General features: G+C 40.6%; 7 protein-coding genes across 14 annotated transcripts; 5 read left to right on the top strand and 2 right to left on the bottom strand.

Moving 5' to 3' along the window:
• Positions 1-3,265: 3,265 nt before the first annotated feature.
• cemip2 (cell migration inducing hyaluronidase 2) lies at positions 3,266-27,440 on the bottom strand. Of its 4 annotated transcripts, none has more exons than XM_075468696.1 (25): positions 27,112-27,440; positions 25,451-25,507; positions 24,281-24,633; positions 23,935-24,075; positions 23,227-23,794; positions 20,298-20,467; positions 18,148-18,339; positions 15,403-15,569; positions 14,696-14,908; positions 13,814-14,019; positions 13,056-13,125; positions 12,340-12,468; positions 11,678-11,766; positions 10,545-10,676; positions 10,143-10,178; positions 9,749-9,904; positions 8,469-8,646; positions 6,935-7,150; positions 6,624-6,835; positions 6,307-6,489; positions 5,880-6,099; positions 5,701-5,802; positions 5,456-5,601; positions 5,231-5,337; positions 3,266-5,141 (listed from the first exon to the last, which is right to left on the bottom strand). In XM_075468696.1, the coding sequence occupies exons 3-25, from the start codon at positions 24,612-24,614 to the stop codon at positions 4,942-4,944; spliced, it is 4,167 nt and encodes a 1,388-aa protein (XP_075324811.1). In that variant the 5' UTR covers positions 24,615-24,633; positions 25,451-25,507; positions 27,112-27,440; the 3' UTR covers positions 3,266-4,941. The 4 variants fall into 4 exon arrangements, with proteins under 4 accessions (XP_075324811.1, XP_075324810.1, XP_075324812.1 ...); XM_075468695.1 differs by having other exon boundaries at positions 27,131-27,440; XM_075468697.1 differs by lacking the exon at positions 25,451-25,507.
• Positions 27,441-28,962: 1,522 nt separating this feature from the next.
• Positions 28,963-47,131, bottom strand: abhd17b (abhydrolase domain containing 17B, depalmitoylase). 2 transcript variants are annotated; one of them, XM_075468694.1, is made up of 5 exons: positions 46,852-47,131; positions 46,576-46,752; positions 44,488-44,964; positions 32,899-33,078; positions 28,963-31,393 (listed from the first exon to the last, which is right to left on the bottom strand). In XM_075468694.1, exons 3-5 carry the CDS (start codon positions 44,952-44,954, stop codon positions 31,174-31,176), a joined length of 867 nt encoding a protein of 288 aa, XP_075324809.1. In that variant the 5' UTR covers positions 44,955-44,964; positions 46,576-46,752; positions 46,852-47,131; the 3' UTR covers positions 28,963-31,173. The 2 variants fall into 2 exon arrangements, with proteins under 2 accessions (XP_075324809.1, XP_075324808.1); XM_075468693.1 differs by having other exon boundaries at positions 46,576-47,131.
• A 1,649-nt stretch (positions 47,132-48,780) lies between these two features.
• Positions 48,781-50,778, top strand: c6h9orf85 (chromosome 6 C9orf85 homolog). Its single transcript, XM_075469131.1, has 4 exons — positions 48,781-48,980; positions 49,439-49,545; positions 49,952-50,065; positions 50,525-50,778. Exons 1-4 carry the CDS (start codon positions 48,879-48,881, stop codon positions 50,751-50,753), a joined length of 552 nt encoding a protein of 183 aa, XP_075325246.1. The 5' UTR covers positions 48,781-48,878; the 3' UTR covers positions 50,754-50,778.
• Positions 50,779-52,803: 2,025 nt separating this feature from the next.
• Positions 52,804-64,317, top strand: gda (guanine deaminase). 2 transcript variants are annotated; one of them, XM_075468692.1, is made up of 14 exons: positions 52,804-53,145; positions 55,455-55,543; positions 55,752-55,923; positions 56,167-56,254; positions 58,823-58,928; positions 60,578-60,605; positions 60,741-60,848; positions 61,040-61,147; positions 61,266-61,363; positions 61,689-61,756; positions 62,033-62,179; positions 62,658-62,776; positions 62,880-62,907; positions 62,997-64,317. In XM_075468692.1, exons 1-14 carry the CDS (start codon positions 53,101-53,103, stop codon positions 63,071-63,073), a joined length of 1,281 nt encoding a protein of 426 aa, XP_075324807.1. In that variant the 5' UTR covers positions 52,804-53,100; the 3' UTR covers positions 63,074-64,317. The 2 variants fall into 2 exon arrangements, with proteins under 2 accessions (XP_075324807.1, XP_075324806.1); XM_075468691.1 differs by lacking the exon at positions 52,804-53,145 and adding an exon at positions 53,840-54,398.
• A 10,234-nt stretch (positions 64,318-74,551) lies between these two features.
• On the top strand, positions 74,552-80,815 carry LOC142382627 (uncharacterized). The gene is made up of 5 exons (XM_075468690.1): positions 74,552-74,642; positions 75,246-75,541; positions 75,913-76,079; positions 76,449-77,665; positions 79,797-80,815. The coding sequence occupies exons 2-5, from the start codon at positions 75,289-75,291 to the stop codon at positions 80,188-80,190; spliced, it is 2,031 nt and encodes a 676-aa protein (XP_075324805.1). The 5' UTR covers positions 74,552-74,642; positions 75,246-75,288; the 3' UTR covers positions 80,191-80,815.
• A 1,945-nt stretch (positions 80,816-82,760) lies between these two features.
• Positions 82,761-89,687, top strand: entpd4 (ectonucleoside triphosphate diphosphohydrolase 4). 3 transcript variants are annotated; one of them, XM_075468688.1, is made up of 14 exons: positions 82,762-82,903; positions 83,011-83,278; positions 83,652-83,767; positions 83,878-84,075; positions 84,159-84,364; positions 84,571-84,721; positions 84,866-84,969; positions 85,190-85,249; positions 85,425-85,579; positions 86,412-86,578; positions 86,670-86,994; positions 87,245-87,330; positions 87,411-87,572; positions 88,273-89,687. In XM_075468688.1, the coding sequence occupies exons 3-14, from the start codon at positions 83,760-83,762 to the stop codon at positions 88,505-88,507; spliced, it is 1,857 nt and encodes a 618-aa protein (XP_075324803.1). In that variant the 5' UTR covers positions 82,762-82,903; positions 83,011-83,278; positions 83,652-83,759; the 3' UTR covers positions 88,508-89,687. The 3 variants fall into 3 exon arrangements, with proteins under 3 accessions (XP_075324804.1, XP_075324803.1, XP_075324802.1); XM_075468689.1 differs by having other exon boundaries at positions 82,761-83,278; positions 85,425-85,555; XM_075468687.1 differs by having other exon boundaries at positions 82,762-83,278.
• Positions 89,688-92,827: 3,140 nt separating this feature from the next.
• Positions 92,828-103,074, top strand: slc25a37 (solute carrier family 25 member 37). The gene is made up of 4 exons (XM_075468686.1): positions 92,828-93,350; positions 97,919-98,147; positions 98,478-98,534; positions 100,064-103,074. Exons 1-4 carry the CDS (start codon positions 93,156-93,158, stop codon positions 100,591-100,593), a joined length of 1,011 nt encoding a protein of 336 aa, XP_075324801.1. The 5' UTR covers positions 92,828-93,155; the 3' UTR covers positions 100,594-103,074.
• The last annotated feature ends 1,248 nt before the right edge of the window (positions 103,075-104,322 follow it).

Below are 104,322 nucleotides of genomic sequence, written 5' to 3'. Positions count from 1 at the left end.
AACCCTTTCTCCAGTGAACTCTGACTATCTTGTTTTGGTAACCACACTATGTGTCCCATCTTGATCTGTTTCAACAGACGATTGGTCTCACAGGAAGAATTAGACTAGGTAGAGACTGAAGCTGACAGCAACAGGCAAGATTGCAACCATGATAATCATCATTTTCATAGTCATCATTATTGTGATTGCCAAACACTGATGGCTTTCTTCTTTCATGAACATTTTAAAATCCTCATGAGAGCAGACTTTGCCAATGAACAACAGCTGCGAAAGCTCTCAGAAAGTCTTCAGCAATGGCACTAAACTGTCATTCTGCTGAAAGAATCAACCCAAAAGCTTCCATAATGTTCCTTTACAACTACACAAAAATTAATTTAGTACAACCAAACTAATAAAGCTCCTTCTAATCCTTGTTACATGCATCATTGTATCACAAATCATCAGAGACCCACATAGTTAAAGTTTGGCTTTAAAAATCCCATGCTGAGTTCTAGCTTTCAAACATCACAAAGCCTCGAATTTAATTCCCAACTCACAGCCACATATTCAATTAGTGAACGATTAAAGTACAGAACAAGCACTTCCAACAGTAAATAACTGCATCATAATCCTTTTTTTATTGCATTTCTTGGGTTGTGATTAGCCGGCATTGCGCTGTGTGGAAAATGAACACCATCTTTGCTAGTAATAGCTCAGACTAGTACAAAGCTGTAAAGTGTCATAGCCATACCTCTTCATCCACAGTTAGATAAGGTTAATTCACTGTCTCATGACTCAGAGAACTGATGAACCATTTGATGTTAAAGGGTAATTGCCTATGTCTGAGTGCTGTTGCGTGTATGAGGGTGGGAGATGGGTGGGGGGGTGAAAGCACACTCAGAAGCATAAATATACCACCATACTGTCAGAGAAGATTACGGACATCATTAAAATATTTCCTCTGTAACCTTACTTGTCTACTAGTGAATAGTTGAAGAGACATTACACATCTGTCGTCCTACAACATCTTATAGATGTTTGGTGTAGCATCTTATCAGGCCCTTTAAAAGCCCCTTCTATTTGTATAACAGTGTATGGATCTCTCTGCCATCATCTTTAACCATCCACCACACCTTGCTTGTGTGACAACACTGAGTAGAGAGGAAATGAGGCCATACATGTAGTCAAAAGCTCCTACTGACCCCAGCCCACGTGTCTTTGTGTGGCACTTTGCCGGAGTTACTGTGACATTAAGCTGACAGGAGATTTACATTACTCCTCAGGGCTGTGAGGACACAGGGAGAGGGGTAGTCATGGAAACAGACCCCTACATGGCTGTCAGACCTGTTTAATTATTCAGGACCACCATCACTAAGCATCAGCAGGGCATCAACTGAAACCACTGAAAAGACTGAATAGTGAGTTTTAAAAACACTGTGCCATATGCCAAGTTTGGAAATCCAGATAAACTTATATATATTAGCCGAGGTGATGAGTCTCCCTCATACACGGTACATTTCCACGCACACAGTCACGCTCTAGTAATCCGATAATCTAAGGCAGTCTGAAAGCAATTCTTTCTAATGTCAGCAGTCATGTCAGTTTTCACTAAAGGTGAATATCAATCTAAATCTAACTTTATTGAAGCTTTTTAAGCACCGGGCTGTGAATGAAGAGCTGCCGGGAACCTTGGAAAAAGGGCATGAAGACAAAAAACAAATCTAAACCACAGATCATGACAGGAACTCGTGAATAAGATGAAAAGTACAAGAAAAAGGCTAAACATGTTGAGCATTGTGATATGGTGGTTTGCATTGCTGACTTATTATAGCAGGTTTGAATCTCGAGCTTAAGTCTCCCTGTGTAGAGTTTGCATGTTGTCCCTGTGCCTTTGTGAAAACTGGAATCTAAAACTTTTCAACTGACCTTTTAAAGAGAGCAGATAGCTAAGTTAGGTTAGAATTACTAAGACACAGGAGAAGACACAATTAATATTGCGATACAAGTTTGTGTTTCCATAGTTATACCCTTTTTGTGAAAACAATATACAGAGTAGTGCTAAAGGCTGCTGCCCACACAGGTCTCTAGCATGATATTTTTAGCTTTGGCATTTCTCTAAATGTATTTGCACAGTTCAAAAGCCTGGGTGTTACATAATCAAAAACGCAGCTGTAAAGAATATTCAGTTCAACAGTGCAACATGGGAACAAGGACACATCAAAGGAGACCAAAATCAACCCTTTACTAAAGCTTTTTAAATGTTTCTGACAACAAGAGATCTAATGGAAATATCCACAATGCCTGCAATGACAAATGAGTCTGAAAGTAAAATTTAAAATGGGTCTAAACCAAACTAAAGCATCGGGCTTTGGAGGCAGTGAGAAACAATGGGAAGAGTCAGAGCAATTCCACCATACAGTGTGGTTTTTTTTTCCCTTCTGGCAGTTATCTAGTTGTTAAAGAGCTGCTGTCATCATAATTTTGTCCGTAAATGGCACCACTCCAGCCTGTCCTCCCTCATGTAGAAAACAATGTAAAGTGTGTGGGAACACTCCGTGTCCATGGTCAAGTATATTCAGTATCTGAGCCATATGGGTGGGCTGTGCAGTTAAGACTGTACTATATTTCTTTAATCTTTAAGTACCTTCTTGTCTGGTTAAAATAAGCACATTTAAAAACAACACTATCAACACATCTAAAAAATGTTTACTTTACCATTAACAATGGATATCTTTTTCTGCATTTTGGAATAGTAACTTTAAGAACAGGGGGAATGTAGATGATATTATAATTCAGAACTTAGGTCATCTCTCATTCTGATTTATATTTGTAAAAATTAGATTAAAGTTGTTTTTCATTATGACTTTAATAGTTTTACGTTTGATAGAAGATGTTTATCGTTGTCTCTTAAGCCCATCAAAATCAATGTACGGCCTTGGATCCCATCTTGCATTATGTTAGCCATGGGTTAGCTCCTGATGCTAACAATAATGTTCATTTCACCACAAACACAGAACTGACTACACAGCTGATATCAGCATGTCAACTGTAGGTACTATTTTTGGGTAAAAATCTATTTCAGAGTAGACATAATGGAATCCCAACTTGTCCAAAGATATTAAGCGGATGCCATATGCAAACAAACTGAACAGGAGGAGGCTTAAAAGGATATGCTATCCCAGTGTCTATTGTTTTGTGGTGTTAATTGAAAATCAAGAGGGTTCCAGTGTTGAAAATCTTAAAGTAAACAGACAACACACACTAAAAACTTCAGGACACGCCTAACTTAACTGTTTTACCCATTTATTTCAGCCATTTCAAAACACAAAAGCCCTTTGCACTTGTAAGGAGCTACGAATCTAAACAAAAGATTAGATTAAAATCAATAAAAGTATTTTTTTGATCAATTCATGGCAAATGCTGAATTTTTGTGTTTAAATAGTTGTTGTTTTTTTACTCTAGTTTTTTTTAAATGTCCTAATTACACATCAATGGAGAAAAAGCCAAAACACTGCAAACACATACCACACTGACTAACTGTTCTACATTACAGTTGACACCATATTTACAAAATTCATTACTTAAAGGAAAAAAGAAAAGAAAAATCCAACAAACTGGTTGTGCATCTTCAAAGTATCAAATGAACAAAAGGTACGGGGTGGAAATCTCTCATTCTTCTGCTCTTTAACAGTAGAGTGGTTAAAAGGCAACAAGGTCATTGTCCTCCGTCCATCTCACATGATCAGTCAGTCAAAACTACACAATACTTATCAATGCTCAGTGGGGGAGCCCTGCTCACATCCGGACATGCATTAAAGAATATATAGTCACAAAGTAAAGCTGTGTATCTCTCAGCAGGTATTAGATCGGTATACATTTGCTGCTCACTACTGCAGAGTCCCAATACATACAAAGGCTTCCGGTTATTAAATCTCAACATGGTCTTTTGAAAAGAATACACGTAAAAGAAAAAAAAAAAAAAAAGCTCATGAATGAGGCAGACAACAGATATAACATTCAATTCTATTCTGTCTGAGAAAAACAAACAAACAAAAGAAAGAAAGACACGTAGATTTCTACTTGTGCTGCACTTTATGGCCAGGCTTCCAAGACCAGCTGTGTGAAAAGATAAATACAAATATGCAGTAAAAAGATCCAGTAAGTCCATGTAGGAATCCACAAAAAGGTGCTTGAAGTCTTTTGTACAGCTGCACGATGATCAGGTTTTCCAGTAAAAGATTCAGTTGTTACAGATGCTGAGTAGGAGGGAAAAGGCCTACATGGTCATCACTAACCTGTTTAATGGCATTCTTCATGTAGAAAAGCAATAAACAGCCTGATAAATGTAACTACTCATAACCGTTCATCTCTTAACGACTATGAAAATATCAATATGAATATGGCTTGTTATTAGATTTTGCTATTCTATTCACTAACGCAGGCTAACCCACTGGCTCTGATTTATTACACCATGTTCATTTTTGGCTTAATATTGATGTTTGACTCTCAGATGCCCGTTTCATTTTCAGCTCCGCTCCGACGTCTCATTTCAGCAAAAAAGCTATTTATTTTCATAATTTCCTTCAGCTCCGTGTGTATCTAATCTATTATTGTGTTGTCACAGAAAAACAATTCTTTTTCTGTTTTCATTAACTGCATAATAAATAGTGATATTGGTAGAGTTGCTGTAAAAGTTCCTTTGGAAAACTTTGGCTGATAAGGCGAGTTGTTGTATCTCCAAAAAGAAAGTGCATTGACTTAACAACCCTTATGCATACAAACACATACACGCAAAAACAGTCACCCCGTTCATTACAAAACACCCTCTTTCCACTTGTAATTGGTAAACATCTTCAATACTGTTAATAAATTAAAGGTTCAGCAGTTCACATTCATCAGCTGGCTGTGTGTTTGTGTATCTGTGTGCAAGAGTGTTTTGAGTAGGTAAGTTGTTCACATTGGTTATTGTTGCTGTGTGGCCTTTTTGAGAAGCTCCAGGTCTTTGCGTTTTTGAGCTGCAGGCGGCAAACAGCCATAAATCTCTAGACCCAGGGGCAAGTAGCGCTCCTGTAGCCCAAGGACGTCATCCCCCTGCCCGACTCGTAGTGAAACCCAGGAAGGGGGTGAAGAGCCACCCAGGAACCCCCACAGTGCCAGGCTGTCTGTGATGAGAGCATATAAGAAAAAGAATCTTAAAAAAGGTAGTTGCTCGACAGAAATAGATAGGAAAACAACAAAGTGTGTTGCTTACCTTTACTGTGCAGATCAACCGATTTGGCCATACCAAAGGAAACGAGATGTGGTGCTAGGTCAACCAGGCCTACGGGCTGACCTCGTGTTGCCATCAGCACCATCGACCTGGAGACAAACAGGTTGGTACACTGAGCAAGATGCTGCGAGACTCAGTCTCTCCATTCGAGACAGAAATGTAAAAGTATGGGGTGTGAGCACAATGATGTCATTTTCTGTGGCTCACCGCTTTGGTATCCCAGTTTTTAGATACTGTTCCATCTTGGCATCCATCTTTGCAAAGGAGGTTTTCTTGGTGACTTTTCCAGAACAGGCATCCACGGAGACCAGGAAAAACCCAGGCTGAGAGAAGGACACGGTCACCTCATTTACCTGGCAATGCGAAATCAAACGGTAAATTTGTCAAACAAACTCTGGTCAAAGATCAAAATTTGCCATCAGGAGTTGTTTTTAGTAGCTCAGGAGCCTCACAGTGATAAAGGAGATGTTATCTCCCCTGTGTTGCTCTTTGGGGCTGAGAGACTTCACTTGTGTCTGGAGGTAGGAGGTCCATGGCTCACTGGAAAACACAAACTAAGACAAACAAAATAGATAAGAATCATAATAAATGTGTTTTAAGTGGCTAAATTGAGGTCATCTTTAATACAAACCTGTTGAGCACCACAGTCTTTGCAAGGTTGTGTGTTTAGAGGCGGCATAGGCACCACTGCAGAGGGAGTCTTGGAATACTTGGGGTAGGCCTTAGTCGTACAGTTACAGTTCTGTTTGGATGATGTAGTGGCCATGACTTTCATTCTTTCACAGCCTTTAGCTGAACAGTAGCTGTGGCCGTCACGACCATGTCGAGCCCGTAGGTAGAGCCACAATACGCTGTGTGTGATGGTACAGAACAAACAGGCAGAGCACAATAAACTTCAGAAACAAATGAATGAATGCTTAGCCACAGGCATGAGAAAGATTTTCTCCATAGGGTGATATAAGTCTGTATTAAAAGCCAAACTAAACCACACCTACCCTTTGACCCAACCATGATTAATACTTTTTGTTGTACATTTCCAAGTTCATGCGTTTTCTTACCCAACAGATTGGTCAAAGAAGTATTTCCTTTCCAATGGTTTCTTCTCCAGCTGTGCAAGAGACGACACGGTGCCATAGTCTGTGATGTCATCAAAGGTGTTTTTTTGCCTATCGTAGATGTCGGCCATGATCTGAAACGTGGTGTCCGATGGATAACAGAGTCCCACGAGTACCCAGTCATCTCTAAGTGTGAGAAAGACAAGTTCTAATGTGATCAAAATCATACAAAAACAGAAGAATCTATTTTAATATTTATGTAATATCACAGGCATCCCATAACTAAGTATATCAGTGGTTGAACATTATCTTTTACTCACTTATCAAAGTTGATGAGAGAGAGGACAACCTCTCTGGGAGCAGGTCCATTCCAGTGCAAAGTGTAGCTCTTGCTCATCATCAGGATGGGCTGGTACTGCTGGGACACTGCCCCCTGGCTGTTAATCCCCCTCAGTACCAGTGGAGCATCAGGGTATTCGTCTCTGATGATGGACAAACTGAGGCTCGATGCTCCCTGGGTCTGGATGTACACCTGAAAAACAGGAGGATGTGGAGTGCAAGGGTCAGGGAAAGACATAAGAAAAAAAAAAATTGAGAACAATGATGTCGCTTAGACCCTGATGTGGTCTACCTGAGAGTAGCGGCCACTGCAGGTCACTCCATTCCACGGAGGTAATTTCACACAAGCGGGATGTTGGATCAGATAATTGTCTGGTCTGCCGATGTATGTGTCTCTATAACCTGTTACTGACCCGTCCACATCGTGAAAGATGGAGTTCTTATCACCATCCAAGTCATTGTCTTCAAACCACTGTCCTGGACGACCAAAGAATGCTCGGAGAGCCACCTGAGGATAGAATTCGTGGAGGAAATTACGAATGCCATCATTTAATTACTGTTCAGCTATTATGCAGCCCGGTTTGTAAATTCACTCTTTAATTAAGCTGCTATTTCACCAGTAACTGTATTTCATCAGAGCAATTTCAATGATGTTTCATATCATCAGTCATCCAGCAAGAGACAAATATAAATTGTCAACACTGATATTTAATTAAAAAAATATATATTCAAATCTTTTCCAAATCTGAAAAAAAAACCTCAAAAACACAGGAATTCTTACACTTACTTTATTTCAATGCAGACACTATGAACCCATGATATTTTATGTCTATTTTACGCCTACTTCAATTCACTCATTTCATGCAAGATATTACACCTTAATGACTTTATTTTATCGAGGATCCTACATTAAAAAGGCTAAGCCTTCCCACTTCTCTTTTAATTTCTTAATTATATCTTTTCTCGACTGCCCACCAAAAATGGGATAGCATCTACCAATCCAACTGCCTACACCTTCTTTCTTATTTAGCTACAATTTTTACTGAGACTGCAAATATCTATTACATGTAATATTTTGTGTATTACAAAATTCTGGTTGGACAGATCAGGCTGAATGAGCTGGAGCTAAATACATCTGTAATACACCACAAGAGGGCATCAGTGATCTATAATCGCTTCACAACAGGACAGACAATTATAAGGAGTCCCTGGGTGCCTAGAATAACTCCCGACTCTAATGCAGCCAAGACTCTGATCTGATCTAATAAAAATGTTGAGATGCTTGCAGGGGAGAGAACAAATCTGAGCCCTCTGCCAAAGAAGAAACGGTTAACCCTGATGAGCCCTGTGGACAGGATCCTGACCAGAGTCAACTTAGAGAAGGTTTTCCTTTTTTCCTAAATCTATTAGTGCAAAAAGTGTTCACAATTAACAACAGTAGATGAAAGAAAAGATTAATTAGCAAGAAGGAACTCAATTTTTAAAAACAGCTGACCAAAGTAAGCTGTTGAAAATCAATCTTGTCATATGAGACTGAAAAAGCCACTAGTTATTGTATATTATAGTAATGGTATACTATTAATACAAAGAGCAGAGTTGAATGGAAACTTGAAACCATGTACTATAAACAGTAGATAGGTCTGAGACCCCGGGTGAGCCGTATGAGACCCACAGTTTCCCAACTCCCAACATTTCCACACATCGTGTTGAACGTTATTTCGTGTCGGAAAATGTAACAAGAACAGTACACACACATTCACAGCACATTCAGCTCTTTAACATACTTAGGGCTTCTCGAGTGAAATCCCATCTAGATGTTTACTCACAGTGGGGTGGAAGGTAAGCTGGGACAGGTTGTTTCGTGGGGTCAGCTGCCACGTGTTCTTCAAGTTGAATCCCACTGCGCTGGTGTAACGCTCTGGTGTGGGGATGAATCCACGAAATGTACTCCGCTCGAGCCGCACTGGCCCGTCATAGATCTGGAAACCTCTGATTGGGAATGTCCTGAGGTGGAAATGCAGAGGCAAGACAAGGGACAGGAAATTAGGAAGTTAAGTCAATTAAAAGTGAAAATGTTTTGCAACGGAACAATTACCCAAATAACTTTAAATGCACAGAGAAAACGTTCAGGTCGAATCAAAATTAAGAATGTTCTTTGATTATAATTATATCAGCAATCTGGGTTAGGGACGATATTACACATTTTGTTGTATTCTGGAGATTAATATTATACTTGCCTCCAAATGAGAATCTTAGGAGGTAGAAATAGACTTTTTTTTCACACAAAGAGAATTATAATAGAGCATAGAATTAATCATCCATATATTTTAGTTAAAAAAAAAAAAAAAAATGGCAAGAAAACCAAGATGTCAACAGCTTTAGCTGGAAACACAGTGACGAAGTGACTGAGCCAGATGCCACAGTGTGGTCATATAAAATGGTTGTAAAGTTGTACACTGTGGTCATAAATGGACACTGTGTCTTTTTTCTTAAACTATAAAACAGATATTTGCCAGCGTCTTGTTCGTGTTGCTCTCCTCTTTAGCAACAATAATTGTAAAAGTCAACAGCAGAAGACAATAAGAAACACAAGGAGAGTCGACAAGAGAGCCTCAGAGGACATAAAAACAAACTTTACTTAGGTTTCGTAAGTCACTGTTACAGCGTGCAGAGCCTTATAAACTTCCTTGTGATGCAAGTAGACTTAAAGGCATCGTCAGAGGGAATGACGAAATCTGTTCGCATCAAACACTGATCTGGTTTATCTGGTAAAGGACAAATCACTGATGACATTTTGATGATTGTTCCTATTCAAAACTCAAAATGCTCGAAACAAAAGGGAATAGAACAGGGAGATCCAGCCGATATTGAAAGCCATAAGTTGACTTGATCTTTGACTTTATAGCAACATTTTTAAATAAGCATTTCCCTTCCAACGAAACACTGACTGTGAAAAGGAAGTGAGTCAAACAGAACTTCATTTACAGTTAAAAGCACATTTTTCTTCTAAAAAAAAAAACAAACAAAAAAAACACAATACATTTGATTTAGATTTTTTTTACTACTTTCTTCCTTTCTTATTTCACGACAAGGCGCACATCCTTACCTGTTTCTAGGGAGAGTCCTCATCTTCCCATCAATCCCTCCTATTCCCCAGTATTTATTCTGCCCTCCGTTGGTCCCTCTGTTCTGGCTTTCACCCACAAACAATGACTGCCTCACCTCCTGGCTCGAACCCTCATCTTTAGGGTAGCTGCCGTCACTGAAGAGCAAGATTATAAGAGCATAGAGTTTGATACACACAACTCCTTCAAATGTGCATGATAATTCATGCTTTTTGCAGCTGGAGAAAAAAACTAGTTCAGTTAAAAAAAAGAAATCATTTATAGCAGATGTAAACTCTGTCCGTCTTTTGCTCAGTAACTCTTAAAGTAAATGTAAAATGGTTTTAGGAAGTCAATCTAGCAGCAGCAGAAATGAGAGTGAGTCAGAATACACACCTAGCAAACGAAAGTCCGACTCCATTGTCGGCAAAGCTGAAAAAAAAAAAAAAGACAATAATAATATTCATATGCAAATCTTACAAAAAGAATGTCAATGAATGCTCGGACCTGAAATGCTTTCAATTTAAGACACTAAGCGCATTTTGTAAACTTGAGATTTATGTGGCTTTACAGTAATTTACTAATTCAATTGTAAAATGACATGCATCTAAAATATAAAGTTGAGCCAAAAAGCAATTATTCACCAACGGCAGATACTGGAATCACAACAACTTGTGAGAGGACTGCGTCAGATTTCCAGCAAATATCATCGCCCCTGTGATGACACTGTTCTTCCGAACACAATGAGCTGTCGGCTCAGCTGACTGCAACTAAATCACTGAGTATGATTCATCTCACCCAGAGTTCTGGATGACGATGTCTCCACCTCGTATCCATGCTCCCAAGTCATTGTTCTTGAAGGAGATCAGATTGTCGATGACTGCTGCCACCCGAGGACGACTGGGGTCGGCATTCTGGTGGGGTCGGAATCTGAAGAAAACAATCATGGCAGCAGACATACTTTTACCATTACTCCATTAACTACATTCATTTCCTCTTAAGTTTTCTACCTTACTACAGTGTCAATCATATTTCCTCCTAATTTCTCTGCACATGTGGTCCTAATGAAGGTCACAATGCAAAATGACACTAATACAGACAAACTCCTATTATGGGATTTTCTTTGTGCTCATTGCCTTACACATTGCAGACAAAATGGTGACTTTACAGGAAAGCACGTTAACAGTAAAAACCTTTTGCTTTTGAAAGTGGTTTCATTCCCCTGGTCAACCACCAATAATATTACTGACTTAAATTCATACTTGCAGTAATAGGAGCTTGATGAAAGTACACAATAAAAGTGATTCTCTGAGAATTGTTACTATCCAATATCTCCATAATCGCATTCACATACTTGGATGCATTTAAATGTTTAAACTTCTTTCCTTCATACTTCTGCAGACACGCACACGCTCTCACAGAGTGCATGATTGTGTGAGCAGCCAGCGGTCTCAGTGGACACATAAGATTTTTTCCATCCAGTTGAGGGCTGTATTTGGGTAGGGAGCTGCAGAGTGGAAACTATCTGTGAAGCCTTGTTTTCTCTGTAAACAAAAACTCGACAGGCCTTCCCTCTGAAATGCAGCAGCACACTAAAGTCCCCCATCTATCTTTTCCTGTCAATGGCCATGTCCCAGCAGATATTAAACAAGGATCTATCAATAACCTTATTCATAAACATTTATCAACTGTGGCATTAAACAAATAAATTAGTGGGCCACAAATTCCTTAATATTTACAGTGTAATTAAGCACCATGAAGCATGTGATAACCAACCAGAGACCATGTAACAGCGCACAGTTATAATGACCCTTGCTTCTGATAAACACAACTAAATATCTAAGATATTCATAACAGCCATGCTAATAATGATGAAATCGTTTTGCTGTCTAAATTCACACTAAAAGACACGATTGCTCATATAAACATACCTGGCACTATTATCCAGACAGAGGTATTCTCGAGGATCAGCAGCACTGGCGTTGGTGGTTTTCACTCCTTTATCTATGAACAGCCCTGCCTGGGAAGATAAACGTATGATTACAATAAAAACACTGAGTTTTCTCCAAGACCAAAGTTATATGGAGTTATATGGATTATTTATAGTGTGCATGCAGTATATACATATGTAGTTTGGAAAAAAAAAATTGGGGGACAAATGTGACATATCTGTATGTGTCTTGCACATTAGAAACGCATGCCGCGAGTTTGCTATACGTGAGGTTTAGTCTTTAACCTCTGGGCTCCTTCCTCTATAAGAGGCTGCTGTGGTCAGACGGGACAAAGCGCTTACAGTTCACCTGCACGATTTCTGTCATTACACAACAGAGCACCATTGTGGAGCCCACTCGCATGTCTGTGAGTCTGTCTGTGTGTGTGTATATATGTGTGTTCATGCCTATTTTTGGCGAGAAGCAAGCGAGTATGCAGAGAATCAAGTTTAATGATCATTTCATGTGTAAGTTACAAACACTGTGCTTGTCTTGTCTCCATTAAACACAGAAGCAGAAAGGGACAAAATATACAAATCTAGCATACCATTGTATACTATGATGTACATCGATAAGTGTAAGAAAAGCAATACTAACGACACCTTAAAGTTAGAGTGTACACGGTTGTTGTAAAAAATTCCAAGAGGCGTGAGCTCAGCTTTGGTTTCTGGTACCAGCCCATGAGAATCTCCGGTGGAGGAGCTGTGGAACACAAACCATATCCCAGCATCCTGGCACAGGAAGGAAGAGCAAAGAAATGGGTGAAGAAGACAATAACATTTATACTGCTGCTGCTCAACAGCAGGCATTTCATTATCTTCGATAAAACCTAACAGCACTACAGAGAGCAGGCAGGATGTCATCCGGTCCCTCATGTTGGTCAGGTCCCGCAGCCACAGCAAACCAGATGCAAGAGTTCAAGCTTGCAGTTCATCAGATATGAACAGACTACTTATAAATCATATGAGATACCCCCTACTAATAAATAATGCACTGCATATCCCTTACCTTTGAACTTCCACATTGTGCCAAAATTAAAAATTGAGAGATCCTCTTTCATATATTAAAGGTCTTACTATGTCATTGCAGCACTCTGTCCGAAACTAAAACCTGCAAAGCCCCATTTTAATCGATGGATCACTTTGTTATGAGCAGGAAAATCAGCACCAAATCCAGCAGACTGACTTCGCATATACACCAGTTAATATTTAATAAGGGGCTCTTCTTCTAAGTGATCGTTTTTCTCTTGCTATTTTTGCATCTCCACGTTAATCGGTGATTCAGAAGCCATTTTGTTAAAGTTATCTGATATTGCTACCTGAGAACCAGCGGCTGCATTGCTGATGAGGTTGTTGTTGGGGTTGGCGATCCAAAATGTGGAGACTGCCCTGGAAAACACCACCACACACAGAGACAGACAAAGACATAGTTACATACACATGAACAAAAAAGAATAATAAAAAAGAGCAGTATCTTGGCATATCAGACACTGTGACTCATGGGAAGAAAGACAGATCAAAGAATCTTGTAATATTTCTCAAGAATCACCCTCACCAACATCAAACCTGGACAGGCTCTGGACAGACTCTGCCAAGACCCACAATTCACTCACTCACACACACACAAATTCCTGGAGACAGACCTTGCTGCTTCCGCACAGAGGCACTTTTCTTGTTCTTGGACATCAAAACGTCCCATTGAGAGCAGGGAAAGGGTTGTTATTTCTTAGATAAAACTGTCCTGCCAATATCTCCTTCACACAGTGTTACCTTGTGCAGTATCTCTCACACATGCATGTGAACCATCTGTTTTCTCTCAATGTGTGTCTGCACCTTCTCACTGGTTCTTTCACACCGACTCCAGAGACACCGACATTGGTTTAAATGTGGAGAAGAAATAATCTCTTTTTAACAAGGCCAGCGGCTCTTGATAAAAACTTGTATTATAGGATACAAAGTAGTCTGCATCTCTTTGTTGCCATAAATGACGACTTACTACACAGTAAAAACCACTGTCAGCGTTGTCCTCTGCTCCGATCTCAGACAGTGAACATATTCACAAGTTGCAAACTCTTACTTGCACTCTGTACTCGGTGATGGAGTGTAGCCATTGTAGACTTTGTCCTTGATGGTGGTGCACAGAGTCTCATTGCGATCAGTTGGCAACAGAGTTCCCGGTCGAGTCAGCAAGCCAAGGTTGTGGTACAAAGTGTTCCGTTGTTCCATCCCATCCTCGAGGAAAAAACAGTGGCCCAAGGTGTCATAACCAATAGTGTTCTTCACCTGGGACACACAAAGAAGACACAACAACAAAAAGGATTATTTAGCACAGACAGCACAAAAGGGTCAAGGCTGAGTTCTCAGCAGGAGAGGGAATTAAATACAAGTCTAAATCTTGTTTACAGCACTTTCCTTTCCAAGAAAAAGAGGGTTTAATCCAAATATGTAAAACATCTTGCTAAATAAGAGAGCTATGGAAACATTTGTCCCTATGGTGACGGTCAACACACTCGGAATGTACCGAAATTTCCTGTGGGAAGCATTACAGCAAGAGAACGATTTTTATTTGAAGCCAGTTTAAGCTACGCACAAGATGAAAGAATGAAGAGAACTATTTAAGGAGGTACATAACAAGCCAAGATATGCAGATTATGTCTGAAACATTCAATTTAATTAATCCACAAAGTTCGACGAAAGTTAAGTCGAATTTTTCAATCCCCAGCCCTGAGAGATCCCTTTGATGTGGAGAGCTAATAGGAGCTCATATCTGAGAGGAGGGTCTGAGGAGCCAGATTAAGGAAAAGCAAGAAAAGAGAAATAAGGTAACAAGTCATTACCGTAATAAAGTGATTTAGGCTTAATATTCTGACAGTCTGTATCAAATGGCACCCTTTAGTATGAGTGCGTCTGTGTCTGATTTTTCTACTTACAGGTACTCACACACGCATTGTTTACTAACCAGCAGGCCATTAGTGGCATGGATGGTGAGACAGCGGGAGAAGGAGTGGTGTATGGAGAGTCCGTCCACATAAGTGGGGTCCCAGTAGCCTCCCTTCTGGTCGACATCCCCACACATGTGAAAGTGGAGGGGGTAGCGGCCTTTTTCTCCTTGTTGACCCATGTTCTTTAACTCCACGTGGGATAGATGCACCGATGAGAAGTTATTCATGATCTGTGTTGGAGGGGGGAAAAGGAACAGAAAGCTTGGAGTGGAGGAGAAGCCGCAAAAGACGGGATTTAAAAATTCATCACCCAACGGGCTTCATACAAAGCCCTCTCAGAGGCGTTTTGTATGGAATAATCCACAGGGTCTGGCTCCTGTTAAGGAACTAAAACTCTTCCAAATACACACAACACTTAATGTCTTTTTAACCTACACAAACACACATGAACATGAATTGTTTATGCTGCCACTGCCTTAAGCATGGGCAACCTCCCAAAGTGAACTGAAAAGATGAATAACCCCTCTCATTTAGGGGCACATATAAATGTGGAATTCATGCCCACTTTAATTTCTCAATATGGAGACTGTCAAGCAGATTTCTGCAGACACAGTGGCCTTTACCAAGAAGGCAATGTTGTGGAGAGACATCAGTAAATATTGGAATAAAGTACAGCCTAAACAAGCCACTGCTATTAAAATTACACATGCACACACACACACACCTTAATGTGGCCTCCAAAAGTGTCGTGGCTGTAGAACTGGCACATGTTTCCGTGGCAGGAGTTTTCCATTTCCCCATAGATGAGAATGTTTCTGGAGAGCAGAGCCACCTCAGCACGCATGTCGACTCCATCAATGATCTCCCCAACATGGTTATATTGAGGCTTCCCTAAGCAGCACAGACAGACCGATTCTTGGTCAAAAGCTACAGCAATGTGACATTTTGGGAGAATGTTTGTTGGACCATTGACCAAAACAGGATAAAGGTGCTTGTAACACCTTTTGAGTGAAATCAAATTTGAGCGTAAGCACAAACTCACTCATCATTATACACTTTTATGTTTTGGACAAAAGCATGCCCCCAGCTGTGACAGAAAGTATGCTTACAGCACTCACTCTAAAAATGTACAAATGAGTACACCCAGAGCTATAAAGTAATACAGAGTTGCGACACGCTTTGATGTTGCCTCTAGGGCTGTCACATGGTTCATGTAAGTCTCAATAGTTCCAAACTTCACAGTGCTGTCAGTCAGTTTGAACGGGTCTAAGCGGGACGGAGCACAAAAACGACAACTTTAACATTTCACAAACCAATTTTCGGTAAATATTGACCCATAATGTGCATTAATTACTACACTGACTATTTATTTTATCAATGTTTTTCTTTTTTTGGAGCGGCAGAGACACATTTATCACTGTTTTAAATGGTAGAGGGTGTCCCTGCATGCTAGCAGGAGACAGCTATACCTTGTCCTTTATACTGAATCATGCCAGTGGTCCAGCTACCTTCAGATCTACATCCTTCAACAGAGCATTATGTTACTGTCTGTTCCCAGGTTTACTCCTGTTGCCCATCTGTAGAACATGTCATTCAGTCTGTCTGTTCTCTGGTGTCAGATGGAAAATGAGCTGAGTGGCAAAGATGAGCTGAATAAATTATTATTAAAGAAGCTTTAAATGACTTGGAGGGAAATATGTGGCTGTAGATGCTTTGACTGATGAGCCGGGATGAATTCTTCTTTTCTATAGAAGAAATAATTATTCTAGATTTCATTTTTTTTATTTTCATGTGAACTGAATACATGCATCTGTAACCCCGTTTATTGTGCTTCAAGCCAGAAAACTATTGTAAATATTAATTGATTAAAATATGAATCTCATAACTTTCTTCTGATTAAAACCATATTAAATGACAAAATAAGTGTGTGTCAGTTGTGCAAAAACAAACAGATTTCAACCAAACACTTTATTATAAAATGTCACCATGGAAAATGTAAAACAAGCCTTAATAAAGAAGTTATTTTACTGCTATTTATACTGTTGGGCAGATTAATCTGCAACAATGAACTGTATTTGATCAAATTTAAGGGTTTGGACATTGTAGAAATGTGCTGAAGACCTAATGAGGGTTGATCCATGGCAGCAGCGACCACCACATCTGCTGACCTCCCTGACAACAACAGAGAAACATCATTATCACAGCTGCAAAGTCATGCTGAAAAAAAACGTACTTAATTAGTTAAAGAGCAGTCAGCTAATGCCTCACAATGACAACATTTTTTTTGTAATTTCATCAATTTACCTGAAAAAATACTTCAGAAATACCAAAAATGTATTAAATGTATTATTACTAATAGGCCTATATAGATTTTTTTGGCAACGTTTTGAAACAAAACAATCAAAACAACTTTACATAATGTCAACATTTCATGCAAACCAAATGTAAAAATAACGATGTCTAAGAGTATACTTCTGATAGCCAATGCTTAAAAATGTAACAAACGTTTAAAATGTTGTTATTTCATTAACTTACTTGTAATTGTTCTTGACGAGCAGTTGAGATCAACGGAGCTGCGTCCATTGTTTGGAACTATTGGCGTCTCCGTGACCCAGAAGTGTCGTCCGACCATTTTTTACAACAGGAGTCAATGGGAGTGTCGTAACTCTGTATTACTCTATAGCTCTGACTACACCAAAAACCCAAAAACTCAAAAATAACAGTCACGTAAATACAATAGGAACCAATTGTATAAAAAGAAAAAATAACTAGCTTTTCATGCAGAAAGTACCACTGCCCAAAGGGTGCAACTGCCAGTGATTATGCTTAGCAGATGTACAGTTGCACGGCCTTTCGTCATGTTAGCCAAAAAAAAAAAAAAAAAAAAAAAGAGCACATATAACACACCCTTCTCTCTATGAAGGGAGTTGCCGTTTGTTGACAAGAGAGGAATGCGATCAGAAAACATGTCTGTTACAGAGAATCCCTGTCTGTGGGAGAGGAACGCAAGAGGATGTCAGGCAAAGACAATCTATCCAAATCCCTAAAATTCCTGCATTTATTATAAGATCAGTTTACTATTAAACCATAAGCTGATAGTCTGTGCCCAGGCTCATCCAATAATCGTGCATCACCATAACAGCTGAAAAGGAAATTAGATTCTACTAGACCTGAGGATTAATAGCACAACATCTGCTTATCGCATTTATTGACAACATGAAGTGCAAGACGTCTCGTTCTTTGGGTGGCGCAACATTTATCCCCATCTTCTCACAAGCTTCATAATGCGTTATGCCAGCACTGTATGTATATTTTGGCAGTCCTGTTTTGTCTAATGACACATTTTTGGTATTACATGTGAGAGTAGCTCACAGACATGAAAAGGAACAGGCCCTCAGAAGACTAATCTACTTTTAGTGAGCCGTGGAAGAAACCAAACATGCACCAACGGTGCTGCCCTCTCTCTCACCTCGTATCCTGACTTGTCTGCTGGTACACTGAGGGCAGGGCAGCAGGGTAAACTCTTCAGCCTGATGCATGGAGTAGTCAGTGCTGGCAACTACAATGTCATCTCCTGGCTGCCAGGTCTGCCGCACTTCATCCTGCAGGTTGAGCACCACCTGGTCCACAGCATCCACTTGGAAGCCCATAATGGGGTAGCCTGTTTGTTGGCACAGCATTTCACATTTCATGTAAGGGTCATTCCAACTAACCCTCCCCGTACATTGTGACATTTCTTTTTATGGGGGAAAAAAAAGGTCTTTAACATCTAAAAACTTGGAGGAACACACTGTCCACATACACAAGTATACGAGTCAGTAGAACGAGGGTCAGACATTTTAGGGAAAATAGACATGAAAAACATTTGATAATTACTTCACTGCACAGCTGCTTTGTCAGTTGTGGCTTTAAAGGTCTTAAAACATATCTTTAAAGGGGATAGAGAATCAAAATCGTCTTTTTCACGTTTTTGGTGTTAGTTCTGAGTCTCCCCGCTGTGGGGAGTACACACGAAGTGCCAGCAAGTGTCAGAACCTCTGTTTCAAGTTCTACCCTTTTTTGAATAGCCCCCAGAATATCCACCAATCCGTTTTTGTGAAAAAGTGACGTCACTTTTTCAGCAATCGCCCCCCCCCCCCCCCCACCCAAGTCCACAGCCACCCCGTTTCAGACACGCCCCTTTGGCGAGAAACAGGAACAGGTGTGCCGTCCAAGGCTGTGAAAGCGGACTACGATCGTTACATATTCTTCCCCCGGAAAGCAATGTTCGCGATCAATGGCTTTTATTTATTTTTAACAGCATCCCCAGTACATACAACTGCCGACTTTTCCTTTGCTCTGCGCATTTCACGGAGTACAGTTTCACAAAGCTTGCACGATTCCGAGCAGCTCAGTAGATGGTCAGTGCCGACAGGGACAGACAGACTGCAGCGAGCTGTGTGCTCCGCTGAGAAGGTGCTCGGCTGCACGTCTCCAGGACTATGGGGCGAGCAGGTCGGATCACAGCTGACCCTTCTCTATTTGCACCACTCCTTTCGGGCAGGAGGCTTCGGTCCATTCGGACCAGAACCTCCCGTCACAAAAACAGTTTTTTCCACCTTGCAGTTGGACTTATGAACACTTCATAATCACCTCATAACCTGCCCCAGTCACTTTACCATCATTAAAACTGCACTAATGAAGCTGCACTGTTGTTGCTCTGTATATTGGATACTGTGTATTGTTGTACACACCTTGTACATTTTATATTCATATATTTTTATTCTTTATTTTTTATTATTATATCCTATCTTACATGTTTGCACCTTACGCCGCAGCAAATTCCTAGTTAGTGAACACTGTTCACTAACAATGGCAATAAAACGAATTTTCTTTCCAGTCAGTGTATCGCTCTGTTTTCAGTGAGAGCAAGAGCAGCCAATCAAGCAACGGCAACCGAATAGCGCCAACACCTACCTGCATTTCATAATGAGGTTGCCAGATAAGCTCTGAAACGACGCCAATAAGGGCAAACGACGCATTCTAAACCCAGCATAGTAACAGCTGTTTCAGAGAGCCTTTTAGGGAGGTTCTGAGCCATTACAGACCCAACCAATTTTTTTGGGGCTACATATCACATCACAGAACAAGGATTAATGCCCCATTCAACCATTCTCTATCACCTTTAAAGAGAAAGTGTCCACGGAGCATTTTTCTCTTGTAGGAAAGCTAACCAGGTAATGGGAAGCGTTTCATTTCTGCTCCTTGTCAAAACAGCATTCTCAAAAACATTGTTATACCCATGTTGATAAAAACACAACTTTTAGTGGGATCGCTGTATTCATTTTTTCCCCAAATATATCATTGGAAAACTATTTGGGATATAAAAACAATTGAGAAAATGTTTTGAAAAGTCAAGATTCCACAAGGCTTCAGTTTCCATAACAACTGCAGCAAAGCACTTTTACTCATATCTCGGAATCAGAATAATTCAAGAGAAAATATCACATCGCATAACAAATATAGCTCACCGCTGCAGGATAACACTTGACAGAATGACAGAAAAAGACCCATTACCAGATCTCTAACCAGAAACAGTTTCCTGGCTTTGAACTCGTTCCAAGATGAGCCTTTTCTCACCATTCTTCCACTCGCTGTGGGCAGTGACTGAGAAGTCCACTCCGTCCACAGTAGTGAAGTTGCGTTTTGCCAAAGCTCTCCCTCCCGTGTTGAGGTTTTCATGTTCCCTCACATCCTCCGAGCAGGATGCGTTACCACCGCCAACCACAGCGACCAGCGCCCATGCTTGTCTGCAGACACAGAAGGAAGAGGAAGCCACAGGTGTTGCAACCACATCAAAGAACATCAAATGATCAAGTTGTGGCTTTAACGTTGCAGAAAACTCACTGTCATTACTAGCTTTAAGTTTTAAGCCAATCAGGACCAGTCAATCAGTGATAGATGAGCAACACAAACCTGTTGAAACACTAAGATATAAGTGTTGCGGCAGATGCCAGAAGCAGCACCAGAATTCATGAGCCAGTCAAAATGTAGGAAGATATCAAATAAAACTTCTACGTTTCTGATTATCTCACTGTAACACATTTCAAGATAAGACTCATAAAACCCTTACACAGAGACACAGCACATCAGGGCAGATGCTTCTGTAGGGAGCCCGGACCAAAGAGTAAACTAATCATGAGTGTGACCAAAGCAAACGCCACAAAAGGTGCAAACAACTGAAATCATAAAATAAAGTAATATATGTCATGGTAAAAAAAAAAAAAACTGAAGGATGTCAGGAGATAATGTAATTGAAGACAGAAAAAATTTTAATGGGTCTTTACACGGTTCAAATAAGATTACACTGATAAAAAAAATGAAGGATAGGCTGAAATCATTTCAGCAGAGGATCTAAAGGGTGTGGAAGACGAAAGGGACTGGGCGTACTTCTGTAGGCGTAGGATCTAAATCAAGCCAGCGTACAGCAGCTTATGCAGACATTTGGATGCTTCAAATGTTTTAAACTTCTAAATAATAACTTTTTGCTTTTGTAATGTCCGGCATTAGATGAACTATTCCAAATAAGCTCAATGCTTTTAAGCTGTTCATAAGACCACCGTTCTAATCGAAGAGACACCATTTAAGCACTTTATCAACACGGACTTACCCTGACCGTCTCACACAATTGAACCATTTCATCACATCTGTGTTGGCAGTTCAATCTGGCAAAAGAAAGCGATCTCACCAGAAGTTTCACGTTTCCACTAAGGCCTTCCACGGCCCAATCCAAGTGCAGTAAACACTCTTGAATTCTAAACTGCACTAAAATTCTCCAGCTCAACAAAAGCTAGTACGAAAATTGAGCCACAATTAAAACAATGTTAACATATATGGTTTGTTCATCTTACTGGCATTATCATAACCTAAACACATGTTTGTTTGTTTTTCTGATCAGAGACATGTAACGGTACACCTAACTATAACAGGTTATAACTATAACTGGGGCTCGACTCCTCTCTATCATTATAGCCCACGCCTCATCCTTGATTTTATCTTTCAGAAGTTAATCCACTACAGAGCAGCGCAAACTCAAACTAATGCATGTGTGAGCGTGCAACTGTTAGACAAAGATTAAAGACAGAGAGGTCATTAGCCACAAGGCAGCCGCCGTTTGTGACAGGAAGGGCGGCTGACGCCCCTGAAACCAACCTGAGGAACCCGAGAGGCATTTGGGTAACACGACTGATCGTTTATCTCCACGAATCAAACGTACAGTTATCAGCTTGAACGTTTGAGCGCGCCAATCTGTTCAAACTGAACGGTAAATGTGTGCTTTACTGCATGTTTGAGGTCAGAAGGTGTGCAAGCTGTTACAGCATTGCCACAAAGGAGTCAAACCTGAAATGCAAAGCTAAACACAAAGCAGCATCTCAGTTGGTTCCAAAGTCTGCTGCTGTAACATTACCTGCTGCTTCTCCAGAGCTAAATACTACGTCACCATTCAACAAATCATCCTTATCGCCAAACCAACTCGTCCCTTCACCGCCTACCTCTCAGCCGAAAATTCACTCAACCTGCCATATCGTTATATCAATAATATGCCACACTACAACCTGTCTTTAAGAGAAGAAAATATGAAAAGGAGAAAGTGTGAAACTTCAATGACTGCCTCAGTCAACAAATTCCCTCTGATCACAGTGTGCTATGGTGTGGCTCATTTGAACTGCTCTGATGTGGATTTGAAGGGGATTTGTTTGAAAACCTCTGCCTTGGCATCCACCCCCAGATGTGAAATGTGATACTGGAGAATCTGGCGTATAACCTTGCTTTAAGCAAGCTGAGGACCCAACTATGTCCAGCTGCAAAAAGACACTTTCTGGAAATGCTGACCATGCACTCATGTGTTTGAGTAGCAGTAACACAAGATCTAATGCCAAGAAAAATCTAAAACTGCTAACTGTTTAGCAAGTTTTAGCATTTACCTACATGGGCAGGACTGCAGCCAACATACATTTCTGTATCTGACCTTTTGAGAGAATAAACATGGAGTCAAGAAAATCTCCTGAATTGTCAGATTTTACACAAATCCTGGAAACTCTGACCATGGCCTCATTATCCTGCACGCGCTTCCTTTTCTGCTGATGTGCGATATAGCAGAAGCACGGGGGACACAGGAAGACACATAACCAGGAAAGATTCAAGGGAACATACCAAATGAAATGATACATGAAAGACAGCATTTTTCCAGGGAGGATGGGGATGGAAACATATTGTCAGCCAAGTACTGAGGCTTCAAAGACGAGAGTCTTTACTTTAATGGTCAAACAAAAACACATTAACCTTCTTTATCAGCCCCTGGAGACCGAGGGTAAACAAAACACTCCTAAAGACTTGTGTATTCAACATACCAGGGAGAAGCAGCACAAGCTGGCACATTCTGCAGCACAGAGGACTAGCAAAACATGCTCACATATTTCACACAGTTTAATAGCAAATTCACCTGCCAGAGGGAAAAACAAAAAACGTGTTCATTCTTGTGTGTTATTAATGAAGCGGTGGTGGTTACCTGTACTTGAGATCATGGGCAAATTTGCTGCCGAGTACCTCCTCGAAGGCTTTCTTGGTTTCATCTTGAAAACTTTTGACAGCAGAGTCTCCCACAGCCAGCGTGACGATGCGGCCAGCCGGCAGGGAACGAAGGAGCTGAGTGAGCCGCCAGCTGTCATTATGCGATTCGTGTGTGTCGTAGCGTTCAGAGAACAGGACCGCAGCCGTGTCCTGATCCACCACGCGCAGGTTGATGCCTCGGCTGAAGTTTTTCTGGAAGGCGTATCCCCCTGAGGCCAGCCCAGATGGTGGGATGCTTCGGGTTAGCAGGGACCAGGAAACTCTCTCCGTGCCGTGTAGCTCTAGAGTTCCACCGCCTAGAACACCAATGAACTTGCGGCCCAGGCCTGGGACCTCAGGGACGGCCTCGTTTTCAGCACGGCCGATAAGAGCAATGGTGGCACGAGAACGATAGCGACATTTGGGCGAACCGATGTGAAAGGCCCCACCGTCTTCTATGAGGATGTGATGGGTTCTCAATGTTATGTTTTTGGAGCCATCGGCATTGTCGCCAAAAACTACCCGACCTGTGGGAAGTCAGGGGCAAACAAGTTTAGAAAGTTAATTTTAAATGTTGAATTAAATTAGGATACATTGGTAAATGGGAATCAATCAACTTTTCAACTCAAAATGCTACTTAATAGATCATGCGTCTTCGTGTGCTTGCCTCCTGATTTGATGGTAAGTGAATGGAAGGTGGCAGAAGATTCCAGTCTAAACAAATCACCCTTCCTGACAACAACTGCCTTCTCTGGTTGGTAACCTGGATTCCAGCTACTCAGGGACGGGTTGTGGTCTGGACAATTCTCTGTGAACATGACCAATGGGTAACAAATCAGAGCACCTCAAACTAGCTTTAACAACAAATAAAATTAAAAAAATAATAATAATAATTTTAAAAACACAGGCAAAGCTAACGCAGAAAAACATCAAATAAATAAACAATCTGCAGGTTACGTGGAGAACTATATGAAAAAATGAAAACATTTGAAGCAGCCATCTGCCATACTAACCATCTAACACATTTCCACTTTTGAGACTGAGGACAAGAATAAGTGTAAGTAGGAAAGCACCCAGCGACACTCCACAGCAGATGATGGTGTTCTTTCTCTGCTGGCGGCTCTGAGCAAGCGTCCTGCGCTGATTGTCCTCTGACAAGCTGGGTGCCGTTTGTTGCTGCTGTGGTGGGCCACCGGGTTTTAGCGGTGGAGGCGGTGGAGCTTTGGCAGGCGGAGGTGAGCGGACGGGAGCCACCCGACCGGGAACATAACCTGGACACCTCTGATGGTTGCTGTGAGACGGAGCCACAAAGACGGGGAAGCGGCTGGGACCATCACTTGTCGGCATGGTACACGCGTCTGCTTACCTAAGAGAAAAGAAAAAGAAATGAAAAAATGAGAAAGAAGCCCATGAGTCAAATGTTTCTCCCCTGGTATCACATTTAAATTTCAGGTCAAAGTCAAAGTTTGAAGCTGTATATTCTTGTCCAGTCAGCTCAGCTTCGACTGAGATGATGTCATAAGACAGATGTTGATAAAATAGCAAAATAATGCTTTTAGATATTAATGAATATGTGACTACGGAAAAGATGAACCAGAAGAGGTCAACGCAGAGGAAGAAGACATAAGTAGAGCACATAAAAAGAGAGGAAGACTAGTAGGAGGTAAAGGGGCTCATTTGGGGGAAGCAGGCAATTACCAACCGACCAACTCAGTCACAGACTTCCAGGTAAATATCCAGGGATTTTCTCTCCTTTTTCAAGACTATTAATCAATTACTCTGAGCAGTAAAATGATCCTCAACCAGTCTGACTTGAGCTGGATGACACTGGCTGCTCGTGTCAGCAATAATGAAGAAGGTTGTGAATAATGGATCACAACATTCCTCAGACTAAAAAAAAAAAAAAAAAAAAACTTAACAAAAACAAAAACACACAGCCAAAACAGATGGCACCAATTACAGTAGGGTAGGAGGAGAGCGCTTTAGCTCCAGTCTGTTCACCACTTATTTCGCATAAATGAAGAAAGTAGCACAAAGCAACTAAATCCATGAACACAAAGTCATATATCACTGCAGAGGAAACATGAGGACTCTTCCTAGTAACTTCCATATGTATGCATAACTCTCATCTTAAGGTGAAATCATAAAATTTTAGTGCAATGCTTCAAGTGTTGGAGACCCACCTATTTGTTCCCAGAGGCGAGGTGAGATGGCACAATGTGTCCGTGTAAACAGGAATTCTGCCTCGGTGTGAGTAATGCGCACACAGAAGGGTCAGGAGGGCATTGGAGTGCATGAAAATGGATAGCATATAGGGAACGACAGCACATTAAAAAGGCTCCGATTGCACTTTTGTTTAAAAACAAAACACCACATACAGCACTGCTTGCTACTTTTCGTTTCACATTTGTATACATTTGATCCTGGAGGGTTGCGAGCTGGAGCCTATCCCAACTGTTCGAGAGGAGTGGACGGGTGCTCAGTGCATCGCAGGACAAACAGAATGACCGGTGACCAGGCGCTCTCACATTCAGAATTCTGAATCACTAATTAACATGTTGAACCTCCGTCGACGGTGCAAGAAATTTCCACTTTATCAGTGCTCATTTTTGTGGGTAAATTATGGTCAATACCTGCAATCTAGCATGGAAATCAAAGCCCTGGCGACAGTGGCTCACATTCAAAGACACACACACAAACACACATGGACAATGAGCATTGTGTCTCGACAAGCCAATTAGTCATCATTTATCCAAGAGCAACAACAAACCTCTTCAAGCCCCAAACAAAGAGATGCACAAATCAAGTACTCACTCACAGACAAGAGCTCTCTCACTTATATAAGCCACAAAATAAACTAGGCCCTTGGCTGCTGGTTTACAAACGTCAATAAGAATATCTCATTGCAATGTCCCAGAGGTACTTCTGGAACACTGAGAATTCTTCACTTCAACTTCAACTTACTGTCATGGGGAAAAAGTATGCTGAAAGCACTTTGTTTTGGATGTCTACTTCCTCTCTCATGCTGAATAAGGCTTCCTCAGCAGGAGCCATGTGATGGGGATGGATGGTCCCGCTGCCCTCATCAGCCTTTCTAACTTTACCACATACTATGTTTTTTTGCCACATTCCTCACCATAAAAGGGGCCAAACTGCACCTGCTACCTTAAGCAAGAATGCCCTGCCCAGCCCTGAGGAATAATGACACATTTGAACTGCATTTTGCAAATAGAAGCCAGAGACTCTCCCACTCAGCCTAATATTTAGCTGATTTCAGAGCCACTGAATATCAAACAGATGTGAAGGGAAACCCTGGAGTAGGACCATCACACATTCCTCGGCTTTATAATCACCCTTTACTTTGGACGTGGATGCTGGCGGTGTAACAGACAGTCATCTCTGCGTTTCCTTCGGTAACTAACTCAAAAAACTGTGAGCAGAACAATATCAGCGCTGTCACAGCTCCCACCGCTGACTGCCACACTCACAGCGAGGGGAGCGAGAGGGTCCACGCTGAGCAATAAACTGAGTTAAATGGATGGATTTCATTATTTGTTGTGCTTTATGGGCTTGTTTTTGGCCAGCGTGACTCTACAGTTCGTTCCTGTGCGATCAAAAAAAGTATTTCTATATTTCCTGAGGGTAGGGGTGGTGGTTTGCTACTGACATATTACAAAAGAGGAAACTTAAGTAAACGTGGTCTTAAGCAGAGGGTACAGTTACAAATAACTAACTTGTGGATGGGACAAGTAGCAACACGCTGTATTTAACTATGTAACATTAGCTGAGGCGGTTATCACCACTTCACAAGCCGCGAGAGAAGCCTATTCGTGAGAAAAACAACCTTGAATTCAGCGGCTCACCCGGTGAAACCTCTTCCACCCCCAACGGTTGACGGACGGACACAGACACAATGTAAGCGGCCGGGCGTACGGTGAGGTCTACCGCTGGTGAGGCTGTCCTGCTCCTCTCTCGCTCTGTCCATTCGCTCACTGGCGAGCCGATTTAAAAAAAAAAACCGCTGACCTTGGGCTGCTGAGAGCAACGAATAAGTTCTCACCCTGGCAAGTTTAAACTTTACACGTCTTTTTTTATATACCCTCGTTTTCACATGTTTTTTTTCCCCTGCTGATAGGCTGCCTTCCGTCCGTCGGACAGCCTACGTCCCACCGAGAGGAAGGAGGCGGGGCCAGGAGGAGAAAGGGGGCGGGGCCAGGAGGAGAGAGGAAGTAATGATGCGTTCACATGTATCGGAAATAGTCAGCTTCATGCCTGCTCCACTTTTACCGTCCTGATCAAGAGTCCAGCTGCTCAGCTGTAAAATACAAAGTCCTTACTAATGCAGCTGTAATGATATTGCAAAACAATAGTCATTCACTGACAAGGATCACGTATCTGCAGAACGAGTGCTACTTAACTCGGGATATTTCAGGTATATTTGACTAGTTATGTCATACCTTTTCATTTTTTCATGTATTGAGTTTTATCAGCGGGGAACACTGCGCTTTGATACAAATAACTGTAAATAGGCCAATGTTAGGCAAAAGGCTATTTTTAATGCATAGTCCCTGGACAGGTGTCACCCCAAAAACAGAACATAAAATGATAAACGTATTCAAATCATTGTGGTACACAGAATAATAAATTATGAAAACTGGGTTAATAAAAAAGAACCAAAACAACTACACAAATCACACAAACTACCTGAAACGCTTCCATCAGAAAAAGAAGATGGGGGAGGTCAGTATGAATTTCAGTGTTAGCAGAGCTGAGAACAAATGAACCATTTTAACGAGTTTTGAATAAACTTTTAGCATCCAGTTTTCTTATAGTTGCTGGAATTTAGTTCCCATTTTCCTGTTGATTTATAAATCCATTTTCCAACTTAAAACTCTGAATGGAATTAAAGACTTGCCTGCTCTGATGACAAGATTCAAATCATTCAGTTTTTTAATCAAAAATATATAATAAGGTCGCCGCACATGAATTTAACAGATAATACGCATTTCTTCACGTAAGACTGTCGAAAATGTGATTATTGCACAGCTTTTGTGGGTTTAAAAAAATTATAGGATGGGGAGGATGACTGCGTTACACCATTGTAACACACAAGAGAACAAAGTTTGAGTTCCAATACCGTCTGAAAACTTCTGTCAGTCATGGCTGATTAGGAGTAGCCTGTGCATAAAGATACTTTGTTAGGTTTGGGGATAAAACATATTTCGGCTACTAAAGACACATTTTCTTGCGATAATTGTTTGGCAAAAATAGAGTATTCAAGCTAAGAGCACAGGGCCGTATCATTTGAAGCTCGAAGAATACTACTGCTTATTTTTACGGCAGAGCTACCTCTGAAGTTTCTTTCCCCGAGTCTTAAAAAAAAAAAAAAAAAAAAAAAAGTAACACAGGTCTCCAGTGGTAGCCTGATAAACCAGCCTAAATGGATTGGATGTCTAATTTAAAGAGGCAGAACATTTTGCCGTCCAGCAGTTGGCGCTGGTTTTCCAGGCTACTCCAGTGGGTCAATGAATGAAGGAGCCACATCGCCATCTGCTGTCGTAAAGGAGAACATGGCTGATTGCTTCACCGATTATTTAATGTACGGTTCTGATAATGCTTTTCCAAAATTTGGCATTCATATACAAAATATTTTTCTATACATGTCATGTAATCAAACTTCCATTCACAAATTAAGTGGTTTCTCAAATACCATTTTATTTTTTACCATCCATGTTAGAATTTATGTTATTACATACAAGTTCCATCGTACTGCTATACAAATTTAATCAAGTCAGGTATGACACTCGTCAAGTGGCCAGTACAAAAGATTCTCTGAATAATGGCCTACCTTGCTCCAGCTGTTGTAAAATCAAGTTGGAGAAAAAAAAAAAAAAAAAAAAAAAAAGGAAATACAATTACAGAGCATAAAGTCAAAATGAAGAAAAGCACAACTGTTAAGACAATTGAGAATCTGAGAAAAAAAAAACAAAAAAAAAAAACACAAGTGTTCACCTGATAAAAAACAGTTACCAGTCCTGATCTTAGTCAATCTGACAAATGTCAAACTATCTCTGCTTTCACCAACCTGGCAACTAAACAGATCTGTATATCTACATTAGCACCAATTGTTGTTCAATGGTCATCAAATCTTTCCTCCTTTAGTGGACACATGCTCAAGTTTGAGACAAGTATTGAAGTATACACAAGGAAATTATTGACATCTCTTTAGAATTTCCACATGTGCTATAGAAACTAAAAAGGAGAAGAGAAAATAAAAAAAGATAAATAAAGCACTCGCACATTTGCTTTTCAGGGCACTGACAGTGACTAATGCTTTGTTTGCCTCCCTCAGTATTAAAGGCGAAATCAAGTTATATCAGAGTCAGAAATATGTTGACAGAGAGATAAAGTTAAGACAAAAAGGAAAATCTTCTGTTCACGACAGATGCCTTTAATGCTGAACCTGTCACACTGACATAGCTCGTTGTCCCAGTGCACATACGACGATTTAATAACCATTTGTGGCATCTATTCATCGTTCAGTTCCCATATGTTGGAGGAAAAAGAAAAGGACCTAAAATACCACATTATCAATTTAAAAAAGAAAATGAATCAAGCAGCTTTACACGTTTGCTGCTCATCCTGATTGGCATTAGTGGTTTAAGTCTCAGTCAGAGAACTGACAACCAACTGCTGTCACAACAGTGATGATTTCATCATATAAAAAGATACACCTAGAAAGAATGGATACAGGTACATAAGGGAGATCTGTCAGAGTTACTACACACATTATATTTACTTGATATATTCAGACCAAAAGGCAGAAACAACACTATCGAAAGTCGACTTGTCACTACCATCCATCTATTCATTTTCTACACCCATTTAAACCAATTCGGGGTCACGGGGGGGGGGTATACCAGCTGTCGTTGGGCGAGAGGTGGTGTACAACCTTTTTTGTAATTGCCACAACATCCATTTGAATACTTTTCATTTCCAAAATGGGTCAGTGTTTACCCACAGTGCCCAGCATTTCCTGAAGTCTGAGTTCAGTCACAGCATGACGATACTGATCGTACAGCAACACTTCATCAAGTCAAACTCAGGCGTGTTTAAGCGCCAGTGTAAGAAATTAGGAACTAAGCCACTATTTACTGGGCAACATACAGCCTCAACCCTGCAGACTGAGCCCATCATATTCTGATATGATTTATCATCAAAATGTACCACTTAAAAGCTAAACAGAGGAGGTGGAGGCTTAACAGACCTAATAGAGGAGTTGAAAGTTTTCTAGCTGTCATTTTAAAAGTACACTTCTTTGTGGGCGCAAGTCTCTGCAATATTAAACATTTGGCAATACTGGCACAGCTACGTATCATGTCAGTAGGTCTTATACAGTTCTTCAGTAATAACTTGACAACTGATAAGTGTGTAATATCATGTGCTATTTGGAGAAGAAGAAGAAAAAAAAAAAAAAAAAGTGAATGAAATCTGGATGACCAAACCTGGCTTACAGAAAGGTTGTTTGCCAGAGCCTTAAAGAGCTCCAGAGCAGACTGCAGTGCTTTTTGAGCTGTGGACCATGTTCTTTTCAAAAGGCAACAAAAGAAAACAGGACACACATTCATCCACACCCATAATATGTGCAGTGTTCAACATGATAAAAAAGAAAAACAAAGTTATGGGTACGTCTAAAGTTCCCAGCTGTGAGATGTGGAGCAGACAGCACAGGAGTGCACGGGGCCAATAATAGGAAGTCAGCTCTAAAAGACATCCATTCTCCCTCCATTACTTAATTGGGAAGAAAAAAAAAAGAAAACGTTGTAACCCATGTCCATCATTCAGTCTCTCCCAAATACCAATGTTTTATTCTCTTCTTCCCTCTCCACCCTTCATTTCTGGTGCTCTACAAGTTAACCAGTTCATGTGCAACAAACTGCTTGAGTCTCTCCAGGTACTGTCCGTAAAGCTCCACATCGTTGTGTCCGGCCCCTTCCACCCAGAGGGGCTCCACGGGGCGCTGGCAGCGTTCATACAGTGCCAGGCCATGAGAGAAGTCAATTACCTCGTCCTCCGTACCATGGATCACAAGGACGGGGGAAGTCACCTTGGAAATCTTGTCAATACTTTGGAGTGAAAAGGAAAAAACAGATATTAGACTTAGTTTCTTTGAATGAACAACAAAGGAGAACAGAGCTAAACTGCTGTTTGACCACCAGAGGGAGATGTTGCATCTATTTTCTCCTCCAACTCCTTAAAGGGATAGTTCGGGATATTTGACATGGATCTGTATGGCATCACCATAACCAGTGTCGTGCATTCAAACTGACTTACCCCCGACAGTGTCCTGTGAGCCGAGTTTTTGTCCAGTGTTGGTCAAGGCGAAAGTAGTCCGGCTTGTTTGCTGGGGTCAAGAAATTAGCGCGTTTTTCTTCCCAAAACAGTACGTGTGCTAAAGAGTGATTTATTTCATCACAAAAACCGAAGCCGGCAAAAGTCACTCCTCGTTATCACTTGGGCCCTATACTGTCTCATTGTGTATCAGTGCGCACGTCATTCTGACCGCGAGCTGTGCGCACGAGTCTTTCTGTTCTTTGGCAGTGCTCAACACTTACTCTGCAGACAACTGGCCATCGGGTCCAGCTGGTCTGGGACGCCTCTTCCAGTTGATCTTGGGAACATGGAAAAAAGTTCTCAGACGCCTGCATTCAGGAGTGCAGGGAAGTCACCGTTATTTGTGATGCAGGCAGCAGCTGTCCCGCGGCCGCCGACATCCTCATCTATGGAAAGGTTTTGTATCTGGGGCATAACTAAATCCCACTCGTGGCAGCAGTGACATTCCACCTCTGTCTGCATTACTTCGCACTTCAGACAAGTGCACCAGGATTTGTCGGCCACCCTGGGTATCGCAGCTCCAGCAGTGGCTCCAGCTTCTGTTTCCATCACTTCTCTGTCCACCCTCTCTCTTTCTGCCCGATCTAAGTCCATTTGGCAAACTTCCTCCTCAGTATAAACGGGTTCATAAAGATACCCCCTTGGCTCTGAACGGAAGTCAATATGTTCCTCGTCGCTCTCGTTGTCAGACATCTTCCCGAGCAGTAAACAAAGTGAACTCGTGCGCACAGCTCGTGGTCAGAATGACGTGCGCACTGATACACAATGAGAGACAGTATAGGGCCCAAGTGATAACGAGGAGTGACTTTTGCCGGCTTCGGTTTTTGTGATGAAATAAATCACTCTTTAGCACACGTACTGTTTTGGGAAGAAAAACGCGCTAATTTCTTGACCCCAGCAAACAAGCCGGACTACTTTCGCCTTGACCAACACTGGACAAAAACTCGGCTCACAGGACACTGTCGGGGGTAAGTCAGTTTGAATGCACGACACTGGTTATGGTGATGCCATACAGATCCATGTCAAATATCCCGAACTATCCCTTTAAAAGAAAAACGCCAAATTCACATTTAAGGGGTTGTGTGTCTTTTCCTTGATGCAAATTTCAAGCAGTGCTGTGTTTTGAATGAATGTGTACTTGTACTTAAACGCTACAAGGATGGTCGTGTGCCATTCTGTGAATGTCATGCATTTGCCTTGTTTGCAAACATGCCATCTGTCTGTACGGTGCACTCACTTTGGAAAGGCGTCAAAGCAGTAGGTCTTCTTGGTGTCAGGGAAAGCCACTCTCATGCCAGAGGTGAGTGGGGAGTGGAGGACGACTGCAGCACTCTCGTAGCGAGACGCCAGGTCGACAGAGGGCACAGTGCCAATGCTCTGACCATACACGATCACGTTCTCTGGGCGGATGCCATATCTATTAGAGAGAAATAATAATGAAATGCTGTGCTTTGGTTCATAACAAACTTGATATTTAGACCACTAGTTGGAAAACGTATGCAGATAAAATTTGTACGCTTAACCGGATGTTGGCAGGCATCCAGTTAGGACTGTAGCCATTACAAAAAGCTCACCAACATATAGGATTTAAAAAAATAAATAAATAAAAATTTATTTAGAGATAAAAAAAAATCTAAGTGTTAAAACTAATTTTTCCCCCCCAAGTGCTTTTTACTCACCACTTAACTATGCTCACACAATTTACACCCTCCCCCCACACTGTTCCATAAGCAAATACACACCTACGTGCTGACATACTCCATGCTAACCTGAAATGTCATGCCACTTGACTGATACAACATAAAACAAGTCTAAGGGCTTAAATAGAGAGTAATTGGTCTTCTTTAGCCCAGATGTCTTATATGTAAGCTCCTATGATTATAATGACCTGATTGACTGAGAATTTGCAAACTGAAGCACACAAAAATGCAATGCAATCATAGTTAATCTGGATTTGCTAACATGATTTTTATTTTTTGAAGGCAGCTGAACAACGAGGATCACCACTGTTGTCTTGTGACTGAGCAAAGTGGGCAAAACAAGCAGAAAGAGAGCAAAAGAGACACTGGTACTGGACTGAGTATAAGGGATAAATTAAGAGGGGGGGGGGGGCATTCCATAGCTGATTATAACTAACGTGACCCACTCTGGCAAGCAGTCAGCTGACAACCTGGAACCAAGCTTGAGAACACTGCATCACGGTCTCTACTGCTGCATGGATGAATTATGCAAAATAAACTGACAAAACCTCTGCTCAACTCTGTAATTAAAGTTAGGAACTCTGACATTACAGGCTTAACAATACGGCCACCACCACTGCAACACCGGTAAACACAGTGATGAATACACAGATGCCAAAGGCTGGCGGCACTCTAAACTACTGTGACAAAGTATTATTATAACAACCTTTGCAAGAGAACAAACTGCAGTAATGTACATGTTGCTATAAAGGGCAAACGACCGAAGTGCAGTGAAAATGTACAGTCAGTCTGGCTTGCAGACAGTCATTAGTAGAAATACAGAAACTGTTTATCATCTATGTGTCAGCTGATCTTCACAGAGTATAAGTAGTGGTGAAAATACTGGCATGGCATTGGAAAGAATTACTGCAGACTGATGGGTGCTAAAGAAGTGTTAACACTCAGGGGTGAGCCAGCTGCAGTGTACACAGTTCATGCAATGAAGGCCTGTATCAGTTCTACAACATAATGCACTGTGGCTGCTTAAAGAAGGACACTGAAGAAGAGACCAAGACTTTTCACAACCTCAATAAAAAATGACGCTATGCAGTGTTCAACTTTTCAAAGTTGTGTTATCAGCTTTTCTTCATTTGCAAGTGAATACCATCATGTTCCTACACTGCAATTTGCTGTAAATGAATAATGCACCTTAGTACAGTGGCATTTATGGAAAGGCCGTTTGTCTGAACCCCAAAAGCCTCAAGGAGCTCAGAACTGATCAGCTTAGAAGAAAATAAATACTTTTTTTTTTTTTTTTTTTTAAATATAAACTCAATGTTTGCAGGGATGTCCTCAATTAGAAGAAATTGGCTGGATGAACGTCTGTCCTCTCCGTCGTATTTGGGGAGTAAATAAAAAGACGTTCATCTACTCATCAATAAGAGTTTGGTGAAAGTCGGCGTCCTTCGGACGCTATTTCGATCTGCATATATTCATATAGCGGCATTGGCCGATCACTCCCGTTATATGGACATACGCAGATTTAAATATCTTCCGAAGGACGCTGACTTTCACCAAACTCTTATCGGTGAGAAGATAAACATATTTTATGCCAGAAATAAGGTCCAGTTTTAAATAAAACAAACTTCTCCTTTAAAAGAGCAGAGAATATCTGAAAAGATAACTAGTAGATGAGGTCAGCCTGGGAGAGGCCATTGTGTTGGTTTAAGAAAATATATCAAATACTGACATTATACAGGTTCAAGGAAAGGAGGCCTTTTGGTAGCTGAAGTTCCTTAAACATTTCTGGATCATTATTTCAATAAACCTCATAACTGAGCCCTTTGCCATTAAGATGAACTGTTCACTTCAGAGGTGAAAGATTTGCACTTTGTTGTACAGCCTGTTTGCTTTTATAAATCCTTTTTACGTGTATAGATTTCAATTAGAACTTTATGTTTTTACAACATACTGTATGTAGTCAGTAATGTCACCATCTCAGAACACAAAAAAAAAAAAAAAGACCAATCGTATGACACCCATTGTATGACATAATGTAGAGTTTGTAATATCAATAAGGAGGGCAACCTGAAACCATTGTATACCAACTGAAATTATTACAGGGCATGGCTGTTCCCAAGTCCTCTTTGTTTACATCTTCACGCTTAACAACCAACGTCATAATCATGAGCAGAGCAGCAACCAGGAATGTCTCACTCAAGGACACACCCATTCATAAAAGTCTGGTTTATGTTGCCTGTGGGGATTCTCCACTGACTAAATACACTTCTTAGTCCCCAATTCAACACTAACTATCAAAGCGGCCTTAGCCTCACCCTCATCCCAACTATGACCCAATTCGAACTCTAAAACCAAGTCTTATCTTCAAAAAAATTAATCAATTAAAAATAATAAATCATAAATTCCTTACTCATAGGAATTCCCCACGTGTCAGTGTGGAGTCAGATTTTTCTCCACGTCAGTACTCACATGCACACAATGAATGACAAGACTCGGACTTGGACCTTTTACCCAAAACAACTGCCATCTTGTATTTTGCTCACATTTGGTGGGAAGACCATACCATCACAGAGCAGAGTCAGAGATGCACTTGTGTTCAGTCTACTTTTTACTCCATTGCAGCCTGTATTCAATAGAATTTTGTTGGCCATAGCCAGTCATGCTCCCTGGTTGAAACCCTCCCCCAAACTGTCATCAATTTAGTCTGACACAAATCCAATCCATTCTCCAAGCATTCTCCCTCATTCCCTGTTCTCACTCCCTCTCGACTGGCCACCTCTTGCTCACTAAAGATACGCTCAATACCTTAGCGGTCCTCTTAGACAAATACATAGTTTCTATATACTGAACATATGATAATCAGTTTAACAGATTAGTGTACCAACTGCAGTACAGCAGGGGGGATTCGTCACTAAAATGTTCAATGATCCGTTATGCTTAGAACCTTTTAACTCGTGTCCTTCCACTGAAAATTTGCCTTCTGTTCGTTCTTGGCAGTAAATACTGGTGTCACGTGTGGATAGGAGTCCTCTCACACATGTAAAACATAAATATAAGGAGATATGAGAGAAAACAAATAAGGAATAGATGATGCAGTGTTATTATAAAGTACTGGTTGTCCCACTCTGTACTCAGTCAGGTGAGTGATTACACTCCACCCAGATGGCATAACGTAGACTGTACAGCCTTTGTTTACAAGCTGCCGTAGATATTTCAGGTAAGAAAAGTAAACAATCTGAATGTTGGAATGACTCCTGAATGTCTGAGAAGATTGAATGCATTTTGATTTGGATCAATAAGATGAATTACCAGGAAGTGAGTTTTTTCTGTTGGTTTTTATTGGCCACAGTGTGTGAAGGAGTCAGTCTAAAAGCTCACTGCAAATCAGTTGCTAGGTTACCCCTCATTATTAGACTGGCAGGATTGGTTGCTGGCCTGCAATCGTCTCATAGGGAGAAGAAAATGATACTGTGCCATTTTGCATCAGGACACAGAGAGTTAAAGATACCCTTTTTTGACAGGAAGTTCAAGAGCTGGTCCTGAGCAAGCTTTTAACTAGCACTTAACTAGCTCGGTTTTTAGTGAGCCACATAGGCAAGGCAATTTTATTTATAGAGCACAATTCATACACAGGGCAATTCAAAGTGCTTCACAGCTACATAAAATCACAAGAAGGCAATAAAATCATTAAAAAGAAATAAAAAAATAAAAAATAATAATAATTAAAAACCCATCAAAATAATCATTAGTTAATTAAAAAGTGCAGATAAAATACTTTCAGGTGTCATATGCACAGCTAAATAGAACTGTTTTCAGCCTGGATTTAAACATTGTCAGAGTTGAGGCCTGTCTCACATCTTCTGGAAGACTGTTCCAGATTTTAGGAGCATAAAAGTGAAACACAGCCTCACCTTGTTTAGTCCTGACTCTGGGCACCAGCAGGAGACCCCTCCCTGAGGTTCTCAGAGTCCGAGTTGGTTCATATGGCTCTAACATGTCAGAGATGTACTTTGGCGCTTGCCCATGAAGAGACTTGTACACGAGCAGAGCTGTTTTAAAGTCTATTCTCTGAGCGACAGGAAGCCAGTGCAGAGACCTGAGCACTGGACTAATATGGTCGTATTTCCTGGTTCTAGTCAGGACTCGAGCAGCAGCGTTCTGGATGTACTGCAGCTGTCTTACAGCCCGTTTAGAGAGCCCAGTGAGCAGGCCGTTACAGCAGTCTAACCTGCTGGAGACAAACACATGGATCAGTCTTTCTAAGTCTGGTTTAGACACTATTCCTTTGATTCTGGAAATGTTTTTTAGATGGTAAAAAGCTGCTGATGTTACAGATTTAATGTGGCTGTTAAAGTTCAGGTCTGAGTCCAATATTACCCCGAGATTTCTAACTTGATTATTAGGTTTTAGAGAGAGAGAGTCTCAAGGTGACTGATAACACTTTCTCTTTGTTTCTGTGGGCCACAGACAATGATTTCAGTTTTGTCTGAGTTTAGCTGGAGGAAATTGTTTCGCATCCACACACTGATCTGTTTGATGCAGTGACACAATGTATCTACAGGCCCGTGTTCTCCTGCCGTCAGTGACACGTAGATCTGAGTGTCATCTGCATAGTTGTGGTAGGACACATTAAAGCTGCGTATTAGCTGGCCTAGTGGAAGCATGTACAGATTGAACAATACGGGTCCCAGGATTGACCCCTGGGGAACCCCACAGGTCATAGCCATTTGGTCTGAGATACAGTTACCAATTTCAACAAAATATTTCCTGTCCTCCAGATAGGACTTGAACCAGTTTAAAGCACGACCAGAGATTCCCACCCAGTCTTCTAACCTCTGTAATAAGGTCGCATGGTCAACTGTGTCAAAGGCAGCACTCAGGTCCAGCAGAACTAAGACTGTGACTCTACTTGCATCTGTGTTCAGGCGGATGTCATTTGTCACCTTGATCAGAGCTGTCTCAGTGCTGTGGTGGGGCCTAAAGCCTGATTGGAAAGTATCAAAGGCATTGTTAGACAGGAGAAAGTCACTAAGCTGTTGGTATACAACTTTTTCTAGGACTTTGCCTAAGAATGGCAGGTTTGATATGGGCCGGTAGTTGTTCAGTACTGTGGCATCAACATAGGTCACAATGACCTAATCTGGAAACAAAGACGTTTCTGCATGGCCATATAAAATGAAACAGGAAGTGTACTTTCATCACTTGGTCCTGAAGCAACAATCCAGAGATTAAACCTGGTGACTCACAACGAGTTCATCATCCGACACACTCCCTGCTCCAATTTAAGGAGTGCCTTATGTACTAATGTTGAACTTCAGGAGTCAGTATTGTTGTCCTTGGGTGTGCAGTTGTGCTTAAACTGTCAGCAAAATGACAGGTGGCCGCTTCTGTCACGCTACTGTAGAGGAAAGTGAAAGCAGCCAAGAGCTGTGTGTCACCCACCTGAAAAAAGATCAGGCGGCACAGAGACAAGACAAGACCCAAAATAAAGTCAGGATAGAAAGCCTGAAATAATCAAGATTTAAAAAAAAAAAAAAAAAAAAAAAAAAAAAAAAGGACAGACATGTTCAGAATGCACGTCTGATCCAACATGAGAGACTAACACGAGGGATGTGGGCAGCCAACTAATGTGAGACCATGCAGAGAGGCCCTTTGATGTAATAAACAAAATCTAGCTGATTCCTGTTCAGTAGGGTCAAAAGACTGTGTTGTACCCTCTTTCAATGACATAGGCAGTCAACTATAAAGCTGGCACAACCCTCAAACAATCAGGCACAGAGAGTTGAGTCAAAAAGACAAACTGTACAATACCAAAGACACTTTCTACATGAAGCTTTTACACCATAGTGTTTCATACACATAAGAGCCGAAGCACACAAGGCCAATAAGAGAGTATCAAAACAAAAACAATCCTAATTTTCTGTTAATACATCCCCATTGTATGATAATTACTCATTTACACATGTATAATCATTTAAGTCCAACATTTCAAATCTAGTAATTAAGCCTGACTGGCTAAAGAAAATGCTTAAATTATTATTTTTTTTTTTTTAAAAAAGGAGCCCATTTACTCTGTGCCCATTTCAGCTGAGCTGGTGGAACGAGGGTATTTGGAAAAATAAGAAGGGGAACACCAACACAAAAAGTTTTGTGTGTGGAAACAAAAACTTCATGCTTACAGTTGCAACACTGGAACTTCATCTTATGTAAGACGGCAGGGCAATCACAGAACACCAGACACGACAACTGATTATAGCATCCCAGTTACAAATTTGACATTAATGTTCGTCAAGCGTTTAAACAAAAAAATAAAAATAAATAACGTTAGCAAAATGGAAACCTAACCGGTGGTCCTTTTAAGGGCTATGTTCTTCAAGTAAAAATAGAAACCATTTCCTGTTGGCTCTGCTAAAAAAATAATAGTTTTTCCTCAGAGCCAGTCACTACCAACAGCATAGGACATAAGACAAGTAACTAGTGAGCAATAATACTCAATAATGCAACTGTCCTTTTTCCCAACGCTGTGATGTGTACATTTCAGAAAGTCCCAAAATGAACAAGGTATTCATATCTTGCAAAAGTGACATGTCTGCTTGGAACTGAGACACTCCATATCAGTAGACTCAAAAATAAATTGTCAGGGCAAGTTGGCATTTACACCCTTCCTCCGTGGTATTAAAAGCAATCTGTGTCTATTATGTAATGTACATGTTACTGCAAGGGATAGACACTTGGATAATGTCAGACCTGAACAGTGAAATATGAACACCAAGAATGTCTTTCCTGTATAATATTTCAGAAAAGAAAAGTACTGTAACATTTAAAGTGATAGTCTGGAGTAGATTCAACCTGGGGTCATTTGAACTGTGATATCCAGCCAAGTAGCCCACCCGCAGTTTTTTCGATATTGGCTGAACATCAGCTGAGTTACTGAGTTATCCCGAATAGCTTCGTACAAGGGTTAATGGAACCTGGTCCGTATCTCCAAAATTACCACACTAAAATCACATGCCATGACACCAAACTTCTACAGTAGTACAAATATGGTCTGTACTCACAAAACGATGCATTTGGAAGTTTGAAAATAGTCCAGGAGTTTATTATTATCAACACAAGCCTGATAGCTTCTCTGCTGCTAAAGCTGCGTCGACGTCACTTCCTTGATCTGGGAGCTTCAAAGTAAGATGAGGGTTGATCTACTACTGTAGACAACAAAGTATATGCTATATTCTACATGGTTTTTTATGAATTTTTATGTTGTAGAGTTGTGAATTTATTTTATCAATGGAGAAATTGAGCAGCCTTGCTTTGTTGTCTACAGTAGTAGAGCAACCCTCATCTTACTTTGAAGCTCCCAGATCAAGGAAGTGACGTCGACGCAGCTTTAGCAGCAGAGAAGCTATCAGGCTTGTGTTGATAATAATAAACTCCTGGACTATTTTCAAACTTCCAAATGCATCGTTTTGTGAGTACAGACCATATTTGTACTACTGTAGAAGTTTGGTGTCATGGCATGTGATTTTAGTGTGGGAATTTTGGAGATACGGACCAGGTTCCATTAACTCTTGTACGAAGCTATTCGGGATAACTCAGTAACTCAGCTGATGTTCAGCCAATATCGAAAAAACTGCGGGTGGGCTACTTGGCTGGATATCACGGTTCAAATGACCCCAGGTTGAATCTACTCTGGAGTATCGCTTTAACTATCATCAAACTATGTGGCGGCTACATTGCCTTTGATGTAGATGAAAATGTCCTACATCTCTTCTTCATCTTGACATACGGAACCTTTTTATCTCAGGGCTTTAGAACTAAAGGCTAAATCCCTGAATTAACTCTGCATCTCATGACCTGGTCCTAAACACTGGTATGTTCTGTACTGAGACAATACCGAGTACTGAAGCACTCAGTCATCTAACCTCATCTTTACTGAGACAGCCAGAAGTAACGCAGTCCAACACCACTGCTAACCATGGGACTACAAGCATGGGACACAGTAGGGAAGCAAGTTGTGGCTTTTTGAATACCAGCTTATTTCCTTGTTCCTGGAAGTCTCATATGATCTTGCCTCTGAAAATATAATCCAACACATGATACAGTATCTAAGACTGTATTTGATCTGCTGCCACTGACACACACAAGAGGTGTTTTTGTAAGAACTATCACAACCCTATCAGGTTCAAAATCCCCATCAGGCAAACAGTCCTTTTATCTGATCAAAGTGTAAAAGTTCAGTAGGTCCAGACAAAGGGATGCAAGGCAATCGCAGAGCTGTTATTCAGCTTATCAAAACATCAGCTATATGTCCAAATAATATCCCTCGTGAAAACCTGACTGGTTGAATTGCAAATGTTCTTTCATTAATGAGATTATCGTGCATCTCATCAGACAGTGAGGACAGAGCCTGGGCTTCGTAGTGTGCAGACAGGGGAGGCAGAAAGCATACTGTAGGTTTTTTTTAAACCAACCTAAAGTGCATGAAGAGAGCAGGCAACAGAAAATGATCTGCAGATTATGATTTCTATTATGAGAAATGAGACCCTTTCTCATAACTTTTGGTCATTTGTGTATGACGGAGGGGAATATCTTTGCTCCGAGTGAGTAATATTTAAAGCAAATGTCAGAAGTGTCATAACTGTTTAGAAGAGGGAGAATCATTATCAACAAAGATAACACAACTGGGGGGTTGGTTGTAAACACTGCAGCCATGCATGTTTAATTCTCAAGCTATAAACTTCAGAGGGGGAAATAAAAAGAAACAGTTAAAAAAAAAAAAAAACTCTGAAGCAATTGAATGAGATCGTTTTAATACTCGCATGCGCGTGGGCGAGCCCGATCACCAGAAAAGCAGGTTCTTCCTCACAACAGCAACCTATTTCTTGTATGCAGAACCTTCATAATTGATTTTCCTGTTTAACTTGCCAGCTTCCTTATGTTTAGCTCTTTATTTACAGAAGCCCAGTCATTATAGTCTTAGAAAGCGAGAGACTCACAGCACAAGGGAGTAGCTAATAAAAGAGAGTCCTCCTATTGCAGGTGACACCATCATTATCATTTATTAGCACTTCTAAATCTCCGTTAACCCCCCCTCCTTTTCTTTTTTTCTTTCTTTTAAACGACATTAAGAACAAAGGTTAACAGTGACATAAGAGAAGCCTCAACCTGCCTTAAAAAAAAATTAAAAAATGACTTTTACCTTAATTAATGCTCTCCATCTATCTATTGTTTATCATGAAACAGTGAGTCTGCAAATGCTGGGACACCTGCAGGATGAATAGTTATTTCCCTCATTGGTTCAATTCAAAAGAAATCAAGCATCACCTACTCCCACCCACAGAGCTGATTCTGTACATCCGGCTCCATCGAGTGTGTGGATGTGTGCCTTCATGCTCATACTGAAAATGCGTCCTTTTTGTATGCAGTCAATTTTCCGCTGATCTAGCCACCGTTTCCAAATATCCGAAATAGTGAAAGATAATTAAATCAGTAACAATTTTTCCTTCCTCATCCAAAGGGGTAAAAAAATAAATGAAGAGGCAGCATAACATCGATGCCGTCACAAAGCACCAAAAAAAACAAAAAAAAACAAAAAACAAAGAGGAGATGACGAGAGGGTCAAAAAGACAAAAAGCAGATGTGGGTTGGAAGGAAGTAAGTAAATAACGGGAGGTTAAATAAACAGCTGAATATAGTTTGTGTGTAGTAGAGTCTCATCTCAGGGAAGTGATGATGCTGAGTGAGGCATCCAAATCAGGATGGGAGCATGTGGAGTCATTCCTGTTTCTGCCCAACAAAATGTTTTCAGCTCTACATTTTCAAACAACCTTTACTCATTTTTAAATACTTGTTGAAGGGAAATCATTTTGGATTCAGTCTTTTTTTTTTTTTTAAATAACATTTTTTTATCTGCAACAATAATATGTATTGCATCTTATATTCCACATACATTCATCAGATTGTGTTCTTTGTATTTAAAGGACCCGTTTGTCACATCAATTTGGATATGTGCAAAATGTGGCATTTTCATTCTGAAGCCATCTTTAAAAAGGTAAGAGATACTGTACCAATCATCATGCAATGCTGGAATCGTACAGCCGGTTATTTGTACTGTGAAACCACAGAAAGACTAAAGGTTCTTGCTCATTTTATTTCTGGTCAGATTAGGCTAAATAACACTGAGTAAAACAGTCTACTCATAGCTTTCTAGGCATATAGATGTAGCAGAGCACCCACTCACACCCACAAAGTAGGCCAGCATAATATCACAGAAACTACACTCCTCATTATCACCCACAGTAACTTCTTGTCATCCCAACTAAACCATTCCTTATCACCACCTATGATTTCAATTATCATTCCTCCAGCCAGATCATTCAGTACTCTTATCTGCTGCTGCTGCTGCTTCTTCTCTCTCTCTCTCTCTCTCTCTCTCATTTACACCTCATGCCACTGAGCATTTTCTTTTTTCCCTTGTGTTTCAGTGATCCCCATTTAACTACATTTGTATCATTACAAAAACAGAAAGGTTTATTTTGTTACAATTCAAAAGGATTATTTCTCCCTTGCAATGCAAAATAGTCAAAAGCTAAAGAAAAAGTTGCCATCACTAGGACTCCTTATTGTTTACAAAGCTGAAAGCCTACTTAATGACTTGCAGTATGAAAAATAAAATAATTGTTATAGGAAAATACTAACCTAGATTTAGAATAACGGGAAAATGTATATTTTTTGCTAAGTGAGTTTATACATCTGTGCTGTGTCATTTCTCCTTACAACCCTAATTTAGGATGTTATAATGTACTGCATGGAATTTTAAAATCAATTATTTCAAGTGCTCATCCACTTGGGGAACTTTTATTTATCATCTACAAGTACACAAGGCTTCAGTGTTCATCAAACCTCATCTACATCACCATTTATGTTAGTTTCAATATCCTCATAGATGGCTTCACTATAAATCAGGTTCTGAGTGCCTGACACATGGAGGAAATATTGTAAGGCTTACGCTTTTTAGGGTCTTTGGCCTATTCTAACAACAGCATTCTAGCTTAATAAACTACTTTATCCTTCCTCCCATGTAAAGGGTTCTTTCCACTTCCTGCCCATGCATTTTCATTCCTCCTTACCGTGATCGGAGTGCCTGCCAAGCAGCATCCACATCTGCATACAGGTTCTTCTCCGAAGGTTTCCCAGAACTGGCCCCGTAACCCGAATAGTCGTAGGAGAAGACATTGCAGTTGATACGTGACCCGAGGCCAATGTAGAAGCTGCTCATCTGGCCCAAGTCCACCGCGTTCCCGTGGGAGAATAGCAGAGTGTAGCGGGCATTGGGCGAGCAGCGAACAAACATGCAGGCAATGCGGCTCCCTCTTGAGGTGCGTGTCATGAAACACTCAATGGCGTCCTTCTCGCGGGCCGAATATTGCCAGTCAGCTCGCTCGGAGAGGTGAAGGGTCCATCTGCTGCCACTGTCATCGCACATGAGGCTGTAGGTTGGCTCTGGGGGCAGGAAGGCCAGCTTCGAGGCAATCTTGCTGGGGCACGGTGGACAGCAGAACAGGCAACATAGCTCGCTGAGTGATAAGTGGTTCATCCTTAAAACACTGACAGGAAGAGAGAGAACAGGTTCAAATTAATACAAACACCACTTTAGCACATTAAATACGTGAATCGAAAGAAAATATATCTGAGCTTCCTTAAACAGACACATTTTCCCTGGTGAATAAGGAATGAAGGAAAACAACATGCCACAGAGCTCTTGAATGCTTTCCTCTCTCCTGTAAACAGCTGCCTTTGTTAAGCAGAAAAACAGGAGTTTTCTGGGAATCTGGGCTGAAGCCAGGCTGTTGTCCCTTTTTCAAAAAAGAAAAAATGCACTATCAGTTCCCCTGTCTAAAATGTATGGCTCTGTTCAAGCGGTACTCTGAAACAGATATAGCTCTGACCCTGAGGGGGTGCTTGCTCCGTGTCTGCCTCAAGGCTGCACAATCACTCAAATAGATTCCAACTAAAAAAGGCTTTTGTTTCCCACGGCACCTGTACCTTCACCTAAGGCCATCTCCTGGATATTCCAGCTGCTTTTAAATTGCACTAGCCATAACCAGAGATATCGCCAGAGCTGGTTTTGGGGACAACCTAACTGATGACTTTGTAATGCGACTCCTTTTAAGCACACATGCCTTTTGGAGAGGAAGAAATCTCATAAATGTCAGATCATGGCGATGTGCTGTGGACAGTATGTTTAGCAAAATGTGTAAGAAGTAAGACTGGACCATATCTGTTAGAGAAAGTTTGAAATGTCCCTTTTCAATGGTTAAACCTTTTAAAGCCTTGTCAAGGTTTATGGTACCACAAGTTTTCAAACCCTGCTGCGGAGTCTTGATAAGACTTTACAGTTGTTTAAAGCTTAGCATTAGTAACCGTTTCCAATTGGGGAAAAAAAAAAACTATTTCTAAAGATTACAACTCTCTTGCAGCGTACATCAGCCTCCATTAACTTCAAAGTCAGGGTGCCCTGGCCTGTCTCCCACTCCTTTCATCGTGGACTTTAAAAGTTTTGCAGATCCTTCAGCATAAAAGCATACGACTTGTAAAATTAAGAACAAGCACGTACCTTGGCAATGCCTGGCAGCCGCAGGGCTCAGCCAACCCCTTTGTTAGGACCCTACTTTCACACAAATATTCTCCTAGAGGCCCTCAGTAGATAAACAGCTGGTGTAGGACCTTTAAGAATTCTCTGTACCTTGAAATTGTCCTGGTACGGTTTTAAATTGGCTACTGTTGTTGGGCCTTCCAGATTAAAGATTACATGTAGGGCCTTAGTGTCACACAGGTGTTTAAACTCTGCTTAATTGCCTGCTGAAGCACCCATACAAACAACTGGCTTTAACGCCACTCAGACCGGATAATGACACTTCAGCATCTCGCTGATGCTGAGACATTCAATGGGAGCCCCTTAGAGCATAATTCTATACCACCGTATCCCAATAAAGACTCAATAGGCTCGCAGACATGAAGGCAGACCAGGGCCCCGCAGCGGTTCACTGTAAAATGGAGGTGGATGTAACAATGTGTTCAGCGACGTTACAATGATTCTTCAATGAGTCTTTGATGAGGTGACTTACACCGTTCATACACAGAAACTGATGTTTTTTTGTGGCTGACAAGAGTGTGTTCATTATCAAAACTAAGTAAAGAAATAATCTCCACATTACCTGGACGGATGCTGCTTTTATTTCCTTTTTTTTTTTTTTTTTTTTTTTTTAAAGAAGGTGACAGTGGTGGTCAACGTCACCGTACTCTGGTGTTGTCTTTGCACCAAACTTATCTTCTTGTCGACGCCAGGAGATTGCCACGGCTATACTTGGCCCCAGATTATCCTCGGTTGTTTCCTGTTAGTAAGAAATGTCACGTTGAGTGTGTATATCCCTTTTGGCACAGCAGCTCTGAATTACTATTAGCTTTCCGCTTCGTCCACTAGTCCAAACAACCTCCTGAACTGGCGTTTCCTTTTTTCTTCCCCTCGTCTTTCTCAGCATATGGTCCTGAATGATAACGACGCCGATTCGATCACAGCATTGAAGACAATACGGCCTTTCGGCAACATGAGTATAGGCAATAAAGGTATAAAATTATTTAAATTATTGTTAACGCGTCCTAATGGTTTTCCTCAAACACTTGGCAGTAGTATCACCCTCTTCCGAAACATCTCTGCTTTCGTTATGGTTATCACTGGGCTTGTTATCTCGGCTCCTGAGGAGGGAGAGGCGTTAGCTGACGGCTGGAAGGACCAATTGAGAGAAGTTCGATAGAAATTTATGGGCCGGCCTTCGCGACCACAGACATATAGACACCGCTGCCGCTCACTATAGGGGCGTGCCTACAGGGCGGCCATCTTGGTACAGTGCCACTCGCTCCTACAGTGCATTACGTCTATGGAGGAATGGTGTTTCTACACAGTAAAAGTGATCATAAATCACTCAGTTGTCAAGCTATTTTCACGAGGTTTGTTTGTCAAACGTCAGACCTGACAGACAGACATAGATAAAACGAAAAGAACCCAGAAAACGTGCAGGTGTATTCATGTCTATTTAAAGAACCATATAAAATATTCAAATTAATATTTCCATTTTAGCCGAGTAGCATTCAAGCAGGGGCGATTTTAGGATCTGGTCTTTAGGGGTGCCCAGCCCCCAGTGCACACAGAGGCACATTATTTCTCACCGGCGAACTAGTACATTTATCAATTTTGGAGCCGTATTAGTTTTGCTTTGAGTAGTGTTTTCCCCTACAACATTCAATTTTGACCTCTTCATTTCAAAAGGCTTGACAGGGATAACAGAGAGCCTGAGACAAATATTGAAGATAACTCAACATTTATTTTGGGAGTAAAGAGTTAAAACAAAAACAAATGCTAGAAAATAAATAAAATGGTCACTGAAATAATGCATCCTTGAGCAGAAAAATGTGTTTTTGCATAATATAATATTTTAAAAATGTGCTGAGCCAGGGGGTGCCAAGCATTCTCACGGTGGTGCCTTGGCACCACAAAAAAAACTTGCCTCGCCCCTGCATTCAAGCCTGTCTTTCAGCTCTTCATTTATGAGGTTTTTCTCCTTCAGATCCTCAGTGGAAAGATGGATGGAAATATATAGTGATGTTTATAACTCATCACTCACTGATGTAGCTGGCCCACATTCTTAATTTCATCCCTGTCCCACTGTTTGCACCCTGTATATGAGCTCAGCTGTCTAAGTCTAAGTGACAGGGACATAACACAACAGTATATGTTTTAATGTGTACTCATGTGTATTTCAGTGTCTGAAATATGAGTGGCAGAGAGCAAATGCAACACAGGTTCAGCTTCAGGGAAATGCTGAGGCAAGTCCACTGGAAGAAAACCAGCATTTTTTTAAATATCCAAGCACCCTGTATCATAGCTACATGTGTGACGTTTTTAACTAGTCAGTACGTTTGGAAATCGGTCTAAAATTATCTCTTCTCTCTCAAACCTCTTTCCTTCGTAAGTTCATGCACCGCTCCCTCTGCTTGGCCTGTACCAAGATGGCGGCGCTTTAGGCACGCCCTTCCACAGTCGATGCGGTGTCTATGTATGTCTGTGTTCGCGACACTGCAGAGTAGCAGCGTGATGTTATCAGTGACATCTAGTACGACCAATCAGAGATTACTATTCAAAGCAATGGTCCAATCAGCGTCGATTAAGGTGTTTCTCAGCGGCTATTAGGTGACGTCATCTAAAACATGTTTCATTATGCGAATGTATAAATTTTAATATAAAGACAGACTATATGCCAGTTCCTTTTTTAACAAAAAAAAAATATTCATTTTAATAGCTTTCAAGAAAGCGGCTTTGCTTTTTGACCTCAATTACGTTTCATGACGTAGCAGTACTATATCCGGGTTATTGCTCTCTCCCTCGCTATCGCTGGCATGGTTGGTGGGTTTGTAAAAACCACATAACCTCATCTAAAAAGACGAGAAAAATACGAAAAACAAGATGAGTTCTCAGAAAGGAAACGTATCTCGATGTCGGAGACAGAAGCATCAAAACACCATTGCCTTCAAAAACGATAAGTACGGAGCGAGTGTACAAGTGAAGGTGCGTGAGCCTTGAATTACCCTCATTTATCCATCGTGTTTTGCTTTAGTGAACTTAACCAAGGGAAAAAATGACTTTCAACTAGCGCTGAATAGTATATCGGTACAGAGTTCTAGATCTTGGTATGGCTGAATATTATTGTAACACTTTTTAGAGAGTATTCTTTGGAAATAACAATCGATGGAGCTTAACTACGGAACGTCATGAGGGTCATGTTGGGCATTTTTTCCAATGAAAATGTTCACATGTCCTGTACATTTATTAAGTAACTGATATGTGCACAAATTGGTAATGCAGAAGACTCTTAGGGGTCTTGTTTTTTTTTTCATTCTTGTCATTAATGTCAGTGATGACGCATTTACTTTAAAACCAGCCTTTAAGCTCTTGGTTTAACAAAGCCATGTTACTACTTTGTTTTTCTGACATTTCCACCGTGTCTCTGCTTATCCTACTTGTAGAAGGCCAACTCAAAGATCCACGATGGACTTTGTCTACATTGCAAAGGTGTTCTTGAGTGGAAAGTCAAGTACAGCAAATACAAACCACTAACACAGCCCAGAAAATGGTAAGCGCACAAGGTTACTGCAGACACAACTTTACACCTCTCCCAAGTCAAACAAGTCACAGAAGCTGTCAGATTCAGTCAATAAAACAAGTGAATCAATACAGATTTAGGTTCATCGTCAATATGTTAAAGCAACACTTTGATTTTTCATCATTTCACACTTTGGCACATAGAGACCAAATCTTGAGAGTGATCTTTTTTTTCTGCCTCTTACACCATACCAGTCAAAAGATCAGGCCCACCCACCCACTCATTCATGAACGATGAAATGATCAGATGAGTTCAGAGGACACAACAGTCAAACTTATAGTGTCTCTGCAGGTGTGCTGCAGTCTTGTATACGTCCAGCCAAGTGTTGTGATTCCAAATCTGGTGACATTCATTTATATATTTCTTTCCTTTACAGCGTCAAGTGTTCTCAAAAGACAGTGAAAGACGCATATCACATAGTCTGTAAGGCTTGTTCACTGCAGCTCGAGATCTGCTGTAAGTGTGGGAAGAAAGACGACATAGTTATTCCGTGAGTACTGAAGTCATTTTGTGTTTTGTCCTTACCTGATTTATCAACTTTTCTGCACACTATTTAGAAAGTCTATGTAATGCAGCTAATGTTATGACTTGCATAGAAATTGCACTTATTACTGTGTACAGTTATCTTTATTTAAGATGTCTGTTTTTCCTCTATGGTGAGCTAACGCAAAGAAATCCTACAGCAAGTCTGCCATCTTGTGGTTATTAAAATGTATTACAAGAGATTAGAAACATCACGTCAGCCGCCTCTTTGCTTCAGTCTGCATTACTATTGTTTTTGTTTTTGTTGTCACTTTCACACAATTTTCTTGCATTTCTTCTATTGTGATCCATTAAGTCATAGGTTTCATTTAGATTTTCATAGACTTTTAGAGAATTATGACCTCTTTCCTGTGCTGCTGTAAAGGCACAGATAAACTAAATTTACTTACTTTCCACCACTGTGTAGGATAAACTCACACTTGGACAACAAAGAGGAAGAAGAGGATGAAGGGACAGAAAAAGTACGCAGACGAGGGAAGAAAGACACGAATGATTTGGACAGTGATGATGATTTTGACTTTGCTGACCTAGAGGATGAGGAAGATGAAGACTCTGACTGTGACCCAGGACCAAAAAAAGCACAGAATAAATCTGCCGCACCCCCAGATGTATCTGTACTTAATGTTAAAGATTAAAGTTTGTTTTTTTTCCTTTGCTTAAGTTCCAAGCATGTTTTGTAGTCGGAGCATGAAGTTTGTGACATAACTCTCAAATGAACAAAGATCGATAGATAGATAGATAGATACTTTATTGATCCCGAAGGAAATTCAAGCATCCAGTAGCAAGACATAATAAAGCAATAAAAATGTTCATACAATTATAAACACTTTAAAAACAATATAAGAATTTAAAAACAATTTTTTTTAAAAAAGTAAAAAAAATATAGATAAATAAATAAAATATATACATATAAAATGCAAATAAACCATGTTTGTGGTTTCATGCTGTGTCACGGTAGTTTAGGGGATTTTATATTTATCCTGAGTTTACTGGTATCCTCATGGAAGTTCTAAAGCTGAGGTTTAGACAGTGAACAATATAATCGGTTCAGATGAGCAGCTTCTGCATTTGTACATGACGAAATTTTCAAATATTTTGTGTGTTGGAAATGTTCCAGATTATAACTTATTTGGGACTCCATCTAGACTTTCATCAACACCTTTAGAGCAAAGATGAGTAAAAGAAAATATGCAAATTTGGTGGTACAGGGTGTTCTTTTTGTATGGAGTTTGCATGTTCTTCCTGTTCTGTGGCTTGCGCCTTTGCTCCAGTGATGTGCATATTCGGTGAATTGACTTTAGGAGAGAGTGTGAAAGCTTGTTTGTCTCTGTGATGGACTGGCGGCCTATTCATAGTGTGCCTTGCCTCTCACCTGACGGCAGCTGGGATAGGCTCTGGCCCCCCAGCATCTTGAATTGGATAATGTGTGTGTGTATAGAAAATGGATGGATGGAAAATACTGAAGTTCTTTTCGCCAAAAGTTGTAAAGTTTCATAAGTGAGCAAAGTGTTTGGTTAGAAGCATGGTTCCTTGTGCCTGATCTCCTAACTTTTCTTAGGGTTTTAACGGAGGAAAATCTACAACTGCTGCAGTCTCACAACTTTTAAAACAACGATCAGTTCTTTTTTTTTTGTCCACACCGTTTGTCACTTACACAAATATGGTGTTCTTAACACGTCTTCAGTACTGTGCAGTTACTAGGCAATATAATCACAAATCTTTTTTAAGAAGCATAAGTTCTTATTTTTCTTACACTTCCCGTCAAAGCCTGATCTTGTGCTGTGTGGAAGTAATGCCTTTTGTACATGCTGGGGTCATCAAAAATAAATGCATGAAGTCATTCATCATGTGGGCTTGATAAATGAAAAGAATGTCTCAACTTTTCCAACTATATATCCTCATTAGGACGTGTCATTGTGTCAAATGCATTGAGTAGTCATGGAGCTCATGGGATCCCCTTTTATTTATAGTCTTTTGTACCCTCACATGGCTTTGTTCCGCTTCTGCACTCATGACTGAAAGTTGAAAACTTTTACCTGATATTAACCGCTTTGTCCCCACATGCAAAAAGGGTCAAGGGTCAGCCGCGTTTGTTGTACGAATAGTTTGGACATTTCGTCCAAACAACAGTCTCACACTTGCCAGTTTATTGTTTGAATCTGTTAAATGCAGCATGACTGGTTGGAAAGTTTCCATTTTATTGCAATGCTGCATTGTACCAGACATTTGTAAGCAGCAGTGAACAAGAGAAACGGGTCAACCAGTGTTGATATCTACCTTTTTTTTTTTTAAATATAGATGGAACTACAGCTATTTTTGAATCATGGTGATGGCTCAGTACAGAATGTGCTCTTTAAATGGACATCTGTGTCACTTGAGTGCAGTCTGATGAGACCTCTGGAATTAAAACCTGAAACAGTTTCTTACACAAGAAACTTAAAGGGATAGTTCGCCTCTTTTGACATGAAGCTGTATGACATCCCATATTAGCAATATCATTTATGAACATTTTCTTACCCCCTGCTGCGTCCTGTGAGCAGAGTTCCAGCCGAGTTTAGGTGTTGACGAAGGTAGTCCGGCTAGTTGGCTGGGGTTTAAAAAATAAAGAGTTTTGCTTCTCAAAACAATATGCGTTCAAAAGAGTAATACATTTGCATCACAAAATCGTTCATCCAGAAAAAGTCAGACCTCACAATCGCTTGGCGCTATATTTGCCTCCCTTCATATCAATGCGTTCAGCCACCTGACGATAGCTGCACCTGTTACGGTGTTTGCTGCTCGGTCTGCTTTTCGGTCTGCACGGTTTACACAGCCCATAGTGATACGACGGTAGAGAGAAAATAGCGCCAAGCGATTGTGAGGTCTGACTTTTTCTGGATGAACGATTTTGTGATGCAAATGTATTAATCTTTTGAACGCATATTAATTTGAGAAACGTTTTATTTTTGCGACCCCAGCCAACTAGCCGGACTATCTTCGTCAATGCCAAAACTCGGCTGGAACTCTGCTCACAGGACGCAGCAGGGGGTAAGTCAATGTTCATAAATGATATTGCTAATATGGGATGTCATACAGCTTCATGTCAAAAGAGGCGAACTATCCCTTTAAGTTTTTTGCATAAGAAACTGTTTCAGGTTTTAATTTCAGAGGTCTTGTCAGACTGCACTCAAGTGACACAGATGTCCATTTAAAGAGTACATTCTGTACTGAGCCATCACATAATGTCAGCTTCATGTCAAAAGAGGCGAACTATCCCTTTAAGTTCATCATTTCACCCTCCACGGATGTTCAGTATAAACATATTTGTTTACCAGAGCATGTTAGATAATAAAGAATATGTATCAAGTTCTATTCAGACAGCTTTTCATCTTTTGTGTTATTAGCACATTACTCAGCCAAGAAACTGCTCTTCTCAACTCACAAGTAGCATGAAAATTAAAGTTTGTCCTGCTGAGTTCTCCATTCCTACTCATTTCCAAAAGTCATCTTAATTCCATGGACCATCACACTGACGATTGATATGACTTACAGACACCAACGGTAGGTAGATGGAGCTCAAAGATAAAATGGTAGACTAAGCTGCCATTAAAACTAAGTTCCAAACAAATATCATCGATAATCTCGTAGCAGTAACAAGCTGCGTTATTCATAGAAATTTAACTGACGTTTTTAAAAAGTCGCGTTTAGAAACTCGAATGCAGCAACTATTGCATTATGAATGTTTGAGAGTCTTCCGGTTGCCTGTCTCTGGTCCAGCGTCATTTCTCTGACAATGCCTCAGCCTTAAAGATTAAAAGCGGAACATGACGCATGTAGTCGTTGATAAATAACTTCTGCATTTTAAAAAAAAATGAAAATTTCACCCTTGCGGTCACAAATCAAAAACTAGTCTGTAACATCTTGACGACCGGGCAATCGCCAACGCATACACACGCACACGCATACACACACGCACACGCACACACACACGCACACGCACACGCACACACACACGCACACACTGAGTTGTAATTGGTTGCGGATCATCTTTGCGGTCAGGTGAAAGCTCGCCTCCTGGTGGGTGGTGTTCGGGCGGTCCCGAGGATAAAAGTCGCTTGCGCTGCGGCAGGTAGGCTACTTCACCCCCTAGATTAAAATTATCAAGTGGAAGCATGGCAAACTCTGAGAGGTCTGGCAACGCTATTGCGCACGTCTACAGGGGAACATTTGTCCACTCGACCCAACAAACAGCTGTGCAGATCCTGGAGGATGCGCTTCTGGGAGTGAATACGCAGGGGAAGGTTGGTCAAACTCTAAATGTAGAGACATTAATGTCTCTAATGATTTCATTTTGTAATGGGGGGTGGGAATTCCGTTGAATTCCCATTTGGGGTATTTCTTGTTATGCCGTGGCTACGTTGACCTGTTGCTGAGCCACTTTTAGAGCAAGGACACAAGGACATTCTCAAAGATCTTAGAACAGGTGAGGTTTAAATGTTTTCAACATGGTTTAACCAACCAGGGACAAATAGCCTCATCCGAGTTTTCCACAGTACGGCAGAGCAACACTGAAAGATGAAGAAATCAGACTGCTTGTCAAAGATATATCTGGTTACATGCGGTAATACCTGTTCAACAGAATTCCAAAATTCATTATCATCATTGTGCTGTGCACAATAACTCAAATTTAAACTTGATTAATGTAAGATACATAACAACCTGGAGAGATCTTATTTCTATTCTTAAGCATATAGTCTTGCAAAAACAAACAGACTTATTATTATTGTCTTAACTCAAGTAAAAGTACTAAGGCTATAACACTACAAAGTAAAATGATTCTATTTCAGGAAAAAGTCCAGCATTGTGAGCGTTACATAAGGAAAAGAGAAAAATGTATTCACATTGTGTTTGAATAGCCCATCAAATGATGAATCTTAATTGATTTTAATTATTTATTGATGAATGTATATGTAACACTTTAATTTTGCAGACTGAGGTCATTTTGATGGCTCTATACACTGTTGGGTAGCATAATCTTTATCTTACATAGCATGTTTTACCATTTAATTCATATTATTAATTATTTGAATCTTATAATTGAAGTAAAGCTTCAAAATATATGAAGTACAAAATACCATATTTGTATCCAAAAAGTCAAGGAAATACAGACGTAATGGACCATTTATAAAACTTGTATCTAGGATACCAGTAGTACAGTAAATGTACCTCATTAGGTTCTTTTACTCTTGAGCACACAGGTTTAATATTTGTTCTCAAAGTTTAGAGTCCAGGCAAACATTCTCTCGAAATCACGCTTTATTCCATTAACTCTTAGTTGATTAACATTCTGCCATCAGATTGCTTTCATTGGGGAGGGCAAGGAGTTACAGAGGCTGTCTCAGACCTTTGGATTCAGCACGTCTGAAGTCACTCAACTGGCAAAACAGTAAGTACAGCAAATACGTGAATTACTTTATATGTAGATTTACAGAACATGAAATGAATGGACTCCAGTAAGAGTAACAAACTGTTTAGTGATGTTGGTCAATGGATATGAGCAATATATATATATATATATATATATATATATTTGTATATAAAAAAAACAACAACATAACATGTTTAAACTACTCTCATGTCCTGCTGCACCACAGTGAGTTCTTCATACCAGGAATGATAGACACCCACATCCATGCATCTCAGTATAGCTACGCTGGCACAGCTTTGGAATTGCCTTTACTGCAGTGGCTCAATACTTACACCTTCCCAGTGGAGTCACGCTTTAAGGACTTAGAGTTTGCCCATAAGGTCTACACTCAAGTAGTGGTGAGTTGGCTTACATCTTGAAATAAATGATTAAAACAGTTTGTTTGTAACAGGTTTTGCGAATGAAAGACATGCGGCAAGCCAAAAACTGAGCTTTGTGGCACTCTTTGAGCAAACCAGGATTGACAGTGTATGTTTACAGTTGTGTAACTGGAATTGCACTCCGCTGCAACACAGCCTACACAACAGAAAAAATGTCTACGTAAGGTGTTAATCCTGTAATTTGATGACTGTGATTCACAGAAAAGGACCTTAAGAAACGGAACTACCACAGCATGCTACTTTGCAACTATACACACGGATGCCTCTCTTTTGTTGGGTCAGATTGCAAGTAAGATGTCCAACTCTCAAATGCACACTTTTTCACCTAAAACTATAACTTTTTAGCATTGACTTTCTTCATTGTTTTCTATGTGTTTCCGTTTCTCTTATAAATTATAAATGTAGATGGCAAGTTGTCATAAAAGTAAATGAAGAGTAATAAGATATTAGTTTAACAATGTTTACGATCCTCTATTTATGTGATTATATTTTTAGGGTCAACTAGAAAAGATTAAAATACTTTCCTGTTAAAAAAAACGTTATTTTTTTCAGTCGATGCAGCACTTCTTGTCACCTGCTGTGAATTCAACAGCAGTGGTTTCTTTGAAAGAGAATACCTCTTTTGTGTACATTTTCTTTGTAACTTTGCTGAATAACATGCCGAAGGACATGTAACCCCCCCAAAAAAAACATATGGGGAGAGATTAATCGTGACACACTGCATAAAAAGCAGTCCCTGGTTAGTCTGTCATGTCATAAAGGCTTACAGTGACTTTTATAAGCAAAGTTAAAGTTAAAAATGGAACCATGGACATCACATGTTTTGTTTGTCCGTGGTGAGAAATATAATAAAAGACATAAATCCATCAGTTCAAGCCCAGTTGTTTAAGCCTTCTTTCACCATGTTTACCCTCTACTCAGCTGACATGTCTTTAAAAACAGAATGGTCCTTCACCTTTATGCCTTGTCCTTATCATTTCAGTGCGATATTGCCCAATACAGAACACACGCTCGCATAAATGTGTAACGAAGCAACCATACTGAATCGAACACTGGTTTTTGCAGGATTACGCGGTCCATTTATGTAATCAGGGTCATTGTACCCTCAACTTTGTACTGTTCTGACGAGCTTATCCTTTGCATAGAGAAATGGTCAACGTAAGCATAGATGTGGGTGCATAACCATGTTTCAGTATTTTGCATCACATTTAAAATGTCTCCCTGTGTATGTTGAATTAATTAGTTTATCTTTGTTGTGTGTAAAGAAAAAAGTATATATGTACATATATATGTATATGTATATACTGTATATATACATCCATCCATCCATTTTCTATATCCTCTTAATCCAATTTAGGGTCGTGGGGGGGCTGGAGCTTATCCCTGCTGTCATTGGGCGAGAGGCGGGGTACACCATGGACAGGTCGCCAGTCCATCACAGGGCTACACATATAAATATATATATATATATGTATATATATATATATATTTATATTTACAAAAGGATTAAAAAATACTGAATTTGATTATGCAAGACTCTTGGGTCTTGTAGGGAACTTGGGTTTGTACGTGCACACTGTGTACACTTGTATGCTACTGCTACAGGGTTAGTTGACAGCAGCACAAAAACTCCCGGATCCAAACCATGAGCAACCTGCTGATCTGTTTCTGTAACAGTATCTGTAATACTTGTTAAAGCAGAGCTTTATCACCATCGAAACTTCTTTCACAGCAGACACGGGCTGGTCATAACTGGAAAAGTTCTAAATGTCATAGATTCTGTTTCTGTCAATCATTCAAGTGAGTAACGAAAATCAGTGAGCATACACACGTTAGGGTGATGCAACTAGTTTAAGTTGATGGAATGAAGTGGTTTTGTCATCAACTGCACCTGTTCTTTTGTTGTTATGAGGAACGGAAACTTGTGGCGTGCAAAGGTCTGTCACGTCACTGCTAAGGTTAATGATGGATGCTAGGAATGGAGAAAAAGGGGCTTTTTTTCTTGAACCCTAACAGATGAGGATAACGGGAACATTTCAAAGCAAAACTAATCAATCCTGTCACATGTGTGGGTGTTGAGCATTTTCATGTCCATGACTGAAATTTTGTGCTGTGACTGGGAACTTTTTCCACGGCATGTCACAACTAATGTGATTCACTCATGTGTTCCACTTCACGGTCTCAGTGTCAGACCTCTGTCATTATGCAGGCTGCAGGGCTCATCCTTCATGGAGGAGATCTATATGCTTTGAGAGTGTATCATCAAGCAAGTGTATTATGACATCATGGCAAAATGTAGTCCCGGACATACCTGTACAACTAGTAACTACAACAAAGACATAACTGAATACTTTGGCAGGCGCTTATATGTCTTAGTCGGTGTTTTGACAGCTTTTGTTAAACACACTGGCTCAACAATGTTTGAAGATGTTTCCTGAGCACTCATCATGACAGCTTACCACTGATGAGTTGGTGTGGTTAACTTTGTGGAAATGTGGTTCACTTTTTTAGCTTCTTAAATTAAAACATATTGTGTTTTTTTGTGCATGTAAAAGTTCTTCTCTGTTAAAAAGCCCGAAGTGCACTGCTACTGAACAGCGTGAAATACACCTCCTTCATAGTCAAAGCTTTTCTTGCGTTGTGTGTCAGCGTCACCACGTCCTACGTAGACTGACCTTAAAGAGACAGCAACTGAAACTGAGTGTTTCAAATAGGTGACAGAAGATACTTTGATTTACAGCATGAGAGAAATGGTGTGTTTTTTAACACCATTGAACGCAAACCTCTTCCAGTTGATCCCCAAAATAGAATTATGAACCTGTGATGATGCATCCGTGAACACTCCTGATTGTTGCAGATGCCTTCGGACAGCGTGCACTGGTGGGAAAGGTGTGCATGGACAGAAACAACTCCGTGAAGCATTACAAAGAAACCAGTCAGGAGTCTCAAGATGAAACCTATCGGTAAGCCTCAGCTGTTAAAATTAGTACAGTTGTTAAGAACATCCTGGAAATTGCGGGCTTTTGGACATATTTGTATAAGATATTTGTATTTGTATAATTCATTTATGAGATCAAATTAACAATAGAATTTCGAGTATAACCCTGTAAATAAATAATTACTGTTTGGCCTCAGAGGCCAAATTTCTTATTGCCCCCTTCAATTGAAATAACATTATGTAGGGTTTTTTTAACGAATGTTCACTTGTTCTTACATACGGAAGCCGAGAGCGGACGTGGTATGTATAAACTTTTTTCTGATGGTTTTCTCGAGATAACAAGTTAATTTACCAATGGTTTTCGAGGCCACTTTTTCTCCCCAGTCCGCCCCTGTTTATATGTGTTTATATGTATTTCTGGCAAAGGTGTACCCATTTTTACCCCCCTTTCATTGAAAACTGAATAAAGTTGCCTATGAATGTGTAACAATTCTGCTTGTGAAAATGCACAAAGCAAGTCCCGCTGGTGTGACAAGCATTTGATGAATGGAATCAGGTTTAACACACACCAGTCATGCCGTTATAAATCGTTTTCTCAAGATAATGAGTTATTTATCAAGATTATCCTTTTCCATCAGAAAAAAGTTTATACGTACCATATCCGCTCTCGGCTTCTGTACTTACATGTACTGTAAGTTTGAAATACCCGGATAACATTTCAGTGTTATTCAAATCTTGGCCTTTACTGCCATTTCAAAAACATCCATTTCTTCTCTCCAAAGCAATTTGTTGGTGGATTGCCAGAGTGCTGAGGATCATTATTATCCTGTAAGAGTACAAGTTCAACTTTCTGCCCCATTATCTCCCCCAGCAGTCTTTGATAAGATACAGAAAACAGGGTTGAATCAATAATCGCAAGCTACCCTAAAAAACCTCAGCCTTAACACTTTCACCACTGTGCCTCACTGCTGGTTTGAGGTTCTTCTCAAAAAATCTCTCTATTGTCTTTTGCTTGTATGTCATGTCATGTACATTATTCCAAAAGGCCTACTTTGACTGTATATTCTTTCTAAATGTATACAATGCACTCCCTTTCTTTTCTTTTATGCATTAGATAGCTTGTTCTTAAGCTGAAAGTTTGTTCTTATAAGTTGAATGATATATTCAAAATAATTTGGCGATGTGTTTAAATCCCAGACTCATAGCCATCCACAAGAGCTATTTAGGTCTTTGTAGAAAGACACCATACACTTCAATAGCAAAGACAACACTACCCTAGACGTTAGATGTTTCGCCTCCACCAGCCACTCAGTAATTTTGAGTGTGTATGAAATGCCAGAGTCTACTCACTTTTTCTTGGGACTGACCTGTCTCATTTATGTTAACTGTGACAAGGCTGCATGGTGATTTGGCTGTGGCCTTTCTGTGCAGCGTAGTATGCGTTTCTCTTATAATGAGGAATGTCTCATAGCTCCAGAGTGTCTATACAATAATGAGGCAATTCTTGTATTATTGAGCCTTCGCTCATGATTTCCCTTTTGCCATTTCATAGTTACGATAAGTGTCACTTCATGTCGTTGAGAGGGTGCTGAAGATACGAGTTGCAGATGTATGAAATAATGGCATGTAAATGTGGCTTGACTAAATTAACAATCAATGTTTTTTTCCCTTGAGGTTCATCAAAGAGCTCTCGAAGAAAGAGGTAAGATTGTCTAATAAAATAAACAGAGCAAACAAAATAATCATCTGTGTAAGACCAAAGTGGTTCATATCGTCTTTTGTTTGTGTTTCTATTTCTCTCCGTCTTCACTGTTTTTGGGGACCGGGGTTGTGACAGTACCCTCTGGTGAAGCCAGTGGTGACTCCGCGTTTCGCTCCATCCTGCACAGAAGCTTTACTTGTACAGCTGGGAGCTATTGCAAAGAATAACAACCTGCACATTCAGGTGAGTTCACTGTGGCAACCAACCCAGGAGACTGTTTCCACAGAGACCATTTAATGTTTGACCCAAAGGGTTTTTGAACAATGAAGTAAATGCGAATGCGCCCATGATGGTTTTACACAGTCCTTTTAACATTCATCGTCCAAATGATCTCTTAAAGTGCTGTTTGTTTGTTTGCTTGCTCTTACTTTCAGAGTCATATCAGTGAAAACACTGAGGAACTGAAGCTGGTACAGGAGCTGTTTCCTAACTCAGAGTCTTATACGGATGTCTATCACAAATGCAACCTGCTCACTGACAAGGTGAGAACACAACATCAGCCCTAACTGCACGCAGTTAAACATGTTTCTGCAAAAAATATGAAAGCCAACATAAAAGCAGACAAACGTTGATGTTGGTCATGATGTGGGCGGTTCACAGACAGTGATGGCCCATGGCTGCCACCTCAGTGATAAAGAGCTGGCTCTGTTCAGGGAGACAGGAGCCTCTTTGTCCCACTGCCCTAATTCCAACATTTCGTAAGTCTCTACTCAGAACTACTATGTGGCACCAAACACCATGAACTAAGGTCAAATAAGATTTGCACAAAATACATTTTATGTGAAAAGCAATAGTTTAATGAACTATGTAAGTTATCAATATTAGATTGTAAGGAGCATGCAGCATTACGCAATGCAGTGTAATAGATTGTATTTGGGTAAGATATATTTGAATGAGGTCCAGAGAGGAATACTGTAAATAGTCCTGGACTGATCACTTGACAGGAAACAAACCATTCTATGCTACAGGGTCATTTTTAACAGTTTCTGTTACTGTATTCTTAATTCCTGTTTGTCTACCCAGGTTGTGCAGTGGTGTGTTAGACGTCCGCAATGTCCTGAATCACAAAGTGAAGTTAGGACTTGGCACAGGTGTGTACTTGTTTTTAAGTCTAAGATTTTGCAGCCTCGCTTCAAAGTTTCAGGAAAGCTGCAGTCAGCTGAGAGGCCTGCATGCAGGTCAGGCCACTACCAGATGATCACACAAAAAAAAGAAAAAAGTCAAGAAAAAAAGATTGCTTGTGTTTAAATAATCTGATCATTTAGAATGGATGCATCCGTATATATTAATAATACATAATGAAATGTAAATTCTTGTAACTTCGTCTGTATGCTTTTTTTGTGTGTGTGTTTGTGGTTCTGCATCAGATGTGGCAGGGGGCTACTCTTCTTCTATGCTTGATTCTGTGAGGAGAGCTCTGGACTCATCCAAAGTCCTGAAAATCCAGAACCCAGATCATGAAACACTCACCTTTGAGGAGGTGTTCAGACTTGCTACACTGGGAGGCAGCCAAGGTGAGACACAGGAATCAAGCTGTCACTTAGAAACAGCATTGTCCAAACAAGAAGACTTCAAATTAATCAGCTTATTTTCCCATTGGTGTTGCTCATTCTAAAGCCCAGTTCACCCCTGACATTCATATGAATCTTTGGTGACTCAACCACTTGTAGAAGTCGGAGTCTTTTGACAGGTGTGAATGCACTCATCCATCACTGAGGAGACAGAGATCCGACCACTCAGCACTTAGAACAAACTCTTTATTAAATGAAAACTCAAGCTGTTTTCACTGCTAGCCTTTGTGGTACAAGGTGACGAATCTATCAGCTGGAATAGAAGGCGAGACGATGCTCACTCTGGTCTGACCATCGTCTTTCCCACACTTAATCAGAGTGCTGCAGCAGAAATTTCTGATTCAAAACCTAAACTGTAGAGAGTGGAGTTTAATTTGAAGGAAGACAACAATTTCTTCTACAAAGTGCTTTCTGTTTGTAGCCCTGTCCCTGGATGACCAGACTGGAAACTTTGAAGTGGGCAAAGACTTTGATGCCCTGAGGGTTAATGTAGCGGCCTCTGATGGACCCATCGACCTGATCCAGCATGAGGAACCAAAGGTTGGTAACTGGGCATTGTTTTAACTTATCTGGATACATGCTGATGAAATTGAATACTCTTATTTCAGTTTAACAATTTGATTTGTAATCATTTGGATTTCAGATTCTTTTGGAAAAGTTTTTGAACCTGGGTGAGTGTCAGTTTACTTTTTTAGTTAATTCATTTTACTCTGTTAATGAAAAAATGTCTCTAGTGTGTCATTTTCCCGTTCTTTGGCAGGTGACGATCGTAACATAGTGGAGGTGTTTGTAGCTGGGAGGAAGGTGGTACCATTCACAGAGCCAACGTCAGCGTGAAGGATTCAGTCCTCCATCCTAAGAGTGATAAAGATGCCCTGTGGGTGCATGGACAGGATTTTTGCGCAACTGTAGACTAGCAGAGAAGGAATTTTAGTATTGCCACAAACATTTTAGATCTCGAATATTGAACAAAAGATGCAGTGCAGTGCTGGTCATACAAGCCGGAGGTCAGCTGAGCTTGAATTCAGTCAGGTCTTTAAGGCGTTCAAGATACCTGCAGGGCTTATAATCTGGAAACAAGGGACTTTTGAAGTGCTGTGAAATTTGGACTTTTCCAGTTAATTGTTGCTAAGAGTTAGTCATTTTTCCTACTTTTCACGCGCCAACTTTAGCTAATGAACTGGCCCTTTTTGAATGTGCAGACTTTTTTTACTTACTTAAACCTATTTAAAATGACAGCCATACAAACACAGGTTTCAGTAACCTTCATAGTATGTTGAAGATTGATATTTTCAGTAACTTGTTGATATTTAAAGGTGAGGATTATCCTTTAATTGAAGTAACATGTTAACATAAAACTTGGTGCTGCTTAGTGTGCTCAGTGTCGAGAAGCTGCAAAGCCTGACCTGATTAACTGTAGCAGTTTGATGATCCCATTTTCATGCTTGTGTTGCTGGAAAATGCTTTGTGAGACAATGACTGGAAGCGACTTGAGTTCTAATCATAACTAATTCATTTTTTCACTGTACACTCCATTGAAATGCAGCAATAAAAGCACTCAAAACAGCAGAGGCACATGAGTATACTATTTCATAGTATTCTCCTGGCTGCAGTTTTAGTTTTTCTTTCCTTTTTTTGGTTTGTTTTTGGTACAGGAGAGTGTGTTGCAGATTGCAGAGTTAAAGTGAAAAATTATTTTTATTAAAACATTTATTTATAAAATGATTTACTTGATTTACCTCATTGTCCACATTCAATGTTGACTCAGTGAAAAGTGACCTCACTGCCTTATCACGGGAATCAGTTGTGATATCGACGTGAAATTTAAACACGCGGTCCAAATGGTTTTATTACTGAAATGTTCGATTGATGCAAATATTACAGACCTTTGTATTTATGTTATCTTTACAAGCTCCCTTTTAATGATCAGGAAACTTAGAGAAATATGGACTCAGAAATAGCACTTTCCTTGACAACATGAAATATCTAAACGTTTGTTTTTTTTACTGAAAATTTTTATCAAGACACCACATCATAACTGATACATAATGAAAGACCTAAATAAAGAATACCACAAAGTCTGTTTGGCTGTTTTTATTCTTTTTTCCCCCTCTTCTAAACCCACCCCTCAACCCCCCCACGGGTGTATATATATATATATACATATACATATATACACACACACACACACACACACACACAGACATACATGTATATACATATGTAGATCAATCAACTCTATGTCCGAGACTAAGGTGACAAAATTCTGAAGGGATAATATTTATGTAGTGGCAGGCAAGAACATCCAGACTCCTCTCCATCATGGGCAGTGTTTCCTCCTATTTTTTCCTCTTAATAAGTTTCAATTTTGGTTTCATTATCTAGTTTTACAATTTGTGGTTCTTCCGTGCATTGGTCTAAATAACGTCTAAATAAATTAGTATGCTCAAAATGTGACACTATGCTCGTGCCATTCTGCCTGTTCGGGGATCTTTCTGGAAGTCATCTGCATCGATCGTGATAACATTGGAATAGAACAAAGCCAGTGTTACTGAGTTGTGTTCATCAACCAACTTACTTGTGGGGAAAATGTGCAGAACCTCAGTGGGACAAAGAGCTGGTTCAGTGATGGCCTGTGACAACAAATCTCTGTCAGCCTGAGACAGCTCATCTGCCTTTGGTTTCACCCCAATCCTGTTCAGCATGTCTGAAAAGGCAACATCATCTTTTTGTCTCATGATCTCAGTCAGAGTGATCATCTGAAAATGTTCCTGCCACAGGTCATTGAGGAAATCTGCTGGATTGTGTACACAGAGAGGTTTAGACTGTCGCACAGGTGGCAGCTGATAGAAATCTCCAACAGCTAAAACTGACATTCCACCAAACGCTCTCTGATTGCCTTTGATCTGTTTCAGTCGTGTGTCCAAATAAGCAAAAAGGGACTTTGAAACCATGGAGATCTCATCGATAATGATGATTTGAGCATTAAAAAGTTCAGATCTGAGTTCATACAGTTGGTTCAGGTTCTTACACATCTGTCGTAGCACAGCTGGATCCATAGTTGGGGGTTCTCTGATGGCTCTCATTTTTGTTACATCTGCAGACTGAAGACAATAGTCGGGCACATTTTTCTGTGTTCATCATCACACGGCAACCTCCCAGCTTCAGAATCAGGAGCCAGATTACACCATTCATCAATCAAATTGTCTCTGCTCTCCTCAAACTCTAGAAGTGCATTCTCTATCTCCTCAGTGTTTTTCTCATATTTGTCTCTGTTTGTTGTTATAATGTTTTTCATGCTCCCAGGACGGTTTGAGTCTGGTAGCTGGACCCAGCCAGAGTTGTAAGAAGAGTCATAGGTTGGAAGATCGGCACTTCGTATTTCATACTCACACCGCTGAGGAAGGTACAGTCTCAGTGATCTGGCAACAAATTGCTCGGGGTGTTTCTCCTTTGAACAGGGGTAATATCTAATGACAGAGGGCTTATCCTTTTTTTGCCTTTGGACAAATCCCAGCTCATTCAGAAGTGGTGAAACACCAAAAACAGCTAAATCAGCCAAGCACATCTCCTCATACTCTGGTGTCTCGGGTCTGGCTTTGTATTTGTCACTCAAACTTGTCATCCAGACATTACAAGACTCTGACGGGGTGTCCTCCAAGAGTGACATGGGGCGACTCATTTTCACTGGATTGTCATCAGTAGGTATGAACACAACACTGCGTGAACACTTTTTTCATTTTTTATTCCACACGCATGAGTCACACACTCCTGAGCACTGATCTCTCTCTTTTTGGGTAAGCCTGTATGACAGCTCTCATCTCATCACACATTAACTCTGTCCATTTTGGAATTCTCCACGACTGTTTTCAGGTACTCTGACAGACCACTTTCCTACTTTGTGATGTATTTAGTCAGATACTGTAAGCATTCTGAATGAAAGACATATCAATCTTACTGTCCCAGACTTCAAGCAGATGTGGGTTGTACCCGTTTATCCAGGTCTTTTTGTTCATACTCTGAAGGTACCTTTCATACTCGGCCAGTGTCAAGTTGCATCGAGAGAGGACCTGCTCTAGACTCACGGAAGTAATTTCAGGTTCATTCAGCAGCGGCAGCAGAGGTCTGAGTTTGCTCTTTGCAGTTTCAGTGTTATCATCCTCACCAGGTGTTGGGATCATTGTGTTTGTGCAGGGTGGCTTTGGAAAACCAAACCGACAACCAGAGTTCACACTCTGGAAGCAACTCTTGGTGTGGTTACTGTGCTTCTGAACTTCAGAGACTCTCTGGAACAGTTCAGGTTGTGTTTCTGGGTCAGGTAGTTTTGCTGAGATGTATCCGTCTACAAAATCACACACAGTCTGATCCTCACTAACATCCAGATCAGGGGTTAACACAAAGTTCACACTGGGGTGCCGGCCAGAACACCAACTTAGGGCCAATCAGACTTCCAGAGGGTCCAAATGAAAAGGCAGGTTAGGGATGGTTCAGGTGGTTTATTGCTTTCCTTTGCAGGCAAAAAGGTCATGTGTGGTTTTCTATCAAAAGAACAATAACAAATACCTAAGTGAATAAAGAATAAAGCTCTTAACCTCTAATTAACATAATCCAGGAGTATTGAAATTACTACATCTCCATTTGCCATGGAGGGATTTTTTTTTGCGAGATCTCGCAAAAAAAAATTTTCCCACGTCAGTGAACCGGAAGTAAAACAGACACAGCTCTGGAGGAGCCTACCCATCATCCGTGGGAGAAGTTTATTGATTTCTATTTTAGTATTGGCCTAACATATAAAGACATCAAATCCGTTCTTGCACGTAGACATGGCTTTGACATAAGTGAGAGACATCTGAAAAGATGATGGGTAGGCTCCTCCATCGCTGTGTCTATTTTACTTCCGGTTCACTGACGTGGGAAAAAAAACTTTTGCGAGATACCGCAATAGGGCTCGGGCACACGCGTTGCATTCTGGGATATGGTCGCCATATTGGAGGCACAATCTCGTAAACAAACCCAAGGCAAGACGGAGATCAAGGACCAAACAGTGAGAGAAAAGTGAGAGAAAAGCATGTTAAAATCGAAGAAAGGATGTGGGATATACCGGGATACATTACAGAAGGAAGCCAGAGATCGGTACATACAGAAGATTGGCGTTATAAACGGACTGGACCCTTATGAAATACCGAGCAAGGAATGGATTGTCGACGAAGATTTACTGCCTAAGTTCACCCTTTTGGACATAATTGCGTATATAGTATGTGGTGTCAGTGCTTATACTTTGCAACAGTTTCAATTATAATGACACTTTTGTCATGTTACTCTACTTGTAAATAAATAATGAAACACACACACTTGGCTGTATCTCAAAGCATATTTATTTCAGACGACTTCAACTTTGCACAACACTCCTGCTCATGGTGGTCAGAGTACAACATACAGACACAATCTTGTCAAAGAATGTTTTGTCTTCACCTTCGCATGGCAAAACTATGTTGATAGGTACTTTTGCTGACAAAAAGGTGTATTGTTTCTGACAGTTCCAATCGCCCTTTCCATGTGAATTTGGAGATGGGCAATTTTCCTTGTATTTTCCACATTAAATTAAGATTAAGATCAGATTTATTGTCATGTATACATGCATACACACGAAATTTGTCCTCCGCTTTTAACCCATTAGGACATCCCTTGCTTCCAACTGGCAGTGTCCTCTTGTGAAGGCGGGGATCTTTACCTCAGCACACAAAAGTCTGTAACTTACCAGAATGAAAATGCAGAGAACACACTCTCATCGACACCGGGATTGAGTGGAAAGTTATGTTTGGTCGTCTTACAGCAGCGATCCATGCTAGTCGACGACGCTTTGTTATCTCGGACACTTGGTCTCCGTGGGTGCGCCTCCAAGCAGGAAACCGGTAAAAAAAGATAAACCATTTACGATTTCCCCCCCATTCCTGTCACGGCTTACGCTATTGCACCCCACGACACAGCAACGTGCGACCATAGTGGCAAAGACAATAAGTAAAATAGATAAACCAACGAAGAAAGTTCCGAGACCAGGCGGGAGTACGTCTGCGCGCAGTGGAAAACAATGTAAACAAAACAGTTCTGAGCCTCCAGTATGGCCGCCGCTCACGTAGTGACGTCACGTGCCCGAGCCCTATTGAGAATGAGGAGTTGTCGTCATAGTACAGAGCCCCGCCCCTATCCGCCATGTTGGCAGAATCCGAGAAAACGCCGTTCTCTCCATTCGTTTACATTGTACGCGTGTGTTTTTAAATCAGTAAGTGTAAACAGTACGGAATTGCAAGAACATGCCTGGAAATCACTGCTGTGTGAAGAACTGTTCCAGTACCTCACACAATACGTTTGGGAAACATAGGAACAACGAAATACGTTATTTTAGGTTTCCTAAATGGATGCAGCATCAGGGAGAGCAGGTGTCTGACCTGCTGCAGGGAGCTCGTAAGGATCAATATTTTGGATGCTGGACAGTTTCTCCAAATACCGCTGCTTTGCGCTTGTAATAAGCTTGTCCCTGTAAGGTCCCTTTTCTTTCGCCTTATCTCTCTGCATTGCTTTGCTTTCTTTCTTTCTTTTGTATTAGTCTCTGCCCTGCCGAAATGACAAATGCGGGAAGATATCCGTTAAGATATCCGTTAAGTTAATGGCGTTGCCCCTGGCAACCAATAGATTCTTCTGCCAACATGGCCGACCGGCCGACCGGAGTCACGTGACTCCTCATTCTCAATACTTTTCTCTCACAAAAAAAAAAAAAAATCCCTCGTCCCTTTAGGCAGTTTAGGGGCTCCGTAAATTCCCACTATCACAGCCCTGAAACACACTTCACCTGACTTACTATCATATTAACACACATAAACAACATCACATGGTAACATTTACGTAACACTCACTGTAAACATTAGACGGCTACACGAAAACGAAACGAGGTTTTTTTTAAAAACGGGTACGAAAATTCTTGCGACCACACGGCAACGCGCTGCTGTAAAGACTCAGGTCCAGACGAAAACGGATGGAAACGATGAAACGATGCAGTACACACGCCACTGTGTCACGCCACGCTGTGAGACAATAGAGAAGTGTTAAAATTGGCTCACAGCGTCAACGTTTGACTGACGCAAAAACGTTTTAGCTGTAACAATGGAAACGAAACGAGGCCGTTTTCAAACTTTCCCACTCTGGAACCCGTTCTCAAAAACTATCGTTTTGGGGTAGTGGGAACGCCGGCTCCGTGTGGCCGCGACAGCGAAACGATAAGAAAAAGTATCGTTTACAGTGAAAAACGTTTTCGTGTAGCCGCAGCCTAATAAGTCGGAGCGGTAACAATGAACATAACACGTGACGTGACGTACACTCGATCAGAGGCAGGTGAGCTAAATAATACCTTCAAAATAAATTGGATAAAACAATTTCTTAAAAACCCATCCTCAACATGGAACTTTATCCCAAACTTCCTATTTTCTAAACTTGGTGGCCTTAAATTTATTTTACTTTGCAACTACAACATTGAAAAGATTCCTCTAAAGCTTTCTAATTTCCATAAACAAATGCTTCTTTCTTGGTCTTTAATTTATAAGCACAATTTCTCACCTCACAGATATTATATCTGGAACAATAGAGATATATTATACAAAAGAAAATCTTTATTTTTGGAAAACTGGTTTGACCATGGTATTTATTTAGTCAAGCAGCTTCTCAACTCTAATGGCTTTTTAATGTCTTACTCTGAATTTCTCAACAAATACAGTATCCCCATTTCGCCAAAGGAATATGCTATTGTTTTTGACGCTGTTCCGTCTGGTGTGATTATGCTACTTAAAAGCTCCATTACATCTGAACTGTCTTTTTTGGAATTAGACCCTGCTGTCACTACTGTTGGTCAGATTTGTTTTTCTACGAAGAAGAGTAATAACAACTGTAATATAGGTGCTTTATTTCAAAAAGACTTAATCTCTGTTCCAAATGTAGTTTCTCACTGGAATAGCCTTACTTCAGACTTGAACTGGAAAAGAATCTGGTGCCTTCCTTTTAAATTTCTGATTACAAACAAGATTAAAGAAGTTTCTTTTAAAATGATTCATAGATTTTATCCCTGTAAATTATTTTTATGTAGATACAAAAAAGACATTGCTGTGGACTGTTCATTCTGCAACCAATGTGAAGAAGATCTTTATCATCTGTTCTGGTCCTGCCCTGTTTCATGTGTTTTCTGGCAAGATGTTTGTACATTTATTTCCCTGAATGTCTTGTCTGATGTGTCTCTTTCATATGTGAATGTGCTGTTTGGGTTCCACTCCTATCCTGCGATCAACAAAGATCATTATTACCTCATCAACTTGCTTACTCTACTTGCAAAATACCACATACACAAATCCAAATTCTCTAATCACAATCCATCATTTTTAATTTTTGAGAAGGAACTCAAGCAATACTTTACAACAATCCAATATTCTTCAAACAAAAAAGCCATCAAGACCACTGAGCTATGCATTTTATATAATATTTTACTGGACTAACTTAACAAAGCTTATATATTATTTTGAACATTGTGACCCCTGGCATTGTAATGTTCTTTGAATTTAACAATATATGAATGTAATACTATGAATACCTAACTGTTTTTTGAATTTGTAATGACCAATTTTTCAATAAAGTTTATGAAAAAAAAAAAAATAAATAAATAAATAAATAAATAAATGCTATAGCTTGCGTAAAGATGATCACGTGGCAAGTTACACAACAGAATCTACGGCTGCAGCAACGTGAACACGTTACATAAACAATACATACAGCCATACTCACGTTTCATACACGCACACACCACTTGCCGGTGTGGGACGTTCATTAACTGCTGTAGACCCGTCAGAGCACACACCTTTCTGAGCGAGCGCCTTCAGTTACGCTAAATAACCAGCTCTGACCAACATCTATAAACATCACACACTAAACATAATATGTCTCAACTCTGAGGCCTTTTCTACAATACTTCTCATCCAATCGATATCAAATTCACTTTTTGAATGATTTATAAAGAAAACAGGCCGTTATGAAATACGAGTAAGGAGGCTGTTTTGAAAATGTCAGGAGTAGAAGTAAAAAGTCGGCTGAAAAATACCCAAAAATTCTACTGAAGTAAGGTAACGAAGTATTTGTACTTCGTTACTTGACACCTCTGCATGAGTGGGACCAGCCTTTAGGCTATATTTGATCTGAAAACATATGGCTTCATTGATCAAACTGTTCTCAACTGTCTCGTGTTGTACACTCTGTGTTTCTCAATGTGAGTAATTCTGTTCATCCGTCTGTACTTTCTTTTAATATTTATGGCACATCGGATTTTTTTGCAGCATCCTGAATGACGAATTGTAATTATATCTGTTTCTCATTAGTTCTTTCATCAGCTGTCTGTGTCTGAGCCTGAATTCTCTGTCATTTGCAAAACGTTGAGTGATATAAGATCCCTGTCTTCACTTTGACTGTAACGGTGTCTGATGTTCATCTTTTTTCTTTCTTGAAACACTTTGTTTGTACTATAATTATTAGAAACATACTGCTTCGTGTCCTGTTTTACTTTCTGTCTAAATTCAGCATTTTCCTGTAGGAATTCCTCATGCTCTCATTTTTTCTGTCTGACTTTCTAATTTTTTCTTGTAAGAATCCCTGATGTATGATTTAAGTTTTCCCCTTAATTCAGAGTTGTGTTTGTACTTATTAATATTGTACAGAGTTTTCTTCTGTCTAATATTAAGATTATTTTGATATGTCACATTTGAGTAAGATCTTTTCTTTGCTCTAAAAGTCTATCTGAAACATACTTTTCCCTTTCTTTCCTTTGTTGAGGTTTTTCTGTCATCGTTAGTCTCCTCTTCATTTTTTGTCTATTTTTTTTTTACTAAAGTTTGTCAGTTTACAGGAGATTCCCATGAGTACAGTACCAGAGAGCTTAGTAGAAGCGTTGTTTGTTGTTGAGGAAGAAATGTTTGATTCACAGAGAGCATCATGTGATGAAGGAAACTGACTTCTGTTGTTGCTTCTTTTTCAGCACTGGCAAAAGGAAATGTGATACTTTGTTGTGTAACAGCAGATGTAAAACTGATTTCAGTGGACACACCTTCCATTACATCATCAGAAAATTCATCTACAACAGGGTTCATCACTTCTTCTGTGAAGTTAAACTCGTGTGCAGGAGCAGCCTGCGTTAGGAATGTAATTTCAACCTCTCGTTGAACAACATTTGTGTGAGTTGACATTTTTGGTAAAATGTTCTCTGACCGATCAGTGGCTGTTTGTGATTCATTGACAGCTTCCTCTAACAGAGGTGTATCAACTGCTGTGTGTCCGCAGTCTGTGTCTGAAACAGCATTTCTCTGGTTGGATGTGTTCACACAGTGAAATGACAGAGGCTTGAGTTTCATACAAGATGACTGGATGTCAAACATTGTGTAGCACAACTTGATCCTGTCAAGCATGTCACTCAGATGTGTGAATTTCAGCATCACAGCAGTACCAAAGTTCAACAGCCTGGGTGACATTGGCAGTCCATTTTTGTTCCTGGAGTGTGGGTCAAAATATCCGTACTGACCAGATCTGCATCTGAAAACTGCAACACATAACCCTGCCATGATCAGCAGCCCACACTGTACATCTGATTACAAAAAGCTCAGTCCATCTTCAAGGCAGAGAAGCCTCTCTCAACCTCCAAATGTTCCATACACAGACAGCTGAGTCAGGTCTACCTGATACTTTGACCTGACCTGCGTGCACTAGCTTCATCTGGAAGTTCATCAGATGCCAGATGGATACTGTTAGGAAACCTTTCTCTGGTCTGTCTGTACACAGCATCCTGTCTGTATCCAGGACTAGGTCAAGATCTGCTCTGCTAATATTTTCATTCTGATGAAGAAATGACAGAAACACCGAACTGTTGGGCACACACTGACTGTTCCTGTATTTCCCATATTTTAATGAGGCCTGACTGCGTGAGGCACAGACGTGTAACTGATGGCTGAGGTTCCACATTCACACGGTGCTGATGAGACGCTCCAGCTGCATCACGTCCTCTCTTCACCATGTCAGACACCTGAGGTACACTCTGCTTTACCTGTTGTTCTTAATCATGCTGGAAAGCATTCATGCTCCCATCAGAAACTAAATGTTGCTTTGTGTAATTTAGCAATATCGATTTTCTTTTCAGTTAACAGATTTACACGCTCACGATCAATATGACACAGAGAAGAAGTTAAAGTTATATCTGAGGGTTCCAACAGACCAAAACTTCAGTTAATTTTCTTATGGAATACGAAAGTCTTCAATTAAAACCGTATGAACTCGTCTCTGTTCTTTCTGATTTTAAGGGCGCTGTCTCCTTTCGTCCTTCTGTACATGAAAAATTCGGCCACAGGCAGTCGTCCTCTGTCTTTTCTTCATCATTTTCACTGTTCACTTCTGTCTCCATTGGCTTCTTTCTCTCAAAATCCTCTGTCCACTCTCTACTCCGCTGTGTAGGTATGTTACCTCCAGAAACCTGTGCCTGCTGTGCTGCAGCAGCGGAGTTGGCCTTCCCTGACATTACAATTAATTGGCGCCACAAATTGTGTTAGTACTCAGTAGCGACTTTTGATTTTAAAAGTAGCGAAGAAGATTCCATGGTGTAAATTGTACTCAAGTACGAGTAAAATTACAAACTTGAAAACAAATACTCATAAAAGTACAATACTCCAAAAATCTACTTAATTAAGTAATTCGTTACTTCCACCCCTGGACATGAAGTAGATGGATGATTACTGGGATGAGGAGAGCAGGGATGACTGAGACAAAAGCATTTAGACTTTTGCTTGTGGGAGACAGGGAAGACTATAGAAGTTTTTCTGTGCCATCAGAGTTTGAATACGAATTTCTAATATTGAATTTTTACAGCATCAAAATCAGACTTTGAATTTGAAAAACCAACAGTGTAAAAAAAATCAACATCTAAAAATTCAGTGGAAACAATTCAACTTACAAAAAATTCTGTGTAATTTTCCACTGAATTTTTAGATGTTGAATTTTTTTACACTGTTGGTTTTTCAAATTCAAAGTCTGATTTTGATGCTGTAAAAATTCAATATTAGAAATTCGTATTCAAACTCTGATGGCACAGAAAAACTTCCATAGAAGACCGTGGTTAATACGATATTTGAAAATCAAAGGACTTTCGAAAAAAATTGAAATAAACATGTGGAAAGCTAGTTCAAGAAGATGGCAGTAATGCAATTTCGAGGTTGCTAGCTGCCGTTAATCCTCACAAAAGAAGAAGAAGAAGAAGCAGCGGCAGAAGAAGAAGAAGAAGAAGAAGAAGGAGAAGAAGAGGAAGAGGAAGGGGGAGGAGAAAGAAAGACAGAAGAAAAAGGTAGAGACGAAGCTGTTGACAATACATTTATAAAAAGTTAACGGATTAAACAACATTTTTTGTGAGTTAAGTGTAGGTGATAAACAGAAGCTAAAGTTATACTCAAGAGAGAAAAAAAAGAATAAAAAATCGTGTCAGGAACGATGAAATAGAAAGAAGTATTCACTGTCCAACCGTTAGTTGGTTTCAGATTGGTCAGAGTGATCAGATTTATTGATTAGGGACAGAAAATGTGAAAGGAATGTAGATGGTGGTCATTATTTAGTGAGATGTTAGAAAAGCCTAAATGCCTAAAAATATTTGTTTGAGGTTTTGAGGAAAACTAGATTGATTAATAGAATTATATTTTTCATTTCCTGATTGAAACCAGCAAAGTCCAAAGTCAAGGTGTGGCGGTTTTGCACAGTATAGTTTCCTACGAACCATATGAAATCACTTCATGAATTCAGTTCATTTTGCGTTTGACTACTAGTTGTGTCAAGTTTAACCTAAAAGTAATAATCAGTTGAGCAAATTGTTAACAAAAATTGAATTAAGAAAAGCATTTTTTTTAATAAGAAAAACATATTTTATGCTCTTCATATTTTGTTTATGGGCACACAGGTCGAGCATCCTCCTCAGCTCTGAAAGCAGCCGAAATCCAGCCATGCCTCTGTTTCGGGCCTTGGATGAACGTGCCGGGGCAAAGGGTCTCAGGCCCTGGAGGAGGGGGCTGAGAAGCACGGAGTGGATGGGAGGCTGCTGGAGAACACATGAAGATGGCTCAGTACTTTCGTTGACACAGATGTGTCTTCTAAGCCTGGCAGACAACATGAAGGAAGTGTGGGTGAAAGATTACGCTGACAACTACCTGGATCATTACACGTTTAGATACATCATGGGGCCTTTCAACCCGCTGCGTGAGTTTGTGAGGGTTTAATTAAAAGACAGACTTGTATTAGATGAAGAAAAGTCTGATCCCAGTTGGCTTCTTCTTTTTTGCTCCAGCAGCATATAACTGTGATGTTGAGCGCAGCATAAGTCATTCACTTTTTAAAGCTACGAGTCTTACTGGTGATGTGTCATTTTACAAATACACCTATACACACATTCCCTGTGTAACAAAAATGCCTGTGATATAAATGAGAGTGAATGCCTGTAAGGGAAAATAAATTCCATCCTTTATTTTCCCGTATGTGAATTTTGCAGCTTTTCTATATTTCTCATTGAGATTAGAAAATTTGAGGACTCTCTGTCTGTCTCTTGTCCTTCTCCTTTATTCTGTCTGCAGCTGGTGAGCTTGTGGAGGAGCTGACATGGCTGCTGAGCACCAGAAAACAGCTTTCTCGGGCAGCCCTTCACCTGCTGCTGGTCCCCCAACTCAGAGGCCTGTCTCTGGAAAGATGTCCTGGTTTGGTCACGCCAGCTCTCTGTACCCATATTGCTGCACGCTGCCAGGTAGGACTGAAACCACCACTTCTATGACTTTAGTCTTCATATTTCATTACTCCTTATTGTCACCTCTTTATTTGGAATTGTGTAATTTGCATATTTGACCAAAAAGGAGGCTTATCCTTTCCATGCTTAACATTAAGCATGCTGTTTAATGTCTGAAGGCAGGGTTTTCAGGGGAAATTAAATTTTTCAAAATAAAGTTTTTGCTTTCGTAGGCAATCTCACAAAAAAAAAACCCTAAGGTGTCTGTTTGTGACCATGAATGTGTCACCATATTACTATATTAAAATGTAGATGTGATCCTTACAAATGTTCTATTTTCTGATATCTTGTGTTCAGTTGATGTTTTAAAAATCTTCATTGTTGTTTCAGGGTCTGTGGAGTCTGGACCTTTCTGGAGCCCAGCAGTTACCTTCAAAGGTCCTCTGTGAAACCCTCCCCAGTCTTTGTGCTCTGCGCTCACTCTCCCTAGCAGGTGTGCCTTGCGATAGAAGTGTAATCTGGACAGTTGTCTCCTGCTGCCGTATGTTGCGACGTCTAGATGTGTGCCGCTGTCAGTTGCTTTCCCCAGCTGCTCTCCTGCCTCTTGGAGGTGGGGCTCTCTATTCATCCTCTCCCAGTCCCTCAAGCTCATGTTCTGTTTTCACCTCTTTGTCTCAATCTTATGCTTCCAGCTCTGACCTTTCCTCCTCCTTTCCTCCATCCCCGTCTCCTCTCCCACTCAGCAGCCTGCTGGCTGTGGATATTGGGATTGGGGAACAGGAGGGTGACGCGGCGGCAGCAGCAGCTTATCTTCTTCTCTCCTTACCCTACCTTGAAAGAGTGGCCATGGAGGACCTTGCACAGGCTTGCCTTCTCATTGAGCAAAGAGAGTTGGGCCTGGCAGATGACTTTGCTGCCAGGGAGAGAGTTCCCAGGCTGGAGGAGGTGTGGAAGGAGCGGGTACACAGGCAGGATAGAGATAGTTGGAGATCGAAGAGAGAAGGAGCTCCAGCCGATAAAAAAGCTGAGAGTGAAGAGGAAGAGAGGACATTCAGTATGGGGTATGATTGTGAGACTGAAGAAGGCGCAATTAATAATGTAGGGCCATCTTGTTCACATAACCCAACAGAGGGAAAAAAGCATATTTTGTCACAGTCAGGCCTTATCCTGCCCCTGAAGGATGTCAAAGGCGTTACTTGTGACTCTCTGGACAGCTTAGGCCGTTTATGCCCGGGTATTAACTCCATATCAGTGGACACTGATGAATATGAAGACACTAGTGGAAGAAGCCAGGGGTGTCTGTTGGCTGGAGGCCTCCAGACATGGTCAGGCCAGCTGCGGAGCCTGTCGGTACACCACCCTGGCCCTCTGGTGGATCTCCTCCTTGCCTTGCAAGTCGCAGGACCCTCCCTGATCTCTCTCACGCTGGAGGGGGTGAAAACCAGCCCACAGAGCCCACTACTGGAGGTCATTAAGGCCTGTTCCAAGCTCAGACACCTGCACATCTCGGCTGAGCCTCCTAATACACCACAGGAAGGAGATGAGGACCATCTGCAGGAGGATTGGGATCTCCCACAGCTGCCAAACCTCTGCTCTCTCACACTCAGGTAAGCTACTGTTGAAAAACACCATGGATTTAGTTAGGATATTGTTATAGACTACAAATGTATGAGTGACTTTGACAGAGCTGTATTATGCCATACAGCTAATCTGAGGAGGTTCCTCATGACCTTAATCCAAATCATAGAGACATGAAAATGTTTTCTTTTAATAACTATATTATTTGTGTAATCTGAACTCATTAGTGCAAGACAAGATGAAAAGAAAACTGAAAATTAATCTCAGAAGCAACCGGGGAGGAAAACAGAACAGCAAAGCAGATGACAGAATTTCAAAAGACCAAAAAATGTACAGTATATATCAGAAAATATTGTTCAATTTTTTAATTATGGGGGAGGAGTTGACTTTTCTATAAACCTGCTAAGCCAGAATTGGTTGTAATCAAAATATGTATTGTAATTCATGTCGATGTCTGTTACTGGGAAAAAAACCAAACAAACTATAAGCTTGTTGTTATTGATATTGGATTAACGTCGGTTTGTCAACAATAACAGATATTAAATCAATAACTCAAATCTGATCTAAACAGTCAGTGATGAGACAATAATAACCTTTCATTCTTCAGATTGAGCCAGAATTCAGTGCTGATTTAGTGAAATTTTTTCATCATTTTATCTATTATGCTGCTATTCCGCCTTGGATTTTTCATCCTAAGCAATAATTAACCTTTAGTAGGTTCAACACTTCCAGGTCATGTTTTCGCCATGTGGTTTAACTAACCCTAACAACAGAGGTTTCAGCTTGAAGAGTCAAACCAGGTTTTTCGACGCTGGGTGTGTTTTGACATCAGTTAAACAACATTTAAACAATTCCAACAAGCGAAAAAGCAACACATCTCCAGCAGCGAAAGCAAGAAGGAGATATGATTAAAAATAAAGAGAGCGCTGACTAGGTTAATTTGTTTGACATCACTGCCACATGATTGAAGCGCAATGATCTAGGTCTGATGTACAGATGTGTATTTTAATTCAGTCAATGTGCTGCAGGTGTTTCCGTCTTATTTTGTCATACGTACAGCTGGCTGTTGCTCTTTGTGCCAAAGAGAGAACAAACACAAAAGCCATTAAAAGCAGGATATGTCTTAAGTTCATTTCTTATCATCCAGGCTCTGAAATTATACAATTAAAAAGGGGTTAAATTGTCTGGGGATTTTGCCTTGAGATGACATTTGTTGTGATTTGGCGCTATATAAATAAAACTGAATCGAATTGAATTGAATTTTATTTTGCATTGTTCCAAATTCATCTGTGCATGTGGAAATAGACAGGAAGTCAACGGGAACAAGTTACAGAGTCAGTCAGTAATCAGAAAATGCAAACCCAACACAGAAACAAACCAGCTTCAAACGGGAAACCTTGCTGTGAGTCGGCAGTGGTAACCATCGCACCACCATGCAGCTCAAATATTCTCAAAGAGAATATTCAGAGAATCAAATTTATTTAACTTTGATTTGGTCAAACTCTAAAGTTAAGGTGCTTTACGTATGTGCAGCTGTAAGAGGCCTATTAGCCTTTTTCTGGAGATGCGTTTCTGCCAGCAGTCCTCCGATGCCTTCATTTCAGCAACAGGAGTTGTTTTTGCTGTACGTTTTCGTTCTTCACACCTCTCCATTCAACCTACTCCGCTTAATGAACAGAGTGTCAGGAGTCACGTGAAAGTTCACCAAATAATCTTGGGGTTGAAAGCTTCTGAAAGGATTGAATGTGCACTGAAGCCCTCATTAGAACAGCAGAGAAGTTATTAAATGGCATGCTTTGATTTCATATTAAAACATTATCACCAACCTCAGTCTTAAAGGATTCTGACAAGTATAAATTTGAACAGATTACAATGTACAGCACAGGTTCTGTTTTTAAGAGTTAACTGAATCGGGTGTAAGTAAGGAGGAGGACCCATAATACCCACAGCTCTTCAACGCATCAGGTCATTTTGATTGTTATTGATGGCATTTATTTAAACCTTTCCTACAGGTAGTATTATAATTGATTGTTCATGAAAGTACAATTTAGTCCAGGCTCACCTCCAGGAACCACTCGCAGAAGATGAGCAATTGATGTAAACGACCATGCCTATCTATCAAAAATAATCAACTTCTTTGTGTCTCCCAAATGTCTGAAGTTTCTCTTATGAGCACAACCAGATGAAGCCTGCCATGTCCTGGATGTCCCTGAAGAAGGTGCTTCAGTGCCTCCTGATTGGTTCTCCGTTGCTGGAGAAGCTCTCACTGGTGTCCCTGCCATGCCCCGTGAACTGCGTTTTCCAGTACGTGCTGCGCAGAGCACAATTGGATATGCAGCGTTTTTCAGATTCCCCAAGCACACCCCCCATGCCGCTCGGACGCGTACAGCATGTTGACCTGCTGCGAACTGATGTGCAGATGAGGACTGTGAAAAGCTTAATGCAACAGAGCAAGCGGCTAAAGTATGTGGATGTGAGTTACTGCTGGCAAATCAGTCAGCTGGAGTGGTTGGACAGCAAAAAGTTCAGTAAAGTCACGGTTGTCTGGGTGTAGTGAGGAGAAGGCAGGCTTCTCACACAGGAGCTCCTGTTATTGATGGACGGACAGGGCTTTTGATGATTCAAATAAAAATACAATGCACTTTTATGTCAGTTTCATAACTGTCAAAGCCTCTATGGTTGCTACTCTAATTTTAGATTTTATTTTTCAAAAACAGAATAGAGATTTATCATCTGGATTTTAAATCTGGTGGACTATATGCTTTTCGGATGTAATCAAAAAGCAGCCAAAATTTTATAAACCCAATGCACTATACTTTTTCCTTTAAAAACAATACAATAAAACATAATTACAATGACTGGACTGGATAGTGTAGTGGTAGGTGACCTGTGTTCAAATCCCCTGCATGAAAGGTACTACCTCCAGTAGGGGTCCTTAGGCAAGACCCCCTTATCCTACCTGTAAGTCGCTTTGGATAAAAGCATCTGCCAAATGCATAAACATAAACAATAAACGTGCAATCCATGATGGGAAATGTATCTATAACTCGATTGTGAAATGAATGTTTTTTTTGTTCTGATGTCAGAACTTAAATGGATGGACCAGATAGTCCACATTTTCAAATGTTATTTTAGTCATCTGCAATAAAGGCAGGCTACACAATTGATTTTCTGGTCTGTCACTGTTCTTTCTAAATGGGACGGCACATCAACGAGGACAAAATCCGAACGAACCCTTCGCGGTAAACTGCATCTGCTCTAAGCATCAAAATTCTAATTTGCCTTCTTGACACAATGAAGTGGATTATACGATATTGACGCAAGTTATGACATAGCTTTCGTTATAAATAGTTATTGCTACTCGCAGGAAGGACCTCCTGTGTCTTTCTTTATTGCATCAGAGCTGAAGAAGCCTCGAACAAATCACACTTCGTTGTTTCAGCACAATGTTATGAAGAGGATGGTTGTTGCTGTTCTTTATGTTAACCAGCTCCAGGGGCTCCAGAGCAGTCCACAGCACAGAGCCAGCCTTCCATCAGTTTGCTCAGTTTCTTTGAGTCACTGGCTCTGATGTTGCAGCCCCAACAGATGGCTACAAAGCAGACTGCACTTTCCACAACAGACTTGTAGAAGATATACATAATAGTGTATATCATGTACATACGGCCTCAGTGTTGCATTTCCATCCCAGTCTCCTGTCCAGGTAAACCACCAGATATCTGTACTCTTCCACCACCTCCATCTCTTCACCTTGGATTCAACCATTTCCCTGTACTAATCTTCCTGTCCATCACTGATACACCCAACAACTGCAGCGTTATCTGAGTATTTCTGGAGATGACAGAGCTAAAAACCTGCAGTGCTCCTGTGCTGCTGACCCCTTCTCAGACACACAACCCAAACTCATTATCAAGGCTGCATGTGGAGGCATCCACCTGTATCTTCTGCAGCCTCTTACATAGCAGTGCAGACTGATTTGTATTAAAAGCACTGGAGAAATCAAAGAACATGATCCTCACCATGCTGCCTGCTTTGTCCAGATGAGAGTGGCCTCAGTGAAGCAGGTAGATGATGGCATCTTTAACACCAACCCAGAGGAGGTTTCAGTGTGTCCTGATGTGGGGAGAAATATTGGTGAGGTTGTATTATTATCCACAACTGAGGTGGTGGGTGACATGGAGGTCTGACAGGGTGGATGTGGGTAAACGCAGTGTGTGAGGTGTGTGTTTCTGGAGGCAGGGGAGGAGCATGCTGAGTGTCAATCTGAGCTGAATCTATTCAAATACATGTTCAGCTCATTGGCTCTGTCCAGGCTTCCATCAGTCTGATCTCCCTTCACCTTAAAACCTGTGATCTTTTTCATCCCTGACCACACATCTCATGCTATTTTGCTGAAGTTTTCTTTCCACCTTTTTTTCTACACCTCCTTGCGCTCTGTTGTCTTCTTCTTCGGTTGTTTTTGAAAGGTCCTCAATGACTCCCTGTCTCCCTTTCCTTTTTATTTTCAGTAGGATTTTTCAGGTCACTGGTGATCCAGGGTTTGTTGTTGGGGAAGCACCTTCCTGTCCTTGTGGGAATAACACTCTCCACACAGAAGTAAATGTTGTCTGTCACACACTCGGTCAAGGCATTGATATCATCTCCACGAGGCTCACAGAGTGCATTCCAGTCTGTGGATCCAAAGCATTCCTGCAGTTCATCTTCAGCCTCCTGAGAGGAGGTGTGGAGAACCAGATTGTAGTGTGATGTGTAATGTGTAATGTATCGGTGCACAGTTGCTTCAAATTGTTTGCACATTGCTACACAATGTCATACGACCACATAATACCATGTTACATAAAGGAAAAAAAAAGTTTTTCAAAAATGAATTTATAAGATAATGTTTGCCTTAACTTGACATATAGTCAGAAAAGAAAATTTAATATTATTGTTGAGAAGAAAAATGCAGTAACACACAGATACACACACCAGGCTCTGACAAAATTGAGAAATGTATTTATGTAATCGTAAGAAAGGTTGACGTGTTCGTGGTCCACGGGAACCGCTCTGGGCAGTGGGTGGCAGCCGTGAGCCACAATCCTAGTTGTAACACTGTATTAAGTGTAAAAGAAGAAAATGAGTTTCATGATTTTAGGTGGTTGGTATTACTCATCTCTACGGGGCAATTGTTGATAGCAAGTAGAAATGCAATATGTCGATCTCTTTAGGGGGAAAAAAATAAATAAACATTTGGGATACATGAAGACAAGCTAACAGGAACATATGTGGTATGTTGTGGTATAACAGTGCAGGGACTTAGATACGTGTTTGATTATATTGTGAGAACTACTCTTTCACTGAGTATCTTATTTGTTTTGTTTGATTTTCATGGCAGTATCCCACAAAAAGTATTGCTGCAATGTCAAATCTTGGATTCCAGCTGGCCCACAGCCTCAGGGTGGAAGAAGGATAGGCTTTTAATGGTTACAAACCCGGTTGCTTCTGGTCCGGGATACGCGGACAAAAAAATCCAACATACCGTGGACGTGCTAACACGTCACTCACCGGAGCCGTGCCACCAGTTTAATGTCAGTTAGCCAGCGGTGAGCAGCTGGCTGCTCATGTTTATCTTTCTAGGAAAAGCTTCATTTTCTATTTTGTTGGTAAGTATGAAATAAATAATCGGTTACGAACACGTTACTGTTATGAAAGTGACAGTAGATGAAATATTAGAGTTCCTGCTCTTTTCCGCTAGCTTCTTCAGCCAGACTAACTAGGTAGTTACTTACCTGAAAATGCTGACGTTTAACTATTTGTTAACTACTTCGTGTTCGTCTAAAGTGGCTCTTTTACCGTACTTCTAATGCGACTAATTTGCGTCTCCAGCTCGAAATTGTACACCGGCATCGATATGTTTGGTCGCAGTGTGAACATTTTGTATGCACTAGTAAGTGTAACGTTAGGCCTTTCCGGAGCTCAGAAGACAGCAGCTCTCACCAGAATAACCCTGAATTTGACTATATTTCGCTCCAAAAGGTCACGATGTTAAATGAGCCAAAGGGGAGATGGAACTGTGGAATTTGCCAGCTCTCCCTTTTTCAGCCGACATATTAATAAACCAATAAGAAGAGGACAATCTGCATTATGGGAAGGTAGGTTTGATATAATCCGTGATGATTCCGTTTGATTCACTTTCCCTCCACGTGTCTGCGACATTTGGGCATAATTTGATGAGGCTCTCTTTTCTTTAATTTGTTTACAGGATTAGCTTTTCGTGCCTTTTCCCGGCCTCGTGGCATTTCAGCCTGTCATCCCAAGTTCTTCCTCGGCTTCTGGTACCTTCCCTCAGACAGCTGCTCTTCATCGGCCTGGTGATCTGCGTCATAGGGCTACTCTACCTGCTGCTTGTTGCTGGAAAGGGACATGCCAGCTGGATCAGGAGGGAAAATCGCTTCCACAGGTACTCAAACATCTACCATCGAAGTGCCAGTATTCTGAAGGCAAATGTCATGTTCACATCAATCTTTGTCCGTCGTTCAAAAGGCACCTTGCGAGGGTCACTGATGTGGATGCAACCGATACAAGCAACCCCGACCTGAACTATGGTCTGGTTGTGGACTGTGGCAGCAGCGGCTCCAGAGTATTTGTGTACTGCTGGCCCCGGCACAACGGTAATCCCCATGAACTGCTGGACATCCGGCAAATGCGAGATCAACACCGCAAACCAGTGGTCATGAAGATCAAGCCTGGTAAGATGCTCAGTATTCGGCTTATTATTTATTCAGACATTGTTTAAAGGAGCGGGCGCACAGTTTTAATCTGTTTGTAGTTCGTTTAAAGCCATTGCAAAATTTATAAAGAAAGAATTTACAAAATATTGTCTAAAGCAAACCAGTAAAAGACCAATATATGCTCACGTCAAAGTATTATTTTGGTCTTTGTGTTTTTCTTTTAGGCATCTCTGAATTGGCTAAAACACCTGAGAAAGCCAGTGACTATATATACCCTCTTCTAAGTTTCGCAGCTCAACACATTCCCAAAAATAAGCACCAAGAAACTCCCCTGTACATCCTGTGCACAGCTGGGATGAGAATCCTACCCGAGAGGTAAAAATCGAAAGGGCATAACCTCAGAAGATGTTTATCCGGCTTTGGGAAAAGTTTTGACTTCACGCTCAAAGGGAACAGACTCAAAGTACTCTCAAAAGGGAAAAACAAGTGTTTATTGTGTTCTTGTGTGTTTATTCTCAGTCAACAAGAGGCACTTCTTGAGGATCTGCGCACAGATATTCCAGTCCACTTCAACTTTCTCTTCTCTGATTCCCATGTGGAAGTGATTTCTGGGAAACAAGAAGGTAAGTAAATGGGAAATTTACTGTGGGCTGTGACTATAATTAGCATTCTCGGCTAAAATCTGATGCAGTTAAGGCTTTATAGATAATGTGAACTTTATAGAATGGCTAAACCTATAAAACTAGGTTATTACTTATTTAATACGTTGCAGGAGGTCTGATTAATTGATTCATTCTCACCGAATTACAATAACTTTATCAAACATGTATTCATTGGTTCTAGGCGTCTATGCATGGATTGGAATAAACTTCGTCCTTGGAAGATTTAACCATGTGCACAATGGTAAGGACTAACGCTAGTGTACCGTCTGAAGATGAATTATAGTTTTGCTGTTAAACGGTCGTTGTGCCACATGTTAGCTAACCCAAGTAGACTCAGTTTTCTCCAGTGGCACCATCATGACATGATGTGCAGTCGCTGCCCAACACGCTTGTTTCTCTGCTGTTAATCTCACAAGATGGGGACGCTGTAGTGGAGGTACATGTTCCAGGCAACGATCAGCAGGAAGCGCTGATGAGGAAAAGAACTGCTGGTGTCCTGGACATGGGTGGTGTTTCCACACAGATTGCATACGAAGTGCCCAAAACTGTAAGCTTTTCCTCGCCACAGCAGGTTATTATCCACAACCAATTCTGTTTTTGTGCCATCTTTGGTTTTTGTCACTCACACTGTGTTCTTCTTCCTCCTTCCAATGTCTCTCATTCCCTGGTTTAAACCTCTATGCACCATTTTGTCCTGTGGAGATGATCTACTCTCCATTCCTCACTATTGAAGGCATACTGTAAGCCTGCTGCCTGGCTCCATGGCAGGATTTAAAACTGGGAATATTAATTGACTTCTATTGATGGCTTCTAAGATGCCTTCTGTGTCAAAAATTCCTGTGTTGCATTGATTTATGTATGATGGCAGGCATGCATGCTCTCGTTTTTCTTTAAACAACATGATGCTAACATGATGTCATTTTGTTTGATAGAATCTAGGATACATCGGTGTAGAAAAAAATAGATTTAGCTTTTCGCAGTGCTGCGCAAATGTCTTGAGGCACCGATCATCTCTTTGATATTTTGCATCTAAGAAGCCAAATGAATACTTGTAATCTTAAAGTGATCTTTTAATTGCTCATTTTCAGTCTGGTCCATGTTGCTGACCATTTTTCTTTTTCTTTCTAAAGCCAGCTAATACTAACGTATTATCCATTATAGTGTAAAAAAGTCATCTAACTCAAGGGAGGAGCCAGTAAGACAGCTTAGTAAAAAAAAACATTTTCCTGGCAATATATGAAGAAATGAGGCATTGCTCAAGACTTTTGAACAGTTCTGTATGCATTTGTAAAATGGTTTTCCTGCTTTAGTATTTAATGTTTGTGTGAGTGTTAAATTGTTTGGATGCACATATACATATATTATGAGGATGACATGATCTCTTAGGCTGATTTGTTTCTTAGGAGGAAGTTGCCAAGAACTTACTGGCGGAGTTCAACTTGGGGTGTGACGCGCATCACACGGAGCATGTTTACCGTGTTTACGTGTCTACTTTCTTGGGCTATGGCGGAAATGCAGCACGCCAAAGATACGAAGAGAGCCTCATCAGAGATGCTGCCTCTCGAAACAAGCGAGTACCATTTTGCTTCTTTGCCAGTGTGTCTGAGAACTCTGAATGCCGCGCTGAAAGTGTTAAAGCTGTACTGTGCTCATCTGTTCAGGCTTTCAGGTCAGCGTGTTGGTCAAACAGCAGAGTCTCCCATCCTGGATCCTTGTCTTCCCACTGACTTGCAGGATGAGATTGGAACATCTACGCAGAGGCTCTACCTGCGAGGCACAGGAGACTTTGACCAGTGTAGGCAAATTCTCCAGCCATTCCTCAACCGCACCAATGACACCCAGACCTCCCTCAGTGGCATCTACCAGCCAGCAATTGACTACAGCAACAGCCAGTTTTACGGCTTCTCGGAGTTCTACTACTGCACAGAGGATGTGCTACGCATGGGTGGGGATTACAATGCTTCCAAATATGCCCAGGCTGCCAAGGTAAATGCTACACAGAAAACAAACACTATTGTTCTCATCAAGCATTTTCTAATAAATGAAAAGTTATTGTGAAATAGCTCGTGAAATTTAGAACGGTTTGTAATTGGCCTTTAAATATCGTTTGTGTAATGCCACTGGAGGTTTAATGGTATAGTTAAAAAAGGAAAGGGCAGAACAGGGATGTTGATATGCCACTAACTCATGTTTTAGTAGTGGAAACTCTCCTGACATTGTGGTTTAACATTTACAGGGCTACTGTGCCACCCAGTGGAAGACACTGAAGGAACGTTTTGACTCCGGCTTGTACGCCTCACATGCAGATGTTCACAGACTGAAGTAAGTCGTAGAGAACTTTCGAGCTGTTTCCGAACCCCAATTAAACACTGATGGTCACCAGTTTGTCTTTATGCCTGCAGATATCAGTGTTTTAAATCTGCATGGATGCACGAGGTGCTGCACTCGGGTTTCTCTTTCCCAAACATCTACAAAAACCTAAAGACGGCCCTATTGGTCTATGATAAGGAGGTCCAGTGGACTCTTGGAGCTATACTTTATAGAACACGGTTTCTACCTTTGAGGTAAGATGGATTTTCCTCTCACATGTGCCAGTCTTTGACAGTCTACGAATCAAATCCTGAGTCATTTAAACTAGTGAAATTGATCCCCTGAAATCCAGTCTTGTTGAACCTGTTCTTCAGTGTAGGTGGACAAAGACCTGGTTAATCTATACAGCTTCACGCTGGATAGAGGAGCAATTAGTTCTGGACTGACTACTAACATGCACAGCATTAAATGTACGAGAGACCATATCTCTGTTAAACGGGAATGTCATCAGTCTCAAACATTGTAAAGAATTCCAGTCGAAGGCTCTAAGGAATGATAAATCAAGGACATAAATGAAGTGGTTTTTCAGCTAAATCTATATCTTTTGACCAAATTATTTTGTAATTCCTAAATTATTATCTCTTGTTGAAATACTCAAACCTGCGTTTGTGGCTCTTCCCGTCACAGTAGGGTCCTCTGGGACCACACAAGCTGAGGGTGTAACAGATTGTAAAGTGGATTGAAATTTGGCAGGTTTAAGCCTCGTGACATGCTGCTCAGATGGTGGCTTAAGAAATTTAAGTAAGCCTTCAAATACCTTTGGGGAGACAAAAAGTTCTATCAAGTTCATTTGGTCTTGTGGTTAACAGGATCTGAACTGCCTTTTTTCTTTTGGCATGATCTTTCTGTTCAGAACTGATCTGTGCGGGTTGTTTTTGTTTTGGCCTCTTCCAGGGACATCCAACAGGAGAGTCTCAAAGGGGCACATTCTCACTGGCGACACAGCTTCTCCTTCGTCAACAACCACTACTTATTCCTGGCTTGTTTCTTCATTGTGTTGCTGTCCATCATGCTGTACTTACTGCGACTCCGCCGCATTCATCGGCACACAGTTCAGCGCTACACACCCTCCTCGGCCCCGTGGTTGGAACAGGGTCTGGGCTCGCCAACACTCCCCATCAATCTCTAAACTTTGTACAGTCTGGACAGCGTTTCTGACTCTCCCAAAACCAAATCTTCACTCCTTCTCAAGGCTGCACCCCACAGTGTGTTGAGGGAGGATATTGAGATTTGGATAATCTTTCACGAGTCTTAAGACTTAATACAAGAATTGAGTTTAAGTTATTTTGTTTAGTTATTAAAACATATTTTTTTGAGTTTATTCTTTTTACCTGCAATACACTTTGTCAAATGGCAGCTGCCTTCAAGTGTCCTGTCTTTTTATTGAAGATTAAGATTACTTTATTATCTGGTACAGACGAATGTTAACAGGAAATTACTCCTCCGCGTTTGACCCATCCAGGTTGGCACCTGTTGAAGACGCATGCACGCGCACGGTCACACACACATTGAGACAGATGCCATTCTCTGGAGCGGTGGGCAGCCAATAAGCGCGCCCGGGGAGCTTGGGGGTAAGGGTGCCTTGCTCAAGGGCACCTCAAACAAACATAGTGGTACTTCTCCCTCTGGTTGATACATACCCAAATAAAGACTTAAGTGTATGCATTGAAAATCCCAATGTTGGACAAGTTCTACCATGATAATTTGGTATTTATGTGTGGGTGTTTGCCTTTCGACCTTTTTATTTGTCTCTTGTTGTGAGCGTGATAGTTTAATCATATATTTCTCTTTTTTTTTCTCACAGTGAATAGAGTAAGAACTCACTATTACAGAAACCTCAAATGCAGTATGATTTACTCTTAGTGGAAGAAGCACTTTGTAATGCAGTTGAACTGTACGTCCCAGCTGGAATGTTTTTATTATATTTTTATTTTCCTGTGTATGTATGTATGTCTCCCACACTGTTCTGCAGAATTATGTCGCGAGACAAGAAGCCTTTAAATGCTACACTAGTGCAATACATGTCTTGCCACTGTTGGGAAAATTCTCCAAAACCCATTTGACCTTTTGACATGAGAATCAATCTCTCTTAAGGCCCTGCTGAAATTCTTTGTCTTGTCTGACGGTTAAGTTGGACACTGTTGCATATACTGAAGTTGGGCTTCATTTTCAGAAGCTGCCATATCAGTACTGTGAGGGGATTGTACATTAGAGCATGTGCCCTGTTATTTAAATGATCTGATAAAATGTTTTCACAAGTAAATGTGAAATAACCGTTGTAACACTGCAATATAGTAATAAAGGTTTTATGGGAAACTTGTCCGTTTTATGAGTAAGAGATCAAACTAATCATTCTTCATCTGAGTGAATCTGAAAGTCGAGTTTAGTTTACATCATTCAAGTGTAACGTTCCACATGAAACTAATATTGACTGCATGAGCTCAGCACAAGGGCTGCACAGTAGATGGTTTTATAGTTTGATTCTAAAGACTCACCAAGAGAGAAATAGAAACAGGACTGTGTGGTGGGTGGCACTGTTGCCTCACAGCAAGAGGGTTCCTGGTTCTGGGGCCTTTCTGTGAGTTTGCATACTCTCCCTGCTTAAGTGTGGGTTCTCTCCGGCTTCCTCCCACAGGCATGTCAGGTTAATTGGTGTCTCTAAATTGAACCCAGGAGTGAGTGTGCGTGGCTGCTTGTGTGGTCCTGTGATGGAGGGCTGAGTGATCTGTCCAGGGTGTATCCTGTCTCTTGCTTCCACCCCAAAGCCCTGAATTGTATTAAGCAGGTATGGAAAAAAAGGATGGACAGACAGCCAAAACGCATTCAATGTAGTCAAAGTAATATTTATTTGTACAGCACATTTCATGTACAAGTGTGTAAGAAGCATTAAAAATACATAAAAGAATATAAAGAGAAACAAATAAAATAATTTAAATTAATTTAAAAAAAGCAACAGTCCAGATACATTAAAAGATATCGTGCAGATTTCATGCATAGACACATGAGAAAAGAAATGTCTTTAACCTGGATTTAAAAATGTCTACATTTGGTGAGAGTTTAATCTCCACTGGCAGTTTGTTCCACTTGTTTGCAGCATAACAGCTAAATGCTGCTTCTCCATGTTTAGTCTGGACTCTGGACTGGACCAGCTGACCTGAGTCCTTGGATCTAACAGCTCTGCTAGGTTTATATTCTCTGAACATATCACAGATGTATTTTGGGCCTAAACCATTCTGGGATTTGTAAACCATCAGCAGGCTTTTAAATCTATTCTGTGACTGACTGGAAGCCAGTGTAGAGATTTGTTTTGTACCAGCGGAGCAGCAAAAATGAATCACTTTGCTGCTCCACTGACTTTTTCTTCTTCTGAGAAAATGATCTGAAATCGTGATCAGTTATTTCTAAGTACAGAGAAAAAAGGGAAAACCCAAGTTCAGGAAGTGACACAAAGAACCCTTCTTTTTCCTCATCACAACAGATACTGAGAACAATGGTTTCTTTTTCTCACAGATATTCCAGGATCATTTTCTTAAAGAAAAAAGAAAGACTATGTGCAACAAGTGTCAACAAGTGTAACACCGTCTGTCTTGTTTGTTTGAATAGTTCCTTTTGATCTACTTTTTTTTTAGACTTGAAAGAAACTGTGCAATGTATGAACTGAAGAATTTGAGGAATTTGAAAGGGATCACAACCTCTCAGGCACCACTGCATATTCAAGCCCGCGGTCCCTCTGGTTTGAAATGTCATGTTATCAACTCTTCTTTGCTTTGTCCGTTCTACTATTGATTCGGCCTTTTGATTGATCACGCTACTGTCACTTTCTGACACTTAAGTCTTTTTGAAAGAGACTGACCAGTTAAAGACAACAATTTGTGCTTTTCTTTCAAGCTGAAATTGATATAATTTTTCAGTTTATGTCATGATGTTGACAGCTTTCCAACTTTTCATGCCCTCATAGGGGAGAGAGTTGTAGAAAGTAGTTGTTTTTTCTCTTTCTTTTTCGATTAACTGGGATTTGTCACTCGAATACCAGACGCATAATTGAACTGAATTAAAGACTACAGCTAATCTTAGCATGGTAAAAAAAAAAAAATAATGAAATTAACATGTTGAAATAATCCAGGGCTTTTATATGCCAGCTACAAACTGGATAATTTGTTAACACTAAGCGTCAGATGTGTTTGAGAAGTAAATGTTCCCACAGAAGAACATTTTTAACAATAATAACTGGGTCATGTGTCACATACAGTGGGATAAAGTGTTATCACAGACATTCGTACAGGTCTGACTGTAGTTTCTGAACTGGGTATGTGGATTTCAGATGTAACAACACCACTGGAACAAGTGTCCCTTTAAGATGTGTGGCTCCCGTAATGCTGAGTCACTGATGTGTCACAGCTTTGCCAACACCCACAGTTACCCGGCAGCGTGCTTGTTGTGTAGAGCTTACGTTTCAATGGTTGGTGGCGCAAGATAGTCTCCAAGCCAAACTTGTTCCTCTAATTACGAGTGATATTTTTCTCCCAATAATTTAACGAGAGAACCTTTATTTATTGGTGTAAAATGAGTAAAGTATGGATCACAAAATTGGAATTGGAAGAAAGAAAAGCCAAGATCTCTCTCAGTGGAGTAAGGAAGGGAATGGATGGACAAAGGCCGAGGAAATCTTCTGCATGCTCAACCGAATCAGAGGATTTCCTCGACAAAAGCTGTGATCCATCTGAATATCACAGTGAAACTTTACCTTCTGCCTCGCAACAGGAGATGGGAAGGCACAGACAAAACCCCTAAATAATTAAACGTAAAAGATGCGATGAGCTGGAACAGAAGCATAGATGTGGTGATTCTCTTTGATTAGAGACTTTGGTCGTTACTTCAGGCTATTTCATGACTCTTCACATGACTTGCAGGGATGATGTTTGCAGATCAGTGTGTTTGAGTTGAATGTAGTTGCTGGTGATACTATTTCATGTCTCTATTCAAATTGCACTCCATTTTAGAGGTGAAATGTGGTACTTTTTTTGGTTCCCAAGATGTATTCCAGAGCTTTATTTGTCAGTTGACAAATAAAGATAGGATCTAAGATAGGATATATTCAGCACAACATATGTAAGTACATGTTCATGCAAAAGAATTATAATCTTTCATATGATTCTGGAAAACTTCATGTTTTGGGTTACTGTTGATTTCATCACTTTTGGGCAATATGACTAATAATTTAATCCTTTAGAGCATATCAAAGACTAAACTGAAGCATGTTATTTTGTATTTGACCTTATTTTTTGCCTAAGCAGCTCAAGTTTCAGCAAATTTATTTAACTTTGTACCAAAGTCACATGAATAAACCACAAGTTGTAGATATGTCACTCTGGCAAAAGAAAGCGCCACACTTTTTTTGTGGGATTAATAAACATGTGCCGCCTGATAGGAAGACCACACCTGCTTATCTAATCGAGCAGCACAGGGCGATTACACTTTTGTCAAACCCATTCAAAAAACTCATGGATGCACAAATTGTTGCACCGGCAGTTGTGAGGATCAAGAGGAATCTAGTACGGGAACTTTTCATTGGCCGCTCAAACTGAAAGCCCACCCAATTCACTCGGTAACTAGGAATGATTGGCTCTTTTCCTTGCAAGCCACGCCCCCAGACGATCAACGTCACACGGGTGCAGGAGCGCCAGTAAAGTAGAGATGATGTTGTGGTTGTCCATGCCGCCGATTCCTCTCTGAGTGACACCTCGTCCGGGGAGACCACCTGTGGGAGGTCACCGCGCATGGAGTTGAGCTCGGACCGTGCGGTGGCAGCGGTGGAGATGTCGCAGATCACAGGCAAAGACGAGGAGGCTGTCAGTAGCGACGGGGACTACGAGAGCTTGCCACCTCATGTCTCTGTGACGACCCACATGACAGCAGGAGCTGTGGCAGGCATACTGGAGCATACGGTGATGTACCCCGTGGACTCTGTCAAGGTAACGCAGTCAGAAGCAGCTTAGCAGCGGCTCACATCTGTTTTCTTTAACCAACTAGCTTAAAGCGCTGATAACAACAGACAGTGCGCTTTCCTGCTAACAGACGCTAGCTGCGGAATCTTCAGACTGAGTTAGCCTTTTGGTGTTAGCTCATCCGAGCACGACTCCCTGCCTGCTTTCAACGAACTGTACAAACGAGTTAAACAGTCTCGCAGAGTGAATCAGAGTTAAGAGAAAAATATGTTTTTTCCGGTAAACCAAGCAGGTTCTACTGTTTTTTTGCTTGACTGTCAACAACTTTGCTAACCAAACAAACTTAACGCCCCTCTAATCTAAATGTGTGAAGGACACTCGTCACCAAGGCTGCAACTAAGTTTCCCTCATTTTAGGTATTTCATCGTTTTGTCGTATGTAGATACGTTTTAATTCAATTTCATCCTTCCTCCTTGGTCAACCAGGAAAACAAAATGAGTTTACCTTGTTTTTCCTGTTATTGACATTCTGTGGGCGAAGTGAAGGTCAAGTATGAGGATCTGTTATGATAGATGTCAAACTGCCTCTGAAATTAAAATCAAATTTACCCCCCAACAATGTTATTCTCATTCTTAAGAGGTGAGTAAAAAGGAACCTAAACTTGCATTTACAAAGCAGACGGTTGTGGTCACATACAGATCAGTTGACTCATCGTCCCCGTTGGGCTGTATATTTTATTTGAAGACTCAACGATGAGAAAATCAAAACTACACCCTGTGAGTTCTTTCATTATTGAATTAGATTATTCAACTTTGTCATGCTCACAGGAAGCACCCCTTCAGGTGAACCACACACTACAGTCATGAGTAATTCATTGTAGGGTAGATGGAAAGAATGAATGAATGTGTGGCATGATCAGTGAACATTTGGTGTAGTGACCGTATTAAAAAAAGAAAGGACTGTATTAGATCAAAAGTCAGTATAGGAAGAATACACTGAGTAATGGGGCTACTATTTTTTTATTTTTTTCTGGACTTGTGAGCGCAACCCCCTTGTCGTACACAATGACATTATATTTTTAATAACCCGTGTAATCGTGTTTCCTTATTGTGCACAGTCATGCTAAAACGTGTTGGTCAGATTAAGGATTTTTAATGGGAAGCCCTTTCTTTAAATGTTGTTGGTTCTTACATTTTGTCTTAAAGGAGAAAAGGGTGTGCATTCTGTAATGTTCTGACTCCATTAAAACTGAATAGTTTTATTGATGGCAAATGTCAAAACTGAGGTAATGTACATATCAGCTTCACTGTAGAATATTTTAAATTTTCTTTATTTGGAGGCTATGGCAGTCATAGGCCAACACTGGCAGCGATTGTGAACTTCCAATTGTAGGACCTTGGAAATATGGTTTTAGAGACCAGCAAATAGAGGGTTATTGCAGCCCATGATGATAATGATTTCTATAGATATGTAAAGTTTAATTTTACTTGTACAATGTATAACATCTGCAAACTGCCAATATCAATCGACGATAAACTCTTCAACAACTGGAAAGGGCCACATAAGCTCCTAATCAAAGTCTCCTTATCATCTCCACTTTTCACTGACGCAGTTTTGTAGGTTAAGCCCACTGGCGAGCAAATGATCAGGAGCAAAATAAAACGACGGGCTAGTTTTGAGCATGTTAAAAATTGGCTTGTGTCTGCAGAGTAAATGGCAAACTGCTGGTTTGAGTGTGAACTTTGCTCCAGCAATCCCCTCACTCTCCTGCTCAGCCATTGTTCTCTAACAATGTGGCGTTGTTTTGGTAATATGGCATGCTGGTCAACCCCTAACAATAATCGTGATGTTGCACAGACATAATCATAAAAAAAAGTAGTTTTATCCACGGGCTTCAGTTGTCATAGTCTTGTCATGTTTCAACACTGACCCATGGGCCTTTATTACCTAAACCTCTGTTGCAACTTCCTCTTGAGGTTTTCCAAGTTTTCACAAGCATCCTCCAGCTCTAAAGGAGGTGCCCATTCAGTCCGATGAGTCAAGTCCAGAATTATCACAGTTTTAACTGATGCAAGAATAAATCATGTCACCATTTTTTCCCATTTACCCTGACCTGTCCAGTACGGAAGTCCAATGCTTTTGAAATAGGAAGTCGTCCAAAATGGGGTAATGATTTGGTGTCCGACATCAGTCTCGAGATGGGTTTAGCAGAGTTTAAGTTCCTAATCAGACATGCTGTGTTTATTTTGAATGTCAGAGTGCAGTGGGAAGTGGTCCACTTTCTGTGTCTCAATCTCTCCATAAAAACGAGGTAGATCTGGGAGTTGCCTGTGTTAATGCAAGGGAGGTCTTATCAGTGTTGCACACATTTGGGATCAGCCTCACATGGTAGAGGGTGTGTATGCTTTGCGCCTCTGGGCTATCGATTAGTAAACAGCCATATAACTGGATCTGATATAGTTAAAATGATAAGGCACAATCTGTGAGAATAGATGTTACTTTTTCATATTTAAATGGCTGCACTGATCTTGGCTTCTTGTCTTTTATTGCCTCAGTTGATTGTGGCGGAAAAATTATGAGAAGTACACAGTGTTGTAGAACTTAGCATTTAAATACAATTGTAGAAAATGTGACCATGAATTTCGTTTAAAATCGTTAGCTAAAAGCTTTATCATAATGTTTGCTTTTTTTAAAAATTTTTTTACCACAACCCACCTACTGGTGCATTCCATCGGTCTAATTGTTTAACAGTCGGGATCTTTGACCGTCACCTCAAATCTTAGATCAACAAGCCTTTCCTCCACATTTACCAGTTTTTAGTTCTGTTCTTCTGTTTATTTCAATAAGGCATCTCTGGGTTCAGTTGATGAAGAAATCTAAAGTTCCTGCTAAAAATGTTATTTTGTTGTTACTGTAGCCAGTTTTACCTGTTAACAGACCTCATGTATCTCTATCACATGAGAAGAAAATGAAGAATCTATATGGATGTCACCGTCTTAAAGGGGAACTCCTGTATTTTCAACTTTAAGCCTCTTTTCTGAGTCGTCTGCAATGTTTTAGAACCCCCCCTCACCGCTTTTTTGATGTTTACTGCTGTCTCCGGTATTTGCCTAATTTTGATTCATCTCCACCTGCTTCAGAATGGCAAGTCATATGCATGTCTTTAAAGGTCCGTAAAAGCACCATAAACGTCCGTTTTCAAAATCATCAACTCACCGGAGTGGTTACTGGTGTGCACTGGTAATCCATATCAAATTTCGTTGCGAAAAGTTGCTTGTGTCGTGTTTTATTTGGCAGCTCGTTCATGCTTGCACTATTTTCTTAGCGGTGGAGGAGTAATATCAACGAACATCCAGGACAAAATGTCAAATAAAATACGACAGAAGCAACTTTTCGCCACGAAATTTGATATGGATTACCAGTGCACACCAGTAACCACTCCGGTGAGTTGATGATTTTGAAAACGAACGTTTATGGTGCTTTTACGGACCTTTAAAGACATGCATATGACTTGCCGTTCTGAAGCAGGTTGAGATGAATAAAAATTAGGCAAATACCAGAGACAGTAGTAAACATCAAAAAAGCGGTGAGGGGGGTTCTAAAACATTGCAGACGACTCAGAAAAGAGGCTTAATGTTGAAAATACCGGAGTTCCCCTTTAAAACAGAACAGCATGACAAGTTGCACCTAAATCTAGTCACACAAGCTTAAAACATAAGTCTTGCTGCCATGTTTTGTGTGCCCCAAGTTTCCAAATCTATGTCCAGCGGAAATGTAATTGATATTTTATTGTCAAACCCAAGGAAGGAAACGCAGGCGAACATGCTGACGAAGATAGACTTGGCCTATCTCCTGAGCCAGACCTAGATCTCCATGTAAATAAACACATGCTTTGTGTTGTCCAGATAACTTGGCATGATGGAGTTAAACAAAGAGCTGCCACAGCCTCCCACACCAGCCTAGAAGAGACACGCGTCACTCAGGCTGAATCTCACTAATGCCAAAAGCACTTACTGTTAGAACAATGTGAGAGCATTGCAGTATATTAAAGGAAATCATGATATGAACTTAAAGGTGGGGTCTGAGATCTTGGAAAAACGGTTCCTGCAAGCTATATTTTTGAAAATACACAACCTTGCCTCTCCCTTCAGCCCACCCCTCGAAACCACGCCTTCAAAACACGTGAACCAGTCACGAGTCTGTGAACGCGCAGGGGGGAGGGGGGAGGGGGGAGGGGGGCTGACGGTTGATTGGCGTGTCAGAATCCAATAGAAGTAACTCTCATCATTACTTCTATTGGTCAGACATTTCCTCTTACTACACCCTCTACAATGGACTAAAAGATTTCGTTTTTTTTTCCAAACATTCTATTTTAGTGGGTGCAATGGGGTCGTGAGGAGGTTTTCAGACAATAAGGATAAAAAATGCTCCAGAAAACATCACAGACCCCACCTTTAAGGAATGCCAGTGACGGTCATGCACTAATGCGGAGTGCTCGATCGGATGCAATAACTGTTATCAAAATTAAACAAACTGGAACAAATGAGGAGTGATGGTCAAGATATAAGACTATATTTACATATACTTCTTTTCAGACAAGGATGCAGAGCCTGCAGCCAGACCCTAATGCGCAGTACAAGAGTGTTTATGAGGCTCTGAAAAGGATCGTCCGGACAGAGGGGATATTCAGACCGCTGAGGGGCCTTAACATCACCATGATGGGAGCAGGTCCCGCCCACGCCCTCTACTTTGCGTGCTATGAGCGGGTGAAGGGCTCGCTAAGTGACATCATTCAAAGTGGAGGCAACAGCCATATAGCCAATGGTACGAGCTTCCACGTCTCGCCACAAACCTTTTGAATGTGATACCAGCTGCTTCTGCAGTAGACTAAGCAATGTAATGCAGAGTAGTGTAGACCATTCATATCCTGTTTACAAGGCAGGACAATGTGTATCCTGAACACTAAAGTTTATTTAATTGCTAACTTGTAATTATTATTATTATTTTATTTTTTTTTAGGGAGAGGTTTGGTAATTCAGCACAACCTCTCCCCAAATCCCTGTCTCATATTTGTAGGAATTGAACTTGTTCTTAAGATTATTGTTAGTCCTGTTGCAGCTTTAGACTCAACAAGGTCTGTTCATGTTTTAACAGGTGTGGCAGGTAGCGTAGCCACCGTCCTCCATGATGCAGTCATGAATCCGGCTGAAGGTAAGAAAAACATCTCTGAAACATTTTATTTTAATTGCCTCAACTGGTTCCAAACTAAACTTGGTGAAACAAATGTAAACAATATTCCAAACACGGAAAGTCAGAAAATATGTGGTCGCCAAAGCAAAATTGAGTACCTCTGTGATTGCCCATTGGTTCAATCAAATTAAGATAGTTTTGAAATAATCCTTAAGTATCAGAACTTCCTCAGCCTTTGACCCATTTGTGGTGTTTGTGCCCTTGTCTCTCTTGTGGAGTTCTTTTGGGAATAATCAGTATAGTACAAGCCTGGGAAAATTAGCCAAAGACGCCGTTTGTATAGGTTTAGCTTTGAGAAGCAGAGCGCCTTGTGCTTTAGACGTGGCACACAGGTCCTCAGAAGAAATCGACAATAATTTCTGCCTATTCATCTATGAAAAGAAAAAAAGCAAAAGAAAATCTTGCCCTTGAGCTGATGGCTTCAAGTTTAAATTTAGCCAAATAGCATGAAAAGGCGGCTGGTGAATATTGGAGCTCAATCTTTGAAATCATGGAGGAAAAAAAAATGTGCTTGGTACAGCATGTGGCTGTTGTAATGACACGGAGCACTATGAGTGAATAAAGTGTTTGGGAGGTGACATCTTTGACGGCATCATGAATGCTCACTACTTTAGTAAACTGAATGAATCTAGTGGAGAAATCTTCTAGCATGATAACAGTCCACAGCACTCAGCAAACAGGAATTTCTAGAGAAAGAAAATCGAGCTCTCCCAAATGCTTCAACTATTGCAACTATAATCTATGTCTAAGCTAATATTCATTTGCTTGTTATCTTTCATTACCACAAGTTCTGAAACGGCCCGTGAATAAGAAGTAATCCAACAATATTTATTGTGCATCAGCATTGTTATCAGTTATTCTGTAACTGTGACATTTAATCTTAATGCTCCACAGGTCTCCTCTAATGTTAGTAGCACAGGCAACCGCACAGTTGCACATGAACAACATGGGTTAGCCCACAAGTTAAAGCTATACTACTAAAATGTAGAAAAACTAAAATGCTAAAACTAAGACAATCTAAGATCTTAAATAGCTTCACTCTTTATGAAGATGGCCCACAAAATCTCACGTCAGCTATTTCAAGTCTTTGTTGGCATGATGTGAACTGCCTTATACCAACAAAGTATCATGTCCCGAGTTCCCAGTCAGAAAAGGTGCGTCGACTTTTGTCGCAGTGCAGTTTGGATTCTTGCCATCGCAAATCCAAGCTGTTGGTTTTCACTTTTACTTAAGAGCAAATACGAAACAGCATGGAAGTTCCACAGATCTTACGTGGTATCCGCACAGTGGTGTCCCAGCTACTGTTTTATACTTTATATCACTTTGTCATCAAGAAATTGATCCAACTAATACATATTATCTGTTTGTTGTTAATGGGCTGCATCTATGTTGCTCTTCATTATTTACAGCTGTAAAAAATGACACAGATTCACTCAACAAGTTTTGTTCTTCTATCTCCTCTTGATCCTTGGTCTCCTGTTATTGCTCAGTGGTAAAGCAGAGGATGCAGATGTACAACTCTCCATATCGAGGTCTGTTGGACTGTGTTCGAACAGTAACGCACACTGAAGGCATCGGAGCCTTCTACCGCAGCTACAGCACACAGCTGACCATGAACATCCCCTTCCAGGCCGTTCACTTCATCACCTATGAACTGATGCAGGAGCAGCTAAACCCCCACAGGCATTACAACCCTGGCAGCCACATTGTGTCGGGAGCAGCAGCGGGAGCCATTTCTGCGGCAATAACTACTCCGCTCGATGTTTGTAAAACGCTGCTCAACACGCAAGAGAACGTAGCGCTCAACTCTATGAACATCAGTGGCCACTTGACAGGAATGGCCAATACCTTCAGGACCGTTTACCGGCTGGGTGGTATGGCAGCCTTCTTTAAAGGGATCCAAGCTCGGGTCATATACCAGATGCCCTCAACAGCCATTGCATGGTCTGTGTATGAGTTCTTCAAATACTTCTTGACAAAGCAGCAATTAGAACAAGAGGCTAGATCTGGGCAGCTGTAATGGAAAATGTGTTGAAGCTGCACATGCCCAGACCGACGAACCTAAAACTCCAGTTTGAAGGTGTGTGAGTCCGTGTGGTTTTACAAGTACTGTTAAGGAAATGGCATCAATTATTATTCTACCAGGAAGTGACCAGGAAGAGGTGTGGCAGCGAATGCCACTCCTTATTGCTCATTCATTATCCACGTCTGTGTCTGTTTTTAAAGCTTTGGTGATGTCACACAACCACGTTATGCAACAGAGATGGTTATTCTTAAAAAGACACGTTTGTTTCCTTCCTCCACTCCACTCCACCACTTCATCAACCACACTTTTCCCAAGCTCTCTTGTGTCTCCAAGTTGGGACCACGTGATGAGGTTGTTTCAAATGATGTTTATATTTCTAAATATTGGAACTTTTTTATTTATTTTGTTAGCTTTCCTTTTGTATTTTATGGATGCGGAAGACACACTGCTGTTTGTTTGCTTTCATCCTGTGTTTATGAAAAACCATGACAACACATTCTTTATTTTCACTCCTGCGGATGGGACAGTTGCATCTTCCAAGTGCCTCGTGAATATCAAACACATGCTTTTCACTTTTTTAAAATTTTTTATATATATCTATATATATATAGATATATATATATATTTTACTTTTCTGTTCTTGATATAGGAAATGGTTGCTCTTAATTTGCGGTGGGTTCACGTTGTGAATATGTATTTAAAACAAACAAAACATTCTTTTTCCATAAACAGATCTTACAGTGGCGACATTGGTCAAGTCTTGGCGTAATTTTCCTTTTTTAGAATGTTATCTTTGAACCCGATGGTAAGGCGTCAGCCAGTGGCAGTTGTTATGTTTTATGTGCATTAAGCACTTCCTCTTGAGAGACTCTGTTCTCTCTGAAGACGTGTAGGCCGTAACGGTCCAGTTATTTGCCTTGTTAAAGTGCAGTAGTACAATGGTCCTGAATCACGCACAATAGAACCTTAGCTGTTGCAGAAGGTAGGCAGCTTGTTTATATGTATTCCATATACATACATCAACACATATTTTGAAGGTGACTTTATTTGACCTCTCTCTGCAGGTCCGAATGTGGATCAGATAAGTCTTGTTACATGGGAGGTCATCAATATCTCAACCTCCATGTGCTTTTGGTGTGATGTTTAGCTTTTGTGTGGCACAGTGCGCTTAAAGGCGTTAGATTGTATAAAGAAAAACATTGTATACATTTGGCTGATGTGTTTGCGGACTCTGTGACCCAAATTGTAAGACCACAAATTAAATGTTATCTAAGCTGAGCAATAATGCGCGCACTTTGTTATCACAAGGCCAGTAAGAACTCGACTACATCAAATCTTTATTTTTCTCATCCTGTTGTAGTTAGACATTTCCTGTGTGCTCGCTGCTTTCGCCAGCTTATTGTCTATTTTGGATCCCGAAGTCAGGACATCTCGCCAGATTTTGATGTAATCCAGAAAACAGTTGGGTTTTATTTGTTTGTAATTATTTTGGGGGGTTTTCTTTTTCCTTTTTCTGAAAAAGTTTATCAATATCCAGCGGTCTCACAAACCCTACAGATTCCTCATGCTTATACAGTAAACCTTAATAAACCAAAGACGTTATATTGCATTCTATGCATTTTATTTTCAATCCGTGTAAACCTATGAGTCTGCCTGTTTTGAACTCTCATCCCATCTTATTTCATCCTCAGTTGTGTTAATTCCGTTAAATAACTTGAATTATTTGAGAAATTCTCCATTACCTCTTATAGGTCAAGATTTTTACACTTCTTTGGAGAAAAAGCAGCTCATCGTAGGAATTGTATGTTCCTGTTGATGTCTGCTAATGTTTTCAGTTTTGTTGGCAAGTTTGTGGGCTAGTTTTTATTTACTAAACTGGTAGAGTTGGTTTAGACCATAAAGTACTCGTACTGATTTTCATGTAAAATGGCTTCACATTGATTCCAACTTGGATATGAAAGGAGCTTAGTTAGCGTAGGTTCACAGAGCTGTCTTATTGCAGTCAAAGTCTAGCCACAGCTAAGTTGGCCTGTTGCATTCTTTGTTCTGTTATAATCACTGAGAACACAATTTCTTCTCTTGACGAACAACATTGAAATACTGCCAGCTAGTACAGGTTTTTTCTTACACTTGCAGCTGACACTCATCTATGTCATTCCTTTTCTATATTGATTAATAGCAGCAAGTCATTATGTCGGCATAAAGGCATAAGTCATAAAGGTAATGTTTTGGATCAATGCTTCTGTTTTAAAATGGAGAATAGAGATGGAGTTGTAAGTGGGAAATTCTATAATGTACATATTCTTATTCTATTTATGCATAATTAATTCAAATGGGAGTTGGTGTGATTTTGTTGCTGAGTGCCATCTTCGGAACAGGAATGCTTAGAAGTTTAACAATGCAAATGATAAATGATTGTGAAAATGCTGCTACAGTATGTAACACTGAAGCTGAAATAAAGTTGGAAATGAGCAATGCTGTGTGTTTGTGTTCTGTTTAAGAGCTAAATCAGTATTTGCATTTATAATCTTTCCTGAGTTATACATGATGGAGAAATATGTTCTCATTCTTTTAACATCAAAAGGCAGTCACTTAAAGCTCTAGAGGTTGATAGGATTTTGATTTAAAATTAAATGCTCCTTTTGAAGTTCTACATTGTCCAAGAGAAGCAAAAATGAAGACACTTGTTCACTGATCCCCTCCTGACAGCTGGGATCAGTGGTCACCAAATAAAAATGTGTTAAAGTGGAACAGGGACGATAAAGGGCTCATATTACCCAATACTGTCTGCATAGTGAAATGCAAGTGAGTGATGGTAGGAGAGCTGTACAACTCCAGCAGAGGGCAGTATAATATCTTGTAATGCGTGGAACACAGTCCTCAAAGGCAGAGATGAGAAGAAAAGAAAAAAGAACAAGTTTATTCCTGGGACAAGGTTTCTGGACTACAAGTAAACGTGGAGGCCAACAGTTGATTTACAAAAATACAGGTTTATTTCAGCTATCCATTTATCTTACGCTAATTTCTTGGGGGAAAAAATGCACGAATATGGGAGCAATGGTGAACAAATACAAGCCTCCTCAGGTGTAAATGGCCTAAACCATGACCATCGACTCACTGATTGTCCTCATTAGGACATACAGGAAGGACATTAGAATATCATTCAGACTAGATAAATGCAGCTGAATGCTATCAGAGAGAGGCAGCTGAAGGGGTTACACCACTGAAAGGCAACATGGCACATGTACAGGACAGCTACAAATACCTTGGGGTCCCACAGGGAAATGCCAACCACAAAGAGGCTGCAAGGAAGTCAGCTACAACCATGCCCCTACAAAGAGTGAAGCAAGTCCTGAAGAGTCGGCTAAATGGGAAGAATGAATTCTGAGGCCTCAACATGTACGCCCGACCAGTCATCAGATACCCTGCTGCTATGATAACCTGGCCAAAGGAGGAAAAAGAAGCCACCGATATCAAGCCAAGAACACTCCTTACAATGGATGTGTGGATGGTTTCAGCACCCAGGGACAATGTGCACTAAGCGGAAGGAGGGAAGCCGGGGGCTAGTGAGCGTCAAAAAGCCAATATTCAGAACGAAACAACAAGATCAAAGAATACGTCAGGAAGATGACTCACAGTGACAAACTGCTAAGTGAGTGTCTCTGGCAGCTGAAACCCAAGGAAGGAGAGGAGGAACCATCATGGAGGGTTAAGCCTGGACGA

The sequence above is a fragment of the Odontesthes bonariensis genome, chromosome 6 (assembly GCF_027942865.1).
Source record: "Odontesthes bonariensis isolate fOdoBon6 chromosome 6, fOdoBon6.hap1, whole genome shotgun sequence".
In the NCBI taxonomy this organism is placed as follows: domain Eukaryota; kingdom Metazoa; phylum Chordata; class Actinopteri; order Atheriniformes; family Atherinopsidae; genus Odontesthes; species Odontesthes bonariensis.
The sequence above is the reverse complement of the archived record's forward strand: the minus strand, read 5'-3'. Positions and strand labels throughout refer to the sequence as shown.

Excerpts from the sequence above, each read along its gene's own strand:
- LOC142382627 (XM_075468690.1), top strand. The coding sequence starts at position 75,289 with ATGCCTCTGTTTCGGGCCTTGGATGAACGTGCCGGGGCAAAGGGTCTC. Across the intron at positions 75,542-75,912 it reads GGGGCCTTTCAACCCGCTGC|CTGGTGAGCTTGTGGAGGAG; the intron begins GTGAGTTTGTGA and ends TTCTGTCTGCAG. Across the intron at positions 76,080-76,448 it reads ATATTGCTGCACGCTGCCAG|GGTCTGTGGAGTCTGGACCT; the intron begins GTAGGACTGAAA and ends TTGTTGTTTCAG.
- entpd4 (XM_075468688.1), top strand. Across the intron at positions 85,250-85,424 it reads ATTTAACCATGTGCACAATG|ATGGGGACGCTGTAGTGGAG; the intron begins GTAAGGACTAAC and ends TAATCTCACAAG. Across the intron at positions 86,995-87,244 it reads AATATGCCCAGGCTGCCAAG|GGCTACTGTGCCACCCAGTG; the intron begins GTAAATGCTACA and ends TAACATTTACAG.
- cemip2 (XM_075468696.1), bottom strand. The coding sequence starts at position 24,614 with ATGCCGACAAGTGATGGTCCCAGCCGCTTCCCCGTCTTTGTGGCTCCG. Across the intron at positions 23,795-23,934 it reads ACTTACCATCAAATCAGGAG|GTCGGGTAGTTTTTGGCGAC; the intron begins GCAAGCACACGA and ends GACTTCCCACAG. Across the intron at positions 11,767-12,339 it reads GTGTACACTCTAACTTTAAG|GCAGGGCTGTTCATAGATAA; the intron begins GTGTCGTTAGTA and ends TTATCTTCCCAG.
- gda (XM_075468691.1), top strand. The coding sequence starts at position 54,270 with ATGGCAAACTCTGAGAGGTCTGGCAACGCTATTGCGCACGTCTACAGG. Across the intron at positions 55,544-55,751 it reads GTCACTCAACTGGCAAAACA|TGAGTTCTTCATACCAGGAA; the intron begins GTAAGTACAGCA and ends GCTGCACCACAG. Across the intron at positions 62,180-62,657 it reads TACACTGGGAGGCAGCCAAG|CCCTGTCCCTGGATGACCAG; the intron begins GTGAGACACAGG and ends TTCTGTTTGTAG.
- c6h9orf85 (XM_075469131.1), top strand. The coding sequence starts at position 48,879 with ATGAGTTCTCAGAAAGGAAACGTATCTCGATGTCGGAGACAGAAGCAT. Across the intron at positions 48,981-49,438 it reads GAGCGAGTGTACAAGTGAAG|AAGGCCAACTCAAAGATCCA; the intron begins GTGCGTGAGCCT and ends TCCTACTTGTAG. Across the intron at positions 49,546-49,951 it reads CTAACACAGCCCAGAAAATG|CGTCAAGTGTTCTCAAAAGA; the intron begins GTAAGCGCACAA and ends TTTCCTTTACAG.
- slc25a37 (XM_075468686.1), top strand. The coding sequence starts at position 93,156 with ATGGAGTTGAGCTCGGACCGTGCGGTGGCAGCGGTGGAGATGTCGCAG. Across the intron at positions 98,148-98,477 it reads CAACAGCCATATAGCCAATG|GTGTGGCAGGTAGCGTAGCC; the intron begins GTACGAGCTTCC and ends ATGTTTTAACAG. Across the intron at positions 98,535-100,063 it reads AGTCATGAATCCGGCTGAAG|TGGTAAAGCAGAGGATGCAG; the intron begins GTAAGAAAAACA and ends GTTATTGCTCAG.
- abhd17b (XM_075468693.1), bottom strand. The coding sequence starts at position 44,954 with ATGAACCACTTATCACTCAGCGAGCTATGTTGCCTGTTCTGCTGTCCA. Across the intron at positions 33,079-44,487 it reads TGGCAGGCACTCCGATCACG|ATATGGCATCCGCCCAGAGA; the intron begins GTAAGGAGGAAT and ends TCTCTCTAATAG. Across the intron at positions 31,394-32,898 it reads TGCTTTGACGCCTTTCCAAA|TATTGACAAGATTTCCAAGG; the intron begins GTGAGTGCACCG and ends TTCACTCCAAAG.